The following is a 144,179-nucleotide window of genomic DNA, read 5'->3' on the forward strand; positions in this document are numbered from 1 at the left end:
GACTTAGCTTCTTGGACAACGATTGGGATGGGTGAAGTTAAAGGTGGCCTTTATCATCTACTCAAATCACGGGTGTCACCTTCTGCTCTAGTTTATGCTTGGCCTACTTTCCTACACAAAGACCACCTCAATTCTGCTTCTACTACTCAGACAACCTCTTGTTCAGATTTATGGCACTACATACTTGGCCACATCTCTTTTTTCAGATTACTTTTAATTACTGACCCCATTGTAACTAGCAATCTAAAACACCATAATCAAATGTCGTGTTCTGCCTGTCTTTTAGCCAAACAACATCATCTTCCTTTTCCACACTCTAAGCATTCATCTTTACATGCTCTTGATATTGTCCATTGTGACATTTGGGATCCCAACTCCACCTTTGCAGCTGATGGATCTCATTTCTTTCTCACACTTGTTGATGATTTCTTCAGAAAAACTTGGGTTTATATGCTTCAAAGTAAATATGATACTCGTACTTGTATTGTCACCTTTTGCAATCTAATTGAAACACAATTTCAGACAAAAATTAAGATACTTAGGAGTGACAATGGGTTTGAATTCCAAATGAAATATTTCTATCAAACCAAAGGCATCATACACCAAAGGAATTGTGTGGAAACACCCCAACAAAACGGGGTCGTGAAGAGAAAACATCAACATATCATGAATGCGGCTCGTGCATTACGATTCCACTCATGTCTCCCTCTCAAATTTTGGACTGAATGTGTTCTAACATCAGTCTACCTCATTAATAGAACCCCCACCCACCTCCTTCATAATAAAACCCCTTATGAAACCCTCTTCCATATCCCACCCCCTTACCAACACTTAAAAGTCTTCGGGTGCCTTGCTTATGCCTTTAGACTATCTCATAGGAGGAAGAAATTTGACCCCCATGGTAGAGCGTGTGTCTTTTTAGGATACCCTTTCAGCATTAAAGCATATAAATTACTTGATTTACAAACTGAGCAAGTTTTTCTATCCCGAGATGTCCACTTCCATGAAACAATTTTTCCCTTCCATTCCCTACTACCCAACACAACATCACCTTCCCTTTCTTCTCCATCTTCTCCCCTTACCACTATGCCACACCTTATCATTTCCTCTAATTCCCACCAGCTTCCTTCCCCTCCTCCCATCACTCCATCACTACCTACCACAATCCTTCCCGGGGAACTCCACCCCCTTTCCCAAACCTCTCTTTCCTCTTCTCTTGTTTCTTCCCCACCACTCACCTCTCCTCTCCTCTTTCATAGGTCAACTAGAACTAGAAGTGCACCCAGCTATCTGCAAGATTTCCACTGCCAACAAACTACTCTTGCTGCTCCCATCCCAGAGTTGAACAAGCAGTTGTTGTCTTCCTTAGGTACACCCTTTCCTCTGCATCATACTCTTTCCTATCAATATTTTTCACATCCATATAAAGAATTTTCCACCATTATTTCCACTCACATTGAACCACAAACCTTTAAACAAGCCATTAAGGACCCCGGTTGGTGTCAAGCTATGGATAATGAGTTGGTTGCCTTAGAAGCAAACCACACTTGGGAACTCACTGCTTTACCACCTAGAAAAGTACCTATTGGCTGTAAATATGTCTACAAAATTAAATATAATTCTGATGGCAATGTTGAAAGGTTGAATGCCATATTGGTTGCTAAAGGCTACACCCAACTTGAAGGGGCCGATTACCAAGAGACATTCTCTCCAGTTGCAAAATTGGTCACCATGAGATGTCTTTTAGCTGTTGCATCGATTAAGGGTTGGAATTTACATCAATTTGATGTCAATAATGCCATTTTACATGGGGATTTACATGAATACATTTACATGACCTAGACTTGTTAGATTTACTGTAATCCCAAAAGAGGGGTGAATTGGTATTTTAAAATTTATCCCCTAAGTCAATCCACTAACAGTAATATTACACAAGCATAAGGTCAATCTAATGCGTATAAAATAAATCAATATATATATTTTCGGCGAAAATTAAACTGTACTAGAAATTTAACCTAGCATGCTCAATAAAGTTGTAAAGACCACAACACCAAAAATGTTATTGAGATTCGGTAAACTACCTACATCCTTGCCTTGCCTAACAAGCACAAGGATTACACTATAAGCTCACTTAGCAAGTGGAGTGGCACCTAAAACAACCAGGTCAATTAGCACAGGGTTGACCTCAATCTTTACATATAATTCTTACCGGACTGGATTACCGCCTCCTCAGACCACACCTGGAATATAACAGTATTTCTCAATAATAAAATGGGTACAGTGATTATGCTTCTCAATCAAGTAGATATGTACCAAATGTAATCAATTAACCACGCATCAATAGTATAGGAAGTTGTAAGCTCAGTGATGTGATTTTGTGCAAGCAAACATTGAGCAAAATATAATCACAAATTATGCTCAAGAGTGTTCTAACAAGCTATTTCTTGGAAACAAAGTATAACAAATCTCAATAATAGATTAAGGTTTCAAAGATGTTGTAAACAATATTCAAACAATCTCAAAATATTTTCCTCGATGAAATAAACACAAGATTTGTTTGAAAAATATAGCTTGTAAAATATTTTGCATACCAAAAACTATAATTATAGGAATCTTGCAATAACAATGCAAAGATCCTCAAGCTAATGAGTTTTCCCAAACACAAGATTTATCAAGTTAAATATATGGGAAACACTCTTACTTAACTCTCAAAAATCAAACAAACAACAACTAATCTAATGAGAGTATTAAGCAATCTATTCAAAGCAAAAGCACAATAAGAACTCTCACAATGTTAGGATTAATCAAACGAATAATTGTATAAGAGGATTTGAAGAAGAATGGGAAAAATAAGCTTTTTGAGTTTAAGAGATTTTTGCTAATGATTTCACTAAACTCTTGCTAATCTTCACAAATGAAGCCCTATATATAGAAGTAGCCCAAATTATGACATTTAAGGACACATAGTGTGACGACCTACTTAATAAACTGGGTTTTTTTTTTTTTATACTATGATAATCTATATGCCCTAATACCATACTGGGGTAAACACAACCATAAACCTAAGCAACAAGAAGCAGAATTCATATAAACATAACCATAAACCATTATATACATATCATACCATACAATACCATAGTGCTACATGTTTCCCAAAATATACACATATCATTGTTTCCCAAAATACCCTCAACCATGTTGGGATATACAAAAACACTCCCAAAACATACTCACTCTCTGACAGGGCACCACTAAAGCCCCTCTATCTGCGAGCCTGATCTGCTCGCCTACCTGGATCACCTGAAAAATGATTCAACACTGGAATGAGCCAACACTCAGTAAGACGAAATACACTATTACTAGTGTGTGGCAAATGAGCTACAGTATCATGAAAATCTGTTTTCATAAAATCATGTATAACTGGATACATAAGTACAGTATAAGCAATAAAATACACCACCCCTTTTTCCATGTTGCTTAACATAACAGTGTTGTAGGTTACTATTCGAAATACTTCTAGTGTACAAAAGTTATTCCCTGTTTCTGTAAATTTGTATATACGTAATAATAACTGAAAATGTTTCCTGTGGATATCTGTGTGTCATGACTTACCCCCTCATGATAAGGTTATTTGGCCCGTAGGCAGGATTTACCCTGGCTGGCCAACCAGGAATAAATCACTATACTTCATCGGTCTGATCTGCCCGCCTCAACCCAAATCTGATGGGGAGCCTGTCCACATCAAGGGCCTAGGTGATCGACCTACTACCACATATTATCTAAATAGGTGGTTGCACTCATAACGTAACATAATATCTGTAGCAACGGTATGGTGCTCTGTAGCTGCATAGTCCAACAAGGTTGGATACTATATAATGTATTTCTATATACAACTATCTGATTTACCCTGATTCTGAAATAATCGTAATAACCATGATGCTGCATAAACTATACAGTAACTCATACGTCATACTACTGAGAACTTTATAATCATAACACTGAAACTGCATAATCATAATACTGATATTCATATAATCATGGTACTGAGATTCATAAAATCATGGTTCTGAAATATCATAAAATCAGGATACTGAAATATCGTAAAATATATCTTCGTACTATAATCATATTCACAAGCTACACGATACTTTAATACATAATTTTCATCATTTAATAAACTATATAATATTTTAAAAATACCTAGTATAGCATATTTCCCTTACCTGACTACTGGAAAGCCCCTAAACTGTTCTGGCCTAACCCCCGTAGGATTTCCTAATCAATACCCTGAAATTGAAAACTCACGGTACTAAACTTCAGTATTTCTACGTGTACATCATTTATTATAACTATCATAAAGCCAAAAATGGGCTAAAAGGCCTTACCCTGAATTTGGGATGAAATCCAACTCAATCCCACCGACGATCCATCCTTATCCTGTTTCCATTTTCTCTCCCTCTTTATTAGTTAAATGCTATTATTTTTCAGGTCACTACATTCTCCCCTCCTTATAAAATTTCGTCCTTGAAATTTACTATCTGTATCTTTACCCATACTCTCCATCATTCAGTAAAAGAAAAGGGTCTACTCATTTTATTACCTGCCCTCACTTATGGTGGAGGAATACCGTGGTTACATGCATAGTTCTTGGAGATTACAACCTTAAAAGAAAATTTCCCCCAAAACCAAAATACCACCTAACCTATACTCTACATTACAATTACATTGGACTCAACAAAATAAAATTACCATCTAAGCATATATATCAATACTATAATTCATCAAATAAATAGGGATATTTCCGTCTAATTTCATCTTCAAGCTCCCATGAGGCTTCTTTAATCGCGTGGTTTCTCCATAAAACTTTCACTAGTGGTATCTTCTTGTTGCGCAATTCTTGTTCTTTCCTATCTAAGATCTGTACTGGAGTTTCTTCATATGCTAAAGCCTCACTGACTTCCAATTCCGTGTGGCTGATGATATGGGAAGGATTTGGGACGTATTTCCTTAACATAGAAACATGAAATACGTCATGAACTCGAAATAGAGATGGTTGTAAAGCCAGTCGATAGGCTACTGACCCAATCTTCTCAAGTATCTCAAATGGACCAATGAACCTAGGGCTCAACTTACCTTTCTTCCCAAATCTCAAAATCCCCTTTAGTGGAGTTATCTTTAGAAAAACATGATCACCCACTTCAATTTCTAGTTCTCGGCGGCGAGTATCTGCGTAGCTTTTTTGCCAACTCTGTGCTACACTGATCCTATCTTGAATAAGTCAGACTTTATCACATGCTTGCTGAATTATCTCTAGACCCAAAACTCACCTTTCGCCTACTTCATCCCAGAAAAGAGGAGATCAACATCTCCTACCATATAATGCCTCATAGGATGCCATGTCCATGCTAGCCTGATAACTGTTATTATAAGCAAATTCAACTAGTGGCAAAAACTGACTCCAGCTACCTCTAAAGTCTAGCACACAAGCATGAAGCATATCTTCCAATACCTGGATGGTTCTCTCAGTCTGACCATCGATTTGAGGGTGGAAAGCTGTGCTAAATGCTAGCTGAGTCCCTAGTTCCTCCTGTAAACTCCTCTAGAACCGTGATGTAAAACGTGGATCATGGTTTGAGGCTATGGATACCAGCACTCCATGGGATCGAACAATCTCCTGTAAGTAAATCTCTGTTAACCTGTTCATAGGGTAGCTGATCTTAATAGGCAGAAAATGTGCTGTCTTCCTCAATCTGTCAACTATCACCCAGATGGAATTCTAACTATGCGCCGCTGGCGGCAGCCCAGTAACCAAATCCATGGATACGTGGTCCCACTTCCACTCAGGAATGAAAAGTGGCTGCAACTGACCAGCCGTCCTCTAGTGCTCAGCCTTAACCTGTTGGCACGTCAAATACTGCTGCACAAATTCTGTTATCTCCCTCTTCATGCCACTCCACCAGAAATAATCTCACAAATCCCTATACATTTTCGTACTGCCAGGATGAACAGTGTATAGAGACCTGTATGCCTCCTCTAGCATCGTCCTCCTGATATTATTATCTGCAGGCACACACAATCTGGTGCGAAATCTCAAAGTTCCATCATCAGAAATACTGAACTCTTCCCCCTGACCGTCTTGAACTCTGGCTGTCACCTCCACTAACTCTAGATCATCTCTCTGAGCAGCTTTAATCTTTTCATACAATGTGGGTTGTACAACTGACCGGTGCAAACTGCAAGTGCACAGTATCGTAGTTTTATAATATAATGATGTGTAGAGTATCGTCCTCAGGGATTGATGTCAGACTGCGAAATTTAAACAAAGCTACTTTAAATAAAATATTCAGGAGAATTTAAAACTGGATACCGCATGTCAAATTGATGATGGTGACAACTTCTAGGAAATCGATTTCACCTAGTTTCTCACTATGCTTTACTCATTTAACTAATTCAACTTCGTTTTCTCTGTTTGTTAGCAAATCGCCAATTTTTCCAAAAGCCTCTTTTGATAGTCAATCAAAACCTATTCTTGTTTATTATTTAACATAAGAGTATGCAAATTAATAACGCAAGAATGCAGTAAGACCCTCGATTTTTAATGCTACGTAGGTTCATACTAGTCTTTCGATCTCTATATTTACCTACACTTAATTATCCAAGATCTATCCTATAATCCCCCCTTTCGGTAGCAAATCACTAGACTAAAATCATTTAATTAATGGTCGGTTAATTAAAAGCATTAGGCACAGAATAACTCAAACAAACATTAATGAAAACTACTTCAGATTAGCATCAAAGAGCAGGCATAGTTTGAAACTGGCTACATTGTTTTCCTAAAATACAAAAATTTAGTTCATTCCAAAAATTAAATCCAACATAACAGATTTCACCATATTTTCTTCAATTTGGAGCGTACAGGAAAGATCAACACTCGCCGTACCGTCATCGCGCGTCACGAACACCCCGAACACCGCCGTTGTTTGCCGCCTTCTGATTCTGAAAAGATATTATTTTTGTGTGCTTCCAACTCTTCTTTGCTGGCTATGTGTGTATCTTCGCAGCACCCCCAAAAAAAAAACCACAAGAAAGCTCCCAAAAAATAATTTTTCCTAGAAACTTTTCAGCGGTTTGGCCTCCCTTGTGTGTCTCACCAAGAAAAATCAAATTTTTTTTTTGTAAGATGCAGCCTCCATCTCTAGCCCCAGCACACGCTACCCCCCAAAGAAACCCTCATCTTTGACTTTTTCATTCCTTTCCTTTTGTCTTTCCTTTCTTTGCTTTTCTTTCCTTTCTTTTGTCTTTCCATTCTTTTTTCTTTCCTTTCTTTGTACCCAGCGCCTCACCCTTCTGAGATGACCAGGCTGCATGGCCAGGTCACATCTCATTTTTTTATTTTTTTCTTTTTTCTTTTTTTTTTTCAAAGGTACACAAACTGCCCTCCTCTTTCAAGACCGCTTTCGACCCTCATACAGCTCGTAACTCTCAAAGCTTAAAACACAAAAGATGTAGAGCTCTCATTCATATTTCCCCAGAATTTTAATTGTCTCGATCGGAGTTCGGATGAGAAAGTTATGCCAAGATTACGAAGAATTGTCGAAATAATCCATAAAACGGCATATGCTAACTTCACGTCTGATTTCGGCCTTGATGCTGCCAGTATTTTGCAAAACACAAAACACGAAAATTGTATATTGTTTTCTTATCTTTCTACGACATCTTGAATCATCTGAATTGGAGGTTACATGAGAGAGTTACGCACATATTGCAAAGTACCGTCGGTTTTTAGCTTCCAACAGTTGCTCTGCAATAAAAAACACCAAAATTTCATACATTACTCAATAAAATCCAAATTTTATAAATAGAACACAATGTTAGAATATTGAGAGTAATTAGGCATTTAAATACAAAATATTATTAGCAATGCATGAATTAAAGCACCTAATTACGCAATTTAAGCGCGTAATCAACAACCAAACTGGCAATAAGCGCCTGAGGTTCATCCTTCACTAATTCTACACCGAGTCTTTCTAAGTCCATCTGAATCGGATGCTAAACTATCACTGCTAACTGTGTTGTGTCTCCTGATTTACGGCTCAAAGCATCAGCCACCACATTTGCTTTACCTGGGTGGTAACTGATGGTGCAGTCATAATCCTTAATGAGTTCCAACCACCTCCTCTGCCGCATATTCAACTTTTTCTGTGTAAAGATGTATTTTAGGCTCTTATGATCAGAAAATATCTCACACCTCTCACCATAAAGGTAATGCCTCCAGATCTTCAGTGCATGTACCACCGCAGCCAATTCTAGATCGTGAGTAGGGTAGTTCTTTTCATATTCTTTCAGCTGTCTAGACGCATACACCACCACCCTACCATGCTGCATCAGCACACAATCGAGTCCTTTCAAGGACGCGTCACTATAGATAACATAACCATCGCCTCCCAATGGAATCGTCAGAACTGGTGCAGTGACGAGCTGCTACTTTAATTCCTGGAAGCTCTGCTTGCATTCTTCATCCCACTCAAGTCTGGAATTCTTCCTAGTCAACCACGTGAGAGGACCTGACAAGGCTGAAAACCCCTCAACAAAATGACGGTAATAACATGTCAGTTCTAAGAAGCTCCTGACTTCTTGCACATTTCTCGCCCTAGACCAATTTACCACTGCATCAATCTTGCTGGGATCTACTAAAATACCGTCCCCTGAAATTACATGGCCTAAAAATGTCACCTTCTCTAGCTAGAACTCACACTTGCTAAACTTAACATAAAGCTTCTCCTCCTTGAGAGTTTGCAACACCTGCCTCAAATGCACCTCATGCTCCTCAAAACTTCTTGAGTACACCAGTATATCATCAATGAAAACTACTACAAACTGATCTAGATACTGGTGAAAAACTCTATTCATCGAGTCCATAAACATGGTTGGGGCATTCGTCAAACCAAAAGGCATAACGAGAAATTCATAGTGTCCGTACCTGGTCTTGAAGGTTGTCTTCGCTACATCCTCCGCTTTTACTCTCACTTGATGATACCCGGATCTGAGGTCAATCTTGGAATATACTTGTGTACCTTGGAGCTGATAAAACAAATCATCTACACGGGGTAGAGGATATTTATTCTTAATAGTAACCTTGTTTATCTCCCTGTAATCAATGCACATCCTCATGGACCCATCTTTCTTCTTTACGAACAACACTGGAGCTCCCCATGGCGATACACTAGGTCGTATAAATCCCTTGTTCAACAAATCCTACAACTGCTCCTTTAATTCTCCCAATTCAGCTGGAGCCATATGATACGGGACGTTAGAGATCGGCGTAGTCCCTGGAGGTAAATCTACAGGAAAATATACCTCGCGCATAGGAGGCAACCCTGGTAGCTCCTCTGGAAAAACATCTAGAAATTCTCGTACCACTGGGGTGTTGTCAATCTTCAATTCATTTTCAGATACTTCTTTCACAAATGCTATAAACCCCTAACATCCATCCAAGAGTAATCTGATCCCCTGCACGACGGATACCAGCTGTGTTGGAGCACGTACCCGTGAACCAACGAATCTGAAATCGTGCTCTCCATGAGGTTTGAAAATTACCTCTTTCTGACGACAATCAATGTTGGCGTAATTGGCAGCCAACCAATCCATACCCAGTATTATATCAAACCCACACATATCAAACACAATAAGATCTACTGGTAATACTTTCCCCTGAATTTCTATCAAATAGCCTCTAAGTACCTTCTGACATTTGATCACTGACCCTGATGGTGTAGCTACCGACAACGATATATCTAATGACTGGGTCTCACTCTCAGATAATTTAACCTAAGATGTAGAAATAAAAGAATGAGTAGCACCCAAGTCAAAAAAACAATAACTGGGTATGATGAAACAGTAAATGTACCTGTCACCACATCCGTAGCAGCCTTTACATCTCCTGGCGTCAGAGCATATACTCATGTTGGGGCCACATTCCTCTGCTGGCCACCCCGAGGTGCCTGGTATCCTCCCTGAGCAGCTTGGTGTCCTTCCTAATAGGGCTTGGGAGCTGGGATCTGGTCCTGCTAACCTGAGCACTCACGCATCACGTGACCGGGTCTCCCACAATGATAACATACACCCTTGCCTACCCAGCACTCCCCCAAATGATGTCTCCCGCACGTTTGACACACCGGGTAAGTCGGTGCACCCTGATTCCCACGAGATCCTGCCATCTGCCTCTGGTCACCCCTATCGCGACCTCCTATCCATGGGCCCCTACTGGAGCCAACCTGAAAAGCCTGAGGCGCAGGCCTCTTTCTCTGACTCTGAGCTGCTACACCCCTCTGAATGTCACTCTCAATAATCGCAACTCTGTCTACAACCTCTGTGAATGTCTCAGCCCTGAAACCAATCACTTGCTCAAACAGATTCTGCCTCAGTCCTTCTTCAAACTCCCCTGCCTTCTTCTCTTCATCAGGTGGTAGATGTGGAGCAAAACGCGATAACTCGACAAACCGAGCCACGTACTGGGATACAGTCATCTGCTCCTGTACCAAATGCAGAAACTCTGCTGCATTCGTACTTCGAACGATAGCAGGGAAATACCTCTCGAAGAACAGATCTTTAAATCGGTCCCACAACACTAGAATTAGAACCGGCCTCTGCTCCTCTATCAGACGCGCTGCCCTCCACCAGCGCTGTGCCTCCCCTGTCAGCTTAAATGTGGCAAATGCTACCTTCTGTTCATCCATACATGGAAGCACTGCTAATGTCTCTTCAATGTCTTGGACCCAATTCTCAGCTATAATTAGGTCCTCTCCTCCAACAAAGGATGACGGCTTCATATGTGTAAACTATTCAATCAAACAGTCACGCTCCCCAGTACTCCTGGCCATCTCAGCCATCACCTATTGAGTGACGCTACGCAGCACAACATCAATGTCTCCTTCACCTATGCTAGAAGGTCCTGGCCTATCTTCCCCAGCATTCATACTGCTGCTTCCTCGGTCCATCCTGAAAACAAGAAACAAACTTAAGCACTTTATCTCCTATACGGACCTATCATGTACCAACTCAAAATTAATGTCCTTTCCTGACCTTACCCAATATCCAGTTCTGCCACCTACACACATGACCCGACAATAGTTTACTATGGTTTTCCTGAAATCGTCACCCCAGGAAAAACACAGAAACCACCACGAAAATCTTGTATCCAGACACAGAACAAACCCCAAATTCTTTTCCTATACTCTGGTATTGCTTTTGCTGCACTCTAAAGCCTACAGAACCTAGCAACCTAGGCTCTAATACCAAACTGTAATGACCTGCCTAATAAACTGGGTTTTTATATATATATATATATATACTGTGATAATCTACATGCTCTGATACCATACTGGGGAAAACCCAACCATAAACCTAAGCAGCAAGAAGCAGAAATCATATAAACATAACCATAAACCATTATATACAATATCATACCATACAATACCAGAGCGCTACATGTTTCCCAAAATATACACATATCATTGTTTCCCAAAATACCCTCAACCATGTTGGGATATACAAAAACACTCCCAAAACATACTCACTCTTTGACAGGGCACCACTGAAGCCCCTCTATCTGCGAGCCTGATCTGCTCGCCTACCTGGATCGCCTGAAAAATGATTCAACACTGGGATGAGTCAACACCCAGTAAGATGAAATATGCTATTACTAGTGTGTGGCAAATGAGCTACAATATCATGAAAATCTATTTTCGTAAAATCATGTATAACTGGATACGTAAGTACAGTATAAGCAATAAAATACACCACCCCTTTTTCCATGTTGCTTAACATAACAGTGTTGTAGGCTACTATTCAAAATACTTCTAGTGTACATAAGTTATTCTTTGTTTCTGTAAATTTGTATATATGTAATAGTAACTGAAAATGTTCCCTATGGATATCTGTGTGTCATGACTTACCCCCTCATAATAGGGTTGTGCGGCCCGTAGGCGGGATTTACCCTGGCTGGTCAACCAGGAATAAATCACTATACTCCATCGGTTTGATCTGCCCACCTCAACGCATATCTAATAGGGAGCCTATCCACGTCAAGGGCCTAGGTGATTGATCTACTACCACGTATTATATAAATAGGTGGTTACACTCATAACGTAACATAATATTTGTAGCAACGGTACCGTACTCTGTAACTGTGTAGTCCAACAGGGTCTGATACTATATAATGTATTTTTATGTACAATTATCTTATTTACCATGATTCTAAAATAATCATAATAACCATGATGCTGCATAAGCTGTACTGTAATTCATACGTCGTAATATTGAGAACTGTATAATCATAACACTGAAACTGTATAATCATAATACTGATATTCGTATAATCATGGTACTGAGATTCATAAAATCATGGTACTGAAATATCGTAAAATCAGGATGCTGAAATATCATAAAATATATCTTCGTACTATAATCATATTCACAAGCCACACGATACTTTAATACATAATTTTCATCATTTAATAAACTATATAATATTTTAAAAATACCTAGCATAGCATATTTCCCTTACCTATCTACTGGAAAGCCCCTAAAATATTATGGCCTTACCCCCGTAGGATTTCCTAATCAATACCCTGAAACTGAAAACTCACAGTACTAAACTTCAGTATTTCTACGTGTACATCATTTCTTATGACTATCATAAGACCAAAAATAGGCTAAAAGGCCTTACCCTGAATTTGGGATGAAATCCAACTCAATCCCACCGACGATCCGTCCTAGCAAACTTGAAGAGAACTCCACCAAGAACGTCGTGGTAGCCTCAAATCTTTGATCCGGCGAGAAACAAGCCCGAAAACGAAGAGAGAAGTGAGAGAAAGACGTAGAGAGAGAGAGAGAGAGAGAAGAGAGAGAGAGTGCCGTGAAAATGTGATAAAAATAAGATTTTTAGCTATTTATAGGGCCAGATTCGTTGATGAGACACATCACCTCGTCGACGAGTGCTTCAGTAAATTTGTCAACGAACCCCTGTATTCGTCAACGAAATTCAGAGTAGCTTAAATCCGCCTCTCGATATTTTCTCGTTGACAAAGCTCTGTATTCGTCGACGAATTTCCTTATGCACTTGTCGACGAAGCCTTGTATTTGTTGACAAGTCCTGACAATTCCTTGAATTATTATTATTATTATCTCCAAAATGCGATGTCGTCAACGAACGTGCAGCGTTCGTCGACGAAATCTACTGCCTCCTTCTGTTCCTGTTTCCATTTTCTCTCCCTTTTTATTATTTAAATGCTATTATTCTTCGGGTCACTACACATAGGGCATTATTAGAATTGTTTAAAAGTCATTTAGAAAAAATAACCTCGTTTAACCAATTTTAACCTCGGTAAAAAATAAACAACACGAGAGTTTTTGGGTGGCTGAATCACTATTCGATCGCCCGTATATACTCAGTTCAAAAAGTTACTTTTGATCCTTCGGATGCCCGAATCAGCACTTGGTTTACTGAACTAAGGCGATTTCTTTCTGTCCGTGTTTCAGTCACCTGGTCTATCATTCAGTTAACCGAACTCATGTGTTTGGTCGCCCGAGGCCCTTTTGAACGTAAATGTTCGGTTGCCTGAGTTGGTGAAAATGGTCACCTCAGTGGTTTAGCCTACCATGGACGGTGTGTGTAATTTGGTTTGGTTCGCCCAACACAGGTCAACATGTTGACTGGTCCATGGTTCAGGTGCCCGAGGTGTTTTGAATACCAAGGGTTCAGTCGCCCAACCTCTAACATTTTTTCCTATTAAGTCCATTTACACTTCAATTTATTCCCCTGATATTATAAGTGATTATGGGGATAACTTATGTGCTTGTGCTGGGATCTAAGGTCTTTCTAGGGTCATTTTGAAATGGTCCCAAAAATTTGGCATCGGTCGACCGAAGGGTGATCCCTAAGGTCTTTCTAAGGTCTTGAGCTTACAATTACCTACATGCATGACATGTGGAGATTATTACAGACCTTTTCCTATATTTTCTATTACAAACCCGAATTGAACAATATTATAAATTACAACAAAAGAAAACTTCATGGTCTTTATACTTTGAGTCTTTATGTGCCATCAATTGATCTGCTAATATATACTTGCACACAAACTCAATAACCATCAAATACTTGAGTATTTGTCATTATCAAAACCGAGTATGACCTATGAGGTCAGCAAGCCTCCTAGCTACAAGAAAGGTTCTCCCAACCAAGTTTCCAAGTTACTCAAAAGTTTGTATAGTCTCAAACAAGGATCGAGACAATGGTATTCTAAACTCTCCACTACTTTGCTTGAATCTGGTTTCTCTCAATCCAAAGCTGATTATAGCCTTTTCACCCACGACACAAATGACATCTTTGATATTTTACTCATTTATGTTGATGACATACTTGTTGCAAGGAATGATCTCAATGCTATGAATGACTGAAAGGCTTTTCTACATAGCAAGTTTCGAATAAAGGACCTCGACACATTGTGATACTTTCTTGGCATGCAGATTGCGAATTCATCTAAAGGGATACATTTATGTCAATGAAAATATACACTGGACATTTTGGCATATTCTGGTACCTTGGGCAGCACTCCTACTAAGGTTCTTATGGAACAAAACCTCAAACTCACTAAGTCCACAGGTACTCCTTTATCAGACTCTAGTGTTTACAAAAGACTAGTTGGTTACCTATTGTACCTCACTATCTCTCAGCTAGACATATGCTTTAGTGTTCAAACTTTAAGCCAATTCATGGCCAACCTAACTGATTCCCACCTCCTGGCAGCATAGAAAGTTCTTTGCTACCTCAAGGGTGCCCCTAGTCAAGGTCTACTTCCCCCTAGTTCTTCTTCCTTTCACCTTGAGGCCTACTGTGACTCGAATTAGGCCTTTTGTCTTGACACCAGAAGATCCGTTGGGGGCTATTGCATCTTTCTTGGCTCTTCCTGATCTCTTGGAAGTCTAAGAAATAATCGGTTGTTTCATGCTCATCGGCAGAGGCAGAGTATAGATCAATGGCTGCTACCTATTCTGAATTAACATGGCTACGGTTCATCTTATCTACCATTCAAGTTCCTCATCCTCAGGCAACTTTACTTCACTATGATAACCAAGCTGCCCTACACATCGCTACGAACCCTGTTTTCCACAAAAGAACCAAACATATCGAGCTCGGTTGCCATATAATTCATGACAAAATCCAAGATGGAAGCCTCTGCACTCATTATGTCCCTAGCTTTGCTCAAATTGCCAACGCCATGACAAAGGCTTTGTCTTCAAAAATTTTTCGCTCTCACTTATCCAAGATGGGAGTCGTAAATCTTTACGCTCCATCTTGCCGGGGGGTATTGGAGATGGATTCAGCGCAACACACAGCACATAACACAATTGAATATTGACGTCTACCATTCTGTTTTCATATTACTTTTTGATTCTTTTAGTTAGTTGCTCATTTTCCTTGCCTAGCTGTATATAAATTGCAGTAATATATTTTCTTTGTTAGTTACAATATTCTTTGGCAATTGTATATAAACACATGACTATAAGCTTGCTGCAGCAGAAGAAATACAGAGAACATTCTTTTCTTCTCTTTTCTATGAAATCTTCTTCTGCAATTCTCCCTACATTTCCATTTCTAAAAGGCTCGGCTATTTGTACGGTGTCTCATGGATTTGTGGCAACGAGGCGTGGGGGAGAGAAGCGGCAACGAAGTGGTTGAGCATCTTCCATGACGGGAATGAGGGTGAAGATGAAGAAGAAGATGGGTTTGGGGAGGAAATGAGAGAGAGAGACTCAGTTTGACATTCATGCCCTTGTCCAATTGTATCCTCCAAAAAGAGAGACTCGGTTTTTTAAAAAATAAACTTGATTCCCGGAAATAGAAGAACCCAAAATAAATAAAAAATAAAAAATAAAAAAGACTTGAAAATAAAAGGGACTCGATTTTTAGCGACTCAATAAAAAAAGAAACTAAATTTTAAAATTTAAAAGACTCAATTTAAAAATTAAAAGCCTTAATTTAAAGATTAAGAGACTTAATTTAAAAATAAAAAGACTTGATTTTTCTTTAAAATAACTAGGACTCATTTGAAAATAACTGAGACTCAAATTTGAAATAGAAAGACTCAATTTTGAAAATAATGGGACTCGAATCACGGAGACTCAAATTTTGAAATAAAAGGACTCATTTTTTAAATAACTGAGACTCTAAAACGGGACTCCAATATAAAAATAGCTAGGACTCGGTTTAAAAATATCCAGGACTCAATTTTAAAATACCTAGATTTAGTTTAAAGATATCTGACACTTAGTTTAAAAGAACACAATTTCAAAGACTCAGGACTCAATCGGGTTTTTCAAAAAGGATCCTCTAATTTCAGGGATTCAAAGTTAACTTTTATTACATTGGGTTTCCTCAGAAAGGTCTGGTTAAAACTTGGGTGTCTACACATGGTATGAGGAAATGTAATTTTTTTTCTTCTCTTCAAGTAAATAAGATTATGTTGCATCCCAAACTCTTTTTTTCTTTTTACTTTTGAATGTGATTTTTTTTCTTTTAAAAATGGTCTAAATTTAAATATATAAAAAGATAAAAAAAAAACTCATTTATTTTGGAAACAAACAATTAATTAGGATTTATTGATGTGTCTACTTCAGAGTTGTCAATATTTAATTGAATTAATCTAAAGATAATGTGGTAAATTCAATCAACCTGATAATTTCTCGTTGGAAACCCACCATAACTATTGTTGTCAAACCAAAAATTATGGGATGGTTTAAAACTCGTTGGACCATTTAGCGGGATTAATTTACACACATTAGCAAACCATGCAAATCTCACGACATGGTACTCCAAGATTTGATTAAAAGTCGCTATCCACTCCTTTGAGATTTTATCTCACATCAATTTTAAGAATACTAGCAATGAGTTACGTGACTCTCTATTTTTTAAAATTTTTTAAAATTTAAAAGAAAATATTAAAAATTAAATAATATAAGACTATTTTGGGATAGTTGTAAATAGTTATAAAGATATTTTGGGATAATTACGAGCAATTATAGGAATAAATTTGACATAATTATAAGAATACTTAGGAATTGTTATATGTAGTCAAATGAGTATTTTGGAATAATCATGGGTAGTTATAAAAGATAAATTTGATATTTTCGAAAGATGACACCGAAGAAAATCCAAAAGAATTCAAATAATATTATTTAAAAATATGTTTTGTTAAAATAATATTATTTTTAAAAAAGACAACACAATCTTGCTTGTCCCTTTCACAAAAGTATGTCACATTAGTTTAGGGTGACCACACATGTAGAGATCCGAAAAATATAATAACTAAAGAAATTGGAAAAACAAAAAAGAAGAAGAGGAAATTCGATTTGGGAAGCCCAAACCGTTGACGGTTTTCTTTTTACCATGGGCCGGTTACAGGTAAAACAGTTAAAAAGGAGCAGGTAAAACCCAAACCGTTGATGATTTTGTGAGAGGAGCAGAAAACCGTTGACGGTTTTCTCGACAGTGCTGAAAATTAAAACAAACTGCGAGCTTCATTTGTGAAAATCAAATAAATTACTCTCTCTCTCTCTCTCTCTCTCTCTCTCTCTCTCTCTCTCTCTCTCTCTCTCTCTCTCCCTCACCAAACCCTACAGCCCTACCCCCATTTTCCTTCGATTCTCGCTCCGTTAAGCCTCGTTTTGATGATCAAGAATTACCACGACATTCATGGGAAGATTCTCTACCACCTCACTAGAGCATATTTTCAACTTGACTCCGGCGCACCACTCCAAAATCAAGGTAAGTGAGTTATTTTAGGATTTATATGATTATTAGGTGTTTTTGGACCTAGAAAATTTATTAGATGGTTTTATATTGGGGTTTAACTTGATTGAACTAGAGTTAATTTGATTTCAAGATTTGGAGTTTTAGGATGCCGTACGCGTGGCTTAGGATTTTAGCAGGTTTCCTAGGAAACAGGAAAGAGGATAAACTAGGTTAGGAATTTTCAGAAAATGCATTTTTTAATATTTGGTATTTAATTTAGAAATTATGTATAGTTTGGGGAATACTAAGATGAAACTGAGGAAACTTTGAAAAACATATTTAATAATATTTTTGTTAGAAAAATTATATAATTTCAAACCAGACAATATGTTATAGAATAGTACTCATTTATGTGTGGCATGAGTATATATTTTTACTACAATTAATAGCATGTTAGAATATTTCATAAGAACATAGAACAAGCACGTTTTAACTATAGTTTTTAGAAAAGCTATAAACAGTACAGAAATTGTATTTTCACATATATTATGAAATTCAATCGGTGTAGATGCCATAACTTTCAGTTGACACAGATGTCGTATTATTTAGTCGGCACAGATGCCGAGATATTCAGCCGATGCAGATGTCGTGATCAATTTAATATGACAGTTTATTCAAAAATTATGAAATGATAGCTTTTATTCATAAATATGTAAAAACTAGATTTTATTTCAGAAATATGAAAAGATTATTTAATAACAGAATTATAATATAAGAAATGTATTATATGATGGCAGAACTCGAATGACCTAGTTTAGATTTAGAGGATGGTATCGTAGCTATTAGTTCAGCCAGTGCTACCACACATCCCAGAGAGCGTGTGGGAGTTGGATAGTCAATTGTGCATTAGCGTGGGAGTAGTTGCTCCCTGGCAGTCCGGACCAGGCTAGGCAAGACAATCGTTTTTACAAAATTATCAGTTTGACTTAGCGTGGTATGTCAGCCATTGCTAGGTCTCGCCTATGGGCTGCACAATCCAGTCATGTTGGGGTAATACATGACATCAACTAACTATTCATTTAGGGTGTGATTTCAGTAGTATACAGATATAGCAGATGATTTATATATATATATATATATATATATATATATATATAGAAATTTAGTATGTTATATAAAATATGATTTATTCATATTTATACAGAATAGTTTTATCTGATTTATCAAATGTAGTTGAATTATGTATAGGTTTTCCTTATTTAATAGATATAATATACCATATTCAGTATATGTTTATATTACAATGATACTCATGTTGCCACACACTAATGTTAGTTTATCTCCCTTACTGAGAGGTGTCTCATCCCAACATTACAAACATTTCAGGAAACCCGAATAGAAGAGCGGACCGAGCTCCGAGGTAGAGGAGGCTATTTTATACTACCCTGTCTGAAGGGTAAGCTGTGGGATTGTGTTCATTATGGATTTTTAGGGTTATGACCCTAGGATATTATGGTTCTTTTTGGGAATGAATATATATTTATTTATGGATGTAGTAGAACTCTGGTATTGTATATATATATATATATATATATGGTTGTGTAAATTGTAGTTTATGCTGCATAGACGACATGTATGTATAGACAGGTATATCCCCGATACCTATGCGTCTAGGTTGACTTTGACTTTGTTTGTATGTCATGGTATCAGAGTTATTATGATAACTATTATGTGGAAAAAAATATATAGTAGGAATTTCGGGTCGTTACATTTTGGTATCAGAGCTTAGGTTGCTAGGTTCTGCAGACTTTAGTGTACAACGGAAACAATACCAGAGTATAGGAACATAATTTTAGTGAGTCAAGGTTGGAGAGTTAAAACAAGAATTTAGGGTTTTATTTTACAGCCTAGAAATAGGATTTCTGTGGTGGTTTTTGTGTTTTTCCTTGGGTGACAGTTTCAGGAAAGCCATAGTAAACTATTGTAGGGTTGTGTTTCTAAATTGCAGGATTGAATCTTAAGTTGGGAGTAAGGATGTTAAGTTAATTGATGATCTGAGATTTTATCTAGATAAATATATATTAGTTATGTTAAGAAGATAGAGTCCTCAGAGTATGTTTATTGTCCTTTCAGGATGGACCTTGGAGGTAGTAGTGAGTGGTGATAATGGCGCAGGGCCCTCTAATGTGGGCGGTGGTGATTCTAATGCCGTTTTGTGCAATGTAGTTCAGCAGGTTATGGTTGAGATTGCATGGAGTTCCTGGGAGTGGGGAGGCCCATCTATAGATTAGGGTTATACGATAGAGAAATTCACTAAAATGAATCCTTCGACATTCTCAGGAGGAGCCAACCCTACAGCTGCTGAAAACTGGGTGCAAGAGATGGAGAAAATACTGTCGATGTTGCATTGTACGAATGATCATAGGGTCCAGTATGCCACCTATAAATTGACAGATAAGGCTGAGAGATGGTGGACAACCATGAAATTACTAGAGGAACAGAGACCCATACCCGTGATCATAACTTGGAGCCAATTTAAGGAAATTTTCTTTGAACATTATTTGCCCACCACCGCCAGAGATGCTAAGGTAGTAGAACTTCTAAATTTGACTTAGGGAAATCTCACAGTTCAACAATATGCGGCAAAGTTCATCGAGCTGTCATATTTGGCTCCTTACATTGTACCAGATGAGGTTAAGAAGGCAAGAATGTTTAAGAGGGGCTTAAAGTAGGAAAATTTTTAACAGGTGGTAGTTCTAAAGGTGTAGGACTTCTCTGAACTAGTAAACAGGGCCACGGTAGCAGAGGAGAGCAATTATTGGAATGTGGGGGCACCGAGCCAAAGAAAGAGGCCCACACTTCTGGGATTTTAGGCGGGGTCTAGTCGGGGCCCATGAAGGGGAGGTTGATATAGCAGAGGCCAGAGGCAAATGATGGGACACCGTGGTTTTCAAGGTGAGCAAACTTATCCCATTTGCCCTAGGTGTGGTCGGAGACATATAGGTGAATTCCGGATGGGAGAGAACATTTGCTACTAGTGTGGGAAACCTAACCATATCGCACGAGCATGTCCCAAACCGTTGACTTATGCACTAGCTCCTAGACCTTTCTGGGGAGGTCATCAGGCACCCCATGGAGGTTAGTAAAGGAACACAACCTTGGCGAGGGTTCATGCATTGACGCCAGGAAATGCCGAGGCTGCATATGACATTGTGACGGGTATTTTTACTACTTTATCATATAAAGTTGTTGTTTTATTTGACTCAGATGTCACCTATTCATTCGTGTCACTGGTATATGTCAAGTCGACTGGAGTTAAGACACAGTTGTTAGATGTTAAGTTGTCAGTAGCCACACCGACTGGATTAGTAGTGAAGTGTAGAAGAGTGCTTAAAAACTATCTAGTGGGCATTCAGGAGAGAATATTATCGGTCGATCTCATGATATTAGACATTCAGAGGTTCGATACAATATTGGGTATGTACTGGTTGGCAGCTAACTACGTCAGCATTGATTGTTATAAAAAAAAGGTGATCTTCAGACCCCCCAAAAGGCAAGAATTCAAATTTATGGGATCGCGTGTACATGCCTCGCCACAGTTAGTATCGGCTATTCAGGCGAAGAGGCTGCTTCAAGATGGTTGCCAAGGGTATGTAGCTTATGTAAAGGAGATGTTAGATGGAGAATTAAAGCTTGCCGATATTCCAGTAGTTAGAGAATTTCTAGATGTATTTCTAGAAGAGTTACCCAGTTTACCACCAGATCGGGAGATTAAGTTTACCGTGGATCTACTTCCAGAGTCAGCGCTGATATCTAAAGCACCCTATAGGGTGGCTCTAGCCAAACTGAAAGAATTGAAAGACTAGTTACAGGAGTTGTTGAATAAAGGGTTTATCAGGCCTAGCGTGTTGCCTTGGGGAGCGTAAGTTCTGTTTGTAAAGAAGAAAGATGGGACTATGAGAATGTGCATCGATTATAGGGAAATAAATAAAGTGACGATCAAGAATTAGTTTCCTCTTCCTATAATTGATGATTTATTTGATCAGCTCCAGGGGACCCAGATCTTTTCCAAAATTGATCTTCGGTCGGTATACCATTAGGTGAAAATTAAAGTTGAGGATGTTCAGAAGACAGCATTCAGGACTAGATATGGTCACTACAAGTTTCTAGTTATGTCATTCGGTTGCAGCGTTTGTGGATCTGATGAATCGGGTATTCCATCAGTACTTGGACCAGTTTTTTGTGGTCTTTATAGATGATATACTGGTAAGAGTTTTAAAGAGCACGAGGATCATCTAAAGCTAGTATTACAGGTGTTGAAAGAAAAGAAGTTGTTCACCAAGTTTAAGAAATGTAAGTACTGGCTGAGGCAGGTCACTTTCCTCAGGCATATGATCTCCGAGGATGGCATATCAGTAGATTCAAGTAAAATAGAAGTAATGGAGAATTGTATAAAATCGGGAAACGTTTAGGAGATCAAAAGTTTCTTAGGTTTGGTAGGGTACTACCGGCATTTTGTGGATGAGTTTTCTAGACTATCAGGTCTACTAACACGACTCACGAGGAAAAATGTAAAGTTTGAATGGATCAACGAGTGTGAGAAGAGCTTCTAGGAATTAAAACAACGGCTTATCACTACACCGGTATTATCTATTCCATCAGGAGAGGATGAATTTGTTATATATAGTGACACGTACTAGAAGATACTTGGGTGTGTGTTGATGCAGCACGGGAGGGTTATTGCATACGCCTCTTGGAAGCTTGAGGAATATGAACAGAACTACTCGGTACATGATTTGGAGTTAACTACAATGGTGTATGCCCTAAAGATCTGGAGGCATTATTTTTATGGTGGGCAGTGTGAGATTTTCACTAACCATAAAAGTTTGAAATATTTCTTCACCCAGAAAGAACTGAATATGAGGCCAAAGAGATGACTGGAGCTCATTAAAGACTATGATTGCACTATCAACTACCATCATCACGATCCAGATAGGACTTGTAACGACCCAAAAATTACACTGTTTTTTTTCTATATATAAAATATAAATTCATCTGATACCCCTGCATTACCTGCTATAACATCTCAGGGCCTAGATGGCACTGAGGTATCCCTGTACAAAAGCCAACCCACCTATGCAGTGGAAAACATAAAGTCATACATCCATATTTACAATACCAGAATTCAGTGTTTCTAAACCATATATATGTATATATAATTATACATCACCCCAGTATCATTTACTTAAAAATGTAATCCCATGAACACAGTTACCCTATAAACAGGGAAAATAAAAGATCTCTCTATCTGCGAGCCCGATCTGTTTGCCTAACTTGTTCACCTAAAAATTATTAAATTGCTGGGATGAGACAACACTCAGTAAGTGGAAATATTCTAATACTAGTGTGTGGCGACTGAGTTTCATAAATATCATAATGACAATATTTGAAACTGTAAAAGCTAGTAATCAATATATGGTATAACTTGCATCTATCGTAGTTTAAAGTATAATTGTATTATCTGGATTTTCTACTTTTCATACATCCAGTATCATACTATATTGTTGATATTCTGTAAATTTGTATACATATACATAGCTGAGATTTAACCTTGGAAAACTGTACATTATGATTTAACCCCTCATGACAAGGTTGTGTGGCCCGTAAGCGGGACTTAATCCTGGTCGGCCTACCAGGTAAGTCAACTGTATTCAATCCTCAGTCCAACCAAACTGCGTCCTCTTCTAGGCATGAGACTGGTAACTACCTCATCAAACCAGCCTCCTCAACCCAGAGTACTGAGGAGATTGCAAACTCTCTATAGGCACGGTTAACCGAATCCACATACTATCTAAGATATGTGGTTGCACTCTGATATGAAAATAGCAATGGTACCGTGCTCTGCTATCTTAGCATAATTTGATTCATTAGGGTCTGATATTGTATATAATATTTCTATAATTATCCTACTATTTTCATCATGTTTCCAAAATAACCATAACACTATAAATCTGAACTGAAAATTACTATAACATCTAAATAAAATAACTGTAGTATCTGATTTTTATAATTGTATGTCTGACTATTATGGTCTTGGAAAGCATGACATTCTGTAATTACTATAAAATACTAGTCTATAAAATATCTTTATTATCTGTTTGATAAAAATATGTTTGGTAAATATCTGTCTAGTAAATATATGTGTTCATATATATATATATACACTGTAAATCATGATATTCTGAAAAACTACATAAATTATGTATCAGGAAAATATCTACTCAGACCACATAATTAATGCAATTCATATTCTGAAATCTGTAAAACTGTATAATTTTATACATTATGCCTTAATAAACAAATGTCATAATTTTCTAATAATATTTCTGAATTTCCTAGCATAGCATATTTCCTTTACTTAACTGGCAGGGAGGCTCACCTCCAAATTAATCCTCACGCTCATGGCGTACTATCCCCAAAAATCCTAAAATAATATACAAATGCATATTTCCAATAAATCAACTATATTTCCCCAAACCTACGTACTAGTAAATTTCTGAATTATAATTGACCTAGACTCCTAAAAATATTCATTGGGGTCCCTAAAACACCCTATTCCTGAAAATATAATACTCAAATTTTACTTCACAAAACCCCAATATATTTGCATATAATACTAAATCTGACCTCAAATGAATTGGGTAATACTGAAAATGCTCAAATAATCCACTCACCCTAGTTTTGGGATGATTCTCAATCTTCTCAAATCGACATTTCATTCCGGCTATGTTGTAAAGAATCTCCCCAGGATCACCATGGTAGCTTCTAATCGTAGAACCGAGGAGAAAAGGAGTCAAAAACTTAGAGAGAAGTTAGAGAACCCCATTTTAAAGAGAGAAAATGAGAGGGAGAATTTGCTTCGCTGAAAACCCATTTTCTGCATATTTATAGGTGTCTTGACACGTGGCCTTGTCGACCAGCCATGTCACCTCATTGACGAGTCCAAGTGGAGTTTCATCAACAGACCCTTACTCCTAGTCGATGAAATTCAAGTCTTAAAAACCGTCCTCTCGGTGTCTTCTCATCGACGAAAGCTCCACATTCGTCGACAAGACCCGACCGATCTTCTTAGAATTTCCTTTACTTCCTCCTATCTTTTATTATTTAACTACCATAATTCTACAGGTCTCTACATTCTCCCCTCCTTATAAAATTTTGTCCTCGAAATTTACTATCTATTTCATACACCATTCTCTGAAGAAAATTGGCTACTTATTTTATTAATTACCCTCACTTGTGGCGGAGGAATACCGTGGTTACATTCAAGGTCCTGGGAGATTACAAATATATTCATAAAAGAAAATTCTCCCAAAACCAAAACATTAGCTATCCCATAATCTAAAATACAACCATATAAGTATCACTCTACACTAAACAAATTTTGTCTTTATCTAAACAACACTGACTAATACTTTAATTCATTAAATAAGTGTGGGTACTTTTGTCTAATTTCTTCCCTAAGCTCCCATGAAACTTCTTCTATAGCATGATTTCTCCACAAAACTTTCACCGGCTGAATTTCCTTGCGCAATTCCTGTGTCTTTCAGTCTAAGATCTATACTAGTGCTTCCTCATTGGCTAGTGAATCTCTAAGCTCTATTTTTGCATAAATGATTATGTGGGATAGGTCTGGAATGTATTTTCTTAGCATGACAACATGGAATATGTCATGTATTTTAGACAAAGCTGGTGGCAGAGCTAGCCTGTAGACAACTGGCCCCACTCTCTCGAGTATCTCAAAAGGGCCAATATACCTAGGGCTCAGCTTGCCCTTCTTCCCAAACCTCATAACCCCTCTAAGAGGAGCTACCTTTAAGAATACCCGATCCCCCACATTAAATTCTAACTCCCGGTGGAGAGTGTCTGCGTAGCTCTTCTGCCTGCTCTGAGTTGTATAGATTCTTTCCTTAATTAGTCGAAAAGAATGCTAACTGTGTTCTCATAGCCTCCTAAACCAAGGATCTCATTCTGAGACTATGGATACCGACACACCATGGGCGCGAACTATTTTCTAAATATATATTTCTGTTAGTCTGTCCATGGAATAACTGACTTTAATAGGGATGAAGTGAGCAATCTTTGTCAGACGATCAACAATCACTCAAATAGCATTCTACCCCTTTCGCACTAGTGGTAGCCTAGTAACAAAATTCATAGAGACGTGATCCCATTTCCACTCTAGAATAAAGAATGGTTGCAACTGCCCTGCGGGTCTCTAATGCTCATGCTTTATCTGCTGGCACGTCAAACACTGCTTTACAAATTCAGCGATATCCTTTTTCTTGCCGCTCCACCAAAAGAATTCTCGTAGATCCCAATACATTTTAGTACTACCTAGATGTACAGTGTATAGGGATCTGTGAGCCTCCTCCAATATAGTTCTCCTGATCTCGGCATCTACAGGAACACATAGTCGGGTATAGAACCATAGGGCTCCGTCATTTGATATGTTGAAATCCTTTCCCTGACCATCCTGTACACTGACTATTACCTCTACTAATTCTGTCATTTTCCTGAGCGGCTTTAATTTTTTCATATAGCGTAGGCTGCACAACCAGGCTGGCAATAAATTCTTGAGGATTATTCTCTACCAACTCTACACCAAGTGTCTCCAAATCTATTAGGATCAGATGCTGAACCTCCATAGCTGTTAGAGCTAGTCCTACTGATTTCTTGCTCACAGCATCACTATCACAATTGCTTTCCCTGGGTGGTAACTAATAGTACAGTCATAATCTTTAATGAGTTCCAGCCACCTTCTTTGCCTCATATTCAGCTCTTTCTAGATAAAAAATACTCTAAGATTTTATGGTCCATGAAGATTTCACATTTCCCACCATATAGATAATGCCTCTAGATTTTAAAGCATAAACCACTGCAGCTAATTTTAAATCATGCACAAGATAGTTCTTCTCATATTCTTTAAGTTGTCTAGATGCGTAGGCAATGACTCTTCTATGCTACATTAACACACATCCAAGTCCCTTTAAAGAAGTATCATTGTATATCACAAACTTATCCTCCCTTGATGGAATAGCTAGTACTGATGCCGAAACCAACCGTCGCTTTAACTCCTGGAAGCTCTGCTTACAATTATTGGTCCAATCAAACTTCACAACTTTTCTCATGAGTCATGTTAGTGGACCTGATAATCTGGAGAAACCATCTACGAAGCATCGGTAGTAGCCTGCCAAACCTAGAAAACTCCTGACCTCCTAAACATTTCCTGGCCTTACCCAACTCACCACTGTCTCTATCTTACTTAGGTCAACCGATATACCATCCTCAGAGAACACATGCTAGTGGAAAGTAACCTTTCTTAACTAGAATTCATATTGCTTGAATTTTGTGTATAGCTTTCTTTCTCTTAATGTCTGCAACACCAGCTTCAGATGATGCTCATGCTCCTTAAAACTTCTTGAGTAGACCAATATATCATCAATGAAAACCACAACAAACTGATCTAGGTACTGATAGAACACCAGATTCATTAAATCTATAAATACTGCTAGTGCATTAGTCAACCCAAATGGCATCACCAAAAATTCGTAATGCCCATATCTGGTTCGGAATGTTGTTTTTGAAATATCCTCTGCTCTAACTTTCACCCGATGATAACCCAATTGCAGGTCAATTTTAAAGTAGACCTGGGTCCCCTGGAGTTGATCAAATAAGTTGTCAATCCTGGGAAGAGGATACCTATTCTTGATTGTCAATTTGTTTATCTCCCCATAATCTATGCACAATCTCATGGTCCCATCTTTCTTCTTCACGAATAGAGCTGGTGCTCCCTAGGGTGACACACTGGCCTGATAAATCTTTTATCCAGAAACTCCTATAACTGATCTTTCAATTCCTTCAATTCGACTGGAGCCATATGGTATGGTGCTTTAGATACCGGTGCTGACCCTGGTAGTAGATCCACGATAAATTCAACCTCTCGATTTGGTGGTAAGTTAGGCAATTCTTCTAGAAAAACATTTGGAAATTCTCTAACTACTAAAATATCAACCTGCTTTAGTTCTTCTTTTGGCAATTTTTTTATGTAGGCAACATACCAATGGCAACCACCCTGTAGCAGTCTCTTCACCTGAATAGTTGACACTAATTGTGGCGAGGCATGCATACGTGAACTCACAAATCTGTATTCTTGCTCACCCGGGGTTTGAAAATCACTTCTTTTTTATGGCAATCTATGCTGGCGTGATTAGCTGCTAGCCAATCCATACCCAATGTCACATCAAACCCCTGCATATCTAGTACCACGAGATCAGCTGGTAGTACTTTCCCTCGAATGCTTACTGGAAAGTTCCGAAGCACCTTCCTACACCTTACTATAGATCCCGTCAGCGTGCCTATAGACAGATCAACATCTAATAACTGTGCCTCTACCCCAGTTACTTTAACATATCCCGCCGATATAAGGAATAAGTGGCACCTGTGTAAAAAAAAACAATAACTTTATATGATAATATAGTAAGGGTACCTATGAAAACGTCTCCAGCAGTCTCGGCATCTCCTGGCATCAATGCATAAACCCTCATAGGCGTTGTGTTCCTCTGCTTGCCTCCACAGGGTGCCTGATATCCACCCCAGTTTGATCTAGGAGCTGGTGCATAAATCGGAGGTCCTTGATATGATCAAGCCATATGGTTAGGCCTCCCACAATGGTAGCAAACATTTTCCCCCAGCCGGCACTCACCTGAATGTCTCCGTCCACATCTGGGGCAAGTGGGATAAGACTGCCCACCCTGAAATTCACTATGCTCTACCGTCTGCCTCTGAGCCCCACCAGATCTACCTCCCCTCCAAAGGCCTCAGCTAGAATCTGCCTGAAAACTTAAAGGTGCAGCCCTCTTCTTCGGACCCAGGTCATCTGCACTGGAATTGATCTCTACTCCTCCTCCAGTAATCTAGTGGTCGTCCACCATCTCTCGGCCTCCCCTGTCAACTTATACGTGGCATAAAGTACCCTCTGCTCATCAGTGCAGTGAAGTATGATCAAAATCTTCTCTATCTTCTGCATCCAATTCTCCTCAACTGCAGGATCAGCCATTCTTGAAAATGCTGGTGGGTTTATCTTAGTAAATTTTTCTATCATGCACCCCTGAGTTGTAGATGGACCTCCCTGCTCCTTGGAACTCTAGGCATTCTTGGTCATAACCAGCTGAGCCACACTATGTAACACAACATCTAAATCCCTACCTCTTATACCAGAAGGCCCTGCCCCCTTCGTCGCCACTACCGTGAGTGCTACTACCTCCTAGGTCCATCCTGCAATATTACCAAATTATTCTGAGAATCCAAACCTTACAATACTATACTAACTAAAATAACCCTTACCTCTTATCACTAATTTAGGGTCTGGCCCTACCATATGAAAATAGAAATCATCGATAATTTACTATGGTTTTCCTGGAATAGTCATCCCAGGAAAATCACAGAAATTACCCCGAAACTCTACCTCCAAATTGCAAAACAAGACCTTAAATTCTCATTCTAATTCCCCAACATTAATTCACTTATACTCTGTTCTATCTTTCTCCAAATTCTATTCCTATATTCTGGCATTGTTTTTCTCTATACTCTAGAGTCTATAGAACCTAGCAACCTAGGCTCTGATACTAAAATGTAATGACCCAAAAACTACACCATTTTCTTTTATATATATAAAATATAAATTATTTTGATATCCCTATATTACCTGCTGTAACATCTCAGGGCCCAGATGGCACTGAGGTATCCCTGTACAAAAACCAACACACCTATGCAGTGGAAAACATAAAGTCATACATCCATATTTACAATACCATAATTCAGTATTGCCAAATCGTATATATGTATATATAATTACACATCACCCCATTATCATTTACTCAAAAATATAATCCCCTGAACACATTTACCCTATAAACAGGGCAAAATAAAAGATCTCTCTATCTACGAGCCTGATCTACTCGCCTAACTGGTTCACCTGAAAAATGTTAAGTTGCTTAGATGAGACAATGCTCAGTAAGTGGAAATATGCTAATACTAGTGTGTGGCGACTGAGTTTCATAAATATCATAATGACAATATCTAAAACTGTAAAAGTTGGTAATCAATATATGGTATAACTTGCATCTATCGTAGTTTAAAGTATAATTGTATTATATGAATTTTCTACTTTTCATACTTCTAATATCATACTATATTGCTAATATATGTAAATTTGTATACATATACATAGCTGAAATTTTACTCTAAAAAATTATATGTCATGATTTAACTCCTCATAACAGGATTGTGCAGCCCGTAGGTGGGACTTAATCCTGGTTAGACTACCAGGTAAGTCAACTGTACTCTACCAATCCTCAGTCTAGCCAAACTGCGTCCTCTCCTAGGCATAGGACTGGTAACTACCTCGTCAAATCGGCCTCCTTAACCCAGAGTATCGAGGAGATTGCAAACTCTCCATAGGCACGGTTGATATAATCCACATACTATCTGAGATATATGGTTGCACTATAATATGAAAATAGCAACGGTACCATGCTCTACTATCTGAGCATAACTTGATTCATCAGAGTCTGATACTGTATATACTATTTCTATAATTATCCTACTGTTTTCATCATATTTCCAAAATAACCATAGCACTATAAATCTAAACTGAAAATTACTGTAATATCTGAATAAAATAACTATAGTATCTGACTGTTATAACTGTATGTCTGATTGTTATGGTCTTGGAAAGCATGACATGCTGTAATTACTATAAAATACTAGTCTGTAATATCTATACTATCTGTCTAATAAAAATCTGTCTAGTAAATATCTGTCTAGTAAATATATTTGTCTATATATATATACACTGTAAATCATGATATTCTGAAAAACTATATAAATTCTGTATCAGAAAAATATCTATTAAGGCCACACAATTAATACAACTCATATTCTAAAGTCTTTAAAACTATATAATTTTATACTCTATACCTTAATAAATAAATGCCATAATTTTCTAATAATATTTCTGAATTTCCTAGCATAGCATATTTCCTTTACCTAATTGGCTGGGAGGCATGCCTCCAACTTAATCCTCACGCTCACAACGTACTATCCCCAAAAATCCTGAAATAATACACAAATGCATATTTTCAATAAATCAACTATATTTCCCTGAGCCTACATACTCATAAATTTTTGAATTATAATTTTCCTAAGCTCCTAAAAATACTCACTGGGGTCCCCAAAACACCCTATTCATGAAGATATAATACTCAAATTTTATTTCAAAAAACTCTAGTATATTTGCATATAATACTAAATATGACCTCAAATGAACTGGGTAATACTGAAAATGCTCAAATAATCCACTCACCCTGGTTTTAGGATGGTTCTCAAACTTCTCAAATCAAGATTTTATTCCGGCTATGTTGTAGAGAATCTCCCCAGGATCACCGTGGTAACTTCTGATCGTCGAACCGAGGAGATACGAAGCCAAAAACTTAAAGAGAAGTGAGAGAACCCTGTTTTAACGCGCGCGCGAGAGAGAGAGAGAGAGAGAGAGAGAGAGAGAGAGAGAGAGAGAGAGAGAATTTCCTTCACTGAAAACCCATTTTCTACATATTTATAGGTGTATTGACAAGTGGCCTTGTCAACGAGCCATGTCACCTCATCAACGAGTCCAAGAGGAGTTTCGTCAATGAACCCTTACTCCTCATCGGTGAAATTCAGGTCCTGAAAACCGTCCTCTCGATATCTTCTCGTCGACGAGACACGTGTCCACATCGACGATCCCAAGAAGCCTATTCGTTGATGAGACCCTACCGACCTTCTTAGAATTTTCCTTTACTTCCTCCTTTCTTTTTATTATTTAATTACCATAATTCTACGGGTCTCTACAAGACCCATGGAATCTGAGACACAATAAACTTCCTAAATAGTGAGAAGCAGAATACATGCAACCATAACCATATATATACAATACTAGAGTGTCAGAATTCTTCCCAAAATATACATACATAACCATTTTCAAATTACCCTCATCTGAACCTAGGGACTACTAAAAAATGACTACCCAAAATGCTCACCCTACAGTCAGGGCAGTACTGTAGTCCCCTCTACTTGTGAGCCTGATCTACTCGCCTATCGGGATCACCTAAAAAATGTTAAATCATTGGGATGAGACAACACTCAGTAAGACGAAATATGCTATTGCTAGTATGTGGCAGGTGAGTTTACATATTTGTAAAATTTGATTTAAAAATACCATAAATAACTAGATTTGAGAAAACAAGTATATATAATGTACAGTATAGCTTTTACCTATGTTGGTTAACATAAACTAATTTTCTGAATATTCTATTCATAATACTTCTAGTATTTATAGGTATGTCTACGGTTTCTATAAATCTGAATATACATATATATATATATATATATAATAATTGAGAAAACTTCCTTAGATGGATAACTGAAAGTCATGATTTAACCACTCATGACAGGATTGTGCGGCTCTAAGGCGGGACCTATCTTGGCTGGCCGACCAGGATAAGTCAATTGAACTCCAAAAGTCAAATCGGCCTCCTCAACCCTAACTTACGGGGAGCCTGTCCACAACATAGGCACGATTGACTGCTAATATCCACATACTATCTGAGTTATGTGGTTGCACTCTGAACTAATAATAGTTACGGTATCGTGCTCTGCTAACTAAATATGGTCCATCAGGGTCTGATACTATTTATGTAACTGATATTTTTAAATTACTATTTTACCATGATTTTGAAATAACCATAACATTACAAAACTGATATGAAAATCTGAGTATTTGACTGAATATTTAATATTTGTATATCTGTGCATCTGTCCGTGTATTTGTTAATCTGAGTGTTGTAGTTCTAAAATCATGGTGTTCTGAATTTGCTGAAGATATATATATATATATATTTCTATACATATACTTTAAATCATGTTTCTAAATATACTGTAAAACATGGTATTTGTAGCTGCATAAATACTGTGCTAATTTGCTATAAGCTCATGCCACGCGATTTAAATAAATAAATCCACATGCTCTAAAATCTGCATTTTCTGTTAAAAAAGTATTTTATAATATGAATAATAATAATCTAGTAAAACATATAATTTCTGCTGATAATCATACTAAAATTCCTAGTATAGCATATTTCCCTTACCTAACTATCTGAACACTAGCCACTATTTACAGTCTCACACGTGCAGCATTTATAATTTCAACATTCTGAGATATATACATATAATTTCCCAAACAAGTAACTGAATTCACCTAAAAATTATTGCATACATATTTCCCCAAATCCACATATGCACTATTCCTAAACTATAATCCATATATCATTTTACCTGGGTTCTAGAAATATCATCCACTGGGGTCCTCAACCCTTGCCTGTAGGGTCCCAAAACACTATATTCTTGAAAATATAATACCCTAATTTTACTTTACAAAACTCTAGTATATTCTCATATAATACAAGATCTGATCTCAAATGAACTGGGTAATATTGAAAATGCTCAAATAATCCACTCACCTTGATTTTGGGATGGTACCCAAACTTCTCAAATCAACATTTCACTTCAACTATGTTGTAGAGAATCTCCCCAGGATCACTATGGTAGCTTCTGATCGTCGAACTAGGGAGAGACGAAGCCAGATTTCTAGAAAGAAGTTAGAGGAACCGTGGAGAGAGAGAGAGAGAGAGAGAGAGAGAGAGAGAGAGAGAGAGAGAGAGAGAGAGAGAGAGAGAGAGAGAGAGAGAGAGAGAGAAACTGTAAAATGAATTTCTTCCATTAAAATCCATTTTATGGCTTTGTATAAAAAGTTGTTCACGTGGCCTCGTCGACGATCCATGTTACCTCGTCGACGAGTCCAAGCAGAAGCCTCGTCAACGAATGCCTACTCCTCGTCTATGAGATTCAGGCCCCGAAAATGGCCCTTTCAGTAACTTCTCATCGACGAGATGAATGTCCCTGTCAACGAACCCAAGAAGGATGCCCGTCGATGAGCGCCCTACGTTCATCAACGAGGCCCTGTAAGCCCCTTTAAAATTTTCCTATTTCCCTTTTTTCTTTTATTATTTAACTACTATAATTCTTTGGGTCTCTACGAATGTAATAGCTTATGCTCTGAGCAGAAAATCAGTGGGAGCAGCATTATCAGCAGTGACAATCCAGCATCTGATCCAGATGGATTTGGAGAGACTCAGTGTGGAACTAGTAAAGGGAGATCACCAGACATTCATTGCCAACTTAGTACTATAGCCTACGCTGCAGGAAAAGATTAAAGCTGCTCAGAGGGATGATGTAGAATTAATAGAGCTGATGGATAAAGTGCATGACGATTAGGCAGAGGAGTTTAGTATTTTAGATGATAAACCTCTAAGGCTCCGTACCAGATTGTGCGTACCCGCGGATGCTGAGATTAAGAAGACTATTTTGGAGAAGGTTCACATATCCTTTTACATAGTGTATCCTAGCAGCACTAAGATGTATTAGGACCTTTGAAAGTCATTTTGGTGGAGCAGCATGAAGAGGGAGATAGCCGAGTTTGTGGAGCAGTATTTGACGTGCTAGCAGGTAAAGGTTGAGCACTAGAGACTTGTAAGATAGTTGTAGTTACTCTATATCCCTGAATGGAAATGGGATCATATATCTATGGATTTCTTTATAGGGTTACCACCAGTGTTGCATGGGCAGAATGCCATTTACATGATTATAGACCAATTGACGAAGACTACTCATTTTATCACTATTAAAGTCAACTACTCCATGAGCCAGTTGGTGGAATTATATATTCAGGAGATAGTATAACCCCATGGTGTGTCGGTATCTGTAGTTTCAGATCGAGACCCACGTTTCACGTTATAGTTTTGGAGGAGTTTGTAGGAAACTTTGGAGTCTCAGTTATCGTTCAACACAACCTTTCATCCTTAGCTTGATGGGCAGATGGAAAGGATGATCCATATACTAGAGGATATGCTACGAGCATGTGTGTTGGACTTCAGGGGTAATTGGACCCAGTTTATGCCGCTGGTTAAGTTCGTGTATAACAACAACTACCAAGCTAGCATTGGAATGACACCTTACGAGGCATTATATGGTGGATGGTGTCGCTCTCCGCTATATTGGGATAAAATGGGTGAAAGACGAGTTATGGGGCCAGAATTGGTGCAGCAGGCATATGATAAAGTCCGACTTATTAGAGACAAAATTAGTGCAACTCAGAGTTGGCAGAAAAGTTACACAGATACTCGTTACCGAAAGTTGGAATTTAATGTGGAAGACCATATGTTTTTGAGCGTAACACCGCCGAGAGGGGATACGAGGTTTGGGAGAAGGGGTAAGTTGAGCCCTAAGTACATTGGCCTATTCAAAATACTTGAAAAAGTGGGTCCAGTTGCCTACAGATTAGCTCTATCACTAGCATTATCTTGGATTCATGACATATTCCATGTTTCTATGTTGAGAAAATACGTCCTAGATCCCTACCACCTGATCAGTTATAAGGAGATAGAGCTTAGAGACACTTTAGTATATGAAGAAATACTAGTGTAGATTCTAGATAGTAAAGAACAAGAGTTGCGCACCAAAAAAAAAACCACTAGTAAAAGTTATGTGGAGGAATCATGCAGTGGAGGAAGCTTTGTGGGAGCTCGAGGAGGAGATATGGCAGAAGTACCCACATTTGTTCAATGGGGATCAGTATTAGTCAGAAAAGGAAGGTAATAGTTCAGATAAGGTAAGTTTTGTTTTAATTTCATTTTATACAGTGCAGGGTGACTGATGTATTAAATTATGTTTTGGTGTATGGGATATAATGGGTTTTGGGAGAATTTTGATTAGTTATTGTAATCTCCTAGGACCATATGTGTAACCACGGTATTCCTCCGCCATAAGTGAGGGTAATTAATAAAAGTACAGCAAATTTTTTCTTTAGAGTTTAGTACATGTATAGTCAACAAATTTCGAGGACAAATTTTTTTTTAAAAGGAAGGGAGAATGTAGAGACCCGAAAAATATAATAACTAAATAAATTGGAAAAAAAAAAAGGAAATTAGGTTTGGGAAGCCCAAATGGTCGACGGGTTTGAAAGGGACGCAGAAAATCGTCGACGGTTTTCTTTTTACCACGGATCAGTTACTGATAAAACAATTAAAAAGGAGAGGGTAAAACCCAAATCATTGATGGTTTTATGAGAGGAGCAGAAAATTGTCAATGGTTTTCTTGGCAGTGCAGAAAATAAAAAGGAACCGCGAGCTTCATTTTTGAAAATCAAATAAATTATTCTCCCTCCCTCCCTCCCTCCCTCTCTCTCTCTCTCTCTCTCTCTCTCTCTCTCTCTCTCTCTCTCTCTCTCTCTCTCTCTCTCTCCCTCACCAAACCCTATGGCCCTACCCCCATTTTCCTTCGATTCTCGCTCCGTTAAGCCCTATTTTGACTATCAGTGTTAGCCTTGACAGTTACACTATCTTGGTTTATATGTTTTGATGATATTAACCTATTTGTTGTTCCTAGTATTTTTCATCCTCGCAGATCTTGTCTAGTACATGTACAAAGTATCAGATACAAAGATTTACTAAATCAAAAGCAAAGATCGGATCGAGTAAACATCAAATAGAAAAGATCGGAATGACGCTAACTCGGAAGCACCAAAGCACATCCTGAAGTTTTTATTGTGTACAAATTAATTGTAATAAGGGTTGTGTAAGTGAGTGCATATTGTAACTCTTGCAGTGTGTGTCTTGCATGATTTCTGAGTAAGAGTTGAGTCATTGCATAAGCATACTAGGACACATGAGTTTATAGGATTGCACTAAAGACATAAACACAAACTCACCTTTCATGACTTTCAAAGTTAAACTTAAAGAGTTTGTTAAATGAATCCTAAACTCAAATATGTTTTCTAAAGAGATAAGTTTTCAAACATCTTGGTATTTTGAACATTTTCATACTTAGTCCCGGTTTTATCAAAATGAGTCTCATGTCCTAAAGGTTTAAAGAAAGTCAAGTATATTTATAAAAGGACATACTAAGCATATAAGATATCAAAATGGGTTTTCAAACGTATTTTATTAATTAAGATATATTATATTCAAAAGGAAACTCATTTGGACAAGTTTTAATCTTCATTAGACTTAATATATTTCATATACTTTTGTCCAAGAATGTTTTGAGTCATTAAAACGCTTTTTGATGAGGAAAAACAAAACAATCGTCACTACCGTAGTGCAGCCTTAAGTCCCGAATACCTTTTGTTATTGTGGGCATAACTTTGGTTAAAAAAGTCCAACTGGTACGATCTTAGTGTCCTTGGAAAGCTAAGACCAAATGCCATAACTTTCGTGTTGATGACGTTTTCTAATTCAAGGATCTCGTCGATGAACACAAAGAATTCGTCGACGAGTTGCAGTATATGATTAGTTGAAGAGTGCAGGGGCCTAGTCGATGAGTCCAACTAGCAGAATGACACTAACGGGCGGAAAATAGCTAGTTTACCAAATAAAATATCTTTTCTCCCCCCCCCCCTCAACGGCTCCTAAGGCTCTTAGGCTATAAATACAAGCTATTAGACTTGTATTAACATGGTTTTGAGCATTATTGATCATATTTGTGAAAAATATCATTTTATCCAAAACCTAAGCACTTTACACTTTGTATTTTAGTTATTCTTCACAAGTGCTCAATCATCTCTTGCTCACTTATCTTGTAAGATTCATTCCTTCAAAGAATAGAGTGAGGATTTGGTTGTATTTCATATTGGCTCATTTAAGGAGCATTAAATTGTATTTCCAATCTCTTGTAAGGTTCTTTGTGAAACATTGTTGTAAGGTTCTTTGTGAACCAAAGCGAAGGCTCTTGGTGAGCGCAGTAGGTATTTGTTCCCAAGTGTAGGGATTTGTTCTCAAGTTCTAAGGCTTCTCCGTCGGTGAAGGAGTATCTTTAGTGGATTGTGGAATCCTTGGCTTGATGCTAAGGCGTGGACGTAGGCTTGGTGTCGAACCACGTAAAAATACTGGTGTTGTTCTTTCTCTCCCTTATACTCTTCATTTTATATCTTGTGCATGATTTATATTTATATTGCGATATAATTCTTGTATCTTGTCAAGAGTTTTTATTTTGCAGAAAAATATGTATTCTGTGAAAAGAGTCTATTCACCTCCTTCTAGACTATATACTCCGAGTTGAGACTTCTAACAATCAGGAATCACCACGAGGTTCATGGGAAGATTCTCTACAACCTCACCAGAGCAGATTTTCAACTTGAGGTTCTGGGACACCACTCCAAAATTAGGGTAAGTGAGTTATTTTAGGATTTATATGATTATTATGTGTTTCTAGAACTAGAAAATGTATTAGATGGTTTTATGCTGGGGTTCGAGTTGATTGAACTGGAGTTAATTGATTTCAAGATTTGGAGTTTTGGGATGTCGTATGTGTGACTTAGGATTTTAGTAGGTTTCACAGGAAACAAGTACAAGGATAAACTAGGTTAGGTATTTTCAGAAAATGCATTTTTCAATATTTGGTATTTAATTCATAAATTATGTATAGTTTTGGGAATAGTGAGATGAAACTGAGGAAACTTTGAAAAACAAATTTATTTTTGTTAGAAAAATTACATAATTTCAGGCCAAATAATATGTTATAGAATAGTACTCATTTATGTGTGGCATGAGTATAGATTTTTACTGCAATTAATAGCATGTTAGAATATTTCATAAGAACATAGAACAAGCATGTAACGACCCAAAAATTACATCATTTTTTTTTTATAAACACATAAACTACTCTGATACCCCAACTATAGTAGCTCAGGCCTCAAATGGGCACTGAGGTATTCCTGTACATAATAGACACACCTATGCAGCGGAAAATATAAATCATACAACCATATATATATATATATACAATACTAGAATTCAGTATTTCCAAACCATAGTTACATTTTTACATCTCTCACTAGTACCACCTATCCAAAAACACAATGCTCTGAACCCACTTACCCTATAGGCAGGGCAAATAAAGGGCCACTCTATTTGCGAGCCTGATCTACTCGCCTTGTTGGATCACCTAAAAAATGTTAGAGTAATGGGGTGAGACGACGTTCAGTAAGTGGAAATATGTTGTTACTAGTGTGTGGCGACCAAGTTGCATAACTATTATAATAACAACTGAAAGTGTATAAGATGGTAAATCGGTATAAAGTATATCTTACATTCATCTTAGTTTAAAATATAATTGTATCATCTGATTTTCTACTTTTCATACTTCTAATATCATACTATATTTATCAAACACTATAAATCTGTATACATATACATAACTGTGATTCTCCCTAGAAATTTGTATGTCATGATTTAACCCCTCATGACAGGGTTGTGCGATTTATAGGCTGGACTTAACTCTGGTTGGCCTACCAGGTAAGTCACTATACTTTACCCTTCCTCAGTTCGACCAAATTACATCAACTCCTAAGCACGGAATTGGAAAAACTACCTCGTCAAACCAGGCCCCCTCAAACCAGAGTCCTGGGGAGTCTGCAACCACTCCGGGCACGGTTGACAGTACCCACATACTATCTGAGATATGTGGTTGCACTTTGATCTGTAAATAGCAACGATACCGTACTCTATTTACTATATCTGCCTGTAATATTTCATCAGGGATCTGATACTGTATATATATACTGCTACTATAATTACCCTACTATTTTCATCATGTTTCCAAAATAACCATAACACTATAAATTCTGAACTGGAAATACTATAACATCTGAACAGTGCAACTATAACATCTAATTGCTATAACTGTATATCTGACTGTATAATCTATATAATCTGAGTGTTATGGTTTTAGGAAACATGACATTCTATAATATACTGATCTAGATAGTATCTATAATACTTGTCTGATAACTATCTGTATATACTGTAAATCATGATATTTTGGGAGAAACTATATAAATACTATATCAGGTAAACACCCACTTAGGCCACACAAATGTTAAAACTCATATTCTGTAAAATTGGATAATAAACTGGTATATATATATAAATATACATAAAATTTCTAATATCTTTGCTAAAATTTCCTAGCATAGCATATTTCCCTTACTTGGTTTATAGAAAAGCTCCTTCTGTATCTGGTCCTACACCCATAGGGTTCCCCACTCAACACCTAAAAAATAACATTTTCTAGAACAAAATATCAGTATTTCTCCATGTACTACATTTGTTATAACTATGGGAAAGACAAATACTGAATAAAATGTCTTACCTTGAAATTGGGATGGAGTTCAAGTCAATTCCACCAGCGATCCAGCGATCCATTCCGAAAAATTCGCAGAGAACTTTCCCAAGAGCCTCGTGGTGGCCTCGGATCGTTGAACCGACGAGGAACGAAGTCGGAATCAAAGAGAGAAGGGGAGAGGGACGTTTTCTAGTGAGAAAGAGAGTTCCTGTGCCAATTTTGCTGCAGAAAATCTGGATTTTGGCTATTTAAAATCTTAAATTCGTCGACGAGATACGTCATCTTGTCGACAAGCCAATGAAGAAAGTTTGTCGATGAACTTGAACCTCTCGTTGACGAATTTCAGAGTGCCAAAAAGCCCCTTTCGGTATCTTCTCATTGACGAGACACGCGTCTACGTTGACGAACCCCAGTAGAGTACTCATTGACGAAGTCTGCCTTTGTTGACGAGACCCCCTTAAGTCCATTTTTAAAATTTTCCTTTCCCTTTTATTTAATTCTAATAATTTTTTGGATTATTACAAACCATGTTTAAACGATAGTTTTTAAAAAAGCTATACATAGTACAGAAATTGTATTTTCACGTATATTATAAAATTCAATCAGCGCAGATGCTGTAACTTTCAGTCGGCGCAGATGCCGTATTATTCAGTCGGCGCAGATATTCAACCGGTGGAGATGCTGTGATCAGTTTAATATGACAGTTTATTAAGAAATTATGAAATAACAACTTTTATTCAGAAATATGTAAAAACTAGATTTTATTTCAGAAATATGAAAATATTATTTAAGAACAGAATTAACATATGAGAAATATATTATATAATAGCAGAACTCGAATGACTTAATTTAGATTTAAAACACGGTACCGTAGCTATCAATTCAGGCAGTGCTACTACACATCTTAGATAGAGTGTGCGAGTTAGATAGTCGATTGTGCATCAGCATGGAAGTAGCTGCCCCCTGGTAGTCCGGACCAGGCTGGGCAAGCCAATCATACTTACAGAATTATCAATTTGACTTAGCGTGGTAGGTCAATCATTACTAGGTCCCGCCTACGGGCTGCACAACCCAGTCATGTGGGGGTAATACATGACATCAACTAGCTATCCATCTAGGTGTGATTTCAGTAGTATACAGATATAACAGATGATTTTTATATTTATACAAAAATTTAGTATGTTATATGAAATATGATTTATTCAAATTTATACAGAATAGTTTTATATTATGTATAGGTTTTCCTTATTTAACAGATATAATATACCATGTTCAGTATATGTTTATCTTACAATGATACTCATGTTGTTACACACTAATGTTAGTTTATGTCCTTTATTGAGAGATGTCTCACCCCAACATTAACAACATTTCAGAAAACTTAGATAAAAGAGCGGACCGAACTCCGAGATAGAGGAGGTTGTTTTATACTACTCTGTCTAAAGGGTAAGTTGTAGGATTGTGTTCATGATGAATTTTTAGGGTTATGACCCTAGGATACTATGGTTCTTTTTGGGAATGAATATATGTGTTTATGGACATAGTAGAATTTTGGTATTGTATATATATATACATATATATATAGTTATGTAAATTGTAGTTTCCGCTGTAGAGACGACATGTATGTATAGACAGGTATATGCTCGGTACCTACAAGTCCGGGTTGACTTTGACTTTGTTAGTATGTCATGGTATTAGAGTTATTATGATATTTATTATGTGGAAAAAAAATATATAATAGGAATTTCGGATAGTTACAACATGTTTGTAATTTGAACTAATAATTTTAATATTATAATTATTTTTATTTTATTTTCATTTTTATATTATTCTTCAACGTCACTCTTCTTGTCGCCTTAGAATCACATTCCTATCTTCGTCTGCAGCACTACGCTCTCTCTCACATGTGAAAACTTGCGAATCGCTATCCCAACAAATAAAACAGTATTCGGCTCTGATCAAGACCGGGCCCACCATCCCACAGGGAATCGCAGCCGCACAGCGACACTTTAGAATGCTGCGTGCCGGTGCTGGTGCCTTTCTTGACGGATGGTCCAGGAGAAAATTTCCAGTACAACAATGCCACACGCTTTTTCCGTACGAGTTTCATCAAGGCGCCTACCACGTGGGCTACATGATCATCAAAACGATGGAATTAGCTGCCGACACGTGCGCCGCTCTCCTGCGCACTTTTAGGTTGAGTAAGATCATGGAAAACTTTTGAGCAACCACTTTTAGATTGAATAAATAAAATAGAAAAAAAGTACATAAAGCTCACCTATGCTTTAATAAAAAAAATTTTAGCTACACAAAATCAAATTCAAATTCAAGATCCAAATTCATTTTTAAATAATATAATACTAATAAAAATTTATTAAATATTTTTTAAAAAGTAAAAATTAATTAAAATATATTAATATTGATGAACCGGAGGTTTGCTAATGGTCACCCTCTCGGTCCTTGGATCCACCCCTCACTCCTATACCCATTCACTAATTTTCGTGTATTTTTAATTAATTTTTATTAGTATTATATTACTACTCTCTTACCGAATATTTGGGAGATGAATTTGGGACCTTGAATTTTTTTTTTCTATGGATTTAATTGGATAAAATATAAAATTGCATTGTACTTCATTCAAATCCATGTAAGGGCATTTTTGCCCATAAAAATAGATTTTATCTAATATATTGATTTTTGTTAGAAAAAAATAATTGCATCATAACTTTTAATAATTTTGGAACCACGAGGCGATTTTGTGATCATAAAAAAGCTGCGAAGTAACTAAGTAATTTTTTTTTTTTTTATTACATAGGAATTTCAATCACCAACAAGCCCTTCGGACCCCCTGGTGCGGTACCAAACCTACGAATCAACGTTCTCCCCCTAGGTCTCGCTGATCAGGTAAAGTCCAGAATGCAGACATGGTTTTCGTGCATCAGTTGGACGTTCGGCCAATCTGACCCCCGAGATACATCTTCATTACCATCTACGATTTCCATTGGTTTACAGATAACTCTCACCATTCGCGGTCCCCGCTGGCTCATAAAGCGAACTCTCACCATCTACGGTCTCTACTAGCTCATAGAGTTAATTCTCACCATCCACAGGTACCGTTGGTTCCGTGAGTGTATTTACCTAGAATCGAATACCCGATGCTCTTACTTACGTGCTGATATCTTTCCATCGCGCCATGCTCCGTGGAGGTGGTAACTAAGTAATTTTTGATTAAACAGTAAGGAGAATTTCTATAATTTTCATAATAAAATAAACAATAGGTAATGTAGGAAACTAAGAAATAAACTCAATTGTTTGATTAGAAGTTTGATTTATGTTCTCTTCCATCAAATTGAGTGATCATTCCACAGTGAATGACATTCAACCAAAGTAGTCATTAGTAAAGAAAAAATTTTAAAATTCACCCAAGTCTTTATACAAATGTTTTGGCATTGGCTTGTCAAATAAGATTTGAATTAGACAAGTAGATAAGATTTAAGATAAGTTTTATAAGTATTAGCACAAATAATTTTAGCACGATTAGTACAAAAAATAAATTGAATTTATCTCTTCAATTTGTTATGTTTTTTATTTAAAATTTCATTTCTGTGTGGTGAATTTGTGGTGATGTTCAAATTAATTTATTTATGGTGAAATTAATCATATTCATCCCTAAGAATTTAATATTAATTTTTTATTTGTAATATTTTTTTTTTAAAAAAAACCCTCCAACATTCACAATGATGGATTAAAATTGATTATTTAAAATAAAGATAACTGAATAAATTTTTAAAAGTATGCATTTAATGATTTAAATTATCTTTAATATTTGTAATTGCTTAGCATTATTCATAATTATAAAAATTATTAGAAAAATTAATTTTCAAAAAATTAAATAATGTTTGATAGTTGTAGAGTTGCACATGGGCTCAGCCGCTCAGCAAAGTTAGTTAAACTCGCGGGGGAAATAGTAAAGTAGAGGGACTGCAAATTTAGTCGGACTCTGAGGTGTTCGCAGATCAAGAGTAAAATTGAGAGAGAGAGGGAGAGAGAGAGAGAGAGAGAGAGAGAGAGCGAGATGTCAACTCGAGTGGGGGATCTGAATTGTATGGTCGGCTACAAATATGCAAAGCTCAACGGGGATTCTGTTTTAGCTGAATTCTAGGGCTTCTGATGCAGCTCCTGTGATTTTTGCGTCTGGCAGAAGGAGGAATATATGTCTTCTCCATTTAACACTGTTCCATTCGCTTGCAGTCCAGGTGAATTTACGTTTTCTTTTATGACTACAACGTGGGTTCCCCCCTTTTTTCCTCTTGTTCCTCTGTCAGTATACAGTTGTTTGCAGTTTTCTGAATTGTTTATAATCATCCCATTGTATAATCTTTGTATCTCTTGTTTTATGTTTAATTTGAAGTACTACAGTCCAGGTGAATTTACGTTTTCTTATATGATTATGACGTGGGTTCCCCCCTTTTTCCTCTTGTTCCTCTCTCAGTATTCAGTTGTTTGCAGTTTTCTGAATTGTTTATAATCATCCCATTATATAATCTTTGCATTTTTTTTAATGTTTAATTTGCAGTACAATACTTTGATATGATGGTTTAGAATGAACACTAGATTTTAATCAAAGTAGTTTGAATTGCATTTTTGGAAATGGTTTATCATATGGGTTTAATACCTCTCTCGCTGGTTTTTGTTAGATTATAAAATCAATTCTCTGGCCTGGGGCCTTTCACTTAACGGCTCAAGCTTTTAGGTTGAGTGGTTCTTCAATATGGAATGGGAGTTCCTTAGACCTAAATGTCAAGAGTTTGAATTCAGGCGCTTTCAATTGTTATATTGTTTCAGCACAACATAAAAGATATATGTCTCTGGTTTGTCCATGCTTTCAAACCCAGTGGTGTTGCCCGTGAGTGGGTGTGTTAGACTTATGTCCTCACCTAATGGTTTAGAGCTTTTAGTTTCAATGATTCTTGATGTTTTCTACTCTCATATATTGATTTCTATTTTTGATTTCTCAAAGATCTTTTAATAACTGAAAAGGGGGTGGGGGGGGGGGGGGGGAGAAATGAAATTTGTTTCCAATTGGAAATTATCAATCATATTTTGTTATATCCATTAATAAACTAATTTGGTTAATAAATGCATAATTTAGCTCTGTTATTGTTCCAACCAGCTGGAACATTGAAAAATTTTATGATGCATTTGTAGCGGAAGTAATGCAAATTTTGGAAGATGAAAAATTTTGGAAGTTAATGAAGGCATGAAAATTCAGTTACAAATATAGAATGTTGATAAGGTCGGAAGTTGAAAATTAAGAATTGCTCATTGGAGTCAATCAGATGACTAAATAATAATATGGAACACAATAGAAGAAAATTCTGCAAATGAAATCTTATGTAAGATTGACATTAATGTCGCTTGTTTGATAAGATTGTGTAAATTAATCGGTAAATTAAACTAACCTTGAGGTTTGTTGATGTTGCAGAGAACTCCGTTGCATTTTAAAAGATGGACTATGATTGGTGGCCCATTATAACTTGAGCTTAGTTTGTCCTCTCATGTGGCTGATGGAAAAGAGCTTTTCTTTATTCTTTTTGATAAACAAAGAAATTTATTGGGGAGAGAGGAAAAGAGTACAACATGAAAATGGTAAGAAAATGGGGAGAATAAGATATCCTCTGAAATCAAAAGAAAAAGAACAATAGAAAACATCTGAAAACAAATAATTAGGAGTAAGCTCTATTGAGCAAAACATCCCAGTCCCGCTGTAAATATTTGCTACAGGTAAATGCCAAAAGAAACCACTTGCCAAAGCCCACACCGACGCAAGAAACACCGGTCTATTCCAAAATAAGCATTTCTCTCCATCCAACGACACTAGATCATAGCCATAATTGAACACTGCCCCAAAGTCTTTTTCTCGTTCCCCTTTTCAAAATCCCTAAACATCGTAGTGTAAAATGCCTCCAAGTAGGAAGGGCACACCCAATTCTTTTCAAAAATACGAAATTATTTATTCCAGAGGGTCCAACTGTCCAGCAGAAATGGCAGTGGAAGAAGAAGTGTGTGCAAGTCTCTTCACTCTTGAAACTAACAACACACACATCAGGTGACAAAGACTTTTTATGTCTATGTTTTTTAAGCAAGTCATCGGAACTAGTGTTTTCCAATATTGCTGTCCACATGAAGGCCTTAACCTTAGAAGGAATTTTAGCTTTCCGAATGAAAGAATAAGGGGTGAAAGGAGTAGCATTAGGAACATGAATCAAGTGAAGAAGAAAGATATACCAGAAAGATCCAGAGAAGTGTTTAGAAAAAGCTAATGAAAAGGAGCTGATTTATGTCACTGAAAATATTTTCTTGTTTTTTGGGGAAAAGGAGCTGTCAAAAAAGGGAAAAGCTGATATTGAGGGTTTGGCAAGAAAGCTACAGTTTGATTAAAATATTTGGAATGACCAAAATAGTTGTGAGATTTATGTTACCGAAAATATTTTTCTATTCTTTGTGGAAAAGGATCTGTCAAAAAAGAAAAGAGCTGATCTTGAGGGTTTGGCAATAAAGCTATAAATTAATGGAAATGTTTGGGATGACCAAAATGGATATGCCATTTTAGGAAATGTAAATAATGTGCATTTCTGTGATGTTTGGGAAAAAAAAAAGAAAAAAGAAAAAAGAAAAACAGGGGACTCCAATGGAGTAGAATAATCTGTCTTAAATATTACTTTTTATCTTTTAAAAGCTTAAAATATGTTACTTCCACAAATTTCCAAAAAAATAAAAGTTAATCTTTTAAAATCCCAAAAATCTATTTGCCAAATTTGTTGCACCTAACTTTTACTTTCTAAAAGGAAAAGTTCATCCATTTAGGGTGGGGGAGGGGGGGACCGCTCTGTTAATGAACTGTCAAGTATGACATTGACAATGTGAGACTTTGTAAACAGTTCACTTTCCTCCTTTATTCTTCTTCATAGTCTTCTCTCTCTCTCTCTCTCTATATATATATATATATATATATATATATCAAGTATGACATTGACAATGTGAGACTTTGTAAACAGTTCACTTTCCTCCTTTATTCTTCTTCATAGTCTTCTCTCTCTCTCTCTCTCTCTCTCTATATATATATATATATATATATATATATATGTATGTATGTATGTATATGTATGCCCCTTCTTCATCACCTCAATACTATGATTTCAGCGATTCTGGACTTTTAGAAATTTAATTAAGAAATAGGAAAAAATTGTATACTCAATTTCCAGAATATTGATTGAAGATTTTAACTCCCAATCTCTGCAGTGGCAGCCCTAATCCTGCAATTACCAATAGTTTTGAGCCCATATCATACATTGGTGCTCTGTGTGAAACATCATATGTATGTCCCATCATTATTCTTTCAATTGAGCTAAGAGCAGAATAGTCATTTATCTATTTTCTAGTGAGTTGATTAGTTCTTTAGTTTCTTGGAATCTCCATTCAGGAGACCTGTTAATAATAAGGAGTAGGTGGAGTTGTCATCCTTGTTGTCCTTATTGAATAATAGTAACCTTTCTTCGGGAAGGGATGTTTGTTCTTGGACTTTGGATCATTCGGAGGTATATTCTTGCTCAATTCTGGACACACCCATTCCAATTCTTCAGTTCCTAATTATTCTATTATTTGGAAGGCCAAAGCTCCCCCCAAAATTAAGGCTTTTACTAGGTTGGTTATGCTTAATAAAGTCACTACTAATAACTTGTTGCAGATGAGGAGACCTTTGAAGGCTCTCTCTCTAGATGTATGCGTCCTCTGTTATAAGAACTCTGAGACAACTTCTCCTCTTATTTTGCACTGCAAATTTGCTTGGAGGATTTGAAATAAGCTATCTGGTATTATGGATGAGAGTTCGGTGTGTCTGATTTTGGTGGAAGACTTGTTAGTTACTTCTTTTGCAGGTTTTGGAAGGAGGAAGGATAGGGCAGCATTGTGGAGAAGTGGTATATTGTCAGTCTTCTGGGGATTATGGTTGGAGCATAATGCATGGATCTTTTCTGGGAAAGAGTTAAATTGGGTACCGGTGTGGGAAAAGATTTAGTATATGGCCTCTTTGTGGTGCACTGTGTTTGGAATTTTTCAGTTTACAAAGAGATTGGAGAAACATGTTGGGTTGATGCTTCTTTTTTCTTTGTTAATTTTAGTTCTTTTACTTTTGGTTTGTCCCATAATTTCCTTGGGAGATGTGTTATTCTCCCTCTTGTAATTTTTTTCCCTATTAATGAAATCTTCTTTTTCTATAAAAAAATATTAAATCTAAAATATCATTTTGGTCCAAATCTTCCTATGACCTCTTCACCCTAATAACCTTCCTATCATCAATGCAAATTGATAAGACCTAACCATTTGATCCTTGTCCTTCTCCGTCGCAATTAATTGATATTTCTTGTGTTGCATTGGTGTTATAGAACTACACCTTCATCATGTACGGAGAGCTGCCAAAAAAATGCTTACTCCAGGAAACTAAAGAGAACTCCACAACTGCAATTAGGAATTCTTCCTTATTTTTCCAATTCCCTAAGAATCAAACTAATTTTAGAATACTTCATAACTCTGTGACAGAGTCTGTTGATTGGCTTAGGTTCAGTCTTGTATGGAGTAGCAAAGAGAGCCCATAAGACTTGATAATGGAATTCCAATAATTGTTTGGTGCCTTCTAATTTCCGAATTTGGTGAGACTTCTTATTGGAGTTGAAAGGGATTTTGAAATTGTAGATGCATGTAATTTCCTTTTGTATTGGAGGAATTCATACTTGCCTTAAGAAGATAGAAGGCTGGAAGAAGAGGAGGTGGAATTTGATCAGGACGGAGTTCAACAGCTGGGTGAAGTTGGAAAGGGTTTGGTGCATTCAAATTTGGGTTTTGGGATGTACAAAATTTATATTTTACATGAATACATGATGGAGAGTAAAATTGGCATTATAATTTGTGTCACTTCAAGGACTACTACAGTTTTGGCTTTAGGCTTTTAGGATTAGTTTAATTGCATGCAGTACAACTTACATGATCTACATGAAAGCAATCATAATTCATTAACATAATCAAACAATATTAAATATCTGGGTAAGAGGGATTTCTAGATGTTTACCTAGCCTATATCCACTCTCTAAAGCTTGTTTGGGACTTTGGATATTCTACTATTGGATAAATCAAGGATGTGCAGACAAATGCAAGATTCACAATCTCTTCTCTTAGAATCACCAACATGAGAAACACAAAGTAACTGGCTTCTTGATCCATTGAACTCAAAGAGAAACTCTCTTCAATAAAATAACACTTTTCCTCATACACAATTTATGCAGAATCAATAATTTGGAAAGAGGAAGAGAGATAAAGAACTAGAATTTACTGAAGCACTGTTGTGAATACTCAGAGGCAGTTCTCATGTTGTGTTCATGGTTTTTTAGTTCATTAAATGAATTTATTATGCTCCTAAACATTTTTCTATTTTTTTTTTCTCTAGAAACCAACTTCTTTTCAAAAAAGAGTTGATGTAGTCCCCCAAAAGCTAATGTTAAAGCTTGATATGCATTGTTGGCCCACAACCTAACAAATTAAGCTTTTAGGTAAAGTGGTAATCTGACATGGTATCAGAGCTAGTTACTAGGAGGTCCTGGGTACTAGTATTGTTGCCCGCGTTTATTATGTGGTGTTTAAAAAAAGTTATTATATTCCCTTTAATGGGTGTTATCTATCGTGTGTATTGCTCTATATGCTATTAGGCTACATGTGCGAAGGAGTGTTAAAGCTTGATATACATTGTTGGCCTACAATCTAACAGCTTAAGCTTTTAGGTAAAGTGGTAATCTAATAGCTAAAATTGCCGTTGGAGCTAGAACTAGCCCAAGAACTAGGGCAACATGTTTTTGAGGCTACAATGGCTTGAACATGCCTTTGAGTTTACCTTATGAATTTTGTTTGTGCAATCTTGTAACAAAGAAAAAGGATAGACAACTAATAAGTATGATCACATGATAATAGGGAACTTCGCTTGTGATGCACTTAATGTCTTAATCTTTTCCCACATAGCGGTCCGAAGCCCGGGTAAAGGAGGAGGATTGCATTAGGTAGATGACAGTCAGTGTAAAATTTTTCAGATCACTATGATATGAATCCTTACCGAATATGTGTTGGGGCATCCCTTACGGGCAATGCGTTGATTAATGAAACCATGCTAAAGGATTAGATGAGATATTGTGGATTAAAATAATCCTGAAAGACATGCGATCAATGGAACCATGAAGCTTTACCGTGACAATAAGTCAACAATCTCATTAGCTCACAATCCGGTACTACATGAAAGAACTAAACATATTGAGATTGATAGACACTTCATTAGAGAGTAAATTGAGTCTGGAGAAGTGTGTATGCCATATATCCCTACAGCTCAAGATCTGTTTACTAAAGGGTTAGACACGAAGACTTATGAAGCTTTGGTGGACAAGCTTGGAATGATTGACATTTATTTGCTAGCTTGAGGGGGAGTGTTGAAGATCTGCCGCATATGGAAAGCTACCATTCTCGGCAACTCTAAAAGCAGTAGTATGTAATCAAATTATACACAACGCAATACAAAAAGTCATATGTTAGTTTTTTCTACTAAGAGAAATGAAGGTCTCAAAAATTCAATTTGGTTTTATGCTTGGGAGATCTACTACAAAAGCTATATATCTTTTAAGAAGATTAATGGAAAAGTTTAGGAAAAAGAAGAGGGATTTACATATAATATTTATTGACTTAGAGAAAACGTATGATAAGGTACCCAGAGAAGCTCTATAATGTGTTTTTTTTTTGAAAAAGGTGTATGTAGTAGGTATATTGATGTCATAAGGATATGTACAATAGAGTAATGACTAGTGTAAGAACTATACGTGGAGAGACTAGAGAATTTCCAATTACAATAGGTGTATATCAAGGATCTGCTTTGAGCTCTTATCTTTTTGCTTTAGTGGTCAATCAACTGACTAGGAGTATCCAAAATGAGGTTCCATGGTGTATGTTGTTTGCAGATGATATTGTATTGATTGATGAAACTAGGGGTGGAGTAGAGGCTAAGTTAGAATTAAGAAGAGAAACTTTAGAATCTAGAGGCTTTATGACAAGTAGAAATAAGAAAGAATATATGAAATGTAATTTCAATAATAGGAGGAGGAATATTGGAGACAAAGTTAAAATTGATGATAAGAAATAAATAGTACTAGTAGAATTCAATACCTTGGATCTATTATGCAAGCTAAAGGAGAAATTGAAGAGAATGTAATGCATAGAGTTAAAGCAGGTTGGGTAAAATGGAGAAGTGCTTCAAGTGCTCTTTGTGATTGAAGAATACCTATAAAATTAAAAGGGAAGTTTTATAGGATGACTATAAAACCAGCTATGCTACATGGATCAGAATGTTGGGTGACTAAGAAACAACATATCCAAAAAGTAAAAGTTGCCGAGATGGGAATGCTTGATGAGTGGTATAAGTGTATAACATTGAAAGATAAATTAATAAATAAACATATTTGATAAATTAATAAATAAACATATTTGTGGTAATTTAGGCGTAGCTCCCGTAGAAGATAAGATAAGGAAGGGACGACTCAGATGGTTTGGGCACTTGCACTGTAGGCCACATAGTGCACTAGTAACAGGCAATAGAAGGGGTAGGGGTAGACCTAAAATAACTTCGAATTAGATAGTGAATAAGGATTTCTAAATTTGTCGAAAGAAATTGTCTATGATCGCATAAATTGGCGGAAAATGATTGATGTAACCGATCTCACCTAGTGGGACTTAAGGTTTTGTTGTTGTTGTTGTTGTACATGATAATAGGAGCTTAAATAAATTTTCTAGTTAGAGACAAGAAGATCATCTTCCCATCTTTTAGATAATGCAAGAAAGAGATTTAAAAGATTTCCTAAAAGAGATAATGTAATGCTGAAATGGTTTTATCTTGAAATATCTTCAATTAGAAATTATACAGACTTTCTACTGGAATTTATCTTAGCATGGATACTAAAAAGAAAAGTCAGTTTACATTAAATGATTAAATCAAAAAATTGAGAAATATTCAATTCAGCTCCTAAAATGCATGGGGCATGTTTAAAATATTTTTGGCAAGATATGTCAACTCAAAGGTGTCCAAGAAAATGAATAAATTTAACATTCAATGTTCTATAGTTAAAAAAACAATAATATTTATTTTTCCATTATTTTTCAGAATTATCCTACAAATAAATCCCAAAAATAATTATTCTCCAAATGTTTTTATAAGAATTATTTTCCAAATAATAACTTAATTATGGTGAGAAATTAAATTAATATGTGAATATAAAGATGATAATTCATATTTCGTACAACAAAAATGAAATGAGGCGTGAATGTACGTAGTATGCATGCATGTCTACCTCACATAGAAATGAGCAACTGCCTCGTGCATTCTCAAGGAACCTGTGAAAAGCTGAATCACATGCAGGGTGATAATATTCTTCCTGAACATTCTTTTGAGGTTCACAATTGCACTAGAATCATTCTGAGGGTTCTGAAATCAATGATCTAGCTATACAAGCTCCACAAACCATTATGTCATGAATATCCAAATCATGAAATTATTCAAATAATGTTTTGTCATCATCACAATCTTTTGTATAGACTTATTTCTTCTGCATTCTATGATGACAACTTTTGCTAGTCACTTGATGTAAACAATGTCTTTTTTTAAAGTAAATTTTTTTTTTTTTAACTGGGCTTTTCTAATGTAAAATTGGTTTCTTAATTTCTTTGTTTAAATTTCTATTTATTTGTTATCGTCTTTCATCTAGAACTACAGTAGCTAGTTAAATACACATTCTTTTGTTCATAAGCATACAATAAAACTCAACACATTTTATTTGGGTCTATCTTAAGATGCAATTTACGTAAGACTCGTACTTCTTCTTTTAAACATGCAAGTAAACTCAACATATTTTATTTGTGTCAATCTTAAGTTGAAAAATTTCTTAATTAGAGACATTCAATTTTTCATTGGAGCCATTCTGTTATACTGATGTCTTGCTATTGGGCTGCCATATGTCATGAATGCCAAGATTTATTTATTTGCAAGTTGAGAAAGCTGCAAGGCTGTCTTTAATGCAAAATCGCAAATCTAGGAACCATATAATTTTGATGGGGGAGGATGTAAGAATAAGGATTTTAAAGCAATCATTTTCTTTTGAAATGAAAGAATATACAACAAGAAATTTGTTTGAACACAAACAGATTCATATTTATGGCTGGCTCCTTTGTGGTGGTGTGCAATTTTAGAGGTTTTGGCTGGCTCTCTTGACTTAGTCTTGGGTTTCTATTTTTATTAGCGCTTTTTTTTTTGAGGATTCCTCATCCTCTTTGTAGATTCTTCTTCCTCAAAAAATTATTTTTTTTAAAAAAAATTTGTGGTCAATTATTATGAGCAAATTTGTAGTTAAGGAATGAAACCTTATTCAATGGAGCTGCCATCTAGTTACACCCTTTTTTACAGAAAAAGAAGATGGATACAAAAGAAATATAATTGACAATCAGAAAATTTTCTTTGCAACCCTTGCTCTTTATGTGCACCTTTTTATTCTGACTAGTGCCTCACATGTTTAGAACTGGACACTGGTTTTTTTTAGGTGGTGTAGGAAGACTTCAGTCTAATTGTGCTTGAATGACTTGCTTAAAGTTCAGCATGGTGTATGAGATTTCACCGACAGTCACCTAGGAAAGCTAGGTCAGGTATCATGCACTCATCATGGAGATCAGTGAAAGGTGATTTTCACTTTTTCTCACAGCTATTTTTTCAGTGATATCTGCCAGGCTGCGCATGCATGGATCTGTTTTTTTTTTTTTTCATTTTCATTGATTATCTGTGTTGTCTAAAATTGTTTTGTATTCTTCAATTTTCAGGTTTGAAGAGAAGGTTTTCTGGAATGGAGATGTATATCTTGGTAGTTTTAGGGGATTGCTTCCCCATAGCAAGGGGAAATATACATGGTCAGATGGAACAGTATATGATGGTGATTGGGAGGAAGGGAAAATGACAGGGAAAGGACAGATTTTTTGGTCATCAGGAGCCACATATGAGGGTGATTTCTCAGGGGGTTATCTTCATGGTTCTGGCACATATACTAAATCTGATGGGTCTAATTACAGAGGGGTCTGGCGGATGAACATTCAGCATGGGTTTGGAAGGAAGCAGTATAGTAATTCAGATGTATATGAAGGTTCATGGAAAGAGGGAGTATTTGAAGGCAGTGGTAGGTATGATTGGAGTACAGGAAATACTTACATTGGGAATTGGAAATCTGGTAAAATGTGTGGTAGAGGGGTTATGAAATGGGCTAATGGTGATCTTTATGATGGCTTTTGGTTGGACGGGTTTAGACATGGCTCAGGCTTTTACAGATTTGCTGATGGTGCTTATTATTTTGGAACATGGACTAGAGACCTAAAGGATGGACCAGGAACATTCTATCCTGCTGGAACTAAGCACCCATCTTTAACAACTTGGTCTAGCTCTGTAGGATATGATGTTAAGAGAAGAAAGGCACTGTCCCATAGTTCATCATTGAATTTGGGGGAGAGCAGGGCTCCAAAGCCAAGCGTTAAGCGCAGTTTTTCTGAGAAATTTTCTATTGGTGGGTTGTTAAGAAGTTCTGGACGAATTTCTCATGGATCTACATCTGTAAATGAAGATTGGAGACACTGTGAATCTGCGAGAGAATTTTCATCACATGACACCTCTTGCATGTTATCTCAAATATCTAATGGAGATCAATATGAGAGTCAGGATAATAGTTCTTTAGTGTATGAAAGGGAATACATGCAAGGAGTTTTGATCAAAGAGAAGGTTAGGAATAATGTGAAAGTATCACACAAAAGTAAGCAGCAAAGTAAATTTCACGTGAGAAAAGCAGGAAATGGGTCGTGTTTTGACATTTTTGGACACCATCAGAGTTATTATTTGATGCTTAATCTGCAACTTGGTATCAGGTAGACATTTTTCTTGTGTCTCCTTCCTTGTATCATTCTTGTTTATAAAATTTCTTGTGGCAATAGAAAGTACTGTTGTAACTGATAAAGCATGGTTGTTGTTGCTGTCGTTTGACTAATTCACATTTATCTTGTGATTGCCGATCTGTACAAGCATATTCTTAGGCGTATTTAGAACTTCTGTCAAAAGTGTACGCTAGCATCTAACGCTTTATTACGTGTGTATCCCTTCGCATTGAACCCATGGCTGTCATTTTTGTTTTGTATTTTTACACATTTGTTTGCATAAATTGGTGGAAAATGATTCATATAGCCAACCCCACCTAGTGGGACTTAAGGCTTGGTTTTGTTGTTGTTTTTTTTTTATGTCTGTTTGTTTGTTTTTTCGTTTGTTTTGTTTTGTTTTGTTTTTTTTTTGTCAAAACTTGATATACATTGTTGGCCCACAAGTATCAGAGATTCAGAACTGGTTACCAGGAGGTCTTGGGTTCTAGTCTTGTTGGCTGCATTTATATGTGGTGTTTAAAAATTATTGTATCCTGCAGGGCATTATTTATCGTTTGTTTACCTCTCCATGGTCTGAATGTGTGTACATTGTTTGCCCACAGCCTAACAAGCTTAAGCTTTTAAGTGGTTGTCTAATGTTATTATTTTTATAATTTTAAATAACAACAACACTAACAACAATACAAGTTAGGAATCATTTGGTATCACTGTCAAAAATTATAAAAACTAAAACTGATATTGAAAACTAAAAATCTAGGAACAGAAACTAAAAATTTAAAATTGGAACTTGTTTGGTTAATATTTCTATAACAACTTAAAAACTTAATTGAGCAAATGATCATATTTATCCTTGAATCAAATAAAATTTAAAAAGATATGATTAAAATAATAAAAGTACAAAACAATGCAGATTAAAAAACATTATAATTCGATGAGGAGGGTGATATGATTAGTGATTCTGATTGCAAGGAAGGGCTACTCATAGATGAGTTTTGTAAATAACTTGGCTACGGAAAAAATCATTTTGATTTTGTGGGGCTCATTTGTTGCAGTCTTTACGTTCGATGGAGGGTAGAGGGAGTTCTTGGTTTGAGGAATGTTGTATTAGAGGAGGTAGAAGACAAGTTTTAGCAGAATGAGACCAGTACTGATTTCATGTTTCGTATTCAACATATGCTGGATAGAAAAGTTATGCAGTTAGCTGATTCAGAAGGAAAGGAAGTCTGCTTGGATGGTGGCATAATTAAGTCTTGGAAGGGGCAACAGGAATTGGCTCATTTGCAGTGTTCCATCAATTGCGATGAGAAAGGACTGAAAAGAGGTTTTCTTAGGTAGTGTTTTGTTTAGGATTAGATATGGTTTTGAACAGTGGGTAATAGTGGTTCAGATTGTGGGCAATTATGGTTTGGGTGGTCTTTTATCTTTGTTTTTATTTTCGTTGAGGAGTCCTTTTTCTCTCTTTCTTGTATCTTCTCTCTCTTTTAATATATGTTCTTTTATTATTTAAAAATTATTATAATAAAAATAAAAAATAATTCTAATTATTTTTCCTTGCAAGAACAATCTAATTGTACTTGAAAGTTGGAAAAATAGTAAAGATATTTTTTAAATTGCTTTTATCATAATTATAATATTATTTTTTTTAAAAAAATTTAACAGATATTTTTATTTTAATTGTTATGTTAAATACATATAACCATTTAATTTTAATTTTAACTAATATTATGTATAAAATGAATGATAATCCACATAAGTTAATTCTAAATATCAAAGTATCTTGGCAAACAGATTGCCAAAACACCTAAAAACCATAAAATCTAATTTTCAGTTTTTTTTTGAGAATGCCGGAAACTGACAATAAAAGCAAAAAAATACAGAACGAAAATAGAAAACATAAAGAATACAAAATAAACCTTTATATACCCAACTATTAGTTTGGCTACATTAATTCTTCTCTATTCAGCTTGACATAGGGTTTCATTTTTTTTAATAAAATGATATTTATTAAATATTTTCAGTACCTCTAGCCGTGGTGGTGCATCTGCTTTTAGTGCTTCTTGATTTGTTATCCTTGTTGCTCACACCAGCTTAATTCACTTCTCAGTGCAACTATTGGTATTTGTTGCACGTGTTCAAACCATCTTAATGTTGTTGTGGGTGTCAATATCATTGCCGATATGTTGTTCACGTGATCACCTCAAATGAACTGCACCATAATCATTTGCACTTAAACAAGCTGGTAACTGCCAAATAGGAACAATTCTTGTTGCATAGGTCAAAATAAATACATGAAACTTGACATGAATCATCTCAATTAGATAGATTTTATTGAAATAAATACAAACTAAATTATCACTCTTAAGTTAGACATAGAATATAATTTGGCCGTGTTATGATGTCAATTGTCTCCATTTGGTTGAGCTCTTGCATTAGTTTAGTGCTACTTCATTCCCATCTGTTGTACAATCCTGCTGGTTTTTTCTCTGGCTTTCATACTCTTAATAAATATATCTAATTTAAAGTTCACAGGTACACTGTTGGCAAGATCACACCAGTGCCTATGCGTGAGGTCCGATCTTCTGATTTTGGCGATCGAGCTAGAATAAGGATGTATTTCCCAAGAAAGGGTTCCCAGTTTACACCTCCACACTATTCTATTGACTTCTATTGGAAGGATTATTGTCCTATGGTCTTCAGGTATTTGTCAATCTTCTCAAGTATATTTGCATGTCAATATTAGCATATAGTTTTAAATTATGACTTACATATATTTATATATTTTTTGGAGATCAGTAAAGAGAATTCAATAAAGGGCACCAAGGGTTTGGGGGGGGGGGGTGCTTCAATGTACAAACAGCGAGAGACTAACTAATAGTAGAAACAAGAGAAAGAAACAGAAATATATGGTAATTCCATACTTCCATCACCTGTGTGACAGCATAGCCAAAAAATAAAAATAAAAATTGTCAAAGTATCCAAAACATACTGTCCATTAAACCAGCTGGTCGAAAGTGATAATCCATCTGTCTGTGAGAGTTGTAAGGGATGTATATGTTTCCTCGATAGCTCTTCTCTTGCTCTTCCTCCACTGAACCCAAAAAAAAAAAAAGAAATGGCGAAAGGGATCAAGATCAATGCTTTTTTTTTGCCTATCACAGTTCAATCAAATGACTTCCAGAGGTTCTAGTTTAAAAGCAGTGTGGCAGGGAATTGCATTTGATTGCTAAGAAAATTGTAGATGGAGACTCAAGCATGGATTGAAGCTTGCTTTGATACCCTGTTACGTAATGTTGGAGAGAGAGGATTATGGGATTTTATGTTTCTTTTGAAGCAGAGGGAAAGGTTATTAATGTTGATTGATTGAAATATGCTTCAGTTTGTATATATGAGTTCGTTGGTAGACATAATTCCTTTGTGGTGCTGAATCATGAGGAAATGAAATGGGTTTTGAAACAGATGATTGTGTTTTGATCTGGTCCTTGTCTTGTGATTCTCTCCTCTTTTAATATATTTATTTTGTTTAAAAAATGCTTTTAAAGTTGAGTTTTTTGTGCACTTTTCTTTTGAATTTCTAACAAACAAAATTCTTTTCATATACATGGTTATGTATGTACATATATTTATTTCTTGTCAATATATTCATTTTAAAGGTGTTTTCTTTGTTCTGCACGTGCATGTCAATGTCATTTGGAAATTAGAATTGGCTTTGAAGATTTGAAATAAATCTTAAGATTTGATTTGATTCGTAATTCTTGATAAAAAAAGGATCTGGATTCATGATCTGAATCTGCTTTTACAACTACGGATATAACCTTTATTATGCAATTCATACAACTGCAAGGTCTTAGTATACCTGTGCTTGTGTATCCAGTGTTTAAAAAATGTGACGTTGTGTTACAATTTTCAAACAAAAATTATAATATACGTGAGATTATATTTCAGGAATTTGAGGGAGATGTTCAAGTTAGATGCTGCAGAATACATGATGTCCATCTGTGGTGATGATGGTTTGAGAGAACTTTCTTCTCCTGGAAAAAGTGGCAGTATTTTCTATCTTTCTCAAGATGATAGGTTTGTGATTAAGACTTTAAGAAGATCTGAACTGAAGGTTTGTATGACAAAATACTGTATTAGGATTTCTTTAAAATCTATTATGTGTTAATTAAATTTTCCATTCTAGTAATATTAAGTTGTAAGGCAATTCTTATTGAAACTTTTGCCTTGAAAGTGTGGCTTTTGAATCATATCTTTTATATTTAGGGCCTGTTTGGTACATATTTTGAGAAAAATGATTTTGTAGTACAAAATTACATTTATGTTGACAACAATTTATTTGGTTAGAGATTATTGATCTAAAATAAACTTTTAAGAAAGCTTCAACAGTTGATTTTCAGCTTCAAGAATGTGATTTATCAACCATGTCGGTAAAGCTTAGGGTCAAGCTAATTTTGCACTATGAAATCACTTTTAAAAGGAATTTGGCTTAGGTTATCCTTGAGATTGTAATCCCATTTCAAGGCATAAGATACCAAGGAAAATGATAATAGGCAGGCATTAAAAATTATCTATGCCAAATGCTGCCTTAACTGAAAGCTTCCTTAGATGGGCATTTAATATTTTGGGATGCATTTTGCATTTTCTTACCTTTATTATTTGTGAAGTTATATGAAAAATCCAAACATAAAAGAACCAGGTTTCATATGTTTTCAAGTTAACTTTGAGACTTTGAAACTATGAAAATGGTTTATAGATCATTGTCTGCAAATACCATGGTTTTAAAACCCGATCCGGTGACCAACCTGGTTAGGCTACCGGTCTGTTTGACTGGTTGAACCGGTGGTCGAATTGGTGATGTTATATAATATATAATATATAATATATATGTATGTGTGTTTTGTATGTGTATGTTTTACAAAGAGGGCTGAATGATGATTTTTATGTTAATAATTAAATAAATATTAAATAGTGAGAGTGGAATGTGGATTATATTCAATTTATTCAAAAGAGTAAAACTTTTTGATTAATTAATAAATATTAAATAATATTCATATGGACTATTATTTAGTTAAAATTTATTTGATTTGTTTTGTTTGGATCAAGAATTTAGAAAACTTACTTCTATTATATTTTCTTTCTATATTAAATATCATTTAAAAATAAATTTATTCTAGTATGATTAAAAAAAATTAAAAATAAATGTTAATAATGTACAAAATCAAATTTTTTTTATTTTTTTAATTTTTTTATTATCTAGTTTGTTTTTTTGTTTTATTTTATTTTTTATTTTTCATATGAAAACTTCAGATTTTTTATGTTTGCATTTATTTTTTGTATTAATATTTTCAACTTTCAAACAAGAGTTAAGGTAGAATTTTGATATATATATATATATATACACTTTACCATCAATGTTAAGGCAGATGATTTGGTTCTTATGGTGAGGGGGGCCCTTGTTAGAGGGATAGGTCCTGGGTCATCCCAGGAAGCTGCGAAATCACAGCAATAATTTTTTTCAATGAAAGCTGGGTCAACCCATTTGACTCACCAACTCTGACAGGGTTGACACTGGTTCAGCAAATTTCCGGTTCAAGCCCTATAACTGGACTGGTGAGTTGACCGGTTCTGGTCCAACCCGGTTGGCCCGGCTGGTCTTGTCCAGTTTCTAAACTATGGCAAATACCCTCTCTTGGTTAATAGTCACAAATTTATGAACATGATGAGATATTCTTGGTTAAGATTTTAGATTAGTCATATACGTTCTTGGCAACTTGCTAGATGGAAATGTCAAACAGCCCTGATTGATTTTGTAGATCCTTGCAAATGAGAAGATGAAAATATTATGTTGAAAGCTAGGACAAAAATTCTGATGAACAGAGAAGTCTCTTGGATTTTTAGATTTGCAATAACAGCAACTGATGGCCCCCCACTTGCCACAGGAGCTCCCAGCATTTAAGGTCTCTTAGTACCAAAATGTGTGCCTGGATACCAGTTGAGGTAAAGAAATATTGTAGACCCAAGTAATCTCTAATTGTGGGGGAAAGGACTTGTCAAACTATAACAATCCTAATTTGTTTTTCTTCCTAGTTTTTGATCCTTGAAAATCTGTCTTTCCCACCACATTGTATCATTTGGATGGTCAAAATGCCCTCTAGGATTAAAGCTATTACCTCGTTAGCTTTTTTTATTTTTATTTTTTGTTTTTTATTTTTTATTTTTTATTTTTTGATAACAAAATAAAATTATATTAATAAAAGAATAGTTTACACAAGGGAGAATGAGAGTCTGAGACATCTCCTAAAAATCTGGAACAAACGAACAAACAACTAAAACCTGCAGAAAAAGGAGAAAACCAGCACATTCCTCCAATCTCTTTGAATCTCTTGGAAACTATTTCCTCTGAAAAACCCAAATCTGACGTGCCACAATGATTCTAAATGCTGGATTTGATCCCAGACCAGCTCCCAAATTAATTTTTTTCCTGAGAAGATCTGTGCATTATGTTCCATCCATAACCCCCATAAAACCGCAATTAAGCTACACCTCCATAAGGCTGCCCTATCCTGCCTTCTACGAAAACCTGTAAAAGAAACGACTAGTAAGTCTTCCACCGATACAGGGCATTCCCAATTGTCTCCCCCAATACCAAACAGCTTATTCAAAATTATCCAAGCAAATAGCAGTGTAAAAGGAGATGAGAAGCTGTCTCAGAGTTCTTGAAACAGAGCCCACAAACATCGGGAGAAAGAGCCTTCGAAGGTCTTCTGATTTGCAGTAAGTTAGTATTTATTTTATTAAGCACAACCAACCAAGTGAAATTCTTAGTTCTTGAGAGAGGCTTGGCCTTCCATATAATAGGAAAAAGTGGAAATTAAGATTTAGAACGGATAATGAATTCAAAAAAAGATTTGCAAGAATAAACTCCTGATTGATCCAAGGACTAAGAACGAACATGCCTCCCAGCAGAAAGATTACTTCTGTCCAATGAAGATAACAAAGAAGACAATTCCTCCATGTCCCTATTATTAAGAGGTCTCCCAAAATGGAGATTCCAGGAAACGAAAGGACTACTCAAATCCACAACAAAAGAAAAGATATGGCTCTATTTTTCTCAGCACTTAACAAAAGAGACGAGGGAAAGAAGTGGACAAAATTACATTACCTAGCCAAGGGTCTTTCAAGAAGCAGGTAAGTGACCCCCTGCCCCACCAAGTTTAGGGTGAGTTGTAGAGGAAGGATAAATCTGAGTAATGGATCTCCATGGACTCCCCAAAGAACAACTTAAATTACTATTCATCTCCCACCCATTCTCGTCCAACCCAACCTTACTTCTTATAACTCTATGCCAAAGGGAAGATTCTTCTAAAGGGAAGTGACATCTGGTGGAGCTTCCGTTCAAGGGGGAGCAGTTAGAACTCACAAGTGAAGGGGAGATTGTTGAGAATTCCACTTGTGAAGTTCGTCCCACATGGGAAAAAGTGAGTATTTGATGGGTGCTTATATACATGGTGTAGCCTAAGACCCAATAGGTTTAAGCTTTTGGGTCAAGTTGGTGCTTACCCATGTATATCAAGCGCACCTTTGGACTCCTCCGGTGGTAACAAGTGGTATCAGAGCCGACGGTTCATGACTCTGGGTGTGGCAGTGTGTGATCGAGGCTAAGAAGGATCATCTAAGCTGCCAAGATGGATCCAAATTTGGTCAAGACGTGGGAGGTAGGATTGGTTTGGAGGCGCCATTTGGAATACAATTCGAGACACGTAAGACAACCCACTTGAGTAAACTGTTGGAGAATTTGTCTCGTAAGGGAGAAGATGGCTTCCGTTTAAGGGGAAGCAGTTGGAACTCACATGTGGTGGAGCTTCCGTTCAAGGGGGAGCAGTTAGAACTCACATGTGGTGGAGCTACCTTTCAAGGGGGAGTAGTTGAAACTCAAACTAGCAGAAAGATTAAACGGCTCAGATAAGATAATGGTGGTGAATACACGAGTGACCCATTTATGAAGGTATGTTAGGATGAAGGTATTGCTCGACACTTCACAGTTAGAGATACACCACAGCAGAATGGGGTGATAGAGCGCATGAATCGGATTTTGCTGGAGAAAGTTCAATGTATGTTGTCTAATGTTGGGTTAGACAAAAGGTTTTGGGCTGAGGCTATTAGATATGCGTGTCATTTCATGAATCGTCTACCATCATCTGCAATAGGGGGAAAAACACCCTATGAGGTATGGTCTGAAAAGCCTGCTAGTGATTATGATTCTTTACATGTATTTGGTACTATGACTTATTATCATGTTAAAGAATCTAAGTTGGATCCAAGAGCCAAGAAAGCAATATTATTGAGGATAAGTGTAGGAGTCAAAGGATACCGTCTTTGGTGTCTTGAGACGAAAAAAATGATTTTAGGTAGGGATGTGACTTTTGATGAACTTGCGATGATGAAGAAAATAATACGCAAGGAGTCTCGAGTTGAAGAGAAGACTAGTGGTACTCAACAATAGGTGGAGGTTGAGACAATTTTGGGAAACCCAGTGAGAAATGAGACCACACAAGGTAGCTCTCCAGTTACGGTGGGGAATAGTGTACAAGAAGAGGAGATTTCAATTTGAGAATCTTCACAGCAACAAGAATCAATTGTTTCTCAGAGACCAAGACGAGAAATTCGAAAAGCTTCTCGGTATACTGATATGGTGGCCTATGCACTTCCAGTTGTGGATGATAATGTTCCTTACACTTTCAAAGAAGAAATGCACTCTCTTCATCAAGATCAGACTTGGGAGCTAGCCCAGCTGCCTAAGGGTAAGAAAGCAATTGGTTGCAAATGGATCTATGTAAAGAAAGAAGGATTTCCAAATGCAAATAATGTTCGCTTCAAAGTTAGATTGGTAGCTAAGGGCTACGCACAGAAGGAAGGCATTGATTATAATGAGGTATTTTCTCCAATTGTTAAACATTCTTCCATTCGAATTTTGTTGGCTTTGGTAGCACAATTTGATCTTGAACTGGTTCAGCTCGATGTAAAAACTGTATTTTTAAATGATGATTTGGAAGAGGAAATCTATATGAATCAGTTAGATGGATTTCAGGTTTCTGGAAAAGAAAATTGGGTATGTAAACTGGGTAAATCGTTGTATGGTTTCAAACAGTCTCCAAGACAATGGTACAAACGAGATTTCATCAGTTTATGATGGGTCACAAGTACATCAGAAATAGACATGATCATTGTGTTTATTTTCGCAGACTACAAAATGGATCTTTTATATATTTACTCTTGTATGTTGATGATATGTTGATAGCTTCAGAGAATAGGGAAGAAATTAACAAGTTGAAAGGTCAGTTAAATCAAGCATTTGAGATGAAAGATCTTGGTGAAGCAAAGAAGATACTTGGCATGGAGATTCGTAGAGACAGAATGAGAGGGGAAGAGAGGCAGCAGTTGAAACTCACATGTGGTGGAGTTTCCGTTGAAGGGGGAGCAGTTGGAACTCACAAGTGAGGGGGAGATTGTTGAGAATTCCACTTGTGAAGTTCGTCCCACATTGGAAAAAAGTGAGTATTTGATGGGTGCTTATATACATGGTGTAGCCCAAGACCCAATAGGCTTAAGCTTTTGGGTCAAGTTGGTGCTCAACCATGTGTATCAAGCATACCTTTGGACCCCTCCGGTGCTAACAAGTGGTATCAGAGCTGACGGTTCATAACTCTGGGTGTGACAGTGTGTGACCGAAGCTAAGAAGGATCATCTAAGCTGCCAAGATGGATCCAAATTGGGTCAAGATGTGGGAGGTAGGATTGGTTTGGAGGCGCCATTTGGAATACAATCCGAGACACGTAAGACACCCACTTGAGTAAACTATTGGAGAATTTGTCTCGTAAGGGAGAAGATGGCTTCCGTTTAAGGGGAAGTAGTTGGAACTCACATGTGGTGGAGATTCCGTTCAAGGGGGAGCAGTTGGAGCTCACGTGTGGTGGAACTTCTGTTTAAGGGGGAGTAGTTGGAACTCACAAGTGAGGGGGAGATTGTTGAGAATTCCACTTGCAAAGTTTGTCCCACATTGGAAAAAAGTGAGTATTTGATGGGTTCTTATATACATGATGTAGCCCAAGATCCAATAGACTTAAGCTTTGGGGTCAAATTGGTGCTCACCCATGTGTATCAAGCACACCTATGGACCCCTCCGGTGTTAACAACATAACCATTGAGCTAAAGGGAAGTGCTTTTGGAACCCAATAATGGAAAGGGTGACAAAGAGATTAGATGGCTGCATGGTCTTAAATTTTGATTACGAAGCTACAAAAGTACATAAATTTTGATTTTGATTTTGATTTGAAAATATAATGGAAATCAATAGTAAAGCATGGAATTCTTTTATGAAACTTTATAAATGGTTAATAGACATAATAATATAAGTTTTAGGACTAATATATTACAAGTTAAATACAACTATGTTGTGTATGTTGTGGAAAAGTTGTAATATAATATGTGTATCAAACATATCCATAACATAAAGCGCATTAAATGTATTCAATTAATACGAACAAAATTCATAAATCATTTAAATATTTTTTATTATACAAATAATGATAATTTAGATATGAAGGGTTAAATAAAATGTTGTTGTAAGTTTATTTTTTCATATAATTTCAAAAGCCCTTGTAATAATATTTTCTTTTGATAAAAAAAAAAAAATTTAAATTAAGTGGGAAATTTCAATTCACTCCTAAATTTCTCATTTGAATTCTGAGGAAATTTCATTTTATAGTTAAAATTTCCACAAGTTTCACTAAGATTTCAAGATCGCAAGAAAATTTGGATGATTCGTAGAAATTTCAATGAAAATTTTGTAAGATAGAAATTGGTTGCCTTTTTGATTTTGAGGGTGATGGGAACTGGAAATTTTGACAACAATTTTGACAATTTTGTGGAAATTTTAGACCATGGATGTCTGGAAGGGAACCTTCATCTCCCTTGGGCTCTGGGGGTAGAATTACTTTGATTTAGTCTTGCTTTGCTAGTATCCCGTTATACTTCCTGCCTGTTGTTAAGATTTTGGTGGGGATTGCTAGCAAGCTTGAGAGGTTTATGAGAGATTTTTTGTGGTCTGGCAGTGGGAGTCATAGGGACCATCTAGTAAGCTGGTTTGAGGTTTGTAGATCTACAAAGGAAAAAGGGGGGGGGGGGTGTTTGGTATTTGTAAGTTGGTGTCTAAATTTTTTTTTCATATAGCTAAATGGCTATGGCGTTTCCCTCTAGAAGAATCTTCCCTTTGGCATAAAGTAACAGAAGTAAGTTTGGGATGGATGAGAATGGGTGGGATACCAATGCTAATTTAAGATGTTCTTTGGGGAGTCTGTGGAGGACTATTTCTCATATCTATCCTTTTTTCGCCCACCACATTAAACTTGAGGTGGGGAGGGGTTCTCCTATTCATTTCTGGAAAGACCCTTGGCTGGTAAATGCACTATTTTCCACTTCTTTCTCTCGTCTCTTTCATCTAAGCTATAAGCAAAATAAAGCCATTTCTTTTTTGTTGGAAACTTGAGCAGTCCTTTGGTTTCTTGGAATCTCCACATTTGGAGACCTCTTAATGATAGGGAGATGGTGGAATTTTCACCTTTGTTATCTCTATTGAATCGGAGTAACCTTTCTTTGGGGCGGGATGTTTGTTCTTGGTCTTTGGACCAGTCAGGAGTGTATTCTTGCAAATCGTTTTTAAAATTTTTGATTTGTTTCGATTCTTCTTTCCCACTCTATTCTATTATTTGGAAGGCTAAGGTCTCCCTAAAATAAAGGCTTTCACTGGGTTGGTAGTGTTTAATAAGATAAATATTATAACTTGTTGCAAATTAGGAGATCTTTGAAGGCTCTCCCTCCTGATGTATGTGTGCTCTGTTAGAAGAACTCTGAGACAATTTCTCGTCTTATTTTGCAATGTGAATTTTCTTGGAGGATATGGAATATGATTTTTGGTGTTATGGGAGGGAGCTGAGTTTGTCCTCCTTTGTTGGACGAATTTTTAGGTATATCCTTCATAGGCTTTGGTAGAAGGAAATAGGGCAGCTTTATGGAAGTGTGGTTTTTTCACGGTATTATGGGGATTAGGGATGGAACATAATACTCAAAAATTTTTTGGGAAAATTTAAACCAGATGCTGATTTAGGAAAAAAATTAAATACATGACCTTGTTGTGGTGTGTTGGTTATGGATTTTTTGGAGAGGCAAACTTCAAGGAGTTTAAATGAGATTGGAGGAACACACTAACTTGATAATCTTTTTTCTCTTGGGCATTTTTATTTCTCTAGTTTTGGAGTGTACCTGTTTGGCTTGGGTCATATCTTATTCTCTCCCTTGTAAATTCTTTATCTATTAATGAAATCTTCTTTTGTTATCAAAAAAAGGGTGGTGTTTTTAGGCACCAGTTTTCCTAGATCCAATGCTCCCTCCTTCTTAGGCCTACAGACCTCATCCCATCTAAGTTATAACTATGACTCTCGATGCCAGACCATGGAAAGTCTCATAATTTTCTGAAGTTTACTAGCAATCCTTGTGGAATCTTAAAAATAGATAGAAAATAAAGTGGGATGCTAGAAAGACAAGGCAAAATTAGAGTAATTCTTCCCTCTAAAGAGAAGAGAGACCCCTTCCATCCATCTAAACTCCTCGTCACCCTTTCCACCTGTTGAATAATTGGGTAAAATTGAAGACCTATCTTCAATGATAGGTCCCCTCTATTTATGATATATGTCAAGTATAATATTAATGGCCATAATACCATTACTAACTCACACTTATTACTAACAAAAACTCTTAAACACATGATGATAATGCTAAATGACTAAATAACAATTAACACTCCCCCTCAACTCATTGTCGTGATGTCCCGGGTAGACACCCCATATTTGTTCTTCTTTTATTATCAAAAAAACAATCACCATCTTTAACCCTTCTTGAAAGAACCTTAGTTAACACTTTATAAACTAGACTAATAGGCCTAAAATCCTTCTTGCTCTTGAACTGTCTTTTTTTGATTAAATAGCAATGGGAGTAGAGTTGATGCTCTTGCACACCACTCCACTCTTGTGGAACTCCTCAAAGAATTTCATGACATCCTCTTTTGGCACTTCCCAACTGTCTGAAAGGAAGCCATTGTGGAACCAGTCTGATTCTTTATTTTTACCCATATCAAACACTGCCCCTTCAAACTTCCTCCAAATCGAACAGCCTCCGCAACCACTTAGCCACCTCTTCCCTAGGTTGGTCTCCAATTTAGCCCTCCACCTTTAACCTATTCCTACACTTCAACCCTTTATAAAAGTTAGTGATCTCATCCCTAGTTCGTTATGATGTTACACCACCCTCCTTGAATCTACCTTTAAATCCTTAATGAGACTTTTTCTCCTTCTCCCAATAAGCCACCCCATGAAAAAGCCTAGAATGATAACCCCCCTCTCTAACCCAACTAACCCTCAATTTTTGACGCCCATTCCTCTCTTCTCTAATCAATTTCATCTCCATATCATTGCTAAAGTGAACCCTTCTAACTCTATCTTCCTCCCATAACAAGCCATACTCCTCCAATCTATCCATACTATTGAAATCCTTCAAAATGTTAATTTTAGTTTCCTTAATGTCCCTCAAGCACTTCTTTATTCCAAACCTTAAGCGTATTTTTGAAAAATTTCAGTTTTCTCATCAACTTAAAGCCTTGCCAGTTACCACCCTTGAACATAGCTTTCCTTTCACCATACTCCAATGGTATCATGAAGGAAGGATGCGAAATTCACATATTCTCAAATTTGAAAGGGATCAAACCCCATTGTATGGGGTTAGAGTCCAAAGGAATCAGGAAGTGATCAGAAGAAGGCCTAACCAACACCCCTGGCACAATGCTTGGGAACTACTCTTCCTTTGCATCGGAAAAAAGAAATTTGTTGATGCGAGTTGAGGCTTGTCCTCCCCCATATGCCACCCATGTAAAACAACCATCATTCAATGGAACATTCCTTAGTCCGCAATCTCGAATGGAAGAGTCAAAATTTCTGATGCTACTAGTCACCCTTGATCACCCAAACCTTTCCCTAGAGTTCTTTATTACACTGAAGTCTCCCCCCTACCACCCAAGAGGGATTGCATAGCCTGCTATCCACCTCTTGAAGAAAAAAAATTGTTCTGCTGGAAATGTTGTGTAGAAGCCAGAAAGTCAAAGAAAAAGGACCAGGAATACAATCTTTACAAAACAAACAACTAGCCTGGTATCCCATGCCACGATATGAATGACTCTGCTCCTTGAATCTATAATCCCAGATACTCCTAAAGACATAAAGAGTCAATCTCACCTAATTTAGACTGTTGTAAAAATATAATATGTGAGCTAACTCCATTCACCAGGTCTTTAACAACCTTCTCTTATCTAACTCCCTTAGTCATCTAACATTCTAGGACAAAAGCTTCATTTGGTAACACTATCAAACCTTGAAAACATGCCCCCTTTCTCATAGTTCACTGACAGAAGCTAATCTAACCAGTTACCATGACAATTTATTAGCTATTTTACCTCTCCCCTATGTTCTCTATCTTTAGTTTAACCAAATCCCAGAAGGAGCAGTCAAGCTTAGACCCAAATCTTCAAGAATTTCCTGGGCCTCCTGGTTTTCTCTTTCATCCCCTAAAAGGTCAAAAAGTTCTCGGTTTCACTCAGACTCTAATTCCTTATGGCTCTTCAACAATTTAGATCTAATTTGAGAAGGGCCAGAAGTACACGGATTACCTTCAGGAATTGCTGTGTTCCCCAAATTTGCTCCCAGGATGTTGTTCCCCAAGTCACTTGTCATCACACTGGTATAACAAGAGAGCTTTAGGGTTCGGATTTGTTGAAAGGGATTGAATCTGTGGTTGCTGTGGAAAGACTTTCTCTTTGAAATCCTGGCAGCATCTGTACTCTGATTTTTCATGTCTAACCAAATCGATTCTCGGCAGATGAAGGAGATCTTGATCTTAAGGCTATCTTTTTGCTCCTTCCTCCAGAAACTTCATACCTTCTGCCTTATCCCACCCTTCCCGTCCCTCCTCATTTATTCAATTAGCAACTACTCAGTGTCAAATTCAAACAAAAACAGTGATTTTTTACCATCTTCTGCAAAATCAGAGCTTCATCCTGACTCCATGATTTCAAAACTCCTTTTCCTTTCTTCTTGTCATAGAAGCCCTCCTCACCCATCTTCTTCTTCTTTCGTTTATGGACTTCTGACAGTGTATGCAAGACTTATGACGAAGCTCCTGGTCCTTTGGACGCTGCTGAGGCCTCTCCCATTACTCTTTCAGATGCCTCATTTGTTGCAGCTTTGATCTTGCCACATCCCTCTGTTCCCCTGCTTCATCTTCGTCGATCCGTATCTTCTCTTGCTGCACTGTTGTTCTTCTCTCCTGCTTTTTCTTCAGGGCCAAAAAGAAGCACTCTATTGAAGAAGAGGGCTCCTGCCTACTGATTTGAACTCAAGCCTGGATTCCTCCCAGCCCAACAAATCCTTGGCCTCTTTGAAATTCTGGTCCGGCCTCATGTGAGCCTGTACCCTCCAGCCGGCTTTCAAGACATGGCTGTAAGTGGCTCTGGCTGTTCCTAGTGTTCTCTAATTTAGGCCCAGCGAACCTGTTTTGACAAGCCCAGTTAAGTCCATAATCTCCATTTCTCCTTAAAACTAGTTGTGCCGTGAAAGTTTCCTCGCCTGTAATTGCGTTGAAGAAATATCAAATTCCATCACTGAAATCCCTCCCCAATCCCCCCATTTAAGTGATTGCTAAACCGTCCTTGAGCAGAAGCTTTCCTTTCTTGGTTTTCTTCACCGGAGTTCCTCTGACCCCGCTGTTCGTCGCTGGAATTTCTCTCATGCCTCTGATCTGTAGCTTCACCGAACTCCATGGTGGATTGTTTGCTCTCACAGAGAAGCTGGTCTGTGTTCCCAGCTTCTGGTCTAATGTTTATGGAGCCACATCCATGCAACACATTAGTGGCACAGTACCATGGTTAACACTTTCATTTTGCTTTCCTTCTGTAATGCCTCTCACAATCTCAAGGAGCCTCTTCCATCTCCCTGCCTCCTTCCCTTCTGGAATATGTGCCTATGTTTAGGATCCTTTCCAGGGATAGAAACCTACGGAAAGACTGTTGGATATCAATCTCAGCATAAAGAAATGAATTGGTGCCCTGAAAATATTGATCCATGGTTCTCAGTTTTTGTAAGGAGAAAGCAATGTAACTGTTTGGAAAGCCATTTTCTTTCCTCAAGGTAAATTTGGTAGAACCAGCGTCACTTCTTCTCGGTAATTCTAACATCATTGCCCACAAACGAAAAAAGCATTTTGCATGAAGAGCAACTGAGCTCCCCCATTGCTTCTAGGACAGTCAAAACCTAGTTCAACTTCAAAAGCAAAGAAACGTCTTCACTTGAGGAGCAAAAACGTATGTCAACTTGATGGCAAAGTGGGTTCACTGGAGAAGCTATTCATTTTTATCGTCAACTTTCTGATATGTATGAATTTGATCTTGCTGAACAATCTTCCACCACCATAAGTTCTTTATTGGGATTTAACTATTACTTGTCCAGAACCTTGGCATTGGCGGAGACCTATCATTGTGATTAGTTCTTCCATTTTACACAATAGTGACAATACACCAAATGGATTCTTGGGCCTAACTTTGTGGGCCTAGGACGAGACAAACCTTTGACCTTATTCTTTAGAGCTGACTTCCAGAGAAAATCAAAATAATTTCTCCATGCTACAGTTTCCTGTCTTGCATTTGTTAACTATCTCTTTTAGTGGTTTTGGAAGGAGTTGAGATGGATCGACTTGTGGAATTTTTGCTGTCTTGTGGGGTATTTGGTTGGAGAGAAATGCTCGTATTTTCAGGGGGAAAAATATATCTTGCTCTATGCTCTAGGGTATTGTTTTAAAGGGCTGTCTTTCTCTGACCTTCAATGTGATTGGAAGGCAGTTTTGTTTTGATGTTTTTTCTATTTTTCTATTTTGGTTATCAGCTCATATAAGGAGGATTTCTTACGCTCCTTCTTGTATATTCTCTCTTCTGCAATAAAATTTCTTCTTTTTCTATCAAAAAGATTTTGTTTTGATTTTAAAAAACCTACAACAACATTATCGTTAAAAAATTCATTTATGTATCTTACTTGTTGGATCTCAAAATAGTTTTTGACATTAATATTTAAATCCTAGCTAAAATTAAGAAGAAATTCAAATAAGGATCTTCTAGACATCTTTAACTAATTGGGTGATATCACAATCCTTGTTAGACACCTGAATTAATCCTGGATAATTATATTTAAGCATGGTGATGATTCTGACACTGATGGTGATGAAGAATAAAAGTGGAAGGCTATTTTATTCAGGTACAAATATAAAATTGCAGAATAAGTCCATAAGATGTTTAAATGGACCATGCTGAGTAGCTCTAGATGGGAATGGGAGTGAGCATGGTTTGGTTTGGGTTGGTTTCACTACGAAACCAAAACCAAACTGTAAACCGACCAAATTGTGAATGGTCAAAACAGCGGTTCATTATTTTAGTCAGTTCGGGTCAATGGCTTAGGCTTTAATCTTGAATTTTAGTTAAATTGGGCATGCAAAAACAAGTCAACTTAAAAATAATGCACTCTAAAACATATTCACAGATGTAGGACAAGAAGCGAGGCCTTGGAAAGATCCTTGTTGATGAGTAATTAAAAAGAATTGGGTCAAGGGATTGTTGGGTTTAGTTAGTAGTTCATTGTGTGTTTAGTTTAATTAGTATAGCATTATGTGTTTATGCGGGCTTGTTTGTAATATTTGTGTCTTCTAGAGGGGTATGTTTGTTATGTAATGAAGTTAGGCGTATATTTGCAATTTCAAGCGTTAGAGGCTTTCTTATAAGTAGTGTGTGAAAGCTATGTTGTAACTTGTAAGTAGGTTGGATTTGAATTCAAATTTGAGTTGAATGTGAGTAAAACCCCTTGTATCTCCTCTCTCCTCTCTCCCCCTTTCTTCTCTTCAATTTCTTCTATTTTCTCCTCATGGCTGCAGATCCTTCATTCTGCCCTTGCATCATTTGGTATCAGAGCCGAACCACTATCTTTGTTCTTCCATTTCAATTCCCCCATCTTCCCCTTTCACTCTTCTTCTTCCCCTCTTCTTCTCTCTTTCCTTCTTTCTCTGTTCAGATATCTTGCTGTTTCCCTAATCCCCTGCTGCAGAGCAGCATTGTGCCCTTCTTCTTCTTTCTGTTTGTCTTCTCCTACTCCTTCCTTCCCCTCTTATTTCCCATAGCTCTCTCTCTCTCCCCCTGATTTCTGATACTCTCTCTTTATTCCCTTTCTTTCTCCTCTGTTCTGTCTAAAATCTGTTTCTGTTTTCTCCTCTTCTCCCTTCTTCTTCGTCTTCTTTATCTCTATCTTCATTTTTTCCATCTCTCTCTCTCTCTCTCTAACTTCCTATCACTGTCTTCCATCATCACCAATCCTAGATTTCAAAAAACAACAAAAAAAACTGAAAATCAGTTCTGAGCAGTCATGTCTTCATTTGTTCAAACACCACTTTCCAGATTCCATTCTGCAACACCACCCATTCCATTGAAAACAGAACCATTCGAAACTCTTCCCCTCAAATTTTCATCACCATCTGACCAGCCATGTGGACCCATGCACCGGCATAAATATTTCCAGCCGTTGGCTCTCTTAAATCCCTAATTTCCAGGATTCCTTCTATACACTATGACCACCTTTGCAATACACCTGATCTATCTTCACCCAAAATTTCATTGCTGGAAAGTCTGTCGGCAACTCATGTCCACGTGAGAGAAAGTTTCAGAATGGTCTGTAATTGCTAGTCTCATGAGTCTCATGAGAAAACGATCCAGCTACAACATTTTGGGTTTCTTTCATGATATTTTGATTTGTTGCATGATATTTTGATTGTGGATCTTATAATTTGCAAGCAAGCATGATAATTTCATACGAGAAGCAAGAAATCATCGCTTCCAACATCAAAATCAGGTTTATTTGCTATATTTTATGAATTTTCTATGTGAATTTGTTTCATTTCACGCTCAAGGTCAACAGTGAATTGAAGATAGTTCTTGAAAATTAGGAATTTGATCTACGATTAGCAAGAATAGATTGAGGATTGTTAGCTAATCGTCTTAAGGGCTTTTGGTTAATGTCTTACTGGAAGAATGAATAGCTTTTGTCATACTCTGGACATATTATCAAGCCATTCCATACCTTTTTTTAAGTGTGGGGAAAATGTATGCAATTTCATCATTGATGAAAATGTCCTATGGTGTCAACTCGTACGCAACTTCATCCAAGATCTCATCCAGAGTCTTATGAGATATTTTGGATTGATAACACTACCTTACATGTTTATGAAGATGTTTGATTCCTATCCAAATGGGTGACTATATTGATAATGATTGGTGTGATATTGTACCCATGATTATTGGCCATGTACTCCTTGGTTCTCCTTGGTTGGATGTTTTGGGTGTGACTTAGGGACATGAGAACACGTATGTCTTCCACTATAATGGTAAGAAGATTAGCTTGCAGCCCACACTACCAACCAACCAAGACGAAGAAGTTGTTAGAGTTACTCAAATTGGAGACACTACAAAAGAAGGGCATGCATGTGTTTGAAGACATCCAAAGTTTTTCAAAAATTCTTGTTGTAGAATTTGTTGTCCCTGATGAGTTCATTGATGCCAATTCTCAAAAAATTCTATGGTGTTGTGAATGGAATGTGGTTTATTGTATCACTCAAGCACTGGCTTTCTAAGAATTCAATTTTGCTTCTTACTTCCGATCTTCCAAAATTTCAAAATTTGAGGCTGAATTTTTTCTATCTTGGGGAGATTTGATGCAAGACAAGAAGCAAGACCCTGGTAAGATCCTTGTTAAGGAATAATTAAGAAGAATTGGGTCAAGGGATTGTTAGGTTTAGTTAGTAGTTACTTGTGTGTTTAATCTAATTAGTATAATATTATGTGTATTTGGGGGCTTGCTTGTAATATTTGTAATGTTTTTAATGTAATGTAATGTAGTGTTAGGGGTATATTTGTAATTTCGTGCGCTAAAGGCTTTCTTATAAATATTGTGTGAAAGCTATATTTTAAGTAGAATGAATTTGAATTTGAATTTTAGTTGAACGTGAGTTTCCCCCATGTATCTCCTCTCTCCTCTCTTCCCCTTCCTTCTTATCTTCAATTTCTTCTATTTTCTCCCCATGGTTGTAGATTATTGATTATTCACACACGTGCGCGTGCACACACAAACACATGCGCGCATGCACGCACACACTCACATACATATATTGAGATACAATATTCCTCAAGGATGGGATATTGGAAGCTCCGAGACTTCGTGCTGACACTCTGTCTCCATCTTCAAGCCTAAATCAAACCAGCCCCACCGGACGTCAGCCATCATCGAATTTCGATGACGATCTTAGCTTCTTTAAAGGCTTGAAGCTTCTTCCTTGTCCAAGGATTGAAGACTTGAAGCCTCTTCTCTCTTAAAGGTCCTTCTTTCTTCAATGTTGAAGGATTCTCCAGATTTGTGAGTTGCAATGATGCTCGAAGTCAAACTCCCTCGCCGACTACCCTTGCTGCTTCCCTTTGTTGTCTTCCTTCGCTGTCAACAATGGAGGTTCTCTGCTCTTGCTTTTGTCTGAACTGGAGATCCCTTTCAACCTCGATTTCTGGAACACACAACCTTAACTTCTCTCTCCTCTTTTCGCAAGCCTTGTGCTCTCCTCATTGTCATTCAACCACGATTCCCCTCGTGCTTGAGCAGGCTTCTCCATCCCTCAAGCCCTAGTCAAGTAGTCCTTTGTTTGTCTCATCTTGGGCCCTTTCTTCGACCTTTTTCTTGGGGTTTTTGCTACTCGCTTGCTTCCCATTGGTTGACTCTGTGCTTCTCCTTACTCCTCAATCTTGCTAGCTCCTTCCTGGTTTGCTTGCTTCTTTGGCTTGGTTTCTATTTGCTGCCTATCTTTTCATGATGTTGATGGCTGGGAAGTGTACTATGGTGGTTGAAAGGAAGTCTATTGACCCGGTCTTAGGAGGGGGAAGTTACAATTTGCTTAGAATTACAGAATACCAGATGGGATCGAATTGGCGGATTTCATGTTGGAAAGTTTCAAAATTTATCCAATCAACTCTCCTTGATTATAGGAGAAATTTTTGTAATTATGTAAATAATCTTAGGAGATATTCTAGGAGATTTGTTAGCAATTGTCATTCCTTCCTTTTTATCTATTCTTTCCTATATTATTCTTTCCTTTTAGATTATCCTTGTAGTCTATAAGACATTCAAATTGTACCTAGTTTTAAAATAATAAGAAATACTATTTCAATTCTTCTCCACTTCTAGATGGTATCAGAGCTTGGTTTTCTTTTCCTTTCGACAGTCATAGCCTCTAAAACCTAGGCCTCACTGCCTTAACTCGTTTCTGCCTCCATTATGTCTGAAATTTTCGAAACTTCACCCATGGCCAGACCTGAACCTGTGGTCAACACCAAAACTGAAACCAAGGTAGCCCATACCGAACCCCATTGAGTCCAAATCACAAATATCCGTCTCAATGAAGCCAAATTCTTGAGATGCTTTCAGTCAGTTCAAATGTATATCCGTGGGAGAGGTAAGATTGGGTACCTTACTGGTGAAACCAAGGCCCCTGACATAGCGGACCCATCATATACTATATGGGATGCTGAAAATTCCATGATTATGGATTGGCTTGTGAATGAAATGGATGAAGATATTAGTGCTAATTACATGTGCTATCCTACTGCAAAAGAACTTTGGGATAATGTTAGTCAGATGTATTCTAACCTTGGAAATTATTCCCAGATTTATGAATTGCAGCAAAAAATTGGCAAGACCCAACAAGGGGAAGATAGTGTGACTAAGTATTTCAATTTCCTTAAGGGACTGTGGCAGGACTTGGATCTATTCAATGATTATGAATGGAAGAGCCCTGATGATTGCAATTACAACAAGAAAATGGTGCAAAATGCAAGAATTTTTAAATTCTTGGCTAGACTCAATGATGAGTTTGATGAGGTCAGGGGGAGGATTCTTGGTAAACAGCCTTTGCCTCCAACCGGAGAGGTATTTTCTGAAGTGAGACGTGAAGATTGTCGCCGGAATGTTATGCTAAAGAAAAATGGGGCTCAAGCAATCTCTAAGAGCTTGGTTTGAACGCTTTGCTGTAAAGGGTTATGGTTACAACCAAGGTCAAGCTGATCACACCATGTTCTATAAGCACTCAAGTGAAGGGAAGGTTGCTATTCTAATTGTCTATGTTGACGATATTATTTTGACAGGTAATGACAGCAAGGAACTTAAGAAATTAAAATAGATGCTTGCTAATGAATTTGAGATTAAAGACTTGGGTGACTTTTCTTAGTATGGAATTTGCATGGTCAAGAACAGGTATTTTTGTTTCACAAAGAAAATATGTGCTTGACTTGCTTGGAGAAATAGGTTTACTAGGGTCTAAAGTAGCTGAGACACCTATAAAGCCTAATCTTAAACTACAACCTGCCAAGCCTGAGGAAGTAACCAATAGAGACCAGTACCAAAGATTGGTTGGAAGGCTACTTTATCTATCACATACACAGGACATAGCCTTTGCTATCAGTATGAAAAGGCCAATTCATGCACTCACCATGGCCTGACCACTTTAATGCAGTTTATAGAATCCTAAGATATTTAAAGGGAACTCCAAGAAAAGGTCTATTGTTTGAAGACCATAGACATCTACAAGTTGAGGTATACATTGATGCAAATTGGGCTGGGAGTATAACCGATCGAAGATCAACTTCTGGTTATTGTGCCTTTGTTGGTGGAAATTTGGTTACATGGCGAAGCAAAAAACTAAGTGTGGTAGCTAGGAGTAGTGCAGAGGTAGAATTTAGAGCAGTTGCTCATGGAGTTTGTGAAGTGTTGTGGATTGAAAAATTATTGGAAGAGTTAAAAGTCACAAATCTGCCGTAGCCATTGCTCACAATCAAGTGCTTCATGATAGAGCAAACCATGTTGAGGTCGACAAGCATTTTATAAAGGAGAAGCTGGACAGTGGACTGATTTGTTTACCCTATATCTTTACTACTGAACAAGTAGTAGATATACTTACAAAAGGACTACCAAAGAAGCAATTTGAAAATTTGATTGGCAAGCTGGCTATGGAAGACATCTTCAAACCAACTTGAGGGGGAGTGTTGGAAAGTTTCAAAATTTATCCAGTCAACTCTCCTTGATTATAGGAGAAATTTTTGTAATTATGTAAATCTACTCTCCTTGATTATAGGAGAAATTCTTGTAATTATGTAAATAATCTTAGGAGATATTCAAGGTTATATTTATAGCAGATATTCTAGGAGATTTGTTAGAAATTCTCATTCCTTCCTTTTTTTCTATTCTTTCCTTTATTATTCTTTCTTTTTATATTATCCTTGTAGTTTATAAGACATTCAGATTGTACCTAATTTTAAAATAATAAGAAATACTATTTCAATTCTTCTCCACTTCTAGATTTCAAATGGTGTTAATTTAGGTGTACTCCCAAGAGAAAGGGGTGGGGTGAATTGGGTATTTAAAAATTATTTAAATTAATTTTATCACTTAATCCCTATTTTAATGTTTAACAAAATAATTACAAGTTAGGGAATACTTAAATTTCAACTTATCAAGTTATCTAATGAATTTAATTCAAATTAATATCTTAATAAATTCAATGACACCCAATTAATTCTCAAGTTCTTGTAATATGTAGCAACATACACACATGCAAGATTGAGAATAAAACACAAGCGGAAATTTAAGAGTTAATGGAAAAGAGATGCAAACGCAGTTTTTATGAGGTTCAGCCAACCCGACCTACGTCCTCACCTTGAGCAACTCACTCAAGGATTCTACTAAAACCCGCTCCTTTAACTGGGATTGAGCTTCCCGTTACAATCCGTTGCTTACAAGAGGCGTAGCTTCCTCCTCACCCCGGTTCACAACCCGAACCGTTAATACAACAATAAGATTACAATTTTCTACAAAAATTCAAATGCTTCTACACAAGCTAGTGAGTACAATATAAATCCTAGTACATACTCAAATGATAAAGCATGAAGCTCAGTGAGTTTATGCGAAATGATGAATAAGGTCTTTTGCAATAACAACTATATGATCTTTGTATAAAGATTAAATCTGATAAAAAATGCTTCAAAGATCTAAGTCATATTTATGATCTTTATAGAAATATTTAAACAATAATTTTTCTCCAAAGATCTAAATCTCAAATATACGATCTTTATAAAATATTTAAACAATGAGTTTTCGGTAAAGATCAATATATTTAACAAAAACAGAGCTGAGATGAAATCTTTGAAGAAATGATAAACCTGATGATTTTCAAAGATTATAGAGCTTTAGTAAATCCTTTTCTCAAACAAGTTTTCACAAAACATATATATATATATATATATATATATATATATATAAGAAGTTAAGAACTCAAAATCTGTCTCTCAAATAATATTTGATAAGCAGTTTGTGAATGAATAAAAACTTTGAGAGTAAGATTAAATATCAAACCAGATACTTTGTTTACTAAACTTCAATACCCAAGTTGTTTGCCAAAAGATTTGAATGAATGCCCTTTGATCTTGAAACTCAACACACGAAATGCCTAAACTTGATGTGAATGCTTTGGAGTGCAGGCAAGATGTGTGTAATACGTTTAAAGCTCTCAAGATGTATGCTCAAAGTGATGCTCTAGGGTTTTTAGCTTAAGTTTATAAGTGTTCTCGGGTTTTGATGAAATTTTGGCCATTGGATCATTTAAAATAAAGAGTTTTCGTCCATGTCCATGCTGAGACGCCGTTCTGCCGCCGCGAGCTTCATCGACGAGTGGATACATTTGTCAACAAGTGTTAAACACTCATTCATTGATGCGAACATGAGTTCGTAGACGAGAGACCTATCTGAAATTTTTGAGCTCTCGTTATTTTCTTATTGACGAGAACAAATCGTTCATCGCTAAGTGGTCTTTATGCCTTCATTGACGAAGCCATGGGGTTCATCGATGAGGCCTCTATATTTCAGAAAAATTTGCCTCGAAAAGTCCATCCAACTTAGAACTAATGTAAATGAGTTTTTCATGAAATGCATGAGTCCTATGGTCAGTCTAGAGTATATTTGAGCTTCCAATTATATCAGATGAGATATGCAGATGCAATCAAATCTAATTACCCATTGCATTTGAAGATCTTGAAGCTTGCTTCTTCATCCTTTTGCTCTTTTGCTCGTCTAGTTCCATGGAATGTGCCAGGAATATATGCTTTAAGTTCCTCATGACTTCCATGACTTCCTTATCTTCTGTGCATGCTAAGTAATGATCCTATTCACAATCTCAATGCATAGATCAAATACCAAGTGATTTGTCATTATCAAAATAGGATTGGACTCCTAAAGTCAACAAATGGTTTCTTGAATCTTGGGAAGAATTCTGGGCTATGAAGAAATCCATACACCAGGCTAATTATTGGTTTTGTCGAACAAGGAACAAGGATAGAACCCTCACTTTGAAGTTGAACTCAAACAAGTATGGAAACTACCTTGCCCTTATGGAGACCAACCGTGGTGGTTGGTGAACTCTTGCATTTATGAAGGGGTTTGAATCCAAGGGATGGATGGAGATCTCCTTGGCAGCCGAGTTGGGATTTTGTTCTTTTTCTCCCACAAAGAAGGGCCCAGCATCTCGAGTATGTTAGCATAAGGTGAAGAATTTGATGGCCTCCCTTATGGATTTGAACCCAGTTCTAAATAGTACAACTCTTGTGTGCCCTTGCCCTCTTTGTGGCAAATCTTTGAGTTTATTACTGAGTGGTGGCTTGACACTTAACCCATATGTGGTGGGGAAGACAAGTGCTTACGATCCTTTGCAAGTGTTGTGAGGGAGAAAAGCAGTGCTGCAGGTGACTCTTTGGATTTCCCCAAGCTTAATAAAGGCAATCCTAGAATCTTTGTCTCATTTGAGGATGTCAATGTGGGCCTTAATTTGGGCATTGGAGCTATAAATAAGGGGACCTTTTTCGACCTTGCAATCCCACTTGACTATTTAAAGTCCAATCCCAACTCTTTTTCTCCCTTTAAGCTACATGATGGTCCTTTGGAAGATACCAAAAGGCTAGTCCACTTTGGGAAGGCTATTCCCCTACAAGACTTCCCCTCATAGGAAGCTGCAACTCAAGAGGAGACGGTTTTGGAAAGGGAACCTCCTAATTCTCCTAATGATATTGGAAGACTAGCCCTTGGACTTGAACAGCGCTTAGAAACAGGTATTTGTTTGGGTCCTTTAGAAGCTAAAATCGGTAAGCAAAACCATAGGCATGTCCTTCGAAGGGTTTGAGGATAGAGCCTTACTATTGTTTGAGGATATTGAAAGAAAGGGAAGAGAGGAAATGGGAAGCAATCCCTAAAAAACCTACAAGAAGTATTAGAAAGTTGGATACCAATAGGGAATTAAAGTTCTTGGACTGCATAGTGAATTATGGAAAAACAGGAGGATGCTCATAAATGGAAGAGGCATGCAGCAGCCGGAGCTATTGTGTTAAATCATGTTAAGAAAAATCATTTCTTCAAACATGGGGGGTCTCAATGACAAAGCTAAGAGGAGCGTAATCAAGTCCTTTCTTAAGGATTGGAGGGGTGACCTGGTGTGCTTGCAAGAAACTAAGGTGGAGATGATGGAGCAGCTCTTGATCAATGAACTCTGGTGCTGAGAAGCCTATAATTGGGTATCATTTGGTGTAGTTGCTAGCTAAGGGGGTATTCTAGTCTTGTTGAATTGTTGGAACACTCCATAAGCTCCTTCACAATATCTTGCTTGTTCAAAATCATGAAAGATAACTTTCAGTGGATTTTCACATAGGTGTATGGCCTAGGTGAAGGACCCCTAGGTCTCTTTTTTGGAATGAGCTCTTTGGGATAAGGAGTAGATGGGATGCTCCTTGGATTATTGGAGGTGATTTCAATATGATTGTGTGTCTGCATGAAAGAAGTAGGGGTAGCCTTGAAACTATTAGCATAAGAGAATTCCTTGACTTTATTAATGTGAATGCCCTTATTGGTTTCCCTCTCATAGGTGGCAACTTCACTTGGTCCAACTCCATGGAGTCACCTTCCTTATCACGGATCAATAGGTTCCTAATTTTTTTGGTTGAATTGGAAGTTCATTTTCCTCATGTGATTCAGAGTATACTTCTTAGGCCCTTAGATCATTTCCCCATCTCCCTTGACACAGGGGGGAGTTAAATTGGGGCCAACCCCCTTTCACTTTTAGAATATGTGGTTAAAGTATGATGGTTTTGGGGAGTTGGTGAAAACTTGGTGGTCTTCTATTCTAGTCACGAGAAAGGCTAGTTTTGTGCTTGTCTCAAAGTTGAAAGGAATGAAAGAAAAGCTTAAGATTTGGAACAAAAAGCAATTTTGGGAATGCCCAAGCGAGATTGGCAAGCAAGAATGTATCCAGGGTCATAAGTATGATTAGGGAGCCAAAAGAGCTATGCTTAATAAGGAATTGTATGAGGTTATCAATCTTGAAGAGATATCTTGGAGGCAGAAAACTAGTGCTCTATGGCTCTAATAGGGGGACTGTAATACAAAATTCTTTCATCAAACAACAAATGCTCACCATAGATGCAACACCTTTTCCAACATTGAAATTGAGGAAGTCACCTAAACTAGGGAAGAGGACTTTAGAAAATATATTTGTGATTTTGATAAAAATATCTACACTGAATCCAAGTCTTGAAGATCTATAAAGAATGACATCAAATTTAGATCCCCTAGTTTTTTCGCTGCAGAGTGGCTTGAGAGACCTTTTGAAGGAACAGAAGTACTCCAAGCTATTAAAACTTGCAATAAGGATAAAGTGCTTGGGCCGGATGGTTTCTCCTTGGTTTTCTTTTAGGCTAATTGGAGCCTACTCAAACATGACTTGTTGAACTTGTTCGAGGAGTTCCATAGATCAGGAAAATTCGTCAGTTGCATAAATAACACCTTTGTAACTCTTGTTCCAAAGAAAGCTGGGGCTGCTAGCATCAAAGTTTTCTGCCCCATCAGCTTGGTGGGAAGCATTTATAAAATCATTGCCAAGGCATTTGCTGAAAGCTGCAAAAAAGCAATGCCAGAAGTCATTGGTTAGTATCAGCATGCTTTTGTGGCTGGAGGACAGATTTGAAAGTAATGGTGTAATCCCGAGAGGGGGCGGGGGGGGGGGGGGGGGGGGGGGGGGTGGGGGGTGAATTGGGTATTTTAAAAATTATTATGCGGAATCTCAGTTTATTTTAAATCTTTTTAAATATGCCAATCACAATCTCACACAAATATCAAACTCAATCTACTAATCAGCAACAATACTATACCAATAGATAATCCTAGGAATATATATGAAATTGAAAAATAGATTCTGAATTTTAGCTTTCAGCAAGTTCAACAATCACCCCTGAATTCAATCAACAATCAAGCATGTTTTTAAGGCAAAAAATTCAATAATGCAAACTCAGCACCTTAACTTCTTATGCTTGAATACACAACCAGTTACAATAGCTTTACCTTACCTAACAGAAACTAAATCCAAGATTCAGCACTTTTCTGAATTTCAACTGAAAACTTTAAAACATACAAACCATTAACAACTCAATGGATTTATTCAAAGCACTTCAAAACCGAACTCAGCATTCAAGAGAATTTCCCAATTAATTCAAAAACATACACAGCAGTTTATGATTGCAGAATTTAAAGAGATAGGGAAGAAGATTGAACACCGGATTTTTTACAAGGTTCGGCTTACCGCCTACGTCCTTGCCTCAAGCAACTTGCTGTGAGGATTTCCTTTACCCACTCCGTTCAATAGTTGGAGTACGCTTCTCTCCGTTGGAAGGTGGAGACCCCTCTCAAACGAGAACACCCTCTCGCTAGGCAACGATTCTAACCCCGAATCGTCCGATTGCAAAAACAGCAATATAAATTTGTTCGTACAAGGATAACACACTCACAATAGAGCAGAATTTGTACAATAAGAAGCACTATATACTCAAAATATCAATAAGCAATAGAAGCTCACAAAGATTGCAAAGGGATTCTGATTGTAGTATAAGAAATTAGGAGAGTTGAAATCAGAATATGTTTAGGGCTTTCGGAAAAAACTCACAGCAGCTTTTCAGAGTTTGAATCAAGAGTATATGAAGAATTTCAATGTGTATGTGCGAGTATTGGTTACCCTAATTGCGTAAAATCATCTTTATATAGAGTAGGAAAAATTCTTACTGTTTTCCATAAGTTTGGAAACCAAATCTTTCGATCTTGGAAAGAAATCAGCACTGTTAGAAAGTTTAAAACATAGACCTTAGTCGCCTGAACTATTTAAAAATAGCACTCCAGAATAGGCAGTAGCAGTTCAGTTGCCTAACCCCGAGAATTCAATCGTCTGACCCTGTTCTGTTTTCTTGTTTACAGTGGCAGTAGCATATCAGTCGCCTGAGTTGTAAACCTCAGTCGCCTGAACAATATGCTACTTAGTGTTTTTCACATTTTGATTTGAGAACTTGTTTATATTAACTTTGAAAAGTATTTTGGACCTTATAAAAATATTTTCCAGATTCTAAATCAGGTCTTTAAGTCCCAAAGTTAAATCCTAAGAGCTTCAGTCACAATATTGAAGTTTAGAAGTACTTACATGAGACTCTAGAAAAATAAATACAATTAAATCCTAAGTCTTCATGTTGTATAGCTTTAACACTGTCCAAGCTTGATCAACACTTCTATACGCTCATATTCTTCATGGCTTGTAGCTTTAACTTCGGCTTCATTCAATCTTTTCCAAGTATAACCATTTACTATGTGAAACTCATCATTCCGGAAACTTAACTTGAAAGAACAATTTGTAACTTTAATTTGTTATCATCAAAACGAGATTAAGCCTTGTTAGTCCAACAAGATTATGGATGCTGCCCTTATTTCTAATGAAGTGGTGGATGCCTATCTGAAGGGAGGAAAAAGGGGGATAGTGTGCAAACTAGATATAGAGAATGCATTCAATCATGTTGATTGGAATTTCCTTCTTTATCTCCTCAGGAAAATGGGCTTTGGTGAGCTTTGGTGTAGTTGGATTGCTCAATGTATCAAAACCCAAGATTCTTAGTGCTCATTAATGGTTGCCCTTTTGATTTTTTTCACTCCTCGAGAGGCTTGAGACAATGAGATCCCTTGTCCCATTTTCCGTTTATTTTGGTCATGGAGGTGCTTAGCCTCATGCTAATGAAAGCTGCCGAATAACGGATCTTTAGAGGTCTCAAGGTGGCAAAAATGGAAGGATTACAGAAATTTCTCATCTTCTTTTCGTAGATGATACTAATATTTTTTGTGAATATGATCCCCTCCATATCCTTAACCTCTGATGCATTTTGTTAGGATTTGAGGCCATCTCAAGCCTAAAATTGAACCATGGAAAAAGTGAGCTTATTCCAGTTGAGGAGAACTCATGGGGGACTTTCCTTGCTAGTCTCTTGGGTTGCAAGATCAGAACCTTTCCCATTTATTACCTCGGTCTCCCATTTGGAGCCAAATTCAAGGATAAAAGAGTCAAGGACCCTATTATTGAGAAGTTTGGAAGGAGATTAGCAGGATGGAAAAGAAATTTCTTATCAAGAGGAGGCAAACTTACTATCTTATCAAATGCACTTTGACAAATCTTCCAATTTACTTCATGTCTCTACTTCCCTTACCAGCCTTAATCACTAGGAGATTGGAGGGAGTTCAGAGAAGATTTCTTTGGGGAAGCTTCGGGGAGGAGTTTAAATACCACCTTGTTAGATTGGGAGTCAAACAATCCATTTGTTCAGGAGGTGTAGGGTTGAAATCCCTGCTCACTTTCAATAAAGCCCTCCTTGGGAAGTGGTTATGGAGGTTCATGAAGGAGAAAGACCACCTTTGGTGGAATATTATTGTTTCTAAATATAGGCTAAAGCACAATGATTGGACAACACACTATGGAAGAGGTCCCTTTGGAGTGAGTGTTTGGAAATTCATCAAGAAAGGATGGGATGATTTTTTCAATTTGTGACATTTCAAGTGGGGAATGGGGCCAATTTTTACTTTTGGCATGATGTGTGGCAGGAGAACCGTAATCTTAGAGCTGCATTTCCTTCCATCTACAACTTGGCTTGTGACAGAAATGCCCTTATCAGTCATCATCTCCAAATCACTGATCAGGGAATTTTTTGGGACATTCCTTTTACAAGGAACGTGGCAGATTAACTTCACACACTTTGAATTCTACAGATTTCTATACAATTTCCATCACCAAAACATGCCCAACAAGCCAAAATGGGCTTTGGACAAAAATGGTGTTTTTTCTATTAAATCTTTTTATAGGAAGTTCTCACTGTTGGGAACAAATTGCAATAACTCCCCTTGGATTCACATTTGGAGGGCAGCAGCCCCTTTAAAGGTTGTCTTTTTTTCTTGGGAATCCGCGCATGGAAATATTTTAACTCTCAACAATCTGCAGAAAATAGGGCTTACAGTCACGGATTGGTGTTTTCTTTATATGTATGATGCAAAATCAGTCAACCACATTCCTCTCCACTGCCCCTGGACAAGGAACATGTGGAATTTGGCTCTTTCCTCGAATGCACAGCAGTGGGTTATGGAAAATTCAGTTGTAGGGGAGATTTGGGCTTGGAAAGGCATTAGAGCCGCAAAGGAGAATCGAAAGGCTTTGTACCTCATCCATCTCCCCATCTTTTGGCGCGCTTGGAAAGAAAGAAACAAGAGAACGTTAAAAAATTCATCTACTTCGCTACTTGCAAAGCCCAATGGATTACTGCTGTCTCCAGCTGGCTTAGTGGGAACATTGTCAATGATCATTTTGTAATACAAGGTGGTTGATGTTTTGTACCATGTGTTGGCATCTCCTTGATGCTTTAAAATAATAATATATATATTTTTTGCTGATAAAAAGAGTATCCCTCAAGGATGAACTTAAAACATTACAACACAGAGTACTCCAAAAACTACAATATAAAAAATCAAAAGCATATGCCCAACCATGATCTTTTATATATGAACTATTAAAGTTCCTGACATATGCTCAGCCTATACCACACTATATATATATATATGATGTATAAAAATAATAAAAATGTGTGGGCACCAATTTGGTGGTTTGGGTTGGTTTTTTCATGTTCCAACCTACAATCCAAACTGAACTGCCATTTTGTCAAACTTTGAAAACTGTAACCAAACTGACAAATTTTAAAACTGAACCAAACTGACCCAAAGTGCTTGGTTTGGTTGGTTTTGCTGGTTTGACTGAAGCTGATACTCATCCTTAGTCAGGGCGATGAGGATAGAAAGCATTAATACCCATGACTGTATAAGAAGTGATATAGGTCTAGCTTATGGTGGTACAAAATTTGGGGAAAGGGAAAAAGAATGTTGTTTGAGCAGTATTCATGTAGTCAACTCAGAAACTTGGAATAAAGCTCTGCTTAGAAGAAATGTTGGCATTGGTTGGTGATTAATAGTTAGCTCAATTTATTGACAGTTGTGATGAACTATTTTATGCTAACTCTTCTTTGATTTGAACAAGTTGTTCAGTTTTTTTTTTTCATATGAGCTGCTCTTTTTTTTAAAGAAAATATACACATTATGTTCCATGCTATGGATATGAATGGTCTTACGTGTCTTCAGTCTTAATAAATCTTGTAATTGTTTTAATATATTTGCCACGAGGGATTTAAAGATTAGTTGGGAAAAGTAAGCACTATATGTTGAGAAATTAGTTTTTATTGTTTCCTTATGCAAGGGCATTGACTGTGTTGGGATCTACCTTTTATAGGCACTACTAGAGATGCTGCTCAAGTATTATGATCATGTGAAACAGCATGAAAATACTCTTATAACAAAATTTTTTGGGCTCCATCGTATAACACTAAAAGGTGGAAAGAAGGTATCTGGTAACAGGTCATGTAATTCTATTTTCTTAATTAATTTTTCTTGTTACTTAAGATTTATGCCTTTAATCTTCAGGTACGTTTTGTGGTCATGGGGAATATGTTTTGCACAGAATTACGAATTCATCGTCGTTATGACTTGAAGGGGTCATCACAAGGAAGATACACTAAGAAATGTGAAATTAGTGGAAGTACCACTTTGAAAGATCTTGATCTTTCATATGAATTTCATATGGACAAATCATTGCGAGAGTCTCTTTTTAAGTAAGTTCCTTTTGGGTAGCTATGCTGCTATGCATGAAACTACTTGAGCAAATAATTTAAAATCTGTTCCCCTGTTGCTCAATACGTAACAAATTTTATTTTTGAACCTAAGAAAATAGGGGTGGAGGATGGGCCGATGCTGGAACTCCTCTTAATTTTCAGATTAACATTATATATGGATGAGAAGTCTTCGCATCCTTGTTTCTGCTTTCATTTCTGTCTACTGTTTTGTTTTCTTGTTTGTTTTCTTGTTTGTTTGTTTGTGTTTTTTTTTTCCTCAAACATTTATGTTGCTGTGCTTTGTTGATTTGGCAACCAAGGAACAGGTAGTAGGTTGAAGAGAGTATCTTATCCTTTATTTTTGGTAAGGAAAGAAATTTGTGAAGAAAGAAAATAAAAAAGAACAAAAAATATGACAAGAAATCTCGCTGAATCTATCAAAACTAACATATTTATATATTGATAGCAAAAGAAATTTATTAATAATGATTGAGAAGGAATACAACCAGAAAGAGGACAAGAAGTATTCAAAAGCATGCTTTTCAAACTTGGATAGTGACCAATCTGGGGAAGTAACTAAGTTTGTCTGACCAGTTGAGCCAGTGGTTCAAAATGGTTGCCGAATAACCTTGATCCAGGGTTGTCTTTCTAGCTTTCCATTATATTTCCTATCTGTGTTTAGGATTTTAATGAGAATTGCTAGCAAGCTCAAGAGAATCATGAGAGACTTTCTGTGGTTTGGTGGTGGTGGGGGGATCACAAGGACCACTTAGTTAGCTAGGGTCAGGTTTGTAGGTCAAAGGAGGAGGGAGGGTTGGGTCTAGGGAAGTTGATGTCTAAAAACACGGGTCTTTTAGGTAAATGCAATGATGTTTCTCTCTAGAAGAGTCATCCCTTTGGCATGGAGTAATAAGAAGTAAGTTTGGGTTGGATGAGAATATGTGGGATGCCAATGTTAGTTTAAGATGTTCTTGGGGAAGTGTGAAGGTTCATTTCTCAGTTTTATCCTTCTTTCATCCCTCACACTAAACTTGAGGTGGGAGGGGCTCTCAAATCTGTTTTTGGAAAGACCCTTGGTTGGATAATGCACCCTTATCCACTTCATTCTGTCGCCTTTTTCAACTGATCTTTGAGCCAAATAGAGCAATATCTTTCTTTGTTGGGGATTTGAGTAGCCCATTGGTTTCCTGGAATCTGCACTTTTGTAGACCTCTTAATGATAGGGATTTGGTGGAGCAATGGTCTTAAATTTCCATGAAATTGTCAAAATTTCCATTGAAATTTGACCCTTGAAATCAAAATGGCAGTCAATTTTTGTTTTGCATAAAGTCCATTGAAGTCTTGACGAATCATCTGAAATTTATCGAAACCTCGAACTTGTTGAAATTTGAACTTTGCAATGAAATTTCATTGGAATTTAAATGAGAGATTTAGTAGTGAAGTGAAATTTCTCTCTTAAATTATTTTACTTATTTTTATCGAAACAAAAGATTATTACAAGTGCTTTTGAAATTATATGAAAAAATAAACTTACGTCAAAATTTTATTTAACCATTCATGTCTAAATGATCATTATTTGAATAATAAATAATATTTAAATGATTTATGAATTTCATTTGTATAAATTGATTCACTAAAATATTCAAAATGCCAACAAGGTATAGTCCTATCTCTAATTTCAACTGTATTATGAAAGTTGATACACTCATAATTCATTATTGAGGAAACGAGTAAAATTAACTATTTCAGTCACCCAATATAATAAACAACCTTTTATCATAAAATAAAACATTTCATACAATTTATTACAATTTAAAGTATTTTTCCATGGATAAATGCACATATTAAACTTCCTTGTAACTAAAATTCTAATTCTTAAATATAAAATTTTTTAATACCATATTAAACTTCCTCATAACTAATATTCTAAGTTGAAGTATACAATTCTTTAATACCATATTTTATTAGTGTCATCCTTAGAAAATATGATCATCACAAAGTGTTCTTAATTTTCTTAAAAATACATATAGGGTACACTGGATATTTATGTTACTAGTTATACTAAAATATAACTAGTCATGTGGTAAAATGAAAAAAAGTTTGCATATAGAATCAGGGCCATATATTAGATCTCATTTTAAAATTTTTGTTAAATTAAAATGATGTCACATCCATCCACATCAAAAAATGTCAGAACCACATCCAAAGATTGCATGATGAGCTAATGCAAATGATTGAGCACGTCGGCATTCTCTCCAGCTTTCAAAAAGAAAGAAGCACAGCACCTCAAAGCTCAGCTATATTCCCTCAAGCAAAGCCAGCAGCAACAACATAGACAGGTGAGGATTGACCCTCTTTTCCCTCAATCCACTTTGGCTTTCAGCTCTCCTCAACCAACGTTTCTGCCTGTATCAATGCAAGCGTCCTTCAGAGGTAGTGACTCTTTTCTCCATCTCAAAAAAAGGCAGTACACTCAAAAGCCAACCCAAACCCTGAGGGTTGAATCAATGCCAGTCTCCACTGCTCAAAAGAAGAAGGATAAGCAAAAATTTGGAGAATCAAGTGATCTAGTAGAATCTATTAATAATATAGTAAACGCAGTATTGCAATTGCACTTATCAAGAGAAAAATAATAATATACTACATAATTCATGTAATTAAATGGAAAGCTATGATAAATTTGGATATCACAATAATCTAAAGAATACTGTTCAGATTATATGCTAATTAATTACCTACAATTTATTTCATATAACTTGTATTTTTCTTAAATATGATCTTCATCTCAATAGTTTATTTAAAATGTATAAATTTATCTCTAGTGCAGCACATTTGAGAAAATTACTAGTTTAAATATCTCAATTGGTTTTATAATTTTATTATGAATACATATTAAAATCATAGGGAGACTGCATACACAGTTTTTTATATCATATGTCATTACTTGGAACTGGAATTTCACTCTCCATAAGTACCTCCATTGTTTCTCACTTTTAGAGATCCAAATCATTCATCTAATGGATGTCAATTTGTGCACCATTTAATTGTAAAAAGATAGGATGCTTGTATAAGTTTGGACGACTAATCTGGATATACGCATGTGCACAAACAACATACACATGAAACAGTTTTCAGGAGTGAAGAGTGAGCATATACCTTTTGTTTATGCTTCAGGCATCTGCTTTTCCATCAAAATTTCCATGTTCTGTATTCGAGTGATCTTGAAACTGCTGCCAAGCAGGAAAAACAATGGGTGTTGAAGGCATTGGAGGATCCCAGGTTGAGTGCAATGGCCACTGGCCACCTGATATTGGTTTTTGATCTAGTTGTCCAGTGAGAGGGTGCAGAGGCAGAGGGTGGGATTCACTTTGGAATTGCAGGTGTCATGGATGGGCTGGTTGCTAGGTGGAGCTGCTGGAGATCAAAGGCCACAATGTTTTTGGTCTGTTTGTCCAATGAGAGGGCACAGAAGCCCAAAGTGCCATTCAAGGTGGAATTGCTGGTGTCGTGGATGAGCTGGTCATGTGGTGAAGCCGCTGGAGATTGGAGGGTGGAAGGATTTTGGTCCAGTTTTCAGACAAGAGAGTCTGGAAGCAGAAGGTGAGGTTTGCAGTGGAGTTGTAGGCATTGTGGATGAGCTGATTCCGAGGGTGGAGCTGCTGGAAATCAGAGGGTGGGAGATTTTTTGCTCTGTTTGTCTGACGAGAGGTGCAAAAGAAGAAAGCAGGTTAATGGTGGAATTGCAGGAATTGTGGATGAGCTGGTCATGGGGTGGATCTTCTGGAGATTAAGGGTATTTGGGTTCTGTGCTCTGGTTGTCGGATGAGAGGGTGCCGAAATCAGAAGATGGATTCGCACTGGAATTGCAAAAAAAAAAAAAGGAAAAATTGTGGGAATGGTGGAATTGCAGGTGAGTTTGGAGAATCATTCATGGGTAACTAAGGGAAGAATGGCAGACCCTAAGCAGATAAAGGACTGTAAAATTGGATGGCCGAGTATGGAGCATGCAAGAAAGATATATGCACGCTTCTTGCTTTTGAAAAAGCTGTTGTGTGTGTGTGTGTGTGTGTGTATGCAACAAACAAGCCTTAAGTCCCACAAGGTGGGGTTGGCTAAATGAATTCTTTTTTGCCAATTTATACTATCATGGCAATTTCCTCCAACAAATTCAAGGCTATTAAATCCTTACTATTTCATTCCATGTTATTTAGGTCTACCACCACCCCTTGTTAACCCCCCCCCCCCCCTCACAGTAACTAGCTTATTTCTCTTCACTGGCGCTCTATTTGACCTATGCTGCAGATTCCCAAACCATCCAATTCATCTATCCCTTATCTTATATTCTGCAGGAGACACACCTACCCTACCGCGAATGTATTCATTTCGAATTTGATCTTTTAATGTTATACTAGTCATCCTCCTTAGTGTTCTCATCTTGGAAACTTTTACTTTTTATATATTTTGTTTCTTAGTCACCCAACATTCTAAACCATCTAGCATAACTAGTCTTACAGCAGTCCTATAGAACTTCCCTTTTAACTTTAAGGGTATTTTATGATCACATAGCACATTTGAAGCACTTCTCCATTTTACCCAACCTACTTTAACTCTAAGCAATACATCTTCAATTTCTCCTTCAACTTGCATAATTGATCCAAGTTATTGAATCTACTAGTGTTATTGATTTTTTGACTATCAAGTTTAACCTTTTCTCCAATATTCCTCCTACTATTATTGAAATTACATTTAATATATTTTGTCTTATTTTTAATTATCCCAAAATTTTTAGATTCTAAAGCTTCTCTTCATAATTCTAGCTTAGATTCTACTCCACCCCCATTTTCATCAACCAAGACAATATCATCAATGAACAACATACACCGTAGAACCTCATTTTGGATACTCCTAGTAAATTCATTTATCGCTAGAGCAACAAGATAAGGTCTTAAAGCAGATCCTTGATGTACACTTATTGTGATTAGAAATTCCCTAACCCTATGTTTGGAGAGACTTTGGATTTGGATTTATATTAGATTTGGATAAAATGTAATATAAAATTGTATTCAATTTTTTCCAAATCCACCCAAATCCAATTCCAAGGTTTGAAATCCTTGCCCCTAATCGTAGCATAACTTGTCCACTTGTACTCCTAATGCTAGTCATTACACCATCATACATATCTCGAATACTACCTTATATAATTTTTGGAGAATTAAAGAAAAAGATGTCTTTTCTGTAATTATTTTAAAATTTAGAAATAAAAAATTATTTTTTTTGTACAACTAAATATACTCTTTATTTTCTACCCTGTTTATTATGAATATTGGAAAACTAAAAAGTAATCTGAAGTTTTTATAATTTTTTAGAAGTTAAGGAGGCCTAAGAGCAGAACTTTTATTCTATATTGTAGAGAGGGGAATATTCAGCAGGGTAGATCGCCGTTTGGCCAATCGAATGGGCAGGCCCAAATTCTTAGTCAGGTTTTCAGTCAAAAAGAAGGCTATCTTCTGAAAACTTGAGGCTACAGGAATTAAAATCTCCTCTGAACAGAAGAAAGATTCAGGTGGTTCAGTGCTTTGATCATCTTCAAACAAGATCTATGGTGGTCAAGAGGAGACAAGTAGGTGCTCTGAAAACAAAAAAGTTGAGGCGGAATCAAATAGATGGGTTGCTAGAAAATCTACTAATTTCTAGAGTGATGTGTCTCATTTTCTGGAGAAGAATGATAGTAGGCGGGGTTCCAGGAGTTTGGTTATGATAAGGGAGTCGATTTGGATAATTTGAACTGTTGAAAGGTTTACACTTGTTAAAGGAGTGCAACTGGGTTTTGAAAGGAGGAAGCATTTTGAAGATAATCAGGATCTGTCTGGTGAATAAAAAAAAAAAAAATTCTTAAGAGAGATTCTAAAGGTGTTTTAGGTATAATGGAGGAGCTAAATGTTGAGGGTTAATACAAGTAAGGATAGTAAGAGATGGGGGGTATGTTTCAGAGGATGATAGGTGTAGGTAGTAGTGATTTTGATGTTACACGGGTTTAATTTTGGATCAAATTTGGGAGCAGCAAGGGTTCTCTTCCCACTCTTTTTCTGATTGTCTCAGGAATTTAACTTATCTGCTGCCTCCTCCTCTAGAGAAGGTTTAGATGGAATTAATATTCATGGAAATGATCTTTCTACAGAAGAATTGAAGGTAAAAGATGGAATCTGCCTACTCCAGTTCAAGACTCTATTGATAAAGACATTCAAACACAGAATTTGTTGGATAGCTTGGGCTGCATGTTGGTTGGTCATGGAGGAAATGAAGTTAGGCTTGATGGAGGTAAATCTAAGGCGAAGAAGGGTCAAAGGGAATTAGGAAATTTGACATGTTCGGTGAACTATGATGGGAAGGGATTGAAGAGGGTTTTCTTGGATAATTTATGCTTTTTATTTTTTTTATTTTATTTTCTTTATTTTATTATTTTCCTTTTTGTTCTTTGATTTTGTTTTTTCCTCTTTTCTTTTTGTAGATTTAGTATCCTCGCTCTGATTGTCTCTTATCTTTCTTAATATATCTTCTTTTATTATAAAAAAAAAAATAATCCTTTAGAAAACTAAAAATAGAAAATGTAAATTGTTTTCCACAACTAATGGGCTCTTAGATATTTATATTTTGACCAGGATATTTATTTTAGCTTGGGAAAATTTCTGTTATTTTGGAAGTTTAGTTAATTGAGGCTTATATTGTGTATTTTAAGTACTTTCGAGTTATTTTGTAATTATTTGTTTTAGTTGGGGTTATTTTGCAATTATTTTTTTAGTGATATAGTTGGGTGTATAAATACTGTGCTTGTATTGTATTAGAACAGTATCATTTGAATCTGATTTTCAGAACTGTTCTCCGTCTGTCCTTCATGCAATCTCTCCTCCCGTCAGTCCTTTCCTCATAAAACCATAATTCTCTCTCTGATTTCTGAATTTCTACTACTGTCCTAACCAATGTCTTAAATTTCAATTTCGACTCAAATTTTGAAGTTCCAAAAGTACAGAAATTTTGATTTCGATGTCCATTTCGATTTCATTTTGAAAAATAATGGAAATCAATAGTAGAATTCTTTGTGAAACTTTAAAAATGGTTAACATACATAATAATGTAAGTTTTAGGACTAATATATTACAAGTTAAATACATCTATGTTGTGTATAAGGTGGAAAAGTTGTAATATAGTATGTGTATCAAACATATTTGTTATATAATTTACAGTAAACATATTCAGTTTATACAAATGAAATTCATAAATCATTTAAATATTATTTATTATACAAATAATGATAATTTAGACATGAATGGTTAAATATAATGTTGTTGTAAGTTTATTTTTTCATATATTTTCAAAAGCACTTGTAATAATCTTTTGTTTCGATAAAACTAAATAAAATAAATTAAGAGAGAAATTTCACTTCACTCCTAAATCTCTCGCTTGAATTTCGAGAAAATTTCATTATGAAGATAAAATTTCGACAAGTTTTGCTAAAATTTCGAGATTTCGATAAATTTCGGATGATTTATTTAGATTTCGACAGAAAGTATGCAAGATAGAAATTGACTGCCATTTCGATTTCGAGGGTGATGGAAACCAGAAATTTGGACAGAAATTTTGACAATTTTGTCGAAATTTAAGACCATGGTCCTAACATCAATTTGGTATTAGAGCAGCCTTCGAACCCTATCCACATGCTTCTGCTGCTCTTATTGTTGTCTCAGACCAGAATAATTACAGATAACCTGATTCAATGTCCATTGCTGCAAGTATTGTGCATTATAAGTAATTCTAAGCATTCAAAGATCAGAAACTGCAGGAAAAGCCTCTGGATTTGTTCTTCTGCAACTTTAGCAGAATTACATTCATACCCTGAGTTCTGAACACCATTTTCCAAGCATTATTTGTATTTTCCTCACAATTGAAGACAAAAACAACTGAAAAGTCATGACCTGAGATTTCTTCGCTGTCCAACCACTGGTGAAGCCCTACGTGCAACCAAACATATTCTGGCCAACCACCCTTTGAAATCCCATGTTTGACATTGTTATCTTGACACACCACAACCACCAACAGATTCTCCAGACCCTGATCTGCCACCAACCAGAGTATCATTGCTGGAGGCTCCTCACTGGCAGAGAAAGCACCCCACATGCTGGCGACACGCATGTCAGACTGAACCAGATTCTCCTGCATCTTCCAGAATCGCGAGTAATTGAGTTTAGTCATGATATTTTGGTTATCCTCGCATTATTTGACTTGGCATTGAGATATACTGACCTATACTATAGGATCTTGGATTGTCAATTCGAATTTCAGTGCTTTGAAAGCCTGCCACCATTCACATTAAAGACTGACCTTGATATTTTGAGATTTATTGTGATAAATTAATTTTCCTTCGCGACATTTTGATGTTGGTATCTAGAACTCCATCTTCGATTATTTGATACATACTTTTGGAGGATAAAATTCAGTGTGCCAGAAAATTTTTCAAGTTTATTAGCGGAGTTTACTTGAAGCAAACATTTGAAGAATCTCATAAAACTCAGCCCAATGACCTTTTGGTAATGTTGCATAAGATTACATTACTTGGATTTCATAGAAATTGATTTAATGTTACTTATATAATTGGTACTTGTTTGGATTTGCTACAGTCCATATTTTCTCTTTTCTTTAGAAAAAAAAAATGATTTTTCAATTCTACATCTCTAGTTCCGACCTGCTTGGAATTCTCAACAAGAAAACCTAGATGTCCTTGTAATTTTGATGGTTCTTCAAGTCCTTTTTTTTCTTAGATTGGTTGGATGACATGGAGGAATATTTTAATTGGTATGGATTGTACCACCAGAATATCTAGTTAGCTAAATCAAAACTTCTTGGTTTATCAAAGCAATATAGGAAAAAAGTTGAAAGTGACAAATACTATCATTGAGAACCTCCTGTTAACACATGGTTTGAAAAGAGATATATTTTAAGAGGGAAATATGCCCCACATTGTTACAGGGAGCATGCATCTTCCTTAACCAAATCTAGTGGAACATTGTCCATCATTCTATAATGTGGACCAAGTGCATTTTTGCTTGAGCTGCGAATATTAAATTGATTTCTTGTTTGGAGGACTTGTTATTTTATTGGAGGATATTGCTGCCTTCCATGCTACTTGCAGTTGGAGCATCTTCTACATACTCTTGAATGGTGATTGACGAAGCAATGTAGTTTGTTCCCCCCTTGATTTGCCTATATGTTCAACTTGGTTCCCACTCATGGAGTTAAAGGCACTATGCCATTTCAAAACTTGAGGTCGAGTTTCCTCTAACAAGGGGAGTTTGAAAGGGAGAACCACCAATGGAGAACTTTATACATTTACTATAGCCAGGAATTTTATTTTAATTAGGAAAAAATTTCTGGTTAGTTTAGAAGTTTAGTTAATTTAGGTTTATTTGTGTTATTTAAGTACTCTGGGGTCTTTTGTAATTATCTGTGAGAAGTAAGGTGTACTCCTACGAGGTGGGGTGAATTGGGATTTAAAAACTTCTTTGCAAACTCTTTGTTTTACAAGTTCCTTTAGTTAAGTGTTAATCCCAGCAAATCTTCTTTTCAGCAGTCACACAAATACAAAGATAATAATCAACAATCCTTTAAACTTTAATCAACAATCATACCAAGTCCAATCTTTTATGTTAAAGACCAGCTTGGTTAAATTTTCAGGTTTTCTTGATATTCAAAATCAGAATCAATGAATAAAGATAATATCGAGGTGATTTTTTAAATCATCGAATAAATCAATGAATCTCAGCTTTAATATTCAGCACTTTAGAAATTTTAATCCAATCAACTCCTTGATTCAATTCAATATTCAATATTCAATATTCAATTTCAAGTTCAAACCTTTGATGTGAAGGCACAGCTGATCAAATTTAAGAATCATTTTAAGATGGTTTAGAAACCAATATCAGATTTTAAACTTAACCCAGAATTTATTCCTTTACTTCAATCAATGAAATATGATTCTTGAAGATTTGATTTTAAAAAAAAAAAATTTAGATTAAGGCTTCTGATGATTCAATATTCAAGAAATAAGAACTTTGATGAATTTATCAAACCAACCAAGTAAGTTATTTTATGCTGAGTTTATATTTTGCTTAAAAATCTAGATTCCAGCAATCTCCAAGGTACAGCAAGATATAAAGATCATACATGCAATTAATATCATTGCAGAAATTTAAAGAGAGTAGGGAGAAGAGCTTAGAACCAGATTTTTACAAGGTCTGGCCTAAGGCCTACGTCCTTGCCCCAAGCAACCGCTGTGAAGATTCCAACTTTCTTTATTAGGACAAAGCTACAACCTCTCTCCCTCAAAGGTAGAGTTCGCCTCTAACGAGAATCCTCTCCCGCTAGGCAACGATTCAATCCCCTAAACCGTCAAAACAAATCTCTCTCTAACAAGAATGTCCCTTCTTGCTAGTCCAACGATCCAACAATCCTGAACCGTCAAAAAACAAAAGAAACAATATGTACAAGTAACACTCTCAACGAGAGCAGATTAGTACAACTGAATATCACAATATACTTCAGCAATAATCAATATGAAAAGATGAAACTTAAAGTAAATATCACCAAGTTTCTTTTGATAAGATAAATTTAGTTAGAAGAGCTAAGACCCGTGAACTTTTATCAGCAAATTCACAGCAAATGCTTCAGCAAAGATTTTTAGGAAGAGAGCTTTTGAGAGTAGAAAGATATTTGCTTGATTGCTAATTGTTGATGTGTATTATTCTTGGGTTTAGTATGTATTTATAGATAGAAAAACTCAACTTTTCATATTCCTCAAGTTTACTTGCAGTATTCCCCAAGTTTTGACAAAGTTTGGGGTCCAAGCAATCAATTTAGGAAATTTTACCTCGCTGTTTTAATTAAAAAAAAAAAACAAAGGCCAGACGACTGAACTATCGGGGTCAGTCGCCTATGCCTTTATAATTCAGCGAAATTTCAAACACAGAATAGGGTCAGTCGCCTGATCCTGAGAGGTCATTCGCCTGATGCTATTCTATCTGCTTAATTTACTTGCATAAAAATTGTCAGTCGACTGAGCAGTCATGGTCAGTCGCCTAAAGTTACCATTTTCCAAAAATTTTGAATTTTTAATTTGTTAAAGATGTCAGTCAACTGATCAAACAAGGTAAGTCGCTTGAACTTGCAATTTTTCAAAAATTTTGCTTTTCAACTTTAGATTTTTGAAAACTTAAATGAGACTTAAAAAATATTTTCCGGGGTTTTTCAAAATATGGTCTCTAAGTCAATAATTGTTCCTAAGAGCTTCAAACACTTATATTGAAAATATGCTAAGTACTTACATGAGACTTTTAAACAACTATGACACTTCTATTCACTAAGTCTTCATGCATTGCTTCCTTTCTTTATGTTTTTCTTGACTTCATGCTTCAATAGTCTTTTAGTTTCATAAGATCTTCCATCTTTGAGTTCGAGCTTTCAAAAGACTTTGTCAAGAACTTGTTCTTGAACACTTCAGTCACTTGATCTTGATACTTGAGTTATCTGAAATATCATCACTTAACCAAACATGTTAAGTTTCCTTGATTTGTTATCATCAAAATAAGATTCTTAACCCATGTTAGGCCAACAATCTGTTTTAGTTGTGGTTATTTTGTAACTTCGCTTGTGTTGCATTAGAACAGCAGGTTATTTTGTAACTTCACTTGTATTGCATTAGAACAGTTATCATTTGAATCTGATTTCCAGAACTGTTGTTCCCTCCCTCCCTCTTCTTCTTTAGGCCAACAATCTGTTTTAGTTGTGGTTATTTTGTAACTTCGCTTGTGTTGCATTATAACAGTTGGTTATTTTATAACTTCACTTGTATTGCATTAGAACAGTTATCATTTGAATCTGATTTTCAGTACTGTTTTTCCCTCCTTCTCCTCCTCCTTCTCCTCTTTTCTTCTTCTTCTTCTTCTTCTTCTTCTTTTCTCCTGTTTTGTTCTGTTCTCTGCTGCCCAGCAGCCTTCTTTCTTCTCTCTTCTTCTCTTGTACTGTCTAGTCTGTACTCTACAATAATGTGAATGGAACTGTTTGCTAGAATCTTCAAATTCCCAATTATTATAAGTCCACTTAAGCTACTAAGGGACTTACTTAGTGGGTCCGATAAATGTTCCATAAAACTTAATTCTGGATGACACAGAAATGGAAGAAGCCTGTTTCTTAACTTTCTTTTCTTTAGAACTTTTTATCTCACTGCAGTATGCCCATGCTGTAAGAGCACCTTCTGTGGTTTATTGTCTTCTTAATAATTAGTTTACAGCTCATACTGAAGTTTTTCTTCATTAAATGTTCTATGGTAATTCCATCCATGAACTAATTATTTTAGAATTATTTCTTTTTTGCTTCTCCTATTTTTGCAGACAAATCTCTCTAGACTGCATGTTCTTAGAATCTCAACAGATAATTGATTACAGCCTTCTTCTGGGATTGCATTTTAGAGCTCCTGAGCATCTAAAGACACTGCACAGTCATGGGAGTTCACCTGCTAGTGATGGTAAATATCTAATTTCTGTATAATATTTTATTTTATACATGTGCTGCTTTGAATTATTTCCTCAGTTTTATGCTTTTTAGTTTTTGCTCCTTTGATCAAATAATCAAATCAGGGTCAAAACAGAACTGTCTCTCTCTTTTTTTTGGCCCCCTTTGAAGATTATAGTGAGTCTTTTTCAATTGTGCTCACCATTTCACAATTTTTTGATTGTATTTCTGGCTTAAAAATGAATTTAGGGAAGAATGGAATAGCATGCATTAATTTGGGAAGGCGGGCTGTGGTACCCTAGATTGGCCTTTGAGTTATTTCAGGGTTCCTTTGGGTAATAATCTAAGTCGGTGGGTTTTTGGGCTCTCGTGGTGAAGGCGGCTAAGTGTTTGGATGGGTGGAGGGGTGCTTTATTTATTTATTTATTTTTTTTTCTTGTTAGGTGTTCATGTCATTCATATTCAGTCTATACACCCCCCTCTTTCCCCCTCAAAATTTTTAGAGTTCTTCTAGGAGAAACGGTAAAGTTGTTGCTGCGTGACCTAGATCCATTGTGGTCCACCCCTTCCCTAGACCCCACATATGCAGGAGCTTTGTGCACCGAGCTGCCAATTTTATTTTTTTTTGGAGGGGTAGCAACAACTATTGAGAGAATCTTTAGTCTGGGGTTAGGGATAAGAAAGATCATTTGGTTAGTTGGGAGGAGGTGTTTGGGTAAAAAAATGGAGGAAGGGTTGGGTGTGGGGGAGTTGATGTTTAAAAAACATTGCTTTGATGATTAAATGGTTATGGAGGTTCCACTATAGGAGAATTCCCTTCATCGCAAAGTAATTAGAAGTAAATTTGGCTTTCATTTAAATGGGTGGGATGCTAATGTGGGTTTTAGATATTCTCTTGAGGGTCCTTGGAGATGTATGTCTCAAACTTTTTGGATTATTTGGGGTACTTTTCTTGCAAGTGAGGGACTTTTCTTGCAACTCTTTCTTTGAGTTTTTGATCCAGGAGAACATGACCTTCTTTCGTATAGCATTTGGAAGGCTGAAGTTCCTTCTAAAATTTGGGCTTTTATTGGTTGTTTGTAATAGAGTTAACACTAACAATTTGTTGCAGAGTAGGAAGCCTTCTAAGGCATTATCTCTGGATGTCTGCGTGCTTTGCTTTGATAGTTCTGAACATGCCTCTCATTTGCAGTGCTTTAAAAGGCGAAGGTGTAAGGTGAGGCGTATGCCTCAAGGGGTTGAGGAGTAAGCCTTTTGGGAATAAAATTTTTTATGTAAAAAGATATATAAATAAATTATATATACTGAAAATATTATAAATTTTATTAGATTATGAAAAACAATTATTTAAACTTTACCACTAAAAAATAGCTTAGAGAGTCTGCCTGTGGGGCTTTTGGCCCATGAAACACAGGGCCACTGCCCTGTGCCCATCATTGATCTTAAATATTTTACTCCAATTATCCACCCGTTGCTTTTTAAATAACTTTGACTCTATACTCCATCTCTCTCTCTCTCTCTCTCTCTCTCTCTCTCTCTCTCACACACACACACACACACACAGATAACTCCCAAATGGAATTGAAGAGATCATCTTGTATTTGTTATGGCATGCCAAAGTAAGAGAAGTTGCATGCGAAGAGAGAGGGTTGCTGGGAAGAGGTTGATTGAGAAGATAGAGGCGCAGATCTAGAGAAGAAACGATGTTGGTTGACGTTATGAAGCGATGTTGAAGATCTGAAAGAGTTCACGAGCGAGGGGAGAGAGTGAATGTTCAAAACTGCATCACTAGTTATCCCAATGGAGGAGCTTGCTGGAGAGAGGGTTCTCTTTTGACACTTGTTGAATGAAGGAAGAGGATCTTAATTCTTAGAAGGGATGAACTCATATTCTGCCCTAATATTTTTTTTGTTGTTTTTAAAATATTGTTTATATTATTAAAATAAGGTAAATGTTGGTCTCAAAAGGTGTATGCCTTTCATTTTGAGGAATAAAAATCATGCCTTTTCATCTGAGGCGTTGACCCCAAGGTCCCAAACCCAAAGGCATATGCATTTCAGGATTTACACATTTTAAAATACACTTCAGTGCATTTTAGCCCCAAAAAACCTCAAGGTGTACCTTAGGAATGTCCTAAAAAGCACTGCTCATTTGTTTATGCATTGTCCTTGAACTCCTTTCTCTTGGAGGATTGGAACAAGTTGTTTGGTATTATAAGAGAAAATTGGGTCCTCCAGATTCGATGGAGGATTTTCGGCCATTTCATTTTGGTGTTTTGGCAGGAGCAAAGGCAGGTCAGCCTTATATAGGTGTCTGTTTTGTTATTCTGACAGAAAGGAACACTTCCTTTTTTTTTTTAAGGGGAACAAGGCTTGTTGGTTTTTGGATAGGATTTAATATTTGGCTTCTGCATGGGCTGTTGTTGCAGGTTGTTTTGAGGGGATATGTTTTGAGGATATTTAGTGCGATTTTTGGCTGTTTTGTGTTGACTTTTATCTTCTTTAAATTTTTTTCCCTGTTTTTCCTTAGGAGGATTTCTTATTCTCCTTCTTTACATTTTCTTTCTTCCATAATAATATTTCTTCCTTTTTTTATTAAAAAAATGGCTAGAAATCAGGATCTCTTGATGACCATAGCTTTAATGCCTTGTTGGATTACCACTTCACCTAAAAGCTTATTAATTTGGGCCAATCATTGCCTTAGTGCAAATATCAGTTATTGAAAAGCCGTCTCATGTGCTTTAAATTCCTTACCAAGCTGAATGTATTTTCTTAGAAGGGGTAAAAACTGAAGTGACAAAATTTACTTTTCTAATTGAATTTTCAAGAGACCAAACATAATGAGTTATTGCTATTGTTAACGATGACAAAAAAAAAAAAAAAAATTATTTAGCGACAATGAGAGGATTACAAATTAAATGAGGACGAGGAGTTATCGATCCTGACAAATAAGGAGGATAATGAATATGCATAATTAAGACAACTAATTGAAAACCCTTCTTCAATTCTTTTCAATCATTATTAACGGAGCAGTAGAGCACTTGAGGCTATTCAATTCACTTCAACACTTTTTCTTCTTTGTACTAATCTGGTATTTATAATAATCTGAATTTTGTTATAGATCCCTAACCTAATTTTATCAAATAAAATGAATCAATCTAATTTTCAATTTGATTTGGATAGAGGATGTTATATTCCTGTACTCGCAAAAGAGATTAGAATCATGATTCACTTCTAGATCTAATTTCTACATCATTGAATTAGTATCATGTAGAAGAATGGAATGTAAGACAATGCGTGCGTGTGTATACCATCCATATGATCCTAACCCTTATTTGCCTTATTGTTTGATGCTGTCTCTGGGAAGTCTACAGTCCCTGCCACATATTCACACGATTGTTAACAACATTCAAATTACTTATGCCATCATTAAATAAAGGGACCCCATAAAAATGTACTGTCAGGGTCTATAAGACATGAGCAACATTATCAATGATGAATTCCAGCCATATCGAGCTAGAATTTTATCTATTAACAAACTATGACACAGATTATAACCAATGTGCTTGCTAAAAGTTATGTTCTGTCATTGATTTTGTAATTCATGACAAGTTCAATAGCATCATTTGTGAGAATCTTTCAATGTCATTGTTGCTAACTTGAGGATGAGTTTTCTCCAGCTAGGGGAAATGGTAGAATCAGTGAAAAAAAACAAAAAGAGATGAAATTGGTGTCAACCACCAGCATTAATTTTGTGGGATGACTATGGGGATTTATATTGGAGTTTTGGCTGCTGGCACAATTCACACTAGTATGCCACTGTTCATGTCACTGTTGCAAAGGACTGTTAACCGCAACTTTGCAGAGTTTTATTCTCTTATGCTTTTCCTGTTAGTAGGGGCTTTCTTGGTATTTGTTAAGGATTTTCTCCTTTAGTCGTGCTTGGTTATTAGAAGTCTTCCTCTACCCCAACATGCTTCCCCGGATCTCCCCCCCCCCCCCCACCCTGCGCTTCCCCCCAAAAAAAAAAAAAAAAAAAAAAAAACAGGTTTAGTGATTCCTAGTCTGAGGGTAGAAGACAATTTTTCATCTTGTTTTAGTTGTGATAGATTTAGGTTTGAATTTTGTAACTAATCCTTCATTATTCTTGTTAGCTCTGGAGGAGTCTACAGGTGTGCTTGATACACATGAGTGAGCACCAACTTGACCCAAAAACTTAAGCCTATTGGATCTTGAGCCCAACCATGTATATAAACACCCATCATTTACTCACTTTTTCCAATGTGGGACAAACTCACAAGTGGAATTCTCAACAATCTTCCTCTCACTTGTGAGTTTTAGCTACTCCCCCTTGAACGGAAGCTCCACCACTCGTGAGTTTCAACTGCTCCCCTTTGAATGGAAGTCATCTTCTCTCTTATGGTACTAATTCTCCAACAGTTTGCTCAAGTGGACCTTACCACTGCGTCTTACATGTCTCGGATTATATTCCAAGTGGGCCTCCAAACCAATCCTACCTCCCACGTCTTGACCTATTTGGATCCATCTTGGTAGCTTATATGATCCTTCTTAGCCTTGGTCACACACTCCCACACCCAGCGTTATGAACCATCGGCTTTGTACCACTTGTTAAAACCGGAGGTGTACACAGGTGTGCTTGAAACACATGAGTGAGTACCAAACTTGATCCAAAAGTTTAAGCCTATTTGATCTTGGACTCAACCATGTATATAAGCACCCATCATTTACTCACTTTTTTCAATGTGGGACAAACTCACAAGTGAAATTCTCAACAATTCCCATTTCCACTTGCTTGCTGCTCCGGTCACATTGTGGAGAAAGAATAATATCAACAGCTTGGAATATCTTCTGGAAAGCTGTTCTTCTTATTTTTTTAGCCTTGTAGTAATATGAAAAATATGGATTGTGTGAACAGCACAAGTTGTCTTAAAAACAGAGCAAATTTGCCTTGACATATGACAATGAGGATTATAAGATTTTCAACTTGACCCGATGTTTTGGAAGTCAAAGGCATGGGAATGAGGTGAGACATAAGCTTCTAGGTGTTGAGGTGTATGCTTTTTGGGAATTTAGCTTTTTATTAAAAAATCTATGAAGATAAATTTATATATAGTAGAAAAAATTGGGAAAATTAGAATAGTACAAATAAAATAAATAAATAATAAAATATATTTCCTAAATCATATGTAGGCCATTTTAAGTTAACAAACTCAAATAAGGCATGTCAAAAGATAATCATAAATTCATATGCCATAATTTACAAACCATATTTCTCTTCAATCTAAGTGATCTAAAGGAGCAATTAGATCCCTCCCTTAAGATTGCTATCTTCATTGAAAGCATCTATAGCAAAGGACAATGAATCCTCCCTCTCCCACTTCAGTAACATTAATTCTTCCTTAACAATATTTCAATTCACATTCTTGCCTTTGTCTTTAGTACCAACATATTCACGTGGTTAAAGGTTAGAATCAGAGTAACAAATTAGTAGATTACAGAATATTCATTGACCTTATACCTCAAGGTCTTACTTGTCTTCATTTTTGCAAAGGTCTCATTAGTTTTTGTTGAAGTATTGAGTAAAATAGAAGACCTATTCACAATAATAGGTCTCTCCCTCTATTTATAATATATGTCAAGCACATACCATCTCCTATTGTCCAATCACCCTCTTTGATTATTTTATCTTTAGATTTTATTATATTTTCCCCTTTAGGTTCCGCCAACTAGTTCTCTTGCATTGATTTTTGTTGACCTTTCTCTTCCATTTTCTAATACATATATCTAACACTAGAACTCTATGTTGTGTAATTAAACTTTCACTTGGGATAATTTCACAATCCTTACATGGTAAATGATCTACCCTCCTAGTTAAGAAAACATTTATTTGACTTTTATTTTGTTCACTCTTGAAGGTTATTAAGCATTTTGCTCTCTTCTTAAAGCATGTATTCATTGTAATAAGATCATATGACATGGCAAAGTCTAATATCATATCGTCGAACTCATTTTTGTCTCCATGTCCATCTCCTCCATGGATCCTCTTATGACCTTTAATTGTTCTTTCCAATATGTCCTTTCAAATCAGCTCCTATTAATATTTTCTTAGTCCTTGATATCTCTCGTATAATACTATCAATATCTTCCCAAAGTTGTCTTTTAAAGTCTTCTGCTAAGCCTATTTGAAGAGCATTGACCTAAAACCATCTTGATTTTTATGATTATATACTCTAATATTTTCACATATACAATACTATTTTCATGTCTTTGCCTACAATGATTCCTACCCCATTCCTATTAAATCCTGTTTTCCAACTTATCTAGCTTTCTCCTCTACCGACTTAGTCTATTGAACACAAATTACACTAATTTTTCTTCTAAGCATTGTGTCATCTATCTCCTTGCTTCCCCCCTCCCCCCTGGGTAATTGTCTCTATATTCCATGGTGCTAATCTAACCCTAGTCTTCCAAACTAACTTATTTACCTTCCCACGTCCATAATCATGTAGGAACTCTTGCATATTTGACACCGTAGCCATGCACTAACACAATGTGTTGCTTCAGGGCCGACGAGCTAGCCCATCCAACAGCCCAATTTTTGCTGCACACAGGCGGTATAAGTGCAACGCATTGCTCATAGGGGATGCCTCAACACAATTGATGAGGATGTATATCATAGAGATCTAACAAGTGTTACATTGGTTGTCAGCTACCTAATGCTGCCCTCCTACTTTACCAGGGCTTAGAATTGCCTGTGTAAAAAGATTTATGGCATTGAGTGCGTCATAGGCGGAGTTAAAATACTATTCTGAAATATCAATCTTTCTTTATTAATTTTCTTCTATTTCCTACACCTATTTTCATCAGTTGCCCTTTTAAAGCTCCATAACAGCTATTGACTTTTTTTAGCATTCTTCCAAACATTTTGATTATGAGGATAAAGAGAAGGGTAACAAAGGATCCCATTAACTCAGTTCTTCCAAAGAGTCAAAAAACCTGTTGGGTTTTCATGAACCAAAACCGACTATCTGATTATAGAAATACAGGACCACATCATTTTGTTCATTTTTCTCCAAAACGCATCCTCTGAAAATAGGCTTTTGATATCAAACTTACTGATGAAGGAAACTCTTCTCTCATTCTATTGTCAACAGTGTCATTGCCAACCATGCTGCATCTAATATCTGCCTCCCTTTGACAAAAGCCTGCTGGTTGTTAACTGGCCAGAGCTTTAGCAAGGGCCTTATAAATACCACTAACAAGTCTGCGCCTGTAATCTTTTAATCTCCTTCGCTCCACATTTCTTTGGGATGAGTGCACTGAAAGTTGCATTAATACTGGTTTCAAATTTTCCAGTTGCATGGAACTCTTGAAATACCTCTACCACAATCCCATAGATTATTTTCCAATGATGCTGAAAAAAAGGCCATGGAACCATCTGGTCAGGGGGCTTCATCTCTGTTGCATTCTTAACCCTCAAAAGCGGTCTCCAATAATAACTGAGTGGGAGAGTGAAAATATTGTCCTAAAAATATTGCACTATAATACCTACAACAATTTTATAAAAAAAATTCTGAAAATACATCAGTACAACAATTCCTGATAAAACACTCAAATTTCAAATGATCCCATTATTCATGGATGCAGGCTTTTAGCTCACTTTGGCATTCTTCATCACCAGTAAATGCATAGCTGCTTTTGGACATTTTCTCAGTAGAACCCAGGGCAGTGGTCCTAATCAATTTCATAATTGATATGCATTTAAATGTCTGTGTTTTGACCATTAAAATCCTTTTTCGGCACTGATTTGTGCTGTTGGTTATTCCACATAATAAGGTGCTCTGTCCCCACCTCAAAAACCACCTTCACCTCGTGCTGATCTCCCATACCTCTCAAAATGAGTATGAAAGAAGGAACTAGGGAAGCTGGGGTTTGGGGAACATATATGAATGAGTTGATAAACCTCTAACAAGGTTTTAATTGATGGCTGACAATACCATTGGTACCTGATTATGGTGTTATACTTTCCCATGCATGCATGAATATGTGCATCCTGCTCCAAGCAACATATTTCTGTTCAAAAATCCATTTGCCACACAGTGCACCAAGTTAAATCTTTCATGGCCAAAATCTTCTCGTATTTGGCGGTACATTTCTATTATATTCTGGCCTGAGAATTTTAATATTTAGCCTAATTGACGCTGAAATCTTGAAGGAAGAATTGTGCACGTGCAGGTATGTGTGGGCTGTCTAAGGACATGACATTACTTGCAAATTTTTTTAAAAAAGAAAGAAACAAATTCAGTATTTTCAATTTCATTTTCATCTCAGAATTTTATTTATTTGAGTAGTTTGCCCCTTACATTCTGCTTCCATTAGGTGCAACCTCACAAGGGGAGTTCTTGATTCCTCCGAGCAGTCTTCTTCTAGTAACCCACGAACCCATCTTTGCGAACACATTAAGAGGTTCTCACATTAGAGGAAGTACATTGAGAGCATTTTCTGTAGGTGACCAAGAGGTTGACCTTTTGGTGCCTGGTGCAGGGAGGTAATTTACATTTGATCTCATACACTCTATATTTTGCAATCTTTAGTGCAGTGAGGGAATTGTTTCTTAGCATGTGTAAGGGACACTAAAAGTTCTCTGTTTGCATCTGTGGACTGATAATCCTGATGGCTGATGGTTGTTTAAGCTTCCAAAACCTAGTAAATAATTCTCCTATTATGCTAATATGAAGCACACGCTAGATTTTGTTGCTGGGGGGAAACAATAGATCTGAATTGCTTGAGAAGTTGACTCAAGAGAGTTTTTAGCGAATTCATGTACTCTGCTATTTTTATTACAAGCTATTTGCTTTTTAGTGGAATTCAATGAACAATTACTGAGGCTTCCAAAATTTTTAATTTCTAAATATGCGACTGTAATGGGATTTGTTTGGAATTTTGAATACTCTTTGGAGGTTTGGAGGCAAAAATTGTGATGTAAAAACTTTCTAACATCCTACCTGCGCTATTTCAGTTATTAACTTCTCTATCTATGATCTTTTTTCTAACAAACATGGTGCATAATTTTTGAAAATTGTTTTCCTACTATCTCAGCCTTTTTAAACCGTTCATGGTGCTTGGAAAAAATATTATATCTTATTATGTCTACGGCCTTCATGGTTATTGCAGCCAACATATCTTCTTGTCATATCCCTAGTTTAGATATCTTTCTCTATTGTGCAAATTAATGCGCAGCAGAACTGATCGGTCTTACAATGCAGCAACCAATGATGAAATATACAGAAAAACACAAAATTACGTGGTTCGGCAGCCTACATTCACGGGAGCAAACGGCAGTGATTTTTCACTATCTTATGTCAAAATACATATGGATTACAACATACAACATGTATATATAACCCTCACGGAGGTTTTTCCCCCGAAAACCCAACATATTCAACCTCCCAATTTAAAATTCGAAAATCAGCGCTGAGTAACCGAGCAAAACCGTCGATGGTTTAATGTCAAGATCAAATAGTCGATATAACACTACAAATCCGTCGACTGTTTCTTCTGCACCTAAACGAAACTGTCGACGGTTTCAAGCAAACCGTCGCCGGTTTCTTCCTGCAAACCAACTTCTCTATTTTTTTTTACCATGTTTTCTTCGTACATGTGTTCCACTCAAGATATAAGCCACATATTACAACAATCTCCACCTTGGCAAATATACACCCCTTATAAAAAAATAAAAAAAAAAAACGAAAACAGAACTCACTGCTCCATCTGGGACAATAGGTTGGGATCGTCTCCCGTCTAGCAACTGGAGACATTAAGCAAGTCCAAGCAATGTTTGAACTTATCCGTGGTAACAAACTTTGTCAAGATATCTACTGCATTCTCAGAAGTGTAAACTTTCTCAAGTATAAGTTCACCAAAAGAAACCAATTCCCGATCCTCTGAAACTTCACATCTATGTGCTTGGTTCTTGCATGATACACTTGGTTTTTCGCCAAGTAGATGACATTCTGACTATCACAAAGTAGCTGAACTCCACCTTGCTAAATACCCGGCTCCTTGACCAATCTTGTAAGCATAATGCTTCCTTGGTAGCTTCGGAAACTGCCATATACCCGACTCATTTGTTGATAGTGCAACCAGAGACTGTACCATGGACCTCCAACAAATAGGCCCTCCCACAAGGGCAAACACATACCCTGTTGTAGACCTCCTACCATCTAGGTCCTCTGCATAGTCTCCATCCACAAATCTCACAACTGACGAATCACTTTGTTGCCTGCCGAACATGATGTCATAGTGTGAAGTACTCCACAAGTGTTTGAAAATCCACTTGACTACATCCTAATGCTGTCTACCCGGATTTGAAAGAAACTTACTCACTATACTAATAGCTTGTGCCAGATCCGGTCTTGTACACACCATAGCATACATTAAACACCCCACTACACTAGCATAGGGGACCTTTGACATGTCACAAATATCATCATCCGTCCTTGGGCACTGAGCGGTAGACAATTTAAAATAATTCGCTTACGGTGTGCTTACCAATTTTGCATTAACCATGCTAAACTTCTCCAACACCTTCTCCACATAGCTACCTTGAGATGACTGCAATCTCCCTACAGTTCTGTCCCTGTGAATTTCCATCTCAAGAATCTTCTTGCCTGCACCCAAATATTTCATGTCAAACTCTTTATTCAACAGAGATTTCAACTTATTTACCTTAGTTATATCCTTCACAGCAATCAGCATGTCATCAACATAAAGCAATAGAAAAATGAGAGAACCGTCCTCGAGACTTTTCACATAAACATAGTAATCATACTCACACCTCCTATAGCCTATCCGGATCATGTAGGAGTCAAAACGTTTGTACCACTGTCTTGGAGAATGCTTTAGCCCGTAAAGTGATTTCTTTAGTTTACAAACTAAGTGCTCCTGTTCAGGTTGACTAAACCCTTCTAATTGTATCATGTAAATTAGCTCCTCCAAATTACCATGGAGAAATGCTATCTTTACGTTCATTTGCTCCAAATGTATATCAAAATGCGCCACCAATCCTAACACTACCCTAATGGAAGTGTGTCTAGTCATAGGGGAGAAGATCTCATCATAATCAACTTCTTTCCTCTGTGAGGAACCCTTTGCTACTAACCGAGCCATGAAATTTTCTCTTTCTTTTTCTGATACTGCTTCTTTCTTCCTATACACCCACTTGCATCCTATTACCCTCTTTCCTTCTGGAAGCTCTACCAACTTCCACGTCTGGTTCTTATGCAATGACTCCATCTCTTCCACCATAGCACCCATGCATTTACTTTTCTCTTGGTTGTGCACCGCCTCTTGAAAAGTATTCGGATCCTTCCTATTGGTAATGAGCGCATGAGACACCAGATCATCAAATTTATACCTGGGCGGTGGCTTGATAATGCATCTATGTTTGTGTATAGTTATACTGTGATCTTGCTGGTCTCCCAAGTTAGAACTCCCTACATTCTGAACACTATTATCTCTGCCCTGAGTCTCTAACTTCACCTACACCACATGCTCATTGCTGCTGCAGTTTTCTGGCACTTGTTTCTTTTCTTCTTCTTTCTGAGTACATTGCAACATGACTTTCTCATCGAAAATCACATCTCTACTGATCACCACCTTGTTTGCCTTTGGATCCCACAACTCGAACCATTTCACACCTTTATGATACCCCAGAAAAGACTTTGCATCAAGCTTAGATCTCTCCTTTTCACACCTTTATGATACCCTAGAAAAGACTTTGCATCATGCTTAGATCTCTCCTCACTAGAAATGTGCACATACACCGGACAACCAAACACTCTTAAACCAGAATAGTTTATTGCATTACTTGTTCACACCTCTGCAACTTTCCCATCTAGAGATGCCCTTGGTGATTGGTTAACCAAGAAACACGCCATATTCACTGCCTCAGCTCAAAAGTTCTTAGCAAACCCTGCATTCAACCTGAGACACCAAAGCCCTTTCAGCTAGAGTTCGGTTCATCCTTTCTACCACACCATTCTATTGTGTTGTCTTGCATACTATAAAATTCTCTTTATGTCATGCTGCTCGCACAACTCTCTAAAGCTCGAATCTATGTACTTAGTTCCATTGTCTAACCTGAGGCGTTTAATCTTTCTCTTAGTTTGGTTTTCTACCTCAGCTTTCCACAATTTAAACCTGACAAATGTTTCTGACTTGTACCGCATGAAGTACGCTCAGACCTTTCGTGAGTAATCATCGATAAAGCTCACGAAGTACATATGTACACCTCGTGATGCTACCCTCACCGGTCCCCAAACATTTTAATGAATGTAGTCAAGAATACCTTCTGTCTTGTGTGTGGTTGTCTTGAACTGCACCCAGTTTTGTTTCCTAAAAACACAATACCTGTAGAAATTTAGTCTGCATGTTTTGATACTCTTCAAAAGATTTCTCTTATAAAGCTCCATCATTCCACGCTCACCCAAATGCCCTAATTGGATATGCCAAAAAACAGTATTATCTGACTCAGAATCTATAGCTGCAGCTCCACCTTCAATTGTGTTACCCAGTAGTGCATAGATATTACTTGCTAACTTTTGTCCCTTCATCACCGTTAAAACATCTTTACACACCTTCATTACCCCACTTTTAGACTTGTAACTAAACCCGTTACAATCCAAAGTGCCCAATGAAATTAAATTCTTCCGTAGATCTGGTATGTGCCTAACATCTCATAATGTTCTCACAAGACCATCAAACATCTTAATTTTGATATTTCCTATTCCAACAATTTTGCATGAAGTATCATTTCCCATCAGAACAGAACTAGAATTTACTGACTTGTAGGTGCTGAGCCAATCTTTATTTGGTATCATGTGATAAGAGTACGCCGAATCTAGGATCCAAGAATCCATGAGGCGATCTGAACCCGATGAAACAGAAAGCATATCACCATCACTGTCTCCTTCCACTACATTCGTCGATTTTGACGCTCTAGACACTCCGATTTTATGTCCTCCTTTTTCCCGCACTTAAAACACCGAATATCCTTCTTCTTCTTGGATTGGGACCGAGATTTATAATTACTCGATCTGCTCCGGGACTTGCTTCTCCCACCTTCCTGGTTACCCTTCACCACGAGTCATTTACTTTGTGAAATCTCATCGTTGGCTTTCTTCCTTTGATGAAAACCTAACAAAACGCTTGTAACCTCATCCAAACTCAGGGTTTCTTTTCCCTATGTCAGAGTTGTAACCAAATTTTCATACGTATGAAACGCAGGTAGGGAATTCAGTAACATGAACGCCTTGTCTTCTTTCTTGAACTTCACATCAACTTGCATCAAATAACTTATTATTTGATTGAATACATTGATGTGTTGGTTCAAATCTGAACCCTCCGCCATCTTAAGCCAATACAATTTTTGCTTAAAATACAACTTGTTCGTTAAAGACTTGGACATATACCGACTTTTCAATTTCTGCCAAACTGCTGCCGGAGATTCCTCATCCATGACGTGATATAATGTGTCATTAGCCAGACAAAGTTTGATAGTTGCCACAGTCTTCACTTTCAACTCCTTCCAACTTGTTTCATCCATGCCTTCCGGTTGACCTCTGTATAATGTTTTCACCATATCTTGTTGATCTAACAGATCTTTAACCCTCCTCTGCCATAGTCTAAAATTTCCCATTCCATTGAACTTAACAACACTGAACTTTGTGGGAAAAATTCCAGAAGTCATTATAACCTAATGCTATGATATCAATTTGTTGTGCAAATTAATGCATAGCGAAATTGATCGGTCTTACAATGCAGCAACCAATGATGAAATATACAGAAAAACACAATTACACAAATTATATGAAAGTAATAAAACAATGACACGAAGAATTATGTTGTTCGGCAATGCCTACGTCCACGGGAGTAAATGGCAATGATTTTTCACTATCTTATGTCAAAAGACATATATATTACAACATACAACATGTATATATAATCCTTTTGGAAGTTTTTCCCCCGAAAACTCAACTTATTCAACTTCCCAATTCAAAATTCGAAAACCAACGCTGAGTAACCAAGCAAAACCGTTGACGGTTTCAAACATACCATCGATGGTTTAATGCCGAGACCAAACAGTCGATATAAGACTACAAATTCGTGGACTGTTTCTTTTGAACCTAAACAAAACCGTCGACAGTTTCAGGCAAACCATCCTCGGTTTCTTCCTGCAAGTCAGCTTTTGTGTTTTTTTACCATGTTTTATTTTTACATGTATTCCACTTAACATATGAGTCACATATTACGATAATCTACTTTTCTTGTACTTGTTAATTTTGATTGATATTATCCCTGAACTTGGTGACATTTAATGTGCTGAGAGATTGTCTAAAGCAGTTGACATATCTTGCAAGAGATTCATTTTATCTACATTTATTTCAGATACTCTCTGGAGAACAAGTGTTTTAAATTCAACTTGGTTTGTCAATTGTGCGATCATATTTATTTGCCAAGTAGTTTCAACTTCTTATTTTTAAAAATTTATAGGTTACCGGTTCAACTGGGTGTGAACATGCCTGCTCAAGCTAGTCACAAGCTTGTGGAAGACGAGAGTGATTCATCTGAGGTTGAACTTTTTGGAGTTTATGATGTTGTTCTTTATCTTGGTATAATTGATATATTGCAAGAATATAATATGAAAAAGAAAATCGAGCATGCATACAAATCTCTGCATTTTGACCCCCTGTCGATTTCTGCTGTCGATCCCAAGTTCTATGCGAAGCGTTTCATCGACTTCTTAGAAAAAGTTTTCCCCGATCAATCATGAAGAAGGGGGATATTTCGTCTCTGTTTTTATCATTCCACCTAATGCTTTGTACTTTACAAGCTTTATTAACACAATTCTTTCCCAATCATTCATTGTAAACTGAATTATTAGATTAGTGCATCATCCTGCTACTTTTATATATTAATATTACGGTGATTGAAATTTCTTCCATTTTCAGCTTAATGTTATTCAGATGGGGTTGCTGGTTCTAATTTATCATTTTAATTTAGTGTATAGTTATACATTTTGTCATAGTAGGAATGGAATTGCAAATTTGCAAATATGCTTTATAGCCGGTTCAATGGATTGTGCAAGAAAAAAAATTAAATTCCCCTTTCCCCATGTTTGAGAGCATGCAATTTTGGGCCTTATTAGAACTTGTATAGAATTTAAACACAGCGTAGTGTAAATTTGTATTTGAGTTTCTTTCAAATTTGTACTAATTTAAATCTATTTTTTATTTTTTATTTTTCAAATTCATACTAGTTTAAATATAATTTCTGAATTTCATTGTTTTAAACACTAATTAGGAGTATGGATTTCAGGTCTTAGGTATAGACTCATAAGAATTTTAAATAAAACATGGAGTAAAATTGTATTGGATATCTTTCATATTCATACTAATTTAAATCCAAATTCTGAAATTTGTTGTTTTCTTCATCAAGTTCAGGACGAGTTTCTGGTTTTGTGAATTTACTTGGGAGTTGCAGGATGTGTTCCATGCTGACTAGTTGATGCTATAGCTGAAGAGGGGGTTTTCCTGCCCTTCTACTTTTCCTCAATTTTGTTGTGTTCACACTTTACCATTTTTGGCATCTCTAGTACAGCCTTCGGTAATGGTCTGGTCAGCCTGTTTTTTTTTTTTTTTTTGGGAGTATGTTTTTATGGACCAAAAACATTAATTTAGGTCAAAGAATCTGTTTGGTAGATGTAAATGAAATGGAATTAATAGAATGGAATTTATCACTTAATTTTATTATTTTTTTTATTCAAAATTTTATTGCATTCTATTGTGAAAGAATTACAATAAAAAAAAAAACTAATTTCTCAATTGTACAATATTTGTCTAAAAAACAAAAATAATAAAATAATAAAAAGTTTTGCACTGTTTCATGTACAAACTTCAAGCAGGCATGAAATATTTCTTTGCTCACCCAACCCTAGATGATCTTTATATCAATTAGATTTTTGTATCATGAGTCTGCATACGCCTTTTAATTAATTAATCTGAACAACCGCACATATTTGTACCATACAGGATACCCATTAATAGGAGAGCAGTTCATTTGCATTTGAGTGTATAGATTTCAGATTTTGCTGGATCTAAATCTAATACAACTCCAAATTATTTATTTTTTGGTTTATTAATTTCTTTGTTACTTGGGGAGGGGCTGAAAATGCGAAATGCCTCTTCAACCCCCTATTCTCTTTTCAAATACAGGTAGGATCGGGTAATAAGCTTTTATTAATTAAGGCTTCTTCCACCTCTTTTTTTTTCCTCAATTTTTGAGTCCAGTAAGATTCATGAGAAATTGGTATCAAAGCTTTGTCGTGGTTCTATGATCAGTAAAAGAGAAAAAGAATGGGCAACGCTTGTAAACATTTCTATCAGTAAGGTAGAATGTACAATCCTTATCGATACTGGATGTACTTGGTCTTGCATATGAATCAGATTTGAGAATCAGAAAATCTTCGAGTTATAATTGGTAATAGTGTAATACTCCAAGTGGTAGAAATTGCCAGAAATGTAAAGATAAGGATGAATGACAAAGAATATGAGGAGCAAATTCTTGGCATAATTCATGAATTACCAGATGATTTTCTTTTGGAAAGTAAGTTCCTTAAGAAATATCAACCATTTACGATATTTTCAGAAGGAATAATCCTAGATAATCATTTTATTCCAAAATCTTCACGTGTTATTATAAAGAATTATATGATAGTCAAAAAATAAGGAAAATCTGATTATCAAAGGAAGCTTGATAACTGGAAGGAATTGGTATTAGGAAGTATCCTAAAGGTAAATCAATTAGAAGAAGAAAATATTCTTGAATAAGTCAAGAAGATGCTTTCAGACAATTGGTTAGAAAATCCATAGGCATTATGGAAGAAGGTCATGCCAGAAGGATATTGTGCTTAAAAACCCCGATACAATTATCAGAAGTAAAGGGATTAGTTATCCAAATGAAATGATAAAAGAATTTGAGAAATAAATTCCCGAATTATTGAATTTGGGACTTATTAGGTACAGTAAGAGTGAGCACAGGAGTGTTGCATTCATGGTAACAAATCATGCCGAGCAAGTATGTGGTAAAGCCAGGATGGTTATTGATTATAGAGATCTGAATAGAAAAGTAAGAGATGATGGCTATAATTTACCTAATCATGAATCTCTTATAAATAGAATAAAAAGGGAGAAACCCTCAGTATATTCTGAATTCGATCTCAAATCAGGATGTTGGCAGATAAAGGTCAAAGAAAGAATAGTAGCTCTTACATCCTTCACTACGCCGATCGAGTTTTTCAAATGGCTAGTTATGTCATTTGGATTAAAGAACGCCTCAGGAATTTTCCAGAGAAGGATGGATCAGGCTTTTGAAAAAATGACTGGATTTGTTGTAGTTTATATTGACGATGCTTTAGTATTTAGTAAAAATATTAAGGATCATCTAGAACATTTGAAATAGGTGGCTCAAGTGTTCAGAAAAGAAGGAATGATTTTTTTCAAAAAGAAAAAAAACCATTTGGATGCAACCTCAAATTGAATTTTTAGGACTAAAATTTCGGGGAAGTGAAGAAGAACTTGAGCCACGTATAGCAGAAAGGCTATGTAAATTTCCTAATGAATTTGAAGATAAAAGGCTGTGTTAATGCTTTCTAGGAGTATTGAATTATATTAGGAAATTTATTAAAAATTTGGCAGAAAGGTAGTACCAATTCATAAAAAGGTTTCAATAAAGAATCCTTGAAATTGGACTTCAGAGAATACTGAAGTAGTAAAAGCCTTAAAGAAAGAAGCTCAAAATTTACCAAAATTAGAATATTCAACGGTACAAAATTAGATATAATTCTGAAAGCCGGTGCTTCAGATATAGCATGAGGATGTGTTTTAAAAATTAGAAAAATTGATAAAACGGAAAACCTCAGTAGATATTGAAGTGGATGTTTCAAAGGAGCAAAATTAAATTACCCAATTCATGAAAAGGAATTATTAGCAGTCCTTAAATGAATTAGGGCTAATGAACTTTTTTTTAGGTAAACCCTTCATTGTTAGAACAGATAGTTCTTATGTCACTTCATGTGAATTAAGTTAAAATGATGCACTCAAGTAAGATTGGTTAAATGGAGGAATGAATTATAATATTACTCCTTTAATATAGAACATATTAAAGGTAGAGATACTATTATTGCTTATACTCTAACCAGATATTTGAATTCTTGCAGAGCAAATGGAAAGCACTACCAGTAACAGTAGTAGCCATTTGAAATGTGTGATTTGTCAAGAAAAGCATAGGGTGGCAGATTGCCTAGTTGCCAAATTTGTTGACAAATAGAGATAGTTCACCTCCAACTCCAGAAAAGGAGAAGGGAGTGGCAGAGGAAGAAATGTTTCTTAGAAAAGAGAACGTTTGGTTCCAGCTTTGGAATAGATCCAGGTAAAGAAAGGGAGTTCGTTTAGAAAAGATGAAAAACCTAGTGATAAAAGTTGTATTCAATGCTTTATTTGTAGCCAATATAGACACTACAGTACTCAATGTGCTCATAATCCTAGAACCAAAAAGGTAAAAGGAGAAAGCATGAAAGAAAAGCAGAGAATTAACCAAGAAACTATCAACACGAATGTTTCAAAATCCAGTAAGGATAGTAAAACAGTCGAAGTTGATTTGATTATTGAAGACTTTTTGGGAAGGACTCCAGAAATCTCTAAGGAAAAAAGAAATTTGTTAGAAAGGATAGTCAATAATCCAACAATTCTAGCAAATACATCTTTTTCTGTTTCTCTAAGAGAAGTGGTCGAAATATTGGAAGAATTTGAAGCCATTATTTCAGAAAACCTCAAAATTGTGGATAGGGAAGGTACAACAAAACTTATCCATCAACAAATCAAGCAAAAAAGTTGAAATGGATATTCAGTTGAAGAAATAAAATTTCACTATCAAAGCGATAGTAAGTATTTCAGAATATCTAGAATTAAAATAGTTTTGGATAAGGAGTGGATTGTATATTCTGAAATTACACATTCTTAGAAGTATAAACCCTGAGTTGCTAATTGCAGTGCAAAAGGCCTTAAGAATAGGAGAAGTTCAGTTTTTTGGATTCAGCAAAATAGGCTAATCTTTTAATTTCCTACCATTAGTGGTAAAACATGTATTGAATTTCACTAATCTAGTATGGTTATGGTGGCTTGGATACATTGAACCCATTGAATTAAAAACATGAAAGGTTTTGTTTTTGAATTTGTTGCCAGAAGACTGGAAAGATGGTCCCATATCAGACTTCCATGAAAAAGAACCAGATTGGGAGGATTTTCAGAGACATAGGAAATTCTATGAATTGGTTCAAAATCTTTGGGGAATTTATCTCCTTGAAGCAAGAATGACATTAAATTGCATTTTCTTTGCAAACCATCAAACTTTAATTACTATTGAGGGGAAGTATTTCCAGCAATTTGAAGAAGCTAGTTTAGTAGAACTTGCAATTGAAGCAAAGAAAAAAATCAATCAAATTAAGAATTGGGGGTGTCATCTTCCTTCAACTCAGGCTATGAAGAGTGATATTCAGATTGTACTAGCAGAATTAGCAAGAAAAGAGCACGATGAATAAATCATTGTAGCTTTGGAAGATCTCTAAAGGAAGACGAGATCTTGACAGGTGTACAACTTAGATGATAGTCCAGTTTTCATCATATCCTAGACCAAACTGATCAGACTAGTCAGTAGCGTCATATCATGCACTTGTCTAGACATGTGTCATACCCAGGCATTGCAGAACGGACAATTCGACAAGCCATATCAAGTTATCTTTAAAGCAGCTTTATTAAAGTTTGTTGTATTATTTGGTTATATTACTTATCTTTGCAGCAACTTTATTAAAGTATGATGTGTATTTGATGTATTAAAAAGTCAAGATTGGTAGGTTATATATCTATGTAGTGTTTTTTATGTTAGTTGCTTTATTAAAGTAAAGATGTCAGTTGCTTTATTATAGTAAAGCTATTAGTTGTTTTTTTTTTTAAAAGTAAGTTTGTCAATCAAGGAGAAAGCAAGTTGTGCTTATCCCTTAGAATCTATTTAAAGGAATCTCCAACCCTTTGTCCGGGGAAGAAAAATTGAGAAAGATTAATAAAAGTTTATTCAGTCCAAAAGTTCTCTCTTGAAATCTTTCTTTTTATTTAAACACTATTGTGTGGCGATTGAAGCTCTAAGGAAGCCCAAAAAATCTCATTAAGGAGAGTTCATAGAGGTTCCAATTAGACACCAAGCATAATAGTGGAATCGAGTGGTTGTCTAATACAGCTTCGTACAGGTTTAAGAGAGATTTCCAAGATACAAGTAGGATCAGGTAATAAGCTTTTATTAATTAAGGATGCACTGAATTAAATGACAATGTTTATTCCAAAAAAAGAAAAAAAAAACTACATAAATCTATATAGCATGCTTTTTACCAGTTATATTCCTCAAGCTTTGTGCAGAAAGTCATGACCAACCATCCATGATCATCCACTCTGGAAAAATCCAGACTTTTTCATTCACATTCCCTTCAAGCTCAATGAAGATATCAATCCAACCAAAGCTACCCATCCGGGAATGTCTCCATCAGACCTTAAGCTTGCCAGAAAAGAATGTTATTCCTTATTAAAGCAAAGTCTCATTGAACCAACCAATTCCTCTTGGGCATGTCAACTATTTTATGTTGAAAAAAGATCAGAGAAAATTGGAGGAAAAAAGAGATTCGTTATTGATTACAAACCATTGAATGTGTTCATTAGGGATGATAAATTCCCCATTCCAAAAGCCAGAACACAATTCATCCATCTCGCCGAGGCAAAAATATTCTCCAAATTTGATTTAAAAGGTGCTTTTTGGCAACTCGGGATTCATCCATATGACAGATACAAGACAACTTTCTGTATTCCACATGAACAGTTCCAATGGACAGTTTTGCCCTTCGGCTTAAAAATTGCGCCATCACTGTTTCAAAAGACGATGACCAGGATTTTTAATCCTATCATGCATAGTACTTTAATCTATATTGATGATATATTATTATTCTCAAAAAGTCTTGTAGATCTTTATCACCTTCTTGAACATTTCCACCAGCTGGTGTCACAGTACGGGATAATGCTGTTATAAAAGAAAAGCATGATTGGACAACAAGAAATTGATTTTATTGGGATGAAAATATCCCATGGAACTATCTGTCTAGGTCCTCATCTTGCAAAACAATTATTACAATTTCCTGATGATAATCTTTCTGTCAAAGAAATACAACAATTTCTTGGCATCATTAATTACATCAGAGACATTATCCGCATGCAAGTCAATTCACCAATACCCTGTCACAATTGTTGAAAAAGAAACCACCCCCATGGGGCCTTAACCAGACACAGGCTGTCAAATATCTCAAAAAAGCTGCAAAGGATCCACCGCCTCTGACTATTCCATCCACAGGAAATCTTATCCTCCAGTTAGACGCAAGTGACCATTATTGGGGTGCCTTATTGCTTGAAGATAAGGATAACAAGAGGTCCTATTGTGGACACCCCAGTGGAGAATTCAAAGATTCTCAAAAGCACTACCACACCGTGTTCAAAGAAATTATTGCAGTAAAAAATGGAATTCAGAAATTTGACTTCTACATCAGATCAAAGCACTTCACAATTGAAATGGACAACTCATCTTTCCCAAAGATGTTTGAATACCGAAACAAGATTCTTCCTGATCCACAGATTCTCAGACTGAAAGAATGGTTTTCTAGATATGACTTCTCTGTGAAGCATATAAAAGGTGATCACAATGTCCTCACTGATATGTTATCTTGCCCTCGGAAAACATCCTTTCTCATATCCAAACACCGAGCCATTCCACTAATTTTCATGGCCTCATCCTCATATTCACCACCAAATATCCTCTACCTTGGTGCCTCTACCCAGATACACTTCCCTCCAAAAATGTACCCTCAGAGCAATGACCCATCCAAAATCAAATCCTATGCAAAAACCTTCTACGACTACTATGCTAGTCTGATTGACCATCACCTAACCTTCCCCTCATACCCATTCCTCAATCCTTACATCATCAAGCCATCATCCTTTAATACTCATGTATTATGGTATCTATGGTATATCTCTGTTTTGCAGGTACATGCTGCATTCCTCCCTCTTCAAGAGACATATGCCCATCTTGATGATCTAGCCAACCAGAAATCTCTGTTCTGGACTTTCCTCTAGTTGTTTGATCCTCTGTTCACATGGAGAAAGAAGCTGACTCCCCTCATGAGTAATCACAACCTTTGGAAGATGGACCCAGTTGAAGCAGCCGCAGTACACAGTATCTTCATTCTACATAGACTGTATTTCTACAATCAAACCAGGAACCTCTTATGGTCCTAAAATCAAGTCTACGAATGGGATACGCTGTACAACCTCCCTAGTACATGGCCAAGCTACAAGCCTTCACTGTTGAATCATCTCTGTGAAATGAATGATCTGAAGTTCTGCTCCAAGCCATTCCAGAAGAGATTCCTGCTCCCAAGCCACCTGACAAGGACCCTCTTAATCAGGATCCTATGGATACAGATGAAGAGGATCCTTGGAAGCAAAAGACTTACTACCATCTGATCCATTGAGAGATCATGGATGAGGGTTACGTCAACCTCAATCTCTCGCCATCTCACCGAAGTCCATAATGGCAGGCTACTTTATGTATTATTATCCCCTAAGTCCACAATGGTGGGCCATCTTATGTCTGCGTGTATAATAAGCTTGTATGTAAAGTCAAAAGTTGTTGGCATAAAGTCAAAAGTTGTTACATGATTAAAGGTGGTGGGTCACTCCCGCACAAATGTAGCCTTGCCTGGAGTCCAAGAGAGTTAAGATCATAGAGGTGATTTTTAGAAGAACGAGGTACAAATAGTTAAAAGGGGAAACTAGCAAACCATGGATTCTCACTCTCAAAATACAGAGATTACACCTACTCGACTTTCTTCTTCCATTTCTCTTCCTCCCTCCATAAAGAAAACTACTTCTTCCAAAATTACCAACCTAGTAGAATACTCCTATATTCCTTACTCTGCTCAGATCCAGGAAACCTCCCTTCCATTTGTAAATCCCTACAATATTTTTAAAAGAAAAAGATCTTTAGCCAATCAAGTCCGTACTCTTCTTATATCTCATAACAGACCGCAAGTCAAGGAGTTGGTCCAGACTACAACTCTTGACAAGTGTCTCATTCCAGCCTCTTCCAAAGAACAATATGTCGATCTTGAGCTTGATCAAGATCTCATCAATCAATGGATTAGAGAAGGCTATACTCATCTCCATTTTGGTGCTGTCAGACTTCTTCTTACCCTTCATGGCCGTAAAGGACTTCCTGTCACAGCTAGGATCACTCTTCTCAATACTATCTACACTCAGTATGAACATGCAGCAATTGGCACTTCGCTTACCACTCTCCAAGCTGGTAGCGTCCGTCTCACGTTCTTTCCCAATTTCAATATTCCTCTGAGAGACAAGAATTTGAGGAACTGCATAAAGGTTCAACTACAGATTATTGGTGCTCCACAAGTCTCTTCAGCCTACATGGCTACTCTACATCATCAGCTCATTTACAGACTTCAAGATCATGCTGTTGATCTCCCCCTTCCGGGACAGTCTGAAGATATAATCCTAATCACTACTGAAAGAGAAGATGATGTTCCCACTATTCTCCAGATTCCACGACAGATTCCCAGAGAAGAGTTAAAGCAACTCATTCCTCTGGAGTGGATTTCTAGCTATGAGCAACTTCATCAGCAATCGTCACCCATCCATCTCTCAGATCCCAAGTTTTAGAGACTTCCAGATGGAACGGTAAAGACGGTGTTCAACCCAAAAGATACAGCTTCATCAAGCACTCCTCCGGTGTTCCAATCCTTGATGATAAAGCCTGTAACTTTTGAAGATGACATTCCTATAGGCCACGTTGAAGCAGACGGATCCCCCATCTACACTAATAAAATTGAAGGACATTTCATTTGGGATGTTGATCCTTTGATGTGCGATCCAGATTGCACTTGCCACCAATCACAACAGAGAAAAACCAAACCATCCTGTAAACCCTTTTCTCCTCAGAGAAAGCCTGATAACCCAAGCAGCCCGTAGATAGGAATTCGGCGTCCAGATCGAAAACCTAAGCCTTTATGGATCTATGACAGAGCCATTGAAATTCTTTGTGAAGAAGGAATCCTTCCTCCAGAAGAACCTAAACCAGAACCTTACCAAACTCTAGTACCTAAACTACCCCAATCTCAACCAATTCCCTGTTTCATGTCTTCTCCGTATGACAAACAGTTTCCACTATTGGAACCAAGATCATATACAGACTCCAACCTTCATACCAAACCTTTTGTTCAACCCTCTAAAGTCCAACCAGATGGTTCCAAAAAGCTTCCTTCACAAGCTGAGCAAGTTCTGAATTGGCAAACTCAAAATGCCAGATCACAGAATACGACGTTGACTGCCATTGATCACAAGGTCGATAAACTCATACATCATGGCACTCAGATGGACCAACGATTTGGCCACCTTAATTCCAGAATTGAAGCTTTGTACGCTGATCTCAAAAGAAGAATTGATTGTCTTGATGCTGAGCTTAGGCAATTCATTTCTACAGGATATTTTGGATCTATGTTTAATGATAAAGAAGTAGAAATCAGAAGGCTCAAAGATCAATTATATCAAATAGAAAGAGATCGTTGTCCATTTCCCTCACCTACCTATATTCCTAAAGCCTTTCCATATACTCCACTATACTCTTTTATTCCTCAATCACCACCAACTCCGTTTTACAAACAGCCAGATTATTCTAAGCATTTCAAATCCACTGCTAAGATTTTTAAGAGACATTCTCTTATTCCATCAAACCCTATTTCTCCAAGATCTCCAATCCCAGCAAAACCTTTGCCCTCTGAGCCTGTTGATTATAAACTCAAAATTCCATTTGTATCACCTAATCAATCTCCATCTTTCCTTGCTGACTCTGTCCCTGAAGTACCCACTAATGATAATAGTGATGTTTCCATTGAAACATCGTTCTCCTCCTCAGACCAAGAGATTACTGACCTCACCAATATGATGATGGCATCTCCCACTGATCCAGGATCATCCAGAACACAGGAATTCCACAAAGAGACCGACACCATAGTTCCCATTGTGGAAGAACCTTCTGAGGCCACTTCAACTACTCCTCATTCGGTTCCCCATCATTAAATTAATGGTTCTTGGTTCTCCTTTGATGGATTACCTCCAACTAAATGGAGAGATCGAATTGGTGAATTTGGTGCATGGATTGACCTTCAACTTTTCAAGCACGGGAATACTTTAGAAACAGTTCTCGTTGAATTCACATCCAAATTTACTAGAAATTTAAGAGACTAGTTTCAAAGTCTTGGTGAATACAGACAAGTGACATTCATTAAATCCCAGACTCCCTCCTATGCTTTGGGAACGCTTTATCGAGAATTCGTTGGAGATCCAGATACTCATGCCAATGCAGTCAGACGAGAATATTTCAAAATGAGATGTTGCTCCTTAAAAAGAAAAAAACCTTGATTTTCACTATTGAAAGATGTCCAGGTGATTTTATCTTCTTGGTGGATTTCATGATGATAATCTCAGACAAATTTATATTAACTCTTTACCAGAAGACATCCAGCCAAATTTACAGAGAAAGATTGCATCTCTCTCACGACCACTCAGAGATATCTCATTAGGAGAAATTCATCAACTGGCACTCTCTGCTCTTGAGAAATTATGTGATACCCATCAGCTGTTCTCAAAAATGCTGAAACAGAATCATAAGTTCACAAAGCTATGCAAGAAGCCTTACTTGAAAATCAAATGCAAAGAAAAGGATTGCATCTGCAGTCCTAAAAAGAAGAAGCACTTCAAAGACTATGGTTCTGACAAACGTTTCAGGAAAGATCCCAGAAAAAGGAAAAAGTTCAGATTCTTCAAAAAGAAGTTTCGACGAGGACATGACAAATCTCCTCGCTGTTTTATTTGTAAGAAGAAAGGCCACTATGCAAAGCAATGCCCAATGAACAGGACAAAATCTACAAAGCTTGCCAGTAATTACAAAATGAAGAACTCGATGTAGATGCCGAATCTGTTCTTTCAAAACAAGAAAAGATGGCCAAAGAAACTATTCTCATCCTTATTGATTCAGAAAATTCTGATTCAGAAGATGATTATCATTCAGATGAAACATTCTAGGTCCATTCCTGCTGTTGCATTTATTGATACGAGATCCCATAAGACCATGGTTAATCCAAAAGTTCTACCATCAGATTGTTGGTCTTCCCAGAATCAATTCTTTAGAGTTGCAAATGATCAAATTTTTAGTACTACTTTGATTTCCAAAAAGAAAATTGGGATTAAACTCCTTCCTAATTGCATCATTTGGACTCATGTCATCGGCAGTCCACTTCCTCAGAAAGATGTTTTATTAGGATGGGATGTTTATTATCTTTCAAAATCCTTGAGGATTCTTCCCACTGGAATTAAGTACAAAAGAGAATTCAAGCCTTTTACCCAAACAAACAAGATCTATTCTCTTTCGTATTCTCCTCTAGATTTTTAGCCCATTCAAAACAAATTCCTTAAGCTGTGTGCAGAATGTCATGACTAGTTCATCCATGATCATCCACTCTGGAAAAATCCAGACTTTTTCATTCACATTCCCTTCAAGGTCAATGAAGATATCAGTCCAACCAAAGCTACCCATCCGGGAATGTCTCCATTAGACCTTAAGCTTGCCAGAGAAGAATGTTATTCCTTATTAAAGCAAACTCTCATTAAACCAACCAATTCCTCTTGGGCATGTCAACCATTTTATGTTGAAAAAAGATCAGAGAAAATTAGAGGAAAAAGGAGATTAGTTATTGATTACAAACCATTGAATGTGTTCATTAGGGATGATGAATTTCCTATTCCAAAAGCCAGAACACAATTCATCCATCTCACTGAGGCAAAAATATTCTCCAAATTTGATTTAAAAGGTGCTTTTTGGCAACTCGGGATTCATCCAAATGATAGATACAAGACAGCTTTCTGTATTCCGAATGAACAGTTCCAATGGACAGTTTTGCCTTTCGGCTTAAAAATTGCGTCATCACTGTTTCAAAAGGCGATGACCAGGATTTTCAATCCTCTCCTGCACAGTACTTTGATTTACATTGATGATATTCTATTATTTTCTAAAATTCTTGCAGATCATCATCACTTTCTTGAACATTTCCACCAGCTGGCATCATAAAACGGGATAATGCTGTCAGAAAAGAAAAGCATGATTGGACAACAAGAAATTGATTTTCTGGGAATGAAAATATCCCATGGAACCATCTGTCCAAGTCCTCATCTTACTGAACAATTATTACAGTTTCCTGATGATAATCTTTCTATCAAAGAAATACAGCAATTTCTTGGCATCATTAATTACATCAGAGACTTTATCCCGCATGTAAGTCAATTCACCAGTACCCTGTCACAGCTGTTGAAAAAGAAACCGCCCCCATGGGGCCCTGACTAGACACAGGCTATCAAATATCTCAAAAAAATTGCAAAGGATCCACCGCCTCTGACTATTCCATCCATAGGAAATCTTATCCTCCAGTTAGACGCAAGTGACCATTATTGGGGTGCCTTATTGCTTGAAGATAAGGATAACAAGAGGTCCTATTGTGGACACGCCAATGGAGAATTCAAAGATTCTCAAAAGCACTACCACACCGTGTTCAAAGAAATTATTGTAGTAAAAAATGGAATTTAGAAATTTGACTTCTACGTCAGATCAAAGCACTTCACCGTTGAAATGGACAACTCATCTTTCCCAAAGATGTTTGAATTCCAAAACAAGATTCTTCCTGATCCACAGATTCTCAGACTGAAAGAATGGTTTTCCATATATGACTTCCCCATGAAGCATATAAAAGGCGATCACAATGTCCTCGCTGATATGTTATCTCGCCCTCAGAAAACTTCCTATCTCATAACCAGACACCGAGCCATTCCACTAATTCTCATGGCCTCATTTTCATCTTCACCACCAGATATTCTCTACCTTGGTGCCTCTACCCAGATACACTTCCCTCCAGAAATGTACCCTGAGACTAATGACCCATACAACATCAAGTCTTATACAAAAACCTTCTACGACTACTATGCTAACCTGATAGACCATCACCTAACCTTCCCAGCATACCCATTCCTCCATCCTTACATCATCAAACCATCATCCTTTAATACTCATGTATTATGGTATCTATGGTATATTTCTGTTTTGCAGGTACATGCTGTATTCCTCCCTCTTCAAGAGACGTATGCCCATCTTGATGATCCAGCCAACCAGAAATCTCTATTCTGGACTTTTCTCCAACTATTTGATACTTTGTTCATATGGAGAAAGAAGCTGACTTCCCTCATGGGTAATCACAAACTTTGGAAGATAGACCCAGCTGAAGCAGCCGCAGTACACAGTATTTTCATTCTACATAGACTGTATTTCTACAATCAAACCAAGAACCTCTTATGGTCCCAGAATCAAGTTTACAAATGGGATACACTGTACAACCTCCCCAGTACATGGCCAAGCTACAAGCCTTCACTATTGAATCATCTCTACGAAATGATTGATTTGAAGTTCTGCTCCGAACTTGTCAAAGCCATTCTAGACGAGATTCCTGCTCCCAAGCCACCTGACAAGGACCCTCCTGATCAGGATCCTATAGATACAGATGAAGAGGATCCTTGGAAGCAAAAGACTTACTACCATTCGATCCATGGAGAGATCACGGATGAGGATTACGTCAACCTCAACCTCTCACCATCTCACCGAAGTCCATAATGGCAGGCTACTTTATGTATTATTATCTCCTAGAGTCCACAATGGTGGGCCGTATTATGTCTGCGTGTATAATAATCTTGTATGTAAATTCAAAAGCTGTTGAAAGTTGTTACATGATTAAACGTGGTGGGTCACTCCCGCACAAATACAGCCGCCCATGTGCTGTTACCTTTTAATTATGTCTGTTGTCAGTTGTTAGGTCGTCTCTGTCAATAGTCAGTCGGCGCGACAAAAGTCTTCACCCACTTTGCTTTATGTCGCCGTCTACTTTATGTCCTTATTATGTTTGCTTTATGTCTTTCTCAATATTTGCTTAACATGTAAGCTTTGGGGTCTCAGACCTCTATATAAGAGACTGCCTTCCCTTTTGTAAGGCAGAGCTAGAAAAACTAGAGCTTGAAGAAATAAAACCTCCTCTTTGTGTTTTTCCATGGCCTTCTAAGTTCTTTCTTCCCCTAAAGGCTATTTTTCCAAAGGGCTTCTATCTCCCATTTCTATGAGCTTGTAATATCTTTATGATATTATAAGGGATATCTTTACAGTGGATACCTGTAACCTGCCAAGTCACGGTGCTGGCGCAAGGCAAACCTCTGGTTTAATGAAACTATAATGGGTTCCTTTGATGATCATAACGTGGCACCGAGTATGCTCTGTGCTTGCCTTTAAGGAGGATCCTGCACATCAGAAAGGTTGTACGGTCCCCAAAGACCTCCTCTGGTAAAGCATTTGGTTGAAGGACCCGAGTTCTCTGTTTGAGTGGCCTTGGGAAGGTCTGTGTTGGAGATGTGGTCCTAGATTGGTTGCTTTCCTTTGGCAGGTCTTGGGGCTCCCAACTCTCGTGTGGTATCAGAGTCATGTCCTTGCCTAGAGTCCAGAAGAGTTAAGATCATAGAAGTGAGTTTTAGAAGAATGAGGTACAAATAGTTAAAAGGGGAAACTTGCAAACCATGGATTGTATGTAATCTCAAACATATATTGGATGGGTCATTGGTCTCAGGGTACATTTCTGGAGGGAAGTGTATCTAGGTAGAGGCACCAAGGTAGAGAATATCTGGTGGTGAATGATGCCATGAGAATTAGTGGAATGGCTCAGTGTCTGGTTATGAGATATTAAGTTTTCCGAGGGCGAGATAACATATTAGTGAGGACATTGTGATCGCCATTTATATGCTTCACGGAGAAGTCATATATGGAAAACCAGTCTTTCAGTCTGAGAATCTATGAATCAGGAAGAATCTTGTTTCAAAATTCAAGCATCTTTCGGAAAGATGACTTGTCCATTTCAATTGTGAAGTGCTTTGATCTGACGTAGAAGTCAAATTTCTGATTTCCATTTTCACTGCAATAATTTCTTTGAACATAGTGTGGTAGTGCTTTTGAGAATCTTTGAATTCTCCACTGGTGTGTCCACAATAGGACCTCTTGTTATCCTTATCTTCAAGCAATAAGGCACCCCAATAATGGTCACTTGCGTTTGACTGGAGGATAAGATTTCCTGTGGATGGAATAGTCAGAGGCGGTGGATCCTTTGCATCTTTTTTGAGATATTTGACAACCTGTGTCTGGTCAGGGCCCCATGGGGGTGGTTTCTTTTTCAATAGTTGTGACAGGGTACTGGTGAATTGACTTGCATGCGGGATAAAATCTCTAATGTAATTAATGATGCCAAGAAATTGCTGTATTTCTTTGATAGAAAGATTATCATCAGGAAACTCTAATAATTATTCAGCAAGATGAGGACTTGGACAGATGGTTCCATGGGATATTTTCATTCCTAGAAAATCAATTTCTTGTTGTCCAATCATGCTTTTTTTTTTTTGACAGCATTATCTCGTATTGTGATGCCAGCTGGTGGAAATGTTCAAGAAGGTGATGATGATCTGCAAGACTTTTAGAAAATAATAGAATATCATCAATGTAAATCAAAGTACTGTGCAAGAGAGGATTGAAAATCCTGGTCGTCGCCTTTTGAAACAGTGATGGCGCAATTTTTAAGCCGAAGGGCAAAACTGTCCATTGGAACTATTCATTTGGAATACAAAAAGTTGTCTTGTATCCGTCATCTGGATGAATCCCGAGTTGCCAAAAAGTACCTTTTAAATCAAATTTGGAGAATATTTTTGCCTCGGTGAGATGGATAAATTGTGTTCTAGCTTTTGGAATAGGGAATTTATCATCCCTAATGAACACATTCAATGGTTTGTAATCAATAACCAATCCATCAAGTCTTATGCAAAAACCTTCTACGGCTACTATGCTAACCTGATAGACCATCACCTAACCTTCCCAGCATACCCATTCCTCAATCCTTACATCATCAAATCATCATCCTTTAATGCTCATGTATTATGGTATCTATGGTATATTTCCTGTTTTGCAGGTATATGCTGTATTCCTACCTCTTCAAGACACGTACACCCATCTTGATGATCCAGCCAACCAACCAGAAATCCCTATTCTGAACTTTGTTCCAACTGTTTGATCCTCTGTTCACATGGAGAAAGAAGCTGACTTCCCTCATGGGTAATCACAACCTTTGGAAGATGGGCCCAGCTGAAGCAGCCACAGTACACAGTATCTTCATTCTACATAGACTGTATTTCTACAATCAAACTAGGAACCTCTTATGGTCCTAAAATCAAGTCTACGAATGGGATACGCTGTACAACCTCCCCAGTACATGGCCAAGCTACAAGCCTTCACTATTGAATCATCTCTACGAAATGAATGATCTGAAGTTCTGCTCCAAGCCATTCCAGAAGAGATTCCTGCTCCCAAGCCACCTGACAAGGACCCTCCTGATCAGGATCCTATGGATATAGATGAAGACGATCCTTGGAAGCAAAAGACTTACTACCATCCGATCCATTGAGAGATCACGGATGAGGATTACGTCAACCTTAACCTCTCGCCATCTCACCGAAGTCCATAATGGCAGGCTACTTTATGTATTATTTTCTCCTAAGTCCACAATGGTGGGCTGTCTTATATCTGCGTGTATAATAAGCTTGTATGTAAATATATTTAATTGTATTTGTATGTTTGAGATTAATACACGTGTGGGAAAGATATATTATCAGAGCTAGCATTTACTCCAAGCATCTCTTCTTTTTTTAATTCATGCAAATTGGCCCCCTTTCGTTGAGTGCTCCACTTGGTTCGTTGGTTAGTTTGCCTACCAACTCTACCATGCACTTGCCCATTGTTCTTGCCATACACCAAGTGTGCTCTACACTTGCTATCATTTCTATTCTCTCCCATTGCTCTAGCCATACTATTAATCTATGGCAGCTCTAGCTCGCTGCCATCAGTTGGCCTCCAGTCAAATTACAAAGGGGGCTCTTTCGCTTTTTCTAGATCTAAAGAGATACATCGTTGCAATCATCTGATTCGATCACCTGTACTACCAAAAAGTCTTATGCTTGCATCACTGTTGTTGATGGTTGTATATTATCTAGCCCCACGAAGGCCTTGCTGGTGCTTTTGGTTTCCATTCCCATCATTATACCGATGATAAAATCTCCTCATGCTCTGCTCTCTGCCCTACGAGGTTGGAGTATATATCATGAAGGTAAGGTAATGTTGTAGTTCTTGTCATAGACTAGAAGCGTTCGTGTTATTGGCTGCATTCATGAGTTGCTCGTTCAATTGCCCCCTCTCCAAGACACCATGCACAGTTGCCCCCGTCCTTTCTCTTAGTTCCTTCCATAAATATATATATATATATATATATATATATATATATATATATATTGGGGCTATTTGGTATCATTTTTATTTTTAATTTTCATTGATGTACAGTGACAAAAATAGATTATGATAATGCATTGATTTATAATATTAATTTTTTATTTTTTACTATCAATTTTTACAAAAAAGTTGAAATTAGATTTAATGATTTTTAGTCATTATGGCAACTTGTCCATATATAACTTTAACATTTAGAATTACCTTTTGTGAATTATTCATATAAAAGAAAATTAATTAGAGTTAAAATAAAATGATCATTTGAATTTAAGCACACATGCACATTCAATAGTAATAGTTCTTAGAATGGGTTTAGATAGTGGTGTTGTTTGACTCATTTTCCTTACATTGGTTAGTCAACCACCATCTTTACGCACAAGTGTACTTCTGAACCCATTTATCTAACTCGTTGATCTCCCTAAAATAGAATCCAATGTCGAAAACTTGGCAATTTTGCGGGAAACAATTAAAGAGTCAAGCTATTCCTCATGTGTGCATCGTTCTATTTTGTTTCGTTGTTTGTCTTCCTTGTTGGATCAAAATTCAATTTTGAGCTTATATGTGAAACAATTATGTGTTGTGAACTGTCTAAATAGATCCTATTTAAAAATGATCGGTTATTTTGGATAATGATGGACTTTAATGTATCTGATAGGTTGTGGACCTTTAATGTGTAGATACTTTAGTGGCAATTTCCGTTTATTATGATGGGCGAAAATGAAAATGCACATATATGACCAACGGTTATATAAATAGTGGTTATGGTCCCCAGATCGCATGAATGGTTCCAAAAATCTCTCTTTTGTCATCCCATCGCCAAAGAGAATACAAAGAATGCCAAAGGACTTCTCTGGACATTACGTGTTGATCTGGAATGCCATCCGCATGACTCGACATATCTTGGAACGCTATGGATTCAGGTACGCTCCCGCATTTACTTTAATGTTATTGATGATTTGACATGATGATTTTCATTAATCGAAAGGAAATATTTTTAAGATCTTACAAATGGTATCAGAGTGACTTCATGATGAATCATTGGGAAATATTTTCTAAATTTTAGTTTGATTTGAATCAAATTAAAAGGGTATTCTTGTTTGAACCTCCATTATCTTCATGTTGAGAGTTTTTGTTTTTAAAATATTCCTTCAGTTCAATTAAGAAATTTCCAAATCTTGTTTGCCCATGTTCTGGAATATGGATCCAGTTCATACAGATGTTCTTGTTTGGCCTTCATTATCTTCATGTTGATAGAGTTATTTTTTTTTTTTAAAAAAAAATAGCTCTTCAGTTCAATTAAGAAATTGCCAGATTTTGTTTACCCATGCTCTAGAAAGATATTTTTGTTGCAATTTAAATTTTAAATTTAAATTTAGTTATTTTATTTTGAGATAAAGATTTGGTTTGAATGTTTATTTTATCTTTTAGTATATTCGAACCAAATTAAAATTATGGCCCAACAGTTTTTTTTTTTAAAGTATTTAAATAACTAAATTGCGGTTTAAATTTAAAGTTAGTTATTTTATTTTGAGATAAAGATTTGGATTGAATTTTTATTTTATCTTTTAGTAAATTCGAACAAATTAAAATTGGATTTGGGCCCAATTTTTAAGGGAGGATAGTCAAAGGATGGTCCATAAAGTTTTAAGGTGAGGGTGGGGGTGGGGGGGTGGGGGTCATGGGTTGAATTAGGATCTAAGTTGGGCAAACCCAACTTGGTCAAACCGATGCAGCCAACTTGGACTTGGTCAACTCGACCAAGCCAACTTGGACCCAATCAACCCAACCTAGTTGACCAAGTTGACCAATTCTGACCATATTTGATCAATTCTGATCAAATTTGACCAATTTGATCAATTTTGACTGTTTTAACAAGACCAATTTTGACCAGTTTAACTAGATTTGACCAATTTGACCAATTTTTTTTTAAATGAATAAAGTATAAAATAAATTCAAACATGGGAATTTTTTAAGGACATATATATATATATATATATATATATATATATGTGTGTGTGTGTGTGTGTGTGTGTGTGTGTGTGTGTGTGTGTGTTTTGAAACGAAGTTGATTAAAACAGCAAGTCACCAAAGTGACCACTTCTGTGACAACCAATTTTGTTTTAAAATATAAATGGCTTGTGTGCGTATAATGTATGTAAAATTGATCGGCCCAAAGGAAGATAAATTTTTTGATAGAAATTGCACACGCACCTGTGGTAATAAATGTGTGATAATTTTTCGGTCTATTTAACATGTGAATAATAATTCGGCTCAAAGGAAGATTTATTATTCGACATATTCTTATTATCAACATTTGAAAACTACACCAAGATATCACTTACAAGTTAATATATTTTTCCAAAGATTAAATATTAATGGAGTACACGATATCTTGAAATGGGAATTGCCTATTTTTTTAATTTAATTTTGTTTCATGATTTATATGAGCTTGTTTTAATTTTTATGATTGTTTGTTATTCTCTGTTCAGCTATGACACTTGCTAATATCACATCCGACATCAATTATATTCCTATGCTAAATGGCTCTAACTTTAAGTCATGGAAGGAGAACCTTTAAATTGTTCTTAGAGTAACGGACCTTGACCTTGTGTTAAGGGTTGATTCTCCCCCACCTATTATGAACAAAACTACCTCTGATGAGAAAATGGACATTGAAAGGTAGGAGAAGTCAAATCGCATGTGTATGATGATCATGAAGAGAGCCATTCCAGAAGCATTTTGGGGCACTATGTCTGATAAAATAACTACAACTAAGGATTTCCTTGCCGACATTGAAAAGAGGTTTGTCAAGAATGAAAAGTTTGAAATTAGTACACTCTTGACAAGCCTAATTTCAATGAGGTATAAAGGTAAGGGTAACATTAAGGAGTACATTCTAGAACTGTCTCATTTTGCTTCTAAGTTGAAAGCACTTAAACTTGAACTCTCTGAGGACTTGTTAGTGCATTTTGTATTATTATCCCTTTTGACACAGTTTAGTCAGTTTAAGGTGAGCTATAACTGTCAAAAAGAGACCTGATCTCTGAATGAGCTTATCTCACACTGTGTATAGGAAGAGGAAAGACTTAAGCAAGATAAGGTAGAGAGTGCTCACCTAGCCTCAACCTTCAACGAAAAAAAAGGGAAGAAGAGGAAGAAGGATAATACTACTGCAGATATAGCACCTCAAAAGAAATAGAAAAATAAATTGACCAAACAAGAAGGTACAAGTTGTTTCTTCTGTGGAGCTGAAGGGCATAGGAAGAAGCAATGCAGCAACTATCACGCTTGGCGTGCTAAGAAAGGTATGCTTCTTTATTTGGTTTGTTCTGAGGTTAACTTAATTTCGGTACCTGAACACACTTGGCGGATAGATTCTGGTGCAACCACTCACATCAATGTCTCTATACAGGGTTTCTTGAATTGTCGAAAGCCAAATGATACTAAAAGATACATCTATGTGAGTGATGCCAAGACAGTTTAAGTTGAGGCAATAGGACTATTTAGATTATTATTAAAGACTGGATTTTATTTGGATCTTGTTGAAACATTTATTGTACTATCTTTTAGAAGGAACTTGATTTCTATTTTTGCTTTGGACAAGTCTGGTTATTGTTGTTCATTTGGGAATGGAAAATTTAGTTTGTTTCATGATTCAAAATTGGTTGGTTCTGGTTCTTCATCAGGTTATGATAATCATTATATGATAGATACAATTGCCTCATTTAATGAATTCTTGCATTTAAGTACATGTGGTACCAAGAGAAAATTAACCGAGGAGAATTCAACTACGTTATGGCATAAGAGATTGGGTCATATCCCCAAACGGAGAATAGAGAGACTTGTGTGAGACAAAATTATAGACCCCTTAGATTTCATAGATTTTAATATCTGTGTAAATTGTATTTATGAAAAAGGCATTTACCTTTGTTTATCCTCATTTTATTACGTATTTACCCAGAGTTATCATTGTTCTGAGCTATGCAAGGTCTGTTCATCTTTTCAGGAAAAAAAAGTTAAAACCATAGAGTTAGGCATTCAAAGAAGCCAAGGAGAATTTGGAGGATTCAAAGCTCGAATTCAAATGTTCAGCCAAGCTCTAGAAGCTTTAGATAAAAAATAGACAAGAAAATGACGCTCAACCATGTGGCATGACCAGCAAACCATAGGGGCGACTTAGTCTTCCACTGCAAACTCCAAGGTTTAGACTGTGATTAGAATGTTGGAAGGTTCGACCAAGTGCGCGACCAAGTGACACCCTAAAGTGACCATGTCGAGATACTAAGACAGAACTAAAATTCAGAAATACCGAGAGTCTCGACGAAGTGCTCGACCAAGAGACCTTCCGGGGCGACTATGTCGAGATACTGAGATTTCCTGAGGATTGAGATACTGTAAGTCTCGATCATCAGTTTGACCATCAAGACCCTGAGGCGCAACGAAGTCAAAGACATTGAAGATTTGAATCCCTAACTACTCAAGAGATACGACTAGGGCGCGCACAAGAATGCGAAAGGAGTGACTTGGTCAACAGCGACGATCCGCTGCGCGAGATTTGCTGCAAACTTTCCTAACTTGTAAAACAACCTTTGTAAACCCTAGAGCTTATAAATATTCACTACGAACACAAGCTTTGGGTTCCCCTTTGGCCTCTTTTAGGTTAGTGAAAAACCTAGGAAGTCATTGAAAGCCAAGTTAGTATAGGAGTAGAGTAGTTTCGGTTCGTGTATGGAGTGCCCGACGACCTGTGACAATTATATATTAGGATCTTCTCTTGTACTTATGGCGTTAGTGACAGACGTTTTGAATGATAAAGGGATGATCTTTTTACTCATGCTTTCATTTACTGCTCTCAATTTACTGCTTTCCATTTACTTGCTATGTGTTTGATTAAAGATTGTAGATAAGGATAAGCACTGCTACGTATTAGTTAGAGGGAAGTAGTCGGCTACAGAACCGCGGAGGTGTTCGTTATCGTTGAGATAGGTAATACTCTGGTTCCCGACCATACTCTGGACGATTGGTGCACCCTTGCTACCCTGTGTCCTCGATCGCCCTTCTCCCGCTTTGGCATGCTCTAGGTTAGTACTTCTATGGAAGTCTAGAAGAGCGTAGTTAGAAGCATGACATCTAGCGACTAATTTGGACTACAACATTACTTTGTAGGAGTAGGGTAACTTAGAAATTTACTTGCTTTCCAGTAGTTTAGATTTATTTGCTTTCAGTTACATGCTTTCCAGTAGTTGTTAGACAATCACCATTGCAAAATACCATCTTTCACTTCTTTTTCAAAACAAGGCTTTAGTAAACTAAATTGGAAGTGTTTTAATATCTATGCTACAAGTCTCCGTGGATTGATACCCGACTTACCCACTTTCTACTGAACTTCGGATAGTTAGATTTTATAAATATTATTTTTGATAGTTAAGGACCCAAGCCTTGCTGATCCTACCAAATTTTGGCGCCATTATCGAGGACTTGGCTACGGTTATAAGCCAACTTCCTCTTTTGAGTATTATTTCCTTGTTTTTTTTATTTGCTTTTTTTTTTTTCACTTTCTTTGTTAATTTTTATTTTCCTTATTTTGTTTTCTGTTTTTGAAGTTTGAATATCTGTGTTCGTAAGTGTGTATGTTTGGTTTGCATTCTTTGGAACCCAAGATAGTTCCCATAAATCTTAAGATTAAAAAATCTCGTAGGTCCCTTAGGAAACCTATCTCTAATCCAGAGAAAGGTGAGTTGTCTGAATTGAAAGTCATGGCCGAAAATAACCTAACGGTCCTTGCTGAACAAATCCCTTAATACCACGCTCCCCACCTACATGTGGTAGGAGAGCAACATATTCGGCCCCTTAGGGATTACTTTGTACCTAATGCATACACCTCGCCGTCTTGCATCCGGTTCCTGGATGTTTAGGCGGCACAATTTGAGATAAAGACTTCAATCATCTCGATGCCGCCCAACTTTCATGGGAACTCGATGGAAATCCTTATCAGCATTTAGATGAGTTCTTGGAAATTTGCTCCACCATCCGCATCCCTAATTTCAGTGATGATGCTCTTCATCTTAGGCTTTTCTCATTCTATCTGAAGGATAAAGCCAAATGTTAGCTGACGTCCTTAGAGCTAACTGGGCCACCATGCATCACGAATTTCTTAAAAAGTACTTTCCAATTGGGAAGACTAACCAGTTTCAGAGAGTCATTACAAGTTTCTCACAGATGGATGGGGAACTCTTTTTTGAGACTTGTGGGCACTTTAGGGATCTGCTCCGTAAATGCCCACATCACCAGGTCCCCAAGTGGCAATTAGTCCAAACTTTTTACGAAGGGTTGGTTGAGAGAGACAGGTCCATGGTTGATGTGTAGCGTGGAGGTACTTTCCTCATAAAGCATGAGAACAAGGCTTAGATTCTCTTTGAAAATCTGGCTAAAAACTCTCAGAAGCATATGGCTGCTACCTGTAGACTACCTAATCCATCAACCTTTAAATCTAAGGGAGTTTATTAGTTAGCCACGAGCTAAGACTTAACTCCTACTCTGCATGCTATATCTAAAAAGCTGGATCAATGCTTATCCCTAGGACCACAAACAATGGCGTATGTAGAGATATGTGCAATCTGCTCTGACCCTTCCCATACATGTTATAATTGCCCACATGCGCATTCCCCACCTGAGCTTGGGCATGAGGAAGTAAAGGCCCCCTACAATTGGTATGATAAGCCCTCTAATGACCCATATTCAAACACATACAACCCTAAGTGGAAAAAACATCCGAACTTCTTGTGGAGGCCGCAAGATCTAGGTTTTCAAGCCCAAAGACCTCCATAAGCCATGCTTTGCCTCCACGACCATATCTCCAAAGTCATCCTGATTCATCCTTCATATTTTCAACCGCCCAGCAGCCGTCTCCCTTGCAACCCAAGTACGACACATTTAAAGAGATGGTGTTGAGGTCCCTTAAGAATATTGAAGCTGATCGTCAAGAGGATTGACAACTCCTTCACTCTCACTCCCAATCCATTGCGAAACTAGAAGCCACTTTGGGACAACTAGCTACCACATTGAGTTGGAAAGATGAAGGCAAGTTGCCAAGTCATCCTATAGTAAATCCTAAGGGACAATATGAGGTAGAATGTGAACTAGACGCTGGCCCCTCATCATATTCTGAGTAGGCTTAGGCAGTAACCACGTTTCAAAATGGCAGGTTAACAGATAAACAAGGAAAGGAGCAGCTGAGCACGGGGGAGACCCAAGACGAAAACTAGAAGCACCCAATGCTGATTCGTTCACTTTTTATTCCTTTATTCGGGTATAAAGACCATTGAATCTCATGCCCACTACCAGAAGGACCACACCTCGCTTCGCCCCCCCCATAGGGCTTTTCATGGCTACTTAGTGACACATCTGGCAGCCCCACTTACACCCTCTATATTTAGGAAAGAGGCTTCCATTGAGTCCATCTAGGACATGTTTAAACAAGTGAGAATGGATAAGCCTCTCCTTAATGACATTAATCAATCACCTGCGTTCATAAAATTCCTTAGGGACTTATCAATGCAGGGGATAGAATCAAGGGCACACATGGATGGTTTGGTTAAGCAGGACGAGCATATAAGTTTCATAATACTAAAGCACCTTGTTCCTAAAATAAAAGACCCCGACTCACCTACTATTTCATGTGTAATTGGAGATTACACCATTGATGGGGCTCTTCTAGATTTAGGAGTAAATGTGAACATCCTTTCATACTCGGCCTATCAAAAACTTAACCCAAGAGTGTTGCGACCCACCTCGATTTATTTATGCCTTGCTGATCGATCACTTAAGCAACCCTGGGGTGCGGTAGAAGACGTGATAGTAAAGGTGGGAGATTTCCATTACTCTGTTGATTTCAACATTTTAGATATGGAGACTTCCACAAACCCGATCCATGTCCTTTTGGGATGACCATTCCTAGCCATGGCTAACGCCTGCATTCAATGTAGGATGGGGATTATGGACATCTCATGGGGCCATAAGCAACGTAGGTTGAACATATTTAACGCTTCCCAACATCCTTTGAACGCCGCCCAAGCTGTGGACGAAGACGTGATTGAAAAATTGTTATGGAAATAACTCCTTCAATGCTATGACAACACCTTTGGGAAAGTATGCTTCAACTTGTCAGCCCTACCATTGTTAAATTTATGGGCCCTTTTGAGCAATTTATAATAAAACATGAGTGGGTCCCCAATTCTGAACATAAGTTAGGTGTATGCAACTTCAGGTGTGAGGAAGAAAAAAGAGAAGCTGATGCTACTTGGGAACCAGGATGAGTCCAAATTGAGCTTCAATGCATTTGGCTGAAGATGGCAAACTTAGCGCTTTCAGGAGGCAACCTGATAGTTTTTATTTTCTTTTTAAGTCCTAGGGTAGTTAAAGGAGACTAACTAGAAGTCAGAGTCTTTAAAGTCGGTCATAGGATAAGTTAGCGGTATGCGATTAGAGTAGGTAAACTTGTTGATACTAATGACATATACATGGTGTTTTTGACTGGTATTGGTCTTTTGTGCTACAGGGTATCTCTGCATGCATGCTATTCTAGTTATTGCATTTTGAAGGTACACTGTTTGTTTTTACTGGCACATTGTACTGTGCTATCCCTTGTCCGAGTTCTATTTTTCTTTCAACACTTCAGTGAGGACACTAAAGTTCTAAGTTGGGGGTAGGGGGTGGCACACTGCATGACACATTCATGCACAAAAATGACACAATTTTAAAATTTTAAAAATAAATTCCAGTGAACTATGCTAACATATTTTATACCCTCTACATAAACCTATATAACCTAATGTTACATGCATAAGCTTTTCAATTATAGGATTTCATTATGTTCACTAACAATGTAGTAAATTATTTGTGTAAAGATCACATAACATGGCTGACAACTTGATATAACTCTAGGTTGTTGACTAGTGGTTTGTACGGGTTAATACTGCAACATAAACTCTAGTATTTATATGGTACTTCATGGGGCTAAAAATACACTTACACGTGATTTGTAACACTTAGGGTTCTTTGAGAGCATTGAGAGAACAACCGTGGTGACTATGACACCTTGTGAGATACTGTTGAGCCACTCGTTCATTTCTCGAGTTTTTAACGTCAAACTATGAGTTTGTAAAACTCAATTGTTGACCCTATAGGATATACCCTATTTTGATTATGACAAATACTCAGGTATTTAATGTTTGTCGAGTTTATGTGCAGGTATACTGATTGGCATATCATAATAATGGTACAAGGAATTGAAGTTGAAGAATTAAAGTTGAAGACCAAATTTACGTTGTATTTAATTTCATTACTCTTTAAGGGTCTGTAATAGTAAATAGGGCTTGGCTTGTAATAATCATACCCACCACCTACACAATATAGTAGGTAAGCTCAAACTAAAAAGGATAAGCTCAAGACTGTAGTTGGACCTTAGGGAACACCCTTCGGTCGACTGAAGGTCCACCGACACCGAATTTTTTTGGTGTCCTAAAGAAGGCCTAGAATGACCCTAGGACACTTACTCATGCACTCATATGTGTTAGTCATTTGAATAGGGTGATTGTTGGCTAAAACAGGACTGAAATGCACTAAATGTGCACACTCAGTTGACCGACACTTCATATTCATTTTGCCCCTGATCAACTGACCAAGGACCAGGTCAACTAGTTGGCCACATCCCAGTCGACCGAAGTCCTACAATTCATTTGGCCCCGGTCGACCGAACACCCCAGGGGTCAACTTTATTGACCTTCTGGTCGATCGAGCACTTTTTGAATACCACCAACTTGGTCGAACTTAATGGTCTGGTCGACCGAACCTTGCAAGAATTGAAAAATCGCCTTCGGACTTATATGTCTGGTTGATCGAAACCACAGTACATTTCACGCTTGGTCGACCGAACCCCAAGAACTTGGGTCGACCAAACTTGTCCTGGTCGACCGGTGCTCTCAGGTTGGACCTATTTTTTTTACCGCGGTTAACTCACTAAAACAAGGTTAAAATAATTAAATAATATTAAATCTTTTCTAATTATTCCAACCATGTCCTTAACGGTTATAATTCAGCGGAAGTCTATAAATACCTCTTCATTTGGAATAATTAGCAACTTGATTAAAAAAGCTGATTAAGAAATTCTCTCTCATTCTCAAAATTCCTACTACTCATTTTTAAGCTCCCTACACTCAATCTTACCTTCCCAAATTGTTGAAAATCATTTGTAAGTTGATTTAAGTGTTGCTAAAGGTTGCTCTCCCAAGTGTTGTGATTGTGTGTGACGATTTTTCTTGAGAGCCAAACCCAAGTGTTCTTAGGGGACTTTGTAAATAAGTCTCTCCTAAGAAGACTTCTATTAAACTTCTGAGCATTGCATATTCATTGCAATATCTTATGAAGTTTGTATTTGCTTTTG

General features: G+C 36.8%; 1 protein-coding gene and 1 non-coding gene across 3 annotated transcripts; one reads left to right on the forward strand and one right to left on the reverse strand.

The window, feature by feature from the left end:
* The first annotated feature begins 44,045 nt into the window (after positions 1–44,045).
* On the forward strand, positions 44,046–116,060 carry LOC131164472 (phosphatidylinositol 4-phosphate 5-kinase 8-like). 2 transcript variants are annotated; one of them, XM_058121682.1, is made up of 10 exons: positions 44,046–44,379; positions 53,794–53,929; positions 54,068–55,153; positions 57,689–57,856; positions 59,102–59,267; positions 88,100–88,210; positions 88,291–88,478; positions 100,916–101,049; positions 109,436–109,604; positions 115,610–116,060. In XM_058121682.1, exons 2-10 carry the CDS (start codon positions 53,913–53,915, stop codon positions 115,887–115,889), a joined length of 2,319 nt encoding a protein of 772 aa, XP_057977665.1. In that variant the 5' UTR covers positions 44,046–44,379; positions 53,794–53,912; the 3' UTR covers positions 115,890–116,060. The 2 variants fall into 2 exon arrangements, with proteins under 2 accessions (XP_057977665.1, XP_057977667.1); XM_058121684.1 differs by lacking the exon at positions 109,436–109,604.
* Positions 116,061–139,925: 23,865 nt separating this feature from the next.
* LOC131165122 (small nucleolar RNA R71) lies at positions 139,926–140,031 on the reverse strand. The gene has a single exon (XR_009139444.1). It is a non-coding gene; the product is annotated as a small nucleolar RNA R71 (small nucleolar RNA).
* Positions 140,032–144,179: the final 4,148 nt, after the last annotated feature.

The sequence above is a fragment of the Malania oleifera genome, chromosome 9 (genome assembly GCF_029873635.1).
Source record: "Malania oleifera isolate guangnan ecotype guangnan chromosome 9, ASM2987363v1, whole genome shotgun sequence".
NCBI lineage: Eukaryota > Viridiplantae > Streptophyta > Magnoliopsida > Santalales > Ximeniaceae > Malania > Malania oleifera.

Coding starts and splice junctions, on each gene's coding strand:
- LOC131164472 (XM_058121682.1), top strand. Junction 55,154..57,688: donor AATCTGCAACTTGGTATCAG/GTAGACATTTTT, acceptor TAAAGTTCACAG/GTACACTGTTGGCAAGATCA. Junction 88,211..88,290: donor CACTAAAAGGTGGAAAGAAG/GTATCTGGTAAC, acceptor TTTAATCTTCAG/GTACGTTTTGTGGTCATGGG.